Genomic DNA, 120,460 nt, shown 5'->3' with positions numbered 1-120,460 from the left:
AAATGCGAGTCGCAATACACATTTGACATTGGACAAAAAACTTGTATAGGTGGAATACCATCCTAACCCTGGCCGCACACGCACGGAATTTTCCGTACGGAATGACAGGTGCAATCGAGACAGCACTATGTATGTATATAGCTACGTCCCGTTCACACCTGTCATACGTAAACCGAATGAAAATTCCATGCGTCTGTGGTTAGCCTTACCTGTGGCCTATTTTATAAAGCTACAAGTTACAATTTACAAGCGGAAGTCTCGTTCTAACACATAGGGTTAGAAAGAGACTGCAGCTTGTAAATTGTAACTTGTAATTTATAAAATAGGCCTCTGGCCTTACTTAAGCGCTGTTTGCCTCTTTCTCTAACAACCACGATTCTTAGAAAGAGAGACATAGTGCCATTACAAGTTAAAGTCAGAACAAGTTAACTTGGCAGCGATTTTAATAGCACTGACTGTGCAAATTTCACACGTCATAATATTCTGAAAGTCGGTGCAAATGTTTGCCTATAATGGATGAACTTTACACGTTTCTGAACGAAGTGGCTGAATAAATTCTTACCCTAGTCGATAGTTTTCTTGTATTTAAAACGACAACGATTCAGTTGTCATTGCTAGGCTGCAGAGGACGCTTTTGTTAGTTTTCGACCGGATATATTGTACTTGTTTAATACAAAATTGCCAGATAAATTCAATTGCGTGTTTGTGAAAATTGTATAAATCTTGTTATATTTTTATTGCACATAGTCTCAATACGAAACAGTGCACGAAATATTAAATTTCATTATAAGATACTTGACTGGAGCATTGTTAGACGAAGTCAAGCTTTTGTCTATGTGTGGGTGTCAAATTTTTCAGTAGTGTGCGTGCAACAGAACTCGCTTGTCGCGTTGCGGTGCGTGTGCTTTCTACAATTGACTTTCAACGCCTCGTAAGTTTGTGAATTTCATTTATTATTGTGTATTTAGTGTCCCCAAGGATCAAGCAACATTGTGCAATGAAGTCCTGGCGAGTAATGTGAAGAGGGATGGCTGGATCCACCGTGATCATTCGATCGGATCGTGTCGATGCGTCACCTTTGTGTGCCATTTCGCGAGTTCCGTATATTATTCTAGAATTTGGATACATACATGTTGTAGGCAAAGATGAGGGTCTGTGTTATGGAGAAGCAAGAGGAAGCGCTGAGGGAGTGCTGTATGCATTCTAACCTCGATGGGGCCGTAGAGTCCGTAGAGGAAGTGAGCGCTCGGCGTCGACGGCCGACGGCGGCGACTCCCGTGATTGGTCGCGGGTGTTCCTCGTATTGTATACGCCGTTATTCTTTGTGCTAATCGCGAATTGCCTCGACACCTATTTGTAATGTTTCCTGATTTCCTAACGACCTTATGAATTTTATGAAATAGGTAGTTGTAGTGGGTAGTTGTACACTTATGTATTGCTAATTTTACCTGTTGGTGTTGGTAATCCTTGTCTGGTGACTACATGAGACTAATGCTCAGAATATTACCTAAATTCAAAACTACATACATATAATATATAATCAAGTATTTCTATTGAATCTGAAGGATCTGGGTCTGTAGTGAATGATGTAGCCAGGCCAGCTGATGCCGGGCCTGGCAAGTATTACACATCTGACAAGCTTCACTATGTAAATGAATTTAATATTTTTTATACCTAAACCAATAATGGTGCCTACAAACATTACAGTATGTGTCTTAATGCATGTCTATTTATATTTTTTAATTATTGTGAGTTATTTCATCAGTAAATCATGGTTAAAAATTAATTGCATACATCTCACACTATTAAGAATCACAATAGAATATTTTATTTGTGATTTATTCATTAAACTGTTCAATGGTAATTTAAGTAATGGAGAATAATTTAGTACAATGTATTAATTCCTTACAAAATTTTGTAGTTTCTTGATCTGTGTAGTAATGTCCCGAATGTTGCAATTCTTTGAAAATAAGGTTAGGCAAAACTACATACCCTAAATTCAAGCACATAACTCGCATTACATCATAATTCTGCTATAAATTATGTTGTGGGTGTTAAGTAATTCATTTGGTTTTACGTTTTAGTATAATTTCCATAATAATAATAAAAGGTTAGGGTTTCCTACGGTATATCGTTTTGTTGATCCAAATTTTCAATGAAATGCAAGTGATCAATAATAGGATTTGCCAATAACTCAACAGCGGGCATAGCATGGTTCCATTTTTATCGACTGTCACTAGGCCTGTCACTTTCGCACTTACATACTTGTTAGAACATGACAGGCATGGTGACAAGTGATAAAAATGCAACCGTGCTACCGCCGCAGAACACTACTTTTACTAATACAATAAGTCCATATTCTGAACTATGCTAAAGTGCTCACAGTAAAAAGCTTACCCATTATTTACAGGGCATCCCCACTTTTGAAAATCACTTACATTTTTGAAAATGGGTCAATAGGAAGTAGCCCTGCGTTGGGTACATAGTTAAATCACCACCATTTTGCATTTTTTGTTAGAATCTATAATGAAGAGGGCTACTGAATCCGGCCAAGGTTTTAATCCTTTGATATTTTTGGTAAATTTAAGGGTTTATTTATTAATTTACTTTATCAAGGGATTGGCAATTATCTGCTCACAAAAAAAATAACATCTTAAACCTACACCATGTGTTTGTGTAAAAGTTGTTACCAGTTGCGTGCAAAATTAAAGGCTCTGTCACACAGGCGCGTTTTGCGGGCGGCGCATGAGGGGGGCGCGCCTCTTTTACATATAAAACGCTCACGCTCCGCCCGAAAAACGCGCCTGTGTGAACCGGAACCTTAAAACTAATATAAGGGTTAATTATAATTGTATTCATCACTTAAATTTAAAACAATGCTATGATAGGTAGAATCTGCTTACTAGGCCAAGTCTGAGCCACAAATGTGTTAGTAGGTCAAGTTTATCCATCATAAGGCCGCGGATTGGACGCACGCGACCGGCGGTGTGGGCAGCGGTGCGAGTGTCGCCGCTGTCATTCAGAATAGGTTCATTCAAGTTTTCAAGTCTATATACATTTTGATGAGTCGTTCGAACGTACCGCTCGCGCCGCCTCGCTTGAGCGACTTGATCAAAATGTATAGAATTGAATGATCCTGTACTAGACGATGGCGGCGGCTGGCGGCGACAATCGCACCGCTACCAACGCCGCCGGTCGCATTCGTCCAGTCAGCGTCCTAAAATCTAGATTTTCGATATGGATCCAATTGCACCCCCAACCCCCTAGGTGTGGCCTAGGTATACACAGGGCCGTCTTAAACTATGCTGGGGTCCCTGGGCAGGGGCACAGACATAAGAATTTCGGGCCCTTTTGGAAGTTTTCGAAAGGCCAATGGCCGAAAAAACATCATAACAAATATGTTATGATGTTTTATTTATTTATTATGAGTAACAAATATACTGTTACTGTCCGTCCTTCGGGGCCCTTTGAGGATCAGGGCCCTGGGCACGGGCCCCGTGTGCCCTTATGGTAACGGGGTTATCCGCAGAAGGTCTAGAACGCAAAATGAGTAGTGTAAAATGTGGTGATATAAAAAGTGGGCATTTTGCGTTCTAGACCGTTTGCGATGTAGACTAATTGCGATTTAGGCAAAACAACACACTAGTCATTTTGCGTTCTACTGCGGATAACCCGTTTTTTTAGCATTAGAAATAAGGTAAACAATCTTGATGTGTCTTTTAATTGAAAAACACGTTTTAAAAATAAGTTATGGCAAATATGTAACAATTATGAATCTAATACGATCATTTATATTCTTCTGCTTTCATAAGTGATTTTTAAAAAGCGTTTTTCAATTAAAAGGCATGCCAAGATCGCTTATCTTCTTTCAACTTCTTTCTAATGCTAAAAAAAACGAACTATAGTTGTATTACTTGTATGAATTAGTCACCTGATGTTCATTTTCTGCAATTGTTTCAACTAAATAATAAGTAGAGGTATCATATACTGTATGTTGCATACATTAGGCAAACATTTCCTGATCACACACATGCTAATGCCTTAGTGACGTTAACTCGTGACAGTCGTGACTTAGCGACGTAAACACAGTACACAGGTGTACCACTTAGAACTTAGAAGTGCCAGGCGTGGCTCACTCCGCGATTTCGTCGCTTTGCTACAGGTAGCTAAAAGTACATCCGTTCGACCCCAATTTTGGGGTTTGCCATAAGCCGCGCGTGGCGCTGTCGCCACCTAGCGGCCATATCTAGTGCTGATCGTGACAGACGCGTTTTGTTAGAGAGTGAGTCTTCTGTACCTAGTATTATTATTCTGTGACAGTATACAGGTGTACCACTTAGAACTTAGAAGTGCTTAGGACTTATTACAGCTTCTTTCAAAATTTACTGTTATGAAATATTGTAGCTTTACTTCGGAATTAAGTTGTCTAGCCCCTCTCTCCTATTTAAGGCATAGTCTACCCATCTTGCGCACAATACAATAGACATGAAATATGTCTTAGATACTAAAGACATTTGAGAATATATATTAAACAAATAAACGGTGCAACCGGTCCAGTAGCGCCCGTGTGCTTCGCGGACGGGCAGAGATACGATACGGTATTCACTTAAATCTTATCTAAAATGTATACTCCAGAAAAAGACTTCATCCCCTGTATAAGACATTGGTCTAAAACGTGACCCCTTTGAAAATCCGACTGTTAAAAAAACTTTCAATCAATGTTTTAGTAAATGAAACGTCGAACAAATCGCCGGTACTAAATTCGAGTCAGCAGTAAAATAAAAAAATAATTAGATAACTGCCACGGTGCAGTCAGTAGCATCCTCACGTTTAAATACCTAATTGTAGCTAATAATCGTATGGATCATATGTAGGTGTGCAGCGGTGCAGAGGCTGCGCCGCGGCGGGGCCGCAGATGTGGGTCAATGGTAGCGCTCCATCGAGCGCGCGGCCCTGCGACCGCGGCCCCGCCAACTGGGTCGCGGGAGGGGCGGGCCGCCCTGCAGCACACCCTGCAGCGCACCCCTGTGTTTTGCACATAGAACTTAAACTAGAGTAAATTACTCGAAATTCAATAAGTTTCTGATTAATAACATTTTTATAAGCATATTTGTTTCTGCTTGCGACTTCGTCTGCGTTGGATGATTTCCGTGATCATTATTTTCTATGTCCTTTTCCGGGACACAATCTATTTCGATACCATTTTTCATTAAAATCGATTTAGCGGTTATTCACTCATTTAAAATATTGAAAGATCCTATTTACCGCCCCCAAAGCTTGCTGCAAATTGCAAATCTCCACTAGTTACCACCGAAAATTCGCTATTCTTATTCTGGCTATAGTTCTATACATCCTCTAATCAGCATGAAGGGGTGATTACGGATTAAAATCGGAAAAGACATTAGCTTAGTTTCGTTCAATTACCTACAAGTAAAACGTAAAATTTAATACAGCTGTAAAATTTTTCAACCCTTTTCACTACGACGTGTAAATCGATCGACCTATTTTTAGATGAATGACGAACATTCATTTTAACGACTTATTGCCCTGATTATGTATATTTGGTAGATAGGTATACCGTCTCCGTTTTGTCGTCGCAAAGGATATGGAAATTAAATTGCAGAATTTTATCGGTCTTGAATTCGTTTTTAAATGTACATAAACAATGCACTACATTATTTAGCGAATAATTAGCGAAACTTAAAAGGATTCGTTATCGTAATACACACATAATATTGTTGCACAACATTGCTTAATACCATGTTAAACATTGTCTGGCTTGAAAAAAAACAGTGATTCTCTATAGTCAATCTTTGGAGACCAAACAGTTGTCTATATCTAATTTTTGGAAGTTACTCGTAACGGTACAAGGTTCCGGTTATTACGCAGGTTAGGTATGGAGGTACAACAATGAAGTTCCGTTACTCAAAATTCTGTGTCTAAATATTTAACTATTCAGACAGAGAGTTTTAAGAGGTAGTAAAAAGGCGAACTTATTATCCCTTCAAGGATATCTTGTAGTGTAGTAGTAGATGAGAGATAGTGAACTGTAGACAAAAACAGCACTATTTACAAATTGTTCTATATACCTATTATTGTAAAAAAAAAAAACAATAATACGTGAGGTGAAGTGAAACATGTTGCCATGTGATTCTCTTGGCCTCCTTAATCGTTGTCGCGTTGGCATTTCATCGACTCATTTGCACGTTACTTGACTTGCATTAAAATGTTTGTGAGAAAGTGCTTGTTTTGGCGGAAGATAATCTATTTCTACAGATCTGCGTCATCGGCATAAAATGGGTAAATCATTTTCCAATAACTTGCCATATTCATTTTATCTTCGCGATCGCTATTTTCGCCCAGGTTAACAGGCTTCGTCCTGCGTGGGTTCAACCTACGTAACCTAATCAATACGCTTTTCGCTCACTAAGTTAGTAGGTATAAACTGATAAACCGTGCATCTAGTAAACTAGGTAATCAAATTATTTTTACTAAACTCATCATACGTTATGTCAGGCGTGTCTCACTCCGCGATTTCGTCGCTTTGCTACAGGTAGCTAAAAGCACATCCGTTCGACCCCAATTTTGGGGTTTGCCATAAGCCGCGCGTGGCGCTGTTGCCACCTAGTGGCCATATCTGTCCTGATCGTAACAGACGCGTTTTGTTAGAGAGTGAGTCTTCTGTACCTAGTACTATTATTTATTCTGTGGTTATGTATGTTAGCTCAGCTGACGACGTTCACGAATGTTTTCACTACACTGATTAGACGGCATTGGTTCCTACGCTATGAAGCATGCAGCGACAGCAGTGCAAATCGACTTCTGGATCCCAGTCATAACATACTTGTACCACATCACATGCAATGCCGCCACAAAAATCCGCTTTGTATTCCTTTCATTTTTTCAATTTGCTCTGACGTTCAATCGAACATGTAGACACGCAGCAATGTTCGAAAACATCTAAAGACGTCATGTCGAGTAGGTACAGCGTGCAGACGCAGCTTACAGTTTAGTCTTGACTATAGCGTCAGCCGGTGATCGTTCCAGTACATCTTCATACTAAACATTATGACGATGACGCCGCGTAGGAAAGACGTGCTGACGCTATGCCGCTTACGATATGAACTTGACCTTAACGATTCACTTCGTCTATTGTCAATTAGATAAACATACACACTTCTATCCTATTTGGTCTATTTATAACTTGTTTGTTTATTGGTCACTTCGCCCTTAGCCTTCATTTGTCGCAAGTGAATGAAACGAAACATTTGTAGGACTGTAGTAGCAGAGGAGCGCAAATCTCGCACGCGAGATAGACTGCCCGTCTTATTCTAAATGTGAGAGGGACAGCTTGACTATCTCGCGCACGAGATAATGTTGCGACGCTTCTGTGCTATACGAGTATAGTCTACGCGGTTTAATCATTCGAATCATGATTCAAATTCAAATACAGCATTATCGAGAAAAAGGAGATGAGGTCTCGGGCGACTTTGAAAAACTACACCAAATACATCGCTCGGTTTAATTACCCAGACACACCAGGGTGGGTGGGTGACCCGTGACCCATTATTATACTTATTTGAGCCCCCAATTTCCGAATTTCAGCTTTCGCGGTAGGCTCTCAAATTCCTTACAACATAAAAATTTTGTACGCGCGTTTGAATTCTATACAACGCCGTTTTGTATTTACATATAATCTAGATTCTAGAAAGTCTAGAAACAAATATACGGCGATCGATTGCTACCTGGAAACCAACACGCTACACGCCAGTACGAAGCTATGCGGATGACAGGTTCATAATTACCTGCATCGCACCGGGGAATACCTATATTCTTTGACTTAGTTCTGTGTCATTTTAGGGATTGTTATTTGTTTCGGCGTTGCTTTTCTATTGTTCCTAGTTTAAAGAGCCATTAATATTACTGTGGGACTAGGTCGACTTGTGTAAAATTGTCTTATATTTATGTATAGGCTAGACTTGACAGAGAGGCATTTAGCGGGCACCCAGAGACGAACAACTAAGGAGGGTGGTGAAGGGCGATTGCTCTGTACCTACCTAATATTGTTGGGTTTAGGTTTGTGCAGATAATTTTAGGTATTGTTTCTGCGTTGATTTCGATCGTTTCTAGTAATGAACCTTATTTTAGAATCCACTATTTTTTATATCTGTATGATTTCTTTTTCTTATAGAACCTAATATGTACTTTATTGAGCTTACTGCGGGACTCACTAGATTAGTTTAAGAATGTCAAATATTTATGTATTATTAAAGAACACTGGGATACAATTTCATTAGTCGCGATATTGAATAGGTTCAAAGTCAATTAGATGAAAGGAGAGCCAAGGTGGCAACAGAATTAGGCTAGACTCGGAGGGACGTCTAGCCTAGCGGGTGTCCCGAGACTCCCGAGACGAATAACTAGGGAGGGTGAAGGGCGTTCTGCCTATTGTCCCGCCGTGGTTATTGACTCGCAGTTGCACGTATTCCCTACAGTCATCACGGCTAAAAACAGAAACGTATTTGATTGTTCCGATCGTTCGAGCGGAAGCGGCAGAGATCATCTGTCTGTTTTATATGTATATTTATGTTTAGGGTATGTTGTACCTTCGCCCACACTGTTAACTGTAGGTACATCGGTGGACCTTATCCCTTTTGTAATAAAGTCCACCGATCTCAACGCTCAATGATTCGATCGGGCAAGAGGAGTTGGAAACAATTTTGCCCCCTTATAAAACAAATACATAACTACTTATTAGATATTTTGCGTTATTCCCATTAGTTATAATGTTCAATACTGAAAATAATACCAAGATAAATTAATATGTACTGGGAATGTTTCACGTCGCGTCGACAGGTGATTCAGTAAACTATTTGTGTGTAAAATAAATCTTAATAGTTTTACCGTTCGTGTCCGTGGCTATATTGTTAAACTGATTTCATGATTTTTGTAGAATTATTTCATTCTTGTACCTATAAACTTACGAAAGTATATAGAAATGTTTGTTCAGTTGTAGTGTTGTAGAACAGTTTACTGAATTGGCTGGCGATAAAATAATAACCCACTCTGTATTTATGTTGTTAGTAGTGAACATAAAAATTTGGTGGTAACAACTGAGAATAAAAGATTCGCACTAGTTATTACCAGAGTTGGTGGTATAGTTTGTCCGCTTTTCTAAGATCAAGTACGCCATGGTAAATGTATGGCGAACTTGATCTTAGAAATCGGACAGGCTGCAACTACTGGGAATTACTTTTGTCAGTAACAGGGGAGAAACAAAATCTGAGTTGTTACCACTTGGTAACGATTTCACCACTTGTACCACGTTGTTTTCAGTTTTTACCACTTGTACTACGCATCAGTTGAATTAGTTCCGTTCCGAATTTAGTCGCAAAAATCGTTATCAATCATATCGGCAAACGCTACTAGCATTGAATAAAAAGCAGTCGCGACGGGGCGACGAGCGATTAACGAATATCTGTGTGCGGTGGGGTCGATGCCCTGCCGGCAGCGGCGCGCCCCGCGGCTCCGCCCGGGACCTGACCCTTTGGGGATGCTCCAAGGGGTCGTCGACACCGCTTTTGCACCGATATGTCAATACCCTACGCCGAGCGGGCCCCGTAAAGAATCATTTCGGCGAGCCATGACGCCCGACGGAGGCGGCGACCTTGCAGCCGCCGCGTCAAGGTCCCCGCGGGCGCCGACCCCGCCGCACGTCGGCCGCGCCCGGGCGCTTCCAAATCCATCTGCGTGGCGACAGCGGCCAATTATGATTTTGAAAATGCAGCAGGTCGCGGAGTACTAGGGCTAGACGATGTGCGTCAGCTGTGCCGGCGCGGGCGGCGACCGCGTCTCACCTGCGCCCGCCGCCCGTCTGCTCCCGGCCGCTGCTCGCTACATGCGCCGACCCCAAACTAGTTTGCGAACGGCATTCGCACCGATCAGGGCTCATTCACAACACTTAGCGACCGCATCTCCACACGCGAACCAGTATAAGCCTTACCTTACTAGTTATTAAAGTCGTAATAGTGCGCTTATATTCGGGACGCTTAGTGAACTGGAAACGTATTCTGATCGGGCAGGTCCGACGCTTGTTTCTACACACTAGGACGCAATCGAGTGTAGTGCCGGAGTCGCGAGCGGAACATCTCGCGTTTGGTTAATGCTAAGTTATAGACGTCTAAAAAATTTAAGTCAGTGCCAAAACTATCATCCAGCATGACGTTACGGTGTTATATTTAGTGAGTTGAGTGTTTTAGCCTTACGTAAAGTGTGTGTATTGCGTTGTTTATCGACCGACAGGGGTCGTCGGTCCACTCATCAGGTGGAGCGGGCATTCCAATAGGTATTCTACACAAAGGAACTACATTGAATCCTTACACTAATGACACGTAGGCGTTATAGAGTAGGCGAGGTGACACGTGTAGTTCTTAGACGTAGTTATCCCTCGACAAAATATTACATTGTTTGCGCTGAAAGGTGATGTCCAGTGAAAGTAAAGAAGAGACGCGATTCAGATAGATTTTAATACATTATCCGCCTGTTGCTATCTCTATTGCACGCGCATATTGTTGTTAAACTCGTACTGACATTGACAATAAGTGGCATCATGGGCGGGACAACACTATATCATAAAGTAACCAATCTGTTGGGAACAATAGTGTAAGTTTTACCCGAAGGCCAAAGGTTATGATTTTAGCAATGTTTGTTTACTCAATGCTGATTATTCAGCTTACTGCCACTCAATTTTGGAAACTTCCAAAGGACAAATGATTCAGAATACAATTGTGTGTTTGTTTTTATTGTTTATGTAAATTAATGTAGGTACATATGATAAATGGTAAATAATCGCAAAATAAACACTAGTGAATGCTGCGTCATGCTTTTAAAAGCTTAATATTAACTAGAATAAAATGGCTGCTATTTAACTGATCACCAGATTTAATAAAATTTAATACCAAAAAAATCTACTTTACCACCCTAAAATAATGAATGATCACCAAAATTATAACACCATTTTAATGTGAAATGAACCAATTTTATTACATTTTACTATCCTATTAAAGGAAATGACACCAAATTAATCATTATTAACCCAAAAATTGTAAATAATTACCAAATTTCAAACCCCAATTTAATGTCAATTGATAACCAATTTTTTACATCGTGCTATCCTATTAAATAAAATGACACCAAAATAATCATTGTAAACCCAAAAATAGTAAATGACCACCATAATTAGAACTCCATTTTAATGTAAAATTATAACCAAATTTTTAAATCTTGCTATCCTATTAAAGCAAAGCAAAATTTTCTAGTAGCATTTCGTTTCTGTATGGGTTGCAGTTCAAACCTAACCTAACCCACTTTTCTAGTAACATTTCGTTTCTGTAAGGTTCGCAGTTCAAACCTAACCTTACCCACTTTTCTAGTAGCATTTCTTATCTGGAAGGGTCGCAGTTCAAACCTAACCTAACCCACTTTTCTAGTAGAATTTCGTTTCTGTGTGGGTTGGAGTTCAAACCTAACCTAACCCACTTTTCTAGTAGCATTTCGTTTCTGTAAGGGTCACAGTTCAAACCTAACCTAACCCACTTTTCTAGTAGCATTTCGTTCCTGTAAGGGTCGCAGTTCAAACCTAACCTAACCCACTTTTCTAGTAGCATTTCTTTTCTGTAAGGGTCGCAGTTCAAACCTAACCTAACCCACTTTTCTAACCTAACCTAACCTAACCCACTTTTCTAGTAGCATTTCGTTTCTGTAAGGGTCACAGTTCAAACCTAACCTAACCCACTTTTCTAGTAGCATTTCGTTTCTGTAAGGGTCGCAGTTCAAACCTAACCTAACCCACTTTTCTAGTAGCATTTCTTTTCTGTAAGGGTCGCAGTTCAAACCTAACCTAACCCACTTTTCTAGTAGCAATTCGTTTCTGTAAGGGTCGCAGTGTTAACCTAGCCCACTTAACTGATAGCAGTACAAACCTAACCTAACATACTTTTCTAGTAGCATTTCAGTATGCCTACCTAAGTTATGCGGTGCGGGGTACGGGGGTTGAGCGGGAGGCGCTAGTAATTTTGGCATCATTTTACTTTATTTGGTAATATGTATAAATATTTTGGTATCATAGTGGTTTATTTAGGTGAAAATATCGCATTTATTTGGTCTTCAAGATTTGGTGATCATTAATGATTTTTGGTAATCATTCAATATATTTGGTATTCGAATACAATTTGAAGTGCAGTCGTAATTAAAATGGTGGTACATTTGTAATTTTAGGCCTTATTTTTTTGGTGTTCAGTAATTTTTTTTGGTAAGCATGATTTTTTTATTTAGGGTACCAAAGTATTTTTTGGTGGTCATTATATTTGTAGCCGAATAAAATTATTCTTGTTTTGAGTAAATAGCATATTGGCCAGCGGTTGATTGAGAATTGAATATTTTAATTTAGTACCTAACTTGATATTAAGAATTTTTTTTTATTAGCCTATAGAAGTGTCCCACTGCTGGGCAAAGGCCTCCCCTCTTTCCCGCCATTTGGTCCTATCCGATGCATATTAAGATATGCTATTATATTGTGATATAATGATGTATAGTTGCTGAAAATTTAACGAAGTTTTTCTTCGGCGTGGATAGGTATGCCATGCCGCCCTTGCCTAATTGTTTATTGCTATTTCTATATCAAAATTACTAGTTCAAATAAAGCAACGAACGTTATTAATTATATTAATGATAACTATGTTTTACAATTGGCTGCATTGAACGCTATTTTCAGATGATGATTAAACTTGCTCGTACTGACTTATCTCTAGACGAAAATATGAATTATAATATATATAAGTTCATTATTGTTTTGCTTCTATAGTCGAATCTACAGTGGGTAAATCTATATGCTTACCAAATAGAAGCGAATGACAAAAAGAAGACCTACTAAAGTTTACTTTAATAGTATAAGACGGCATAAATAAAGAGTCTCCCCTGCTCGGCCGAATTTCACCTTACATAACATGTACTCATTCGTTCATTCTATAGATATACCCTTTTTATACTTTAGTACCTACTCTAGGAGTAGAGGGCGTGCACCCAGTAAATGGTCAGATGTGGTTCCAAATATTACCCAGACTTCGCTCCAGGCAACGATGCAGATGGCCGAGGATAGGATAGTAGGAAGAATAACCCATAGGAGTCACGTCCCTCAGACATGAGGTCACGACCACGAAGAGACCTACTCTAGGGTACCCTATACAGTTCTGCATAGGTTGACAGCCGCCGCGATATCGGTGCAAACTTCAAAGTAGTGTTTTTGTTGCAGGCAGTTCGCGAAGGCGTGGTGGTAGCCGTAGGCAGCGGACCGGGGCGGCAGAGCGAGGGGTGCGGCGGCGGAGCGCGCGGACTCAACGCCGACAAGACGGACAGCGCGCGGCAGCCGGGGCCCGTGCTGCGAGCCTCGGGGAGGACGCCCGTCCCCCTGAACAGGCGCCGCTGGGTCCCGCCCTCCTCTCTCAGGGAACACGATGTGCCCGACGGAGATGCCAAACACGACACCATATTCCGAAAGGTAAAGGCCCCTGTACATATTGCGCCAGCGTGTGGTCCAGTCTAAGGGAGCGGCGGACTCAATGCCGACAAGACGGACAGCGCGCGGCAGCCGGGGCCCGTGCTGCGAGCCTCGGGGAGGACGCCCGTCCCCCTGAACAGGCGCCGCTGGGTCCCGCCCTCCTCTCTCAGGGAACACGATGTGCCCGACGGAGATGCCAAACACGACACCATATTCCGAAAGGTAAAGGCCCCTGTACATATTGGGCCAGCGTGTGGTCCAGTCTAAGGGAGCGGCGGACTCAACGCCGACAAGACGGACAGCGCGCGGCAGCCGGGGCCCGTGCTGCGAGCCTCGGGGAGGATGCCCGTCCCCCTGAACAGGCGCCGCTGGGTCCCGCCCTCCTCTCTCAGGGAACACGATGTGCCCGACGGAGATGCCAAACACGACACCATATTCCGAAAGGTAAAGGCCCCTGTACATATTGCGCCAGCGTGTGGTCCAGTCTAAGGGAGCGGCGGACTCAATGCCGACAAGACGGACAGCGCGCGGCAGCCGGGGCCCGTGCTGCGAGCCTCGGGGAGGACGCCCGTCCCCCTGAACAGGCGCCGCTGGGTCCCGCCCTCCTCTCTCAGGGAACACGATGTGCCCGACGGAGATGCCAAACACGACACCATATTCCGAAAGGTAAAGGCCCCTGTACATATTGGGCCAGCGTGTGGTCCAGTCTAAGGGAGCGGCGGACTCAACGCCGACAAGACGGACAGCGCGCGGCAGCCGGGGCCCGTGCTGCGAGCCTCGGGGAGGATGCCCGTCCCCCTGAACAGGCGCCGCTGGGTCCCGCCCTCCTCTCTCAGGGAACACGATGTGCCCGACGGAGATGCCAAACACGACACCATATTCCGAAAGGTAAAGGCCCCTGTACATATTGCGCCAGCGTGTGGTCCAGTCTAAGGGAGCGGCGGACTCAACGCCGACAAGACGGACAGCGCGCGGCAGCCGGGGCCCGTGCTGCGAGCCTCGGGGAGGACGCCCGTCCCCCTGAACAGGCGCCGCTGGGTCCCGCCCTCCTCTCTCAGGGAACACGATGCGCCCGACGGAGATGCCAAACACGACACCATATTCCGAAAGGTACATTCCATATACATATTGGGCCAACGTGGGCCAGTCTTAGGGCCCCCCACATCTAGCGTCTTTCGAGCGTCGGCGTCTGATCAGCGCTATGGAAAATGACGTCGCTGCGCAGTTGCGTCGACGTTGCGTCTAGCAGCGGCCATAGAGTTGTAGACGCCGACGCTCGAAAGACGCTAGATGTGGGGGGACCCTTAGGGTCGGTTGCGCCAAACTGTTCGTATCGTTAAAGAGTTCGCTAAATTTGTATGTATGGAAAGTTTCATGGTAAAGCGCCGGGGCGCGCCGGCTGACGTTGATCAGTCTGTCAAATGTGGTTAGTGCAACTGGCCCTAAGGGACACATTTATGCGTTAGAGGGAGGAAGTGATATTGCTGTCTCATTCTACCGCATGGCTGCGACCCTTGGACTGGCCAGCGTTGGCTCAAAATGTACAGGGGCCTTAAGGGTTGCATGGCCTGTTAGGGCTGTTACTCTTTACTTACATAGAGTTGGGGCGGAAAAAGAAGAGTCGTAGTTTGTATATTTGGGGCCCTTTTGGAAAGTAAAGAAAGCGAATTAAACTAACATTTTTCTACGATCTATGATCTTCTATTTATTATGGGTAATCAAATATACTGTTTTTTGTATTAGGTTCCCGTACATTTCACGACTTCTCTTTCCGCACAGACTACCTACTAATGGCTCTGTTAGCTGTAGAGCTCACGAACCCCCATGGAACAGCCATTTTGAAAACAAAACAACATGAAAAATAAATACATGTGATTGTAACGAAAATACTGTTTAAATTGTTTAGTTTTGTTATCGTTCAATATCTGCGCGGGGTCATCGCAATCGGTCACCGATAAGCCTCAACGCGAATTGTTTGTATACTTCAGTTGAAGGGTGAAGCATACTGTGTAGGCACCAGGGAGCCTAGCCACGATGACAACATCCATACTAAAATTATAAATGCGAAACTTGCGAAAGTGTGTCTGTCTGTTACCTCTTCACGCTTAAACCGCTGAGCCGATTTAGTTGAAATTTAGTATGGACATAGTTGGAGTCCCGAGTAATCACAAAAATCACCCTTTAAGGGGGTGTGACTTTTCGTTGTATCATGTACGATTGTCATCTTGGCGGTATCGTCTTGGGTCGTCCTATTCGTTTTTCGTCAAGTTCTTAAATTAGCTGCTTTTGTCACCCATTCTACATTCGTCACAATCGTCGGTGGCTTTCAATGTAGAATGAGTGACGAAAGCAGAATAGGACTAATCTTAGGAGGATCTTGGCTAGGAGGCATGCGACATAAACTATCCCTGAACGCTGAGAAAATCTTAATTTATGAATCCAAGCTAAATGAAGTATACTTTTTTAAGATTAGAAAACTAGGCGTTATCTGTCTAGCGATTAATATCTGTTCTGTACCATGGTTGCAATAAAGCATTATAATAATGAAAATAATTAATACATAGAGAGACTCTCGCTAGGTGGTTGGATCAAGGGTCAGATGCAGAAGGCGGTAATTTTGGACACGGCGCGTATAGTACGTCGATTCCTCACTCTGCGGCCCTGACCACCGGCAGCTTGGGCCCTGCCCCGCTGCCGGCGGCACCCTAGGTTAGGTTTTTTATAATGTGTTTATAACTTTTTTTTATTGTTTTGTAAGTGTTTTTATATTTTACTCTTATATTCATATTATAATTAACCTAACTTGAGAAGAAAAATAAACAAAGAGAAAAATAATTACACTAATATTTCACATTTTGTAGCATTTTATAGGTTCTACAGACTAATCAAATGCTGCAATGTAGCAAAAATCGCATGCGATATATCGGTGTAGAGCCTATTAGAGTTCAGAATACAGGCCCATTAGGCGGATCAAGAAATTGAATGCGACTTTAGTTACATTGCGGTATAGTCGATTATACACTGCAGTTAGCAATGTATTGAATATTGCATGCAAGTTCTTGAATAGTCTAAATGGGGCTTCGCTATCGCGGTTGCAGCCGGGGCGGTGCGTTTGATTTGACCATAGTTATGCAGAAAACGACCAACTCAATTTTTTTATCAATGCAGAAAGCGACCAAAGCTACTGAGTAAGGGTTCCCCTAGATATGTCGACGCGGAATCGGCAAAATACGATAGGAAAAAGGTTTACTAACGAATGGGCCAAAATCGTTTCCCAAAGTATCACATCCCAAACTATGTTTCCCAAATTATCATTTCCCAAAAAAATGTTTGGCAAAACAACTTATCGCAAATTTTCAGTTAGCAATAGTCTTTTTTGGCAAGTTATTGTTTAGCAAATAATTACTTGGACAAGTTTCATTTTACCAAATATTATTTAGTCAAATGTATCATTAAGCATAACTTACATGTCCCAATAGTCCCAAAATATTGCATGGCATACAATTTACGTACCAATAAAGTGGAGGCTGCAGAATTTTATTTGTCTAGTATTTAACTGATCATTACATGTACATAGTAAAATGTAACGTCAAAAAAAAAAACATTCTTACTGCCAAAAATATGTAGTAAATGATCACTAAAATTAAAACTCCATTTTAATATAAAATGACAACCAAATTTGTTACATCTTGCTATTCTATTAAAGCAAATAACACCAAAGTAATCATCAAGTCAATGCATGTGGTGTTTACCTTTAAGTAATTGTTACGCTAAGCGATAATAGTTAAAACGTTTGTAGTTATACTTTACAAAGTGTAAACAATTGTTGGTGAACCAATAAATATAAATAAAAAAATAAAATAACCCAAAAGTAGTAAAAAAACACCAATATTTAAACCACATTTTAGTTTAAAATGTCAAGCAAATTTTTTACATCTCGTTATTCTATTAAATTAATTATTCCACTTCGCTGACCTTTTTCTAGTACATAGTATTTCGTTTCTGTAAGGATCGCAGTTCTAACCTAACCTAACCCACTTTTCTAATAGCATTTCGATTCTGTGAGGGTCACAGTTCTAACCTAACCTAACCCACTTTTCTGATAGCGGTTCCGTTTTGTCAGGATCGCAGTTCAAACCTAACCCAACCCACCCAAATTACGTAGAATTTAACGTACCTATATTAACATAACAAAAAGTACAAATTTAAATAGAGATGCCTATTTGTCAAATTTGCGAAGTGACAATTTTGACCAAATATCTTTATAATATTAGACAATAAAAAACGTTTGCTAAATAAGTTTTTGTCCTAATAACATTTGACAAAGTAAAATCATGCCAAATGATAATTTGACCAAATAAATTATATGCGAAGTGTAACTTTGCTAAAGGTTCCTTTGGGAAATGAAACTATTGCGATAAGTTTGTTGGGAAGTGAAATTTGGCGAAATGTATTTGGCCGAAACGAAAGTACACCTAGGAAAAAGCTTTATGTCCGCGCAATAAGAGCGAAAAAGTCGTCGTTTGGCTCGGCTCGCGACGGCCGACGACGCCGGACGCGTCGACCGGTTTTTCGCTCTTATTGCGCGGACATAAAGCTTTTTCCTATCGGCTTTTGCCGAATGCGCGTCGATATATTTGGGGAGACCCTTAGGGTGTAAGTCACTTTGACAAAAATAAAAAGTTGGTCGCTTTCTACAGAACTACGGTCATTTTAGTATGCTACCGCACGTGGTCGGAAGCACTTAAACGCCAACTTATAGTATAAAACGCTTTGCCACCGCAACTGCGTAGGTACGTGACGTTAAAACATGGACTATTTTCATCATCATCCTAGTCTCTATCGAATTATTGCCACTGGGTTCCCTCTAAAGGCAGCAAACATAGGGAAAAAGTGGTTTCAGTTAATACTCACGAAATTTTAGTATGATTTTAATATGTCAGTGCGTGTCATAACATAATATATCGATTTTAGAAAACATGTCGTGTAAATAGAAAATTATATTCTTGATTATTTCTGAAAGTATACTTTTGAGAGATTTGTGCCCATACAAAATAATAATCAAGAGAGCCAAATTAACATCATACTAAAATTTCGTGAGGTTTAACTGAAACCACTTTTTCCCTATGTTTGCTGCAGGGTCATTTAATCTAATAATAATGTATGACATTTATGTTTTGGGTCAGTTATTGATACAATTGTGACCGCTTGCAGGTCCGCGGTATCCTCAACAAGCTCACACCGGAAAAGTTCCAAAAGCTGAGCGATGACCTGCTCGGCTTGGAGCTCGACTCGGACAAGGTATGTCACACAGGTCTCTCTTTCGTTAAGATTATTGTATGGCTTATACACTAGGGTGGGCCGATTTTGTATGGAAGAAAATAAATATTCAAAACTCATATCGTAATAGGTATCAAAAGTTGCGTAATAATGCGTAGATTACAGTTCTAGCAAAAATAATCAAAATAGGTATTATTTTTAGCCCTCTACCAGCCGACGAAGAAAAAAAAATAGGGCAAAATTAAAAAAAAATTAAAAATATTGGATGGCTCTTATTTATTAAAATTATTATAATATAACATAAATAGACCATTAACTAACCTAATTCAGCAGTATTTAGCTCTTAATTTTCAATAAAATCATATAATATAACACCCCAACAGTTCATATAAAATACAATTATCACTTTATCGCATGAAATACGAGAAGGGTCGTTAATATATACAATAAATTTTTAGTTTATATTGAATATGAAAGTAGAACTGCTTAAATATGATAAAAACAGTTTTTGGCATTTTTATTATGCATTTTTACAATTATTCCTATTTTTGTAAACTTAGGCAAAAGTAGCGTTTTATGCCAATTCAGGCATATTACGATGTGCTTTTTCTCATTGGTTTGCTATAAACAGTATATATTTTTATGATCTATTTTATTTTATTGTTCACTAATGGGCCTAGAATAGGATTCAAATACAAATTTGGGCGTCTGCCATATATTAAAAAGTTTTTTTCCGAAAAACGCAATTTATGGGTACTTTTCGACTTCAGAAAAAAATGTTTAGGAGTGTAATTGACGAACGTTAAAATCATGTCGGATGCTTAAGGCATTGCTTTCTTCAAACAAAAAATAAAAATGGAAAAAATTATAATGAAATTTTATTTAAAAAAATATATTTAATTTTTACACTTAATCGTTGGTAGAGGGCTCAAAGTAAATAGCTAGATTTTTTAAATTATTTTTCTCGTTATCTACATAAAATTACGCATCCTTTAGGTGGTATTACATTGCTTATTTCCAATATTTACTCAAACGGCCCACCCTATTATACACTGAAAAAGTTGTCATATTGGAAAGGAATGCAGAGTGCCGAGGACAGGAAACAAGCGTCTCCAGCATTCGCGGAATTTTATCCTTGGTTTTTTGGCTTAGGCTGGTTTTAGTGTCACGCGGACCGTCCGCGCAGACCCGTCAGTTTAATGGCTTCGTCACACAGGCGCGTTTTTCGGGCGGGGCGTGAGCGGGGCGCGCCGTTTTTAAATATAAAACGCTCACGCGCCGCTGACGCCCCGCCCGGAAATCGCGCCTGTGTGCGGAACCTTTACTCTAAAACGCTCCCTGAACTTAATACATATTGGTCCGGTGCGGAGCGATCCGCACGGCATTAAACTTTAAAGGCATTAAATTATAACATAACTACCGCTTGTTCAATGCATTATAGCGAGTGACTAATGACACGTTAGATATGTCAATTCTACAATACAGTCAGCAGCAGAAGTTGCTAAGCGGTCGAGGTGTTCAAAATTACCTTGACGCGCTCTTATTCTCTTAACAATAAAGTCACGTCAAGATCATTTTGAACACTTCGCCCGCTTAGCAACTATTGCTGCTGACTGTACATAGCACGGTCGGTAAAGTAGTGTCGCTACTCACGAATTGCACCCAGACAGCACGCACTGCACAACGCGACGAATCATTAATCCGCGCTACGCTCTTGTGTGTGTATATCGGGGTGTGTAATAGGTGTGAGCGTTACAACGATATGCACGTACGTATATTGCGATGTTCCGCTCGCATGCAGGAACAGCGTGTAGATCTGCATCCAATGTGAAGAGTGCTTTTAGGTTTCAATTAATTTCTGTAATATCTGGGAGACCGAGCTTAGCTCGGAAAATATATAAAAACTCAAAAATGCGCGTTTTCCCAGAGATAAGACCTAGCTAGATCGATTTTTCGCCCCCGAAAGCCCCCATATAGCAAAATTAATCGATATCGTTAGAGCCGTTTCCGAGATCCCCGAAATATATGTATAAATAAATAAATATACAAGAATTGCTCGTTTAAAGGTATTAAAGATAATAAACGATGATGTGTGTGTGTGTGTGTGTGCAGGTCCTGAAGGGCGTGATCCTGCTGATCTTCGAGAAGGCCCTCGACGAGCCGAAGTACTCGTCGATGTACGCGCAGCTGTGCAAGCGGCTGTCCGAGGAGGCGCCCAACCTGGAGCCGCCCGGGCAGCCGTGCACCTTCCGCCTGCTGCTGCTGAACAAGTGCCGCGCCGAGTTCGAGAACCGCGCGCAGGCCTTCGCCGCCTTCGAGGAGCGCGCGCTCGCGCCTGAGGAGGAGGAGCGCCGCCATCTCGCCAAGTGCAAGATGCTCGGCAACATCAAGGTACCACCTCACCTATAGTTCGAGAACCGCGCGCAGGCCTTCGCCGCCTTCGAGGAGCGCGCGCTCGCGCCCGAGGAGGAGGAGCGCCGCCATCTCGCCAAGTGCAAGATGCTCGGCAACATCAAGGTACCACCTCACCTATAGTTCGAGAACCGCGCGCAGGCCTTCGCCGCCTTCGAGGAGCGCGCGCTCGCGCCCGAGGAGGAGGAGCGCCGCCATCTCGCCAAGTGCAAGATGCTCGGCAACATCAAGGTACCACCTCACCTATAGTTCGAGAACCGCGCGCAGGCCTTCGCCGCCTTCGAGGAGCGCGCGCTCGCGCCCGAGGAGGAGGAGCGCCGCCATCTCGCCAAGTGCAAGATGCTCGGCAACATCAAGGTACGACCTCACCTATAGTTCGAGAACCGCGCGCAGGCCTTCGCCGCCTTCGAGGAGCGCGCGCTCGCGCCCGAGGAGGAGGAGCGCCGCCATCTCGCCAAGTGCAAGATGCTCGGCAACATCAAGGTACGACCTCACCTATAGTTCGTTTTTTTTAGCATTAGAAAGAACTTTCAAGAAGGTAAGCGATCTTGACATGTCATTTAATTGAAAAACGCTTTTTAAAAACCAAAAACGATTACTTATGAAAGCAGAGGAATATAAATGATCGTATTAGATTCATAATTGTTACATATTTGCCGTAACTTATTTTTAAAATGTGTTTTTCAATTAAAAGACACATCAAGATTGTTAAGATTGTTCTAATGCTTAAAAAAAAACGAGGTATAGTGGTAACCTCCGTGGCCTGCCAGAAGCGCGTGTACAGTCAGCTGTAAAAATGTGGGTGTAGCCAACTTATTCAAAAATGTGTCCCACAGTTCTTGATTCGCTGACATAGGAGCTGTAGGACATATTATTGAGATGATTTGTGCACTCATATTTTTACAGATGACTGTACCACACACGGGCTAACCTAACCTTCGCATAACATATAATGCCTTAGATGGCGCTCATAGATTAACTCCACTACGACATGAAGCTTATAAGACGACGGTCGTCACATACAGTGGAATCTGTTTATTATGACACCGCATATACCGCTTACTATGACGTAATTACTGTGCGAAGTTTGATTTTCATATAAAATTCTTTGTGACAAATGAGGATAAGATGAGCTTATAGTGACAAATCGCTTACTCATCATCATCATCATCATCATCATCTCAGCCATAAGACGTCCACTGCTGAACATAGGCCTCTCCCTTTTTTGGGGGGTGAATGCCATAATCGCCACGCTTGGCAGGCGGGTTGGCGATCGCAGTCGAGTACACCGAATTTGAGGGACGCTGCTGCCCGTCCACCGGTGGTCTTGGACGTGGTTTAAGGACATACCCGGGTCCGTCGCTTACTATGACCTATAAATCCTGTTTCCATGAACTTATGTCCGGTTATACTGACACATTCGCTGGTTTTCGTGGCCGTCCCCGCGTCTTTTCCTGCGAGGACGTTTGGTGCGTGCGTGGCGTTTAAGTTATTTTAGTTTTGATTCTAGGTAACAAGTTAATTGGTACAAGGTTAATTTAAAACTCATTACCCACAAATGAATTTGAGATTAATTTGGAAAAATTAACAAAAATAAGAAGTTAATCAACTATGCTTTATATGACATCCGCTTAGTATGACGTATTTGTCACTTCCCTTCGATGTCATTATAAGCGGATTCTACTGTATGGGCGTTTCCGTACTAATGTATTGGTAACATTCCATTTCTAACAGCAGCTGCACTACCGGTACTGAACGCGTCGCTGTCATTGTCAATTTCCATAGAAAAATTGACAGTAGTGCAGTTGTCGTTGGAAATGGAATGTTACCCTATATGGGAACACGATCGATTTTTTATTTATTTATTATGTAAAAATAATAAAACCAAATATGAATGTAATAGAATACTAATTCATTTTTAACACAGTTTTAAATTGTGGCTGTATATGCCAAATGGGCCGTTCATGCCTTTATGTAAAACAAGAAACAAAGTGGCAGACGATATCTCTCATAAATATGCTTTGCGATCCGCTACAGTCTGCGTATCGGATTTTGATTGACTCTGATTAATAATATTGATAAAATCATGAAGTATAGACGGGATAAATAAATATAATGGTATATAATGGTAGTTCATCGGCGAGCTGGGCAAGCTGGAGATCCTGGCGGAGTCGATCCTGCACCGCTGCATCCAGAACCTGCTGGCGCGGCGCGCGGCCGCCGACCACCACGAGGACCTGGAGTGCCTGGCGCAGCTGGTGCGCACGTGCGGCCGCGTGCTGGACTCGGAGCGCGGCCGCGGCCTCATGGACCAGTACTTCGCGCGCATCGAGACCCTCTCGCACTCGCAGGAGCTGCAGCCCCGCATCCGCTTCATGCTGCGCGACGTCGTCGAGCTGCGCAGGGGAGGTAACGCCACTAGAAATATTCTTTGCAGTACACATGGTCCTATTTTCCCGCACTAGTGCGTAAAATAGCACTATAGTGCGTAAAATAACAAGATGTCAAAAGTTTGTAGGGTCATATGTACTGTAAAACGTTGACTGATACACGTGCGAATAGGTAATTCGCAATTCGTGTCGATTTAAACCACTCCCTTCGGTCGTGTTTTAAGTTATCGCCACTCGTTTCGAATTTTCTCTTGTCCGCAATTGTATCGTAAATAACTATTATTAGTATTATTACACTTTTAAATACTCATTAAGGCATTACAAATGTCATCTTACCTAATTATCAGAGACTATTTTTATGCTATAAATATTGTTCACCGTTTAAAAACTTTCTTTTTAATACAGTTGCTCAAAAAGTGCTACTTTACGTAGCTGTTTAGCGTGCGGAAAGTTGGTTATCTCGAACTAGTGCTTTTTACTTTTCCAATTTTTTTAAATTTATACTTGTTCCAATTCACGACTACTTATTGATGAGTGTTAATATTAGTTTCCTTTAAACGTCGTAATCAGCATAAAAACCTACCGTTAATGTAAGAATACGAAAAATATTACATATTTCATATTTAATTACTTACCTCTTCATCATTATAACACGTTTATTTTTTAATATTCAATATTGAAAATTACGTTCTTAATAAGTTGACTGAATGGAACGGAATAGCTGCCAAACGCCCATAGATATAATATACTTAAAGACGACGTCTAACCGAGCTGTCACTGTTACCACTTTTGTTTAGTGTACGATTAACAATGTTTTTCTTATTTTTTCGCAACTGTATTAAAAAACGTCGTTCGATACACGTGCGGAAATGTCATTCTTCACTCGTCCCGAGTCTTGCCACTCGCCTGCGGCTCGTGGCAAGATATCTCGGTACTCGTGAAGTAATGACATACCTTCCGCACTAGCATCGAAATGTACTATTAAAGCTACCCATACAAGTTGTATCTTGCGATCGGAAATAATAGTATATTTTATATGTATATCATATTTATTCATTTAGTCTTTAAGAAATTATGAAGTAAATGTCGCTCCTAGTTTTTTCTACAAATATGAATATGATAATAAGTAAGATGTGTTGTGTCCAGGCTGGGTGCCTCGTGCCGCCACCAGCCACGAGGGCCCCGTGCCGATCCAGCAGCTGCGGCCCGACGCCAGCCCGCCGCGCCGCCAGGACCGCGAGCCGCGCGACTCGCTGTTCCGCGGCGGCCTGCGGTCCCGCCCGCTCGACGACGTGCTGGCCGGCCTCGCGCTGCAGCCGGGTAACTACCTCCCCCCGCCTCTATACAGCAGCCCCCCCGCCGCCAGGACCGCGAGCCGCGCGACTCGCTGTTCCGCGGCGGCCTGCGGTCCCGCCCGCTCGACGACGTGCTGGCCGGCCTCGCGCTGCAGCCGGGTAACTACCTCCCCCCGCCTCTATACAGCAGCCCCCCCGCCGCCAGGACCGCGAGCCGCGCGACTCGCTGTTCCGCGGCGGCCTGCGGTCCCGCCCGCTCGACGACGTGCTGGCCGGCCTCGCGCTGCAGCCGGGTAACTACCTCCCCCCGCCTCTATACAGCAGCCCCCCCGCCGCCAGGACCGCGAGCCGCGCGACTCGCTGTTCCGCGGCGGCCTGCGGTCCCGCCCGCTCGACGACGTGCTGGCCGGCCTCGCGCTGCAGCCGGGTAACTACCTCCCCCCGCCTCTATACAGCAGCCCCCCCGCCGCCAGGACCGCGAGCCGCGCGACTCGCTGTTCCGCGGCGGCCTGCGGTCCCGCCCGCTCGACGACGTGCTGGCCGGCCTCGCGCTGCAGCCGGGTAACTACCTCCCCCCGCCTCTATACAGCAGCCCCCCCGCCGCCAGGACCGCGAGCCGCGCGACTCGCTGTTCCGCGGCGGCCTGCGGTCCCGCCCGCTCGACGACGTGCTGGCCGGCCTCGCGCTGCAGCCGGGTAACTACCTCCCCCCGCCTCTATACAGCAGCCCCCCCGCCGCCAGGACCGCGAGCCGCGCGACTCGCTGTTCCGCGGCGGCCTGCGGTCCCGCCCGCTCGACGACGTGCTGGCCGGCCTCGCGCTGCAGCCGGGTAACTACCTCCCCCCGCCTCTATACAGCAGCCCCCCCGCCGCCAGGACCGCGAGCCGCGCGACTCGCTGTTCCGCGGCGGCCTGCGGTCCCGCCCGCTCGACGACGTGCTGGCCGGCCTCGCGCTGCAGCCGGGTAACTACCTCCCCCCGCCTCTATACAGCAGCCCCCCCGCCGCCAGGACCGCGAGCCGCGCGACTCGCTGTTCCGCGGCGGCCTGCGGTCCCGCCCGCTCGACGACGTGCTGGCCGGCCTCGCGCTGCAGCCGGGTAACTACCTCCCCCCCTCTCACTTATGCGGCTCCTTCCGGCTCGAATACTATCCATGAACGTTTACTAAAGTTGACAAGCCGATAATAATTGTTTGTCCCTTTCCGACGTATCGGTATGATGGAAAGGGACAAACGATTATTATCGGCTTGTTAACTTTAGTAAACGTTTATGAATAAAGAGGTATATATTTACCTACATAACGCTTGCCATATTGAGCTTATTGGAAACTTAAACGAGTGAAAGCCACTTGCACCATTCACTAACCCGGGGTTAACCGGTTAGTGGATACCAGTACAATTTGACACGGGGTTAAACCGGTTAACCCCGGGTTAGTGGGATGGTGCTAGTGGCCCTAAGGCTCCCATAAAAGCTGATTTAGACGGCGCGCGAACTCGTATGCGATTTTAGTTACATTGCGGACTATTAGTTACGTCCAATTCAACAGACCGATCAAAACCCGCAATGTACTCGCGTACGAGTTCTCGCATTGTCTAAATGAGCCCTTACAGATAAAAATGTATGTATAAAATGATCGATTACCGCCCTGTCAGCAGGCTCGCTGGTGCCGCCGCCGGACAAGCTGTTCGGCAACGGGTTCCCGTCGCGCGACGGGTTCCGGCAGCGCTCCGCGCCCTCCGCGCCGCAGGGCTACTACCACCACAACCGCCAGCACTACAAGCAGGGCCGTGACCAGCAGGGCAACGGCAAGGTGACCACGATCCTCCTCAACATACACTATATGCAAAATCTCGATGGACTTCGATAATCATTAAAAAGTGCAGTGCAAGAGTAAATTTTTCATTTTTAATGCTCTGAAAGAGGGCCATTGTTCTAAAATGTGTGCAGAAAATGATACATTCTGCACTAGAGCATTTTAGGTTCCAAGTACGATTTTATAAATTTTTTTACGACAAGCAATTGAAATTTGGGTATAAATAAATGGATTTGTTATACAATTTCCATTCTGATATTTGACTCCCCATTTCAATAACGATACTTTAGCCTTTAGCCCAAATTGTTAATTGAAAGTACCCTCAAAAAATACTATACAAATTTATACATGTTTAAAAAAAAACAGAAGCATTTTACTTTCCTCGTATTCGAAAGGAAAATAGAGTGTTTAACTCGGGTGAAAGGCATCATTTCAGCCTCGGACTATTGGCGCTCTCAGTGCGTTCGAGCGCCAAATTATCTCTGCAAAAATGAGTGCCTTTCATTCCTTGGTTAACAAATTACTATTTGTTTTGTGTAATACAGCAGGAGGCCCCTCGGCTGCACAAGGCGCGGCTGGCGGCGGGCGGCGCGCTGGAGGACGTGCAGATGCGGCCCGCCGCCTACAGCCTCATGTTCACCGCCTCCGCCAACCGCCTGCCCAAGCAGCCCGCGCCGCCGCCGCTGCTGCTGCCGCCCGCCCCGCAGAGTGAGTACACCTGGCCGACCAGCCCCACGACACACACAACCCAGCGACCGAGATAAACACCCGCGATCGCGCCTAGTAGAAGTCGCGTCTGCGCGGCCCTTTGTTTTTCAATATAGACATATTTCCAAGTTAATAAAAAGAAAGGGTTGGCTCCCGCGGGCTCGTCGCTAATGCCAATGCGAACGCGAAATCGTTCCGTAACCCCTCGACGCCGACGCTGGCCGCTATATATAGGAAGGAATCTCCCCTCTCCGAGTGCGGCGAAGAAGAACAAACCACTGTGCACATATTACGACGATACATTAGATTCCCTCCTATCCTAGCCCAACTGAGGATCTGGATGCACTGACACCTGTCGTAGTTACCTCAAAGCTATACTCTGATTGCCTAATCATGCATGACATACGAATTAAATAAATAAATATATAGATTAAAACAAATGTATGGCGGTGTCAGCGTCGAGCGTGCATTCCGTGGTTCACAGGTAATAGTAATGTTCGCGTTCTCTTTGTCTGACTGATTCGATATTCGTTCGTAATTCGCGTACTAACTTAATGTGATAGTGTTAATGTGTTTTGTATGATTGACAGAGACGCTCGCGGGTGGAGCGCTGATCAAAGAGCCGGCCATCACCATCAAGCCGGCGCCCGACAAGAAAGATAAACCCAAAAAGGACAAGGTTAGTCATTCCAGTGCCGTTTTACTACCTACCCGTATTAACCTGAGATTATGCCGCCATAACGCCGTAAAACTGACTAGACTGACATCACTCTGAACGTTTTATATTTTTCATTCAACTATATATTCAGGAACTAAGATTGTTGACTAACCTTTCAACTCACACTGTCGCAATGTAGTTAAGTGGTATCCAGACGAGACAATTTTTCGCCAATCTGATGAAATTCTCCGATCGAACAGGGCCGTGCGGACGCAAATACCAATTTGATTCCCCAATCAGATAAGCAGATGTGGACACAAAAATGCCAATTTTCATAGTAGAATGCAAATTGGTGATTCAATTTGTGTACGTGTGGACGCTAGATGAGATTGACCAATTATTTTCCTGAACAAATCGACTGATTTCGTCAGTCCCGTCTGGATACCCCTGTAACTTCGGCAATGTCAGCCAAAAGTTCCACTAACATTGTGTGATAAATAAAAGACGTGCGCTCGCGTTGTAGTTATTTAATGCACTGATTGGCCTAACGGTACATGAGTGAAAGAGACAAATATATACGGACTAACCTAACATCCCTCCACCATAAATCCTTAATACTACTTATAATTACTTATAATTAACGCGGGGTATATTCCTAAGTCGAGCGTTCCGAACGCCCTCACTGCTTGCGGGTACCACGGCGGCAGAACCGTCTGGCTGGTGTGTAGACGTCGAATCTTGTTGCGCGAGTGGAATGTTCGATGACGGTGGTTCCGCCGGGGCGATGGGTACGGTTGGTGATGGTAGCGGAAATGAAGCGACAGTCGTGCCCAACGATGACGGTGTATGCGCAGCGTCCGAAACGCGCGGCATCTGCGGGGCTGTTGGCACGTGTTGACCGCCTTGCCCGGCCGTGGTGGTTTCTACCGGATCGGAATCGGCTTCCATCCACTCCTCTTCCTCCTCTCCTCCCAATCTCTGATCCGAAGGGAAAGGCAGCATCGCCCAATTGAAACTTCTATCCTCCGTATCTTCGTTCAACCCATTGGTTGAAGTTCCGGTGTATCCTTTGTATTTATATATTTGATTCTTATGTTTCTTTATAAGTTGATCCATTTCCGGTACGTAGATTTCGTATAAACATCGGCCTAACTTATTTTTAACTATACCTTTTAACCACTTGTTTTTACTAATTATTTTTGTAAGTACATGTTCATTAATTTCAAATTCTACATTTCGGTTCCCCTTATAATATTTAGCCTGCAAATACTGTTTAGAATTCACATTACTTTGCAAATCCGTTGAGAGTGAGGATGGTGCATCATTGTTTACTAGCAATAAATCAAACCGGTTACGTAGCGGGCGGCCGATCATTAGTTCGGCAGGTGACTTGTCCGTTGTTGCATGTTTGCTATTCCGGTATCTGAACAAAAATTCTTGTAACCGCTCATTAGTAATTTCCTTCATTGTTTTTCCCTCCATAAGCAACCCCTTAATATGTTTTTTTAACATTTTAACATAAATTTCCACTTGTCCATTACTTGACGGTGAATAAGTTGGAGAAGTTATGTGTGTTATGCCGTTTAATTTGCAAAAATCTTTAAATGCTTTAGATGTGAAAGATGTACCATTATCGGTCACTAGAGTGTGCATTATACCAAAACGAGACATAACCTCTTCAAGTTTTGATATCACCGTAGCACTCGAATAGTTGCTAGTTAAAGGGAAACATTCGACCCATTTTGAAAATGCGTCCACCAATACGAAAAACATGGTATTTTGTATGGGCCCAAAAAAATCTAAATGGACTCTGTACCATGCCTCGGTCGGGTACTTCCATACCGTTAACGGCGCACGCGGCGGTGTCGGTTTACATTGAATACATACCATGCAACTGCCTACTCTTAATTCAATGTCGCGATCTATGTTTGGCCACCAAAATCGCGAGCGAGCCTCTGACTTTGTTTTATTTATACCTAAATGACTTCTATGTAACTCGTCTAGTATTTTTGATTGCAACACTTTAGGTATAACGATTTTGTGCCCTCGCATAATCACATCGTTTTCCAAAACAAGATCGAACCTACAATTAAAATATGGTTGTATTCCCGGGTTAACCATTTTTTTTGGCCAGCCAGAAATTAGAAATTTTTTTACGGTATGTAAACATTTATCGGTTTCGGTCGCGTTTACTAAATCATTCATGGTAACAGGTAGGTGACCGTCCGTTACAAAATTAATGTAAGTTGCTCGATCTAGCGGGGCCGGCGCGTGCGATCTGTGGGCCTGCGGCGGTCGAATGCTGGATGACGTAATCTCCTTATCAGCGACCGACGTATTAACAGCTGTTGCGCGACTCAAAAAATCTGCACAGTTATTTGCGCTTGCAACGTATTCTATTTCATAGTTGTAACTGTTTAAGAATAAAGCGTACCTCTGAAGTCGATTCGCGGAGACTTCTGGAACCCCTTTGTGTGGGTGGAAAATGTACATTAAGGGTTTATGGTCAGTCCGGAGGATGAAAGGCACTTCCAACCCATATAAATATTGGTGAAAGCGTCTTATACCAAAAATTATAGCTGTAGCCTCCTTTTCCATCTGACTATAATTTCGTTCAGCGCTATTTAAAGACCTCGAGGCATAAGCAATCGGCCGTTCAACCCCCTGTTCTAATTGACCTAGGACGGCACCTAACCCCCAAGGTGACGCATCAATACTGAGAACCAATTTTGAATTAGGGTTAAAGTGCGCTAACACCCTTTCTGATACGAGTTCTTCCTTAATCTTCGCGAAAACGTTATCATGCTCTGTAGTCCATTCCCATTTTACCCCTTTCTGCAACAACCGGTTCAGTGGTCCTAAAATCGATGCAGCGTTAGGTACAAACACTCGGTAGTAATTCACTAGCCCTAGGAATGACCTTAGTTCGTTCACGTTTGTTGGTGCTTTTGTGGAAATCATTGCCTCAATTTTATTACGGCATTTATGAATGCCATGTTTGTCGATAACAAACCCTAAGTAGGTTACAGAGTCCTTAAACAGGTGACATTTGTCCCTATTTAGCACTAACCCTGCCTCTTGTAAACGACTAAAAACTTGTTCTAACCTCCTGCAATGCTGTTCTTTTGTTTCCCCTGTCACCAAAACGTCATCTAACAAGCACAAAACTCCTTCAATGCCCTGCAGTAAACTTTCCATGGTTTTTTGGAATATTGCCGGGGCATTTGATAATCCAAAAACGAGACGGGTGAACTTGAACAAGCCTTTGTGAGTATTTATCGTCGTTAGTAACTGAGAATCTTTATCTAAACTCAGTTGTAAATACGCTTGACTTAAATCTAACTGAGAAAACTGTTGCCCGCCGTGCAACTTAGCAAAAAGCTCCCCTGTTTTAGGCAAAGGGTATTTTTCTATTTGAAGCACTTTATTAAGCGTTACTGAATAATCCGCGCATAACCTAATTTCGCCGGAATGCTTCAAAATAGGCACTATGGGACTCGCATATTCGGAATGGTCGACCGGTTGAAGTACTCCCGTTTCAACTAACCTATTAATTTCCTTTTCAACTTTTTCTCTCAATGCAAACGGAACTGTACGAGCTCGGAAAAAAATTGGTTGACTGTTAGGCTTAAGTGATAACTTTACTTTAAATTTATTTAAACAGCCTAACCGGGAACTAAACAGTGTTGGATATTTTACCGTGTAAAAATTTATTTCTGACTGGCTATGGCAGGGCTCGCAAGAGTTTACTTTAGATATCTGTAAGTTGAATGATGCAAAAAAATCTCTTCCAAGCAATGCCGAGGCACCCGTTCTCACAACATATATATTTATATAGTTACTTTCCCCTTCGTACTTTACCGATGTTCGCATAACTCCTACCGTATCCAAAAAATTGTCAGAATAGCATATAAGTCGTGTGTCGGGCGGAGCTAAGGGAACATTTGGGAAATATCGGTTATACATATGCAGTGGAAGGGTTGTGACAGCTGAACCACAGTCGACCAAAAATCTAATATTCTGCCCACATACCTCAACGGACAAAGTCATCTCCTCGCCATGATGGCTACGTAAATTACAAATATGATTAGAATAACAAACGGACTCATTCTTACCATCATCATCGTTACTCTCATCGATAGAATGCAGCATGTTTACACGTTTCCTACGCTTGCACATACGTTTTAGGTGGCCTTTATTGCCACAGCTTTTGCACTTGTAACCTTTGAACCGACACTTATCGACCGTATGATTACTGTACCCGCACACTTCACATTCCACACCACTATTAGACGATGATCCTTTTGATACTTTGTAGACCTCGACTGACTCCGTCAGCTTATTGGTGTTGCTAGGCGCGGCCGACTGGCGCGCGGCGGTTCTCGCGCTGTGCAACGATACGGCGATTTCTAGCGCTCGTGCTAGCGTGAGGGTATCTGCATCTTCTGTGAATAGTCGGTCCCGCACGGGTCCCGCCTGCATGCCCAATACGAACCGATCACGCAGCATGCTATCCAAATCCGAACCAAATTTGCAATCGGATGCTAACAGACGAACTCTTGCAGCCCACTGTGTTAAATCTTCGTCCCCTTGTTGAATGGCCCTGTGGAAATTGTGCCTTTCTGCAAAAAGCGACTTTTTCGGCAATAAATGTTTGTCCACCTCTTTCACAATTTCTTCATAAGACAGCTCTTCAGGCGTCTTCGGTGAAATTAGTTCGCGTACCAATTTATACGCGGACTCGTTGAGTGCACTTAGCAACACGGCGCGTTGACGATCGACCCCCGTTTCTGTTTTAATTATTGCGTTTGCGCTGAGCCAGATGCTTAATCTTTCCTTAAACACCTTCCAGTCATTTCCAACTTCAAAAATAGGTAAATTTCCGATCGTCGAATTCATTATGATCGTCTATATCGCGTGAGTACTTTAAAAAAAAAACCCGGACGTCGCCACTGTGATAAATAAAAGACGTGCGCTCGCGTTGTAGTTATTTAATGCACTGATTGGCCTAACGGTACATGAGTGAAAGAGACAAATATATACGGACTAACCTAACACATTGTTAATCCCCGTGCAGGGTCTGAACAAAGAGGAAGCGTGCCGGCTGCTGATAGAGGCGGCGACGGCGGCGGCGGCGGCGGTGGGCGAGGCCGGGGAGGCCGGCGCCGGCGACGACGACGCCGCGCTGCAGCAGCACGTGCAGAAGATCCGCGACGCCGCGCTGCCCGACAAGCTGCTGCGCCGCGCCATCCAGGCGCTGCTCGAACACACGCTCGCGCACGAGGTATGACTGTGTGCAACACTGCTGCAGAGCAGAGTAAAAACAAAACCAGCCAAGTGCGAGTCGGACTAGCGTTCCAAGAGTTCCGTACATTAAGTCCGACTCACGCTTGACTGCACATTTCTAATAGGTTTTCCTGTCATATATAGGTAAAGAACTATTATCTGTATTTTTTTCAAAATTTTAGAAACTACTGGGAGTTTCGGAGATAAAGAGGAATGGTCATTTTTTGACTATTTTGTTAAATAACTTCCGAGAAAATAAGTCTGTGACACACGGACGAACGAGTAATGTAAGACTTAATATAAGGGTTCCGTTTTTTGGTTTGTTTTAATAAAAGTAAAATTTTATTTTTGAAATCAGGCAATTACATATATATACATTTTGTAGATCACACTAGGCTAAGCCTGTCCCGTGACCAGCACATTATTTAAGAGCGATTAAATATGAGCTTATAGTAGTTCATACAATCGTGATATAATGGAGAGCTTTTTATTCGAGTCCCGTGTTAAGGCCCCGAAGCTTGCTAAGATTGAAAAGCTTGATTATATCACTATTGTATTCAATAATTTTCTACGAGTCAACAAAAATAATACTTTAAACTAGTAGAATCATATTTAACAACCAAAAGTATACAATACGCTAGCAGCCGCGATACCTTCATACTCGTACGCGGCCCGGCGCTTGGTCAACGACACCTTCTCGTAACTCATGAGGCCCTGGCACTTGCTCCGTGCTAAATTCAATTTTTAGACAGTTGTTTTGTCGATTTTGGCCACCGTAGCCTAGCTTAGCCTAGCCGAAACTAACAAGCAACGCTAAGCGGTTTTTGTGCTCTATGGATGTTGCATATTTAGGGTGTCATATGCAAGTTTCTGACTTATGAAGTAATTATTTCTATCATACAAATTAAAATAAGTAAATAATTAGGTAATTTGAGCTATCGTTTTGTTTCGTCATTTTAACCGTGGCGAACTGTGGTCAAAACTATTATAGTTGACTAATACCAGTTTCGTAATTATTATAGTTGAGTCAAGAACCCCTACATGAAAAGTATTTGATTATAGTTTGGTATACGAAATCTCAATTCAATTATTACAGTCGAGTCGACGAGTAGAAAAACTACTATTTTGAAATCGGTTTTCGATACTGACATTATATTCGACTATACATGACGTTTGCACATTATCGCTATAAGTAAGCCGTCTTTAGTGACACTATCATTGTATCAGTACCAAATCGGAACTTGTAAGGCTTTAAGTCGAATAAATAAATAAAGTATCACATGAATCGTCAGGCGGAGTCGGAGGCCGCCTGGGCGCGGCTGTGCTCGGCCACGATGGCGCTGGTGCGCGGCGTGAAGCGCAGCAGCGTGGGCGAGGCGCTGCGCGCGCTGCCGACGGGGGGCCGGCTGGCGGCGCTGCTGGCGCACGCCGTGCGGCACAAGCTGCTGTCGCTGGGCGAGCTGGGCGGCTGGGGCGAGGCGGGCGCGCCGCAGCCGCTGCTGCTGGACGTGCTGCAGCGGCTGCAGGAGCAGCTGGGCGCGGCGGCGGCGGCCGAGCTGTGCGCGGAGAGCAAGCTGAACGTGTGCGCGGCGGCGGCGGGCGCGGCCGACGCGGGCGGCGCGCTGGCGGCGCTGGAGGCGCGCGGCCTGGCGCACCTGGCGCCCGCGCTGCAGGTGCAGGCGCAGCTGGCGCGCCAGCTGCAGGCCGAGCCCGCGCCCGCGCACCTCTACCGCTGGATCAAGGGCAACGTCGAGCCCAGCGTGCGACAGGTACACACTACATTCTCTTTGCCCGATTCCAAAACTCTCTCTTTTTCTTTTACTTTATTTGTAGCTTAGTCAATTTGTGTAAGAATGTTCCCAAAATATTTATTTATTTATTTAGTGTGCCCTACCCTAATTAGGTCGATATCCAAGCATTTGATCCTGGACAAAACTTAACTAAAATGTAAATTGTCAATTTCGGTCCTGATACATTTTTTCAAACTTTTGTACGCCGATCATCTTTTGTTCAAAAATTAGGAAAGATTTACGAGGACCATTTCAGCACAGGAGCACGGAATCCGAGACCAACCTCGGCGCTCCATTTAAAAAATCTACTCCGCAGAAAGTGTAATATATCAGCAGAGAAACGCTAAGTTGTGATTGTGTAACTTATTCCAGAACGCGGCGTTCGTGTCGACGCTGGTGGCGCTGATCGCGGGCCACGTGACGGCCGCGGCGGGCTGCGAGGCGGCGCAGGACAAGGCGGCGCTGGAGCGCGAGAAGGCGCTGGCGGAGGCCTACGCGCCGCTGCTGACCGCGCTGCTGCAGGGCCGCGCCGACCTGCAGCTGGCCGCCGTCTACGCCGTGCAGCTGCACGCGCACCACCACCGCTATCCCAAGGGTCAATTTCTCCTCACTTACCGCATCTTACACAATCCATACTAATAATATAACGGCGAAAGTGTGTGTGTGTCAGTCTATTACCTCTTCACGCCGCTGAACCGATTTAGTTGAAATTTGGTATAGAGATTGTTTTAGTCCCGGGGAAGAAAATAGGAATAGTTTTTATGTCGGAAATCATCCCTAAAGAGACTACAAAGCCCAATTGAAAGAGTTACTGAATTGCCTAATAATTTAATTAAGCAATGCGCGAATTGAATGATTGCTATTAGCATTATCCAGGCGCTATACCTACTTTAGCTGCTGTCACTAATTCCACTCAGACGAAGTCGCGGGCAAAAGCTAGTTTGTTATATACGAATCGAGCGAGTGCGAGGCTTCGCAGTCGTAGATAAATTATTCAATGTTAGTATGTCTCACAACAGTATAAATTCGACAATTTTTTAATGTTGTGTGTTAAACAACAACTTTGCAACTTAGGGCAACCCCTTGTAAAGCAAATAACTATTACACCGGCAGGCATGCTGCTCCGCTGGTTCATGTACCTGTACAACCTGGAGGTGTGCGAGGAGGACGCCTTCCTGCGCTGGCGCGAGGACGTCACCGACGCCTACCCCGGCAAGGGCGAGGCGCTCTTCCAGGTGCGACACCTACACTATCTACACCTTCACTACACCCCCCACACACTAGTCTCTACGACGAACCGAACATTCATTGACTGTATAACGAGATAAGTGTTCCGTGAACAAAGTTTTGTACGGAACACTAAAAACCGATCTCTCGGGATTGGCAAATGTTTTGTGATTGAGGCTTCAACTTCTGACAGCCAGAGTTACCGCTTAATGTATGGAGCCGTACGGCGCTATCTACTGACAGATTCCAAGAACAAATTTTTCTTAGGGTGCGGTGGTCTTCCACCTGTCCGATTTCTTTGTCCAATGTGTATTACGTCTCACATTTTGCTTTAATGAGAGACATTAACGAATGACATTGTACAAAGAAATTGGACAGGTGAAATACTACCTTAAGGGCCCCCCCACATCTGGCGTCTTTCGAGCGTCGGCGTCTGTCGGCGTCGGTCCAGCGCTATGGAAAATGACGTCGCTGCGCAGTTGCGTCGACGCTGCGTCGACGTTGCGTTGACGTCGGCCATAGAATTGTAGACGCCGACGCTCGAAAGACGCCAGACGTGGGGGGGCCCTAAGATACATCTGAGGACCTATCGAGAAACTACCTACCATCTGTCGTGAGTCAGTGACTACTGGACCTGTCAATAACGGTGCAAGTGTCCCGCAGGTGAACACGTGGCTGACGTGGCTGCAGCAGCAGGAGTCCGAGGACGAGGAGGCGGAGGACTAGCCGCCTCGGGACTCCGTCACGGACCTCCACGGCCCCGCACCGCTTCTGTTTCGCGCTCATCTCATTATATGAATATGATTAAGCCAAATAGTTAAATACCTACGTTCGTTACCGGTGGCGCGCTACCGCCGGGTCCCGCGTCACTTAGGTCAATTTTTAGGTTGTACGACGTAAAAGAATATTAGTATCTCGAGATAATTTTTTGTAGGCCTTTTACTCAATTTTGATACTTTTTACAAATGTATACAATGTATAGTGTTCGTCTGGACGTATGGCTGCACCCGTCGGCGCTCTCGCGAGCTCCTCGTTTACATTGTAACATAAATATCTATCTATCCGTATATATGTATCACCCTATCTATGTATATATAGTATACGCATATATATATATAAAAACGTAAATCATTTTTTTAACATCATGAACGTTTATTTCATTGCTAAATGGACTTAGTGTTAAACTGTAAGAATGCTTAAATTTCATTGTATTATCAAATTTTAGGATTTTATAACTAGTAGCTAAATAAATAAAAAAAAAATTAAAAAGCAAAAAAAAAAGAGAAATGTTCAGTTTCTTCGAGCGTAAGAAATGTATGTTGCGTGAGTTGTAAAGTCAGATCGAGATGCGAAGTTCAGTAATATTGGTCAATATGTATTCATGGTGAGAAATAAACTTCAGTGTAATTTATTACAAAAACCAAACTTTGTTTCATTTTACAACCCATCCCACCGCCATGATCGCACGCGCTTGCGCGCGTTGCCGCTCCGTGCGAGTTGCCGCTCCGTGCGACAAGGGTCGTGGAATGCACTATGGGGTCGTCCAGAAATCTAGTGATCATATTTGGCCTAATTCTAAAATTACACGTGATTCCTTCCCTGACCCCCCTCCCCCAACGTGATCATTCGTGATATTTTTCTTGCCCCCACTCCCCCTCTAAACGCGATCACATGATTTCTGGACGACCCCTATTCGTCGCTGGGCTGTTGTTTTTGAGTCTTACCGACGTCGCCGGTCGCGTAATGTCGTGGCCAGGTCGTTAGTGACTAAACAATTTTAATTTACATAAACTTGTATTCCAATTTTTAGATACCTTGCCGACTCGCTGACAACTCATTAAATCAGTCTCCACAACAAGTACCAGGTGATGTCTAACGATATTCATAGTAATCGGCTGCAGTTTTGGTTTCCGCAATAATAAGTATTGTTATATTCTAATGATAATTGTATTTTATGCAACCGTTGGTTAAGAGAGGTCAAAGTAGGCGAGTGGCGTGAGTAACAATTTAAGGCGAAGCCGAAAATTGTTAATGAAGAAGCCACGAGTATTTTTGGACTCAGTTAAACAACGTTGCATACAATACTTTTTCTACGACAAATCACTTTGAAATAAAATTATAAATTTAACGAATATTTTTCTTTCAAGAAATATCAAAGAATGACGGGTACGGGCGGGAAAAGAATGAATGAAATAAAAAAAACCTGTCTATGGTTCACTCATCTGTCAAAGATGACAATTAAAATTAGGTTGGCAACAATGTATTTCATACAATATTTTTAAAGTGGTGATTGCACGAAGTATCGTAAAAGTGCCAAAAAGATACTGTGTGTATGCACAAATACTTTTTTTGGGAATAGACTAAAGACTTGTCTTGACAACTATAGATGGTCATGCAAATCTTGTCAGTAGAAAAAGGCGCGAAATTCAAATTTTCTATGAGACGATATCCCTTCGCGCCTACATTTTTCAAATTTGCCGCCTTTTTCTACTGACAAGATCTGCTTGACCAACTATATAAGATAGGGGTTTAAAGGTATGTGCACAACCCTTTAAATGACAAATAAAGGTACGGGAGTAGAAAAAATATAGGAACGGCCTGGCTCTCTATGAGACAACTGGACTTTTCTCGTACTTTTTTCCAACTAAAAAACTTACCTGTCATTCTGACGGACAGCCAGAGAAACTATAGGTCTAGTGTTTAAACGCCAGTGTTGGGTGGCTCAATAATTGACCGTAGTTCTGTAGAAAGCGACCAACCTTTTATTTTTGTCAAAGTGACTTACACCCTAACTCAGTGGCTTTGGTCGCTTTCTGTAGTGATAAAAAAAATTGAGTTGGTCGTTTTCTGCATAACTACGGTCAATTTAATATAGGTACAAAGTACTAGTTCGTCTCAAAACTACCTTCTACTAGTCATCGCACAACCAATCGCCTGACCCTACCAACGGCCCGTAAGTGGCAGCATATAATTGTCAAGTTTCATCTCTCTCATTTTCCGGTTCGTGGTTCTCAGTTCTCCAAGTTTAGTACCAGAAAAAGGGCAAATAAATACACCAAAATTAAGGCTTTCAGTTTATTAGTTAAACAAATATCACTTTTATTTACAACCAAAGCAATCACAAATAATAGTATTAACTAATCGTAATCACCTAAAACTACTTAACAGATTGAAATATTTACAATAGAATTAACAATCGTTTTAACTTAGGTTTAGAGGCTGGTAGACGCCGCTCCGCGGCGGCCGGGCGTCCTAGCGACCTCGCCGTCGGGCGGCGACGTGGGGCGGCTGACCGCCCGCTCTACCGGTCACACAGCGCAGTCACTGCTAGAAGGTGCCGCCGGTCACACGGCGCAGTCACTGCTAGAGGGTGCCGCCGGTCAGACGGTGCAGTTACTGCTAGAGGGCGCCACCGGTCACACAGCGCAGTCACTGCTGCTCGGTGCCGCCGGTCACGCGGCGCCGAGCGGCTGCGTGACGACGGGCGAGCGTCGCGGCGACGAGGCCGGCTCCGACAGTCGGAGCGCCACTTCCAGGTCACGCAGCACCTGAAATTATATATTTATAAGCCCGTGGTGAATTTTGAGACGATTCTTGAGATAAATATAACGGTCTGCGGATCACAGTTGTGAGATGTAAGGATTAGCTTTGTTTGGCAAATCTACCCGACGGTTTGTCAATTTCAATCACAAGCATCTGTTCTCTCCTATTAACAAATGCTTAAAACAAGACATTTCGAAATTAGTTATCGCACTTATGCCACAGAATAAATAATAGTACTAAGTACAGAAGACTCACTCTCTAACAAAACGCGTCTGTTATGATCAGCACAGATATGGCCGCTAGGTGGCGACAGCGCCACGCGCGGCTTATGGCTTTCCCCAAAATTGGGGTGGAACGGATGTACTTTTAGCTACCTGTAGCAAAGTGACGAAATCGCGGAGTGAGCCACGCCTGCTTATGCTTCGTACAGTCGCTTGCTACTCTTTTTGAAAACGCCGGTCGGACAGCATCATATCAGGAAGTGGGCAAGAAGAAAAAAGTTGACCCGTTCTTTTAATCTTTGAATACGAGTGCGATAGACGAGAGACATGTGCAAGTAGAATACCTCCGTCTCCTTGTGGTCGAGCAGCTGGAAGCGCGCGTCGAGCGCGGTGAGGTGCGCGAAGGTGAGGTGCAGGTGCGCGTGCAGACGTAGCAGCGCCAGCTCGCGGAAGTGCGCCGCGTACAGGTGCGCCACCACGTGGAACAGCAGTCGCACCACGCGCCGCACCACCGACTCGAACATCGCCGGGAACTCGTTCGCTGGAATGTCACACCGACACGTCACTAGTCTGCGAGTGTACGCAACTGATACCACAGATTGAATAGGGTTGGCCGGTCGAACAGATGGCGCCAGTATATGTAGGTTTCCCCTGTCAATCCTACCAATAGTACCTACTCTTGTTTTTTTCTTTTAAGTCATATCCCATAGAAAAAAACTACACAAACAGGGGAAACCGATTCTGGCGTCATCTATCCTTTGACAGTTGCGGGCTCTATTAAACTACGAGTAGTCTTGTGGTTACTTAATGTTACGCGCAATACCAGAAGGCTCAGTAAACTTAAGTTTACCTGGGTATACCTGGTATTACCCAAGCTTTTGGGTAAATTAAAAGTAACCGAAAATTATATCAACTTTAATTTGTATACGACGTTTACCCGCCGTACTCATCCAGGTCTACCCAACACTGCTGGGTAACATTAGGTGTTGCAACATCACTTCTGACATTGGTACCCTCTCAGTTTAATGTTGTTTAAATTATCTGATCTGTCTTTACCTATTTAAAAGGCTTGGGTTGAGTAATATTAGTTATACTAGGGTAGACTTCTAACATTATCCGTAACATACTGCCCTGCTAAGCCAAAAAGCGCTATCTCAAAAGAAAATTCATCGCTAACTTATACTTTAGTTTCTATAACTGAAAATTCAATTTTCAAAATCATTTGTTTTGAGATAGCGCTATTCGGCTTAGGAGGGCATAGATATATAAAGAACTTCCGACATATTATGTTCGCAATTTTTCTCGCTCCTAACTCTCATTAGCGACGATAGGGAACCACAAAAGGAACTACACAAACTACAACTACAACACAACTACATTATTATAAGCCTCCCGCGACCAGCAAAAGGAATATAGGATAAAACGGTCGCCGACCCGCCGCAACCCCAGACCCGCAACAAATTGCGGGATAATTTGCGGATCAGCTACACGAGAAAATTCACCACGCCGAAAATTTACATCGGGCATACAATTTAGCATACGTTTGCGGGTCGATAAAGTAAGGGCAGTACATAGCGTCAATATTTTACTTGTTTGACCAGGAATGTCACAATTGTGAAACAGGGATCCAGAATGGCAATTAAATTATATCTAGATCACGAAATATCGGCGGCAACACGCCGGTTTCTCACAACCTTTTAAACCAAATTAAGAAGATCTAATCTGATAGAGAAATACAGAAAATTGTGCACAGGTAGGCACTTATAGACCTCGACCTCGAAGGTACAAACTTTAATCACCAGTCGACGTGTCATAGTATCCGTACTGGTATATCACGTCTAAATTTAACTGTTGGCGTTATTGGCGATTGTGTCACTGCGTCGTGATTTTAGGATTTATTGTTGTGTCCAAACATGGCGCAATGCGTCATCGTGTTTTGGTATTAGACTCTTGTGTTGAGCTCATTGTCTGGAGAAAATGGCGTTTAATATATCGCCGAAGGTGGAGCTGTTCAAAAGTCGCCAAATATGAGCCTGTATTGTTTTAAATACGAACTATTATTCATTCACTCTGTTTTAAACCAGTAAGTACATATATAGTTTTCTGTAGTATAGTACCTATGTCAAAATATCCTAAACTTTGTACTTAAGAAAATACCAATGAAAATAATTTGAAAACTCCTATTCACTCCTATATTTCTTATTGTAGCAAATGAGAACTTGACTTATTTTTCACATTGTTCTTAAGTCTAGAACAAGCTCAGATCCAGATTAAGTAAGAAAAGCTAATCAAACTGCTAACTAGAAAAAAGTAATAGTTCTAAAGATTCAACTTGTTTTCAAGTTCAAGGGGCTTAATTAAAACACTTTGCTCGATCGATAATACAATAAAGCGCAATAGGGAAGTGGGTTAGTTTGATTTAAAAACTAATTGTAAGTTCAAATTAACTCTAGGTTCAGGAAAGACAATTGATAACTGGAACTGTTGAAATGAAAATGGAGGGTGAATTTTGCAATTTAATGGAATAGGTATTAACATTCTCATGAAGGTGGAGAAATTCACTTTGTGCAGAAATGCAAACGCCCATATCCTACTATTATGAATATTATGATGATGAAATTCTAAGCAAATATCGGTCACATCGATTCCGTGTCTTACACACTACTGGCTATACATAAATTCATTGATATAATGATCAAACTAGGAGCGTCGCAGTAGGCTTTCAGTTGAGCTGCCTAGCAAACTGAACATAAGGGCGCATGTTCATTGCTGGTCTTGTCATGTAAACCAAATTGTGAATGTGGTTATTATCTACCTCCTCTTCCTAACACATTCTTCTGTTTTCTTTCAAATTTTGACTAACCGAACCCTTTTGGAACGATTATTCCAGCTTTCAAAACGCTGAAAAAATCGTCGCACTAGACAGCAGCCTTTGGAATTAATGAGTTTTATATAGAGAATGTATGTAATAAACGTTTTGTGAGCTTACTTTTAGTCTGATCCGCTAAACGTTTCGAACGACGCATCCCGTCAAAATGTATTAGTAAAGAAGAGGTGTATGGTAGTCGACGCTGCCAACGTCAGCAAATGCGCTAGCAGGAGCGCTTTTCACGACCGAGGCGAGGTTTGTGGCAGAGCACTCACCGTATTTGGTGGGGAAGAGCGTCTCATCGTTGACGGTGTTCTGCGTGAGCGTCATCACGTAGTCCACGTACTGCGGGGCGGCGACGCGCGCCTTCTTGCCGCGCTCGTCCACCCACGCGTACACGCGCCCGCCGGGGCCCGACATGTCGGGGCAGGTGCTCGCCGTGCAGAACTCCGACACCGCGCCGTACACCAGGTTTACGTGCTCGAATAGCGCCAATGCTGGAACATCATAACACTTCCTTTAATACCGTCATTATCTGTGTCTGTCTGTGTTTTCAAGTCAAGAGTGAACAGGCACCTTCTGGGCGAGCTCGCTCCATCGTAGGCCACGTCTACGCCTCGGCTAGTCTGTGGCCATGAGTAAGCCCATTCATAATTTAAAAAAAAAGTAAGTGTCTGAGTGTGCGCCTGAGTGGCGAGCGTTCAGCGGAGCGGGCGGCGTGGTGGCAAGCGGCAAAATGCAGGCACTCAGGCCGCACATAAGGGTTTCAATAAGGGGTTCAATAATGAGCGCCGCACGCCTCGCTCGAACATCTACTCAGCTTATAAACTGATTAGTTGTTGATGTGTCTTGTAAGTATCCCTGTGTTAGCTTCATCACTTGTAATACACGGCAATAAAGGGGCCCACTGATTAACAGTCCGCCGGACGGTATCAGTCTGTCAGTTAGAACAAAATTTTGACTGTTCCGAACAGCCGACAGGCCGATACCATCCGGGCCATCCGGCGGACTGTTAATCAGTGGGGTTCTTAATATATTATTTTGTTTATCTTATCATTATTGGGAGGTCCGTTGAAAACTTGCTATTGCTCACACGTCAAGACCAACTTAACTGCACGGTACTTAGTCTGAATATGAATACATCATGCAAAGGCGTCCAAAACATGATAATACGGGCTTGTAGTAACGAACTGCGAGTCAAGCCAAAGAGTGAATGACAGATATGTTCTGACCATTGGTTCTTATTGGAATGAGATAAGGTCTACTATATTACAGTGTCATTGGCCGGGAGCATCGCCCGCGCAGGTGCTACCGCGGGAATGCCGCCGAATAGCCGTTACGTTGCGTTACCGTGGCGACGGCGACCGCCGCGGTGATTCGGGAAGCGCACGAGACAGGTGCGCCGGCGGAAATGTAGTTGTTTTGTGTTCATCAGGTACAGGTCAATTCACCTGAGACTGGCAATGACCGTTCAATTCATCGTATTCAACTAATCGGAATGTGAAAAATTGTAAAGTCAAAAGGCTTATGACACTACTGCACTGTAGAGTAGGTAATATATGTCTTACGTTTCACTAGTTGATGAAATTATTATTATTGTATAAAGCCAAGTTAGAAGAATTTAGGTCTTATTCCGGATCCGGATCGCCATTTGATGACTCCTGGCTTAGATCCCTGGTCTAATGTTTACACATTTACTTCATCAATCATCACAACTGTTCAAAAAGAACTTTGACCTCCGATTATGTGATTCACGAATGCCCTATCCACTATACTTCCTCCGGACAGTCCGAACCCGAACCTCTGTTGTAGTGTCCGACCTAAGTTTCGACATGAAAATCATTCGGTTTCGGTACGTTATACCTCGTTTTTAGGGTTCCGTACCCAAAGGGTAAAACGGGACCCTATTACTAAGACTTCGCCGTCCGTCCGTCCGTCCGTCCGTCCGTCTGTCACCAGGCTGTATCTCACGAACCGTGATAGCTAGACAGTTGAAATTTTCACAGATGATGTATTTCTGTTGCCGCTATAACAACAAATACTAAAAACAGAATAAAATAAAGATTTAAATGGGGCTCCCATACAACAAACATGATTTTTGACCAAAGTTAAGCAACGTCGGGAGTGGTCAGTACTTGGATGGGTGACCGTTTTTTTTTGCTTTTTTTTTGTTTTTTGCATTATGGTACGGAACCCTTCGTGCGCGAGTCCGACTCGCACTTGCCCGGTTTTTTTTAGCATTAGAATAAACGTAAACAATCTTGATGTGTCTTTTAATTGAAAAACACATTTTAAAAATAAGTTACGGCAAATATGTAACAATTATGAATCTAATACGATCATTTATATTCTTCCGCTTTTATAAGTAATAGTTTTTGGTTTTTAAAATGCATTTTTCAATTAAAAGACATGTCAAGATCGCTTACCTTCTTGCAAGTTCTTTCTAATGCTAAAGAAAACGAACTATACGGTTTCGGCAAAAAACCGGTTCCGTAGGACACTATATAGTTCCTACTAACTCTAGTAAGTATGAGTTCAGAAAGCACAAGATGTTTGGTAAATAAAAACAGGCGGTGGGCGATAGCGAGAGTCGAGGGCGCTCGTGATCGCAGATGCAATTAAGTTCTGGTCGGCCCGGGACGGAACCGGTGTTGTTGAACAGGTTTTTTATAATTAACTTGATAGTATTAGCCGCCTATTTCAATTCGTGAATACTGCACGCTTTCGTCTGTGAAATTTAACGATCGGAAATTAGTGGAAAGCGATACGCAGTGCGGCAGCCGAGACCGCAGAGCGGCGCTGACGCGGGCTTGCTGCTGCACAGGCACAAACGCCGAACGCTGCCAAACGATGCAGGGGCCGTGGTATATTCAGCTATTTTATGTAGCAGACTGCTGACACCTAGCAATGCGGGTCTTGGTTATTAATTCAATGCCAATGCCAGGTACGAGAGCACGAAATATATGTATTTTGGTAAATATATATAATACGTATTTAAAGCAAAAAGAATCCTCAATTTCTGCATATACCTACAACTACCGATGTACATAGGTACATACTCTACAAAATCTGGATAAAAACAAACCATTACCAACCATAAAATATAAAGTAAAACAAATCCGTGCTACAAAAATGTATGTCATAAATTTAAATTCACATTACATAACATGGCTGACTTTTGGGGCATTTCACGCCAAGCGGGCAGCGAAAAAAGTGTCAGGTCTTAGAATTTGCTGAAATTTGGAATAATTATAGTACTCGATATTCTAAAAATACGCATTCTTTTATTTTTTTTTTATTTGGCACCGTTTCCGGTTTGGAAGCATTTAAAAAATGGACGAAAATTGAGGAGAGCATTTTACAAAAGCTGATGCAGCTATTATTTAATAAACTGAAAAATAAGTTTAATATTGGTTTGTATACAATTTTAATTGCTTTATCTTGCAGTTATAACAATTTTGATATTTTTTAATTTTTTCATACAAAAAACCGGAAATGAAAATTTCAAGTCAAATTTATATAAAGTTCGGTATTTTTGAAAAAATTTATTTTTGCCTCAAAATGTAGCTTATAGTCCATCAAAAATACATGGAAAGTTTGAGAGTGGGATCTGCATTAGTTTCGGAGATACATGAACTAAAGTGCAAACGTGCCGGTCTGAGCGTCGTACTGGCGATTCCTTAGTTACCCAGTCAAATAAAGGTTTTGACCCTGGAATGACAAATAATAAGCTGGAAACTCGTATAACCACACCTTCGTTTCGGCGGTCTTTAAATTACGATAAAAGTCATAGAAAACCTCGTGTTCGCGCCGGAGTTTATTCAAGGTCAAAGGTCACAAAAATTGCTTTATCACGAATATCAAGGTTTCTATAGCTCCAATTATGTTTTTATATAAATGAAGATTCAGGGCATTTTTCCCGATCCTCAACCGTTTTGTAGGAATTGTCGGATAATTCGGATATAGACGGCGCAAAACGCGTAGCGGTCAGCCATATGCTCCGTAATGCAAGTTCACCGTGAATTCCGGTTAATAATAACTTCTATAAAGTTATTTATTTCATAAGATGCTATTTACGGATCATACGCTGATTTTAGAACAAAAGTTGTCTCTCCTGTGGACAAAGTTAACAGCTTGTGTGATTTGATTTGATTTGATGAAGCTTTTATCGTGGACTGTACTTTTTTTCAGTTATCTGCTCAATTCTGCGAATATATTTTATGGCCATGATGATGGGCTGATGTCATTATATATTCTTATTTATACATTAAAAACGACCAGCTTCGCACGGGTTAATAAAATTATACATAAACCGTCCTCTTGAATCACTCTGTCTATTTAAAATACACAGGGACAAACAACGGGAAGCTACTTTATTTTAACTTATGTAGTAATGTCATTAAAATATTGCATTGTCATTGGTTTTTCATAAATATGCCAAATTTTAACTCAATGTAAAACCAACAAATAGTCAACGTTTGCAAATGTTGGAGACAGATCGAAAAGATACATATTTCCATCGCCAGTTAAATAAAATATTGTGGAAATGTTTACTTGTATTATTTGTACTTCAACTTTACCTCTTTTCTGTGGACACTAGAGGCAACAAACCCTAATTTTCTAATTAATCCTAATAATGAAGGGGTACTTCTTTTACATATTAGCCTATTTCATAAAATGAATGCATAAATGCACAAAAGCTGTTAACTATTGTCCACAGAAGAGACAACTTTCGTTCTAAAATCAGCGTATAATCCGTAAATAGCATCTTATGAAATAAATAACTTCATAGAAGTTATTATTCACCGGAATTCACGGTAAACTTGCATTACGGAGCGTATGGCTGACCGCTACGCGTTCTATGCCGTCTATATCCGACAATTCCTACAAAACGGTTGAGGATCTGAAAAAATGCCCGAAATATGACTTGTCACAAATTGTATGCTCTACAATCTTCATTTATATAAAAACATAATTGGATCTATAGAAACCTTGATATTCGTGATAAAGCAATTTTTGTGACCTTTGACCTTGAATAAACTCCGGCGCGAACACGAGGTTTTCTATGACTTTTATCGTAATTTAAAGACCGCCGAAACGAAGGTGTGGTTATACGAGTTTCCAGCTTATTATTTGTCATTCCAGGGTCAAAACCTTTATTTGACTGGGTAACTAAGGAATCGCCAGTACGACGCTCAGACCGGCACGTTTGCACTTTAGTTCATGTATCTCCGAAACTAATGCAGATCCCATTCTCAAACTTTCCATGTATTTTTGATGGACTATAAGCTACATTTTGAGGCAAAAATAAAATTTTTCAAAAATACCGAACTTTATATAAATTTGACTTGAAATTTTCATTTCCGGTTTTTTGTATGAAAAAATTAAAAAATATCAAAATTGTTATAACTGCAAGATACAGCAATTAAAATTGTATACAAACCAATATTAAACTTATTTTTCAGTTTATTAAATAATAGCTGCATCAGCTTTTGTAAAATGCTCTCCTCAATTTTCGTCCATTTTTTAAATGCTGCCAAACCGGAAACGGTGCCAAATGAAAAAAAATTAAAAGAATGCGTATTTTTAGAATATCGAGTAGTATAATTATTCCAAATTTCAGCAAATTCTAAGACCTGACACTTTTTTCGCTGCCCGCTTGGCGTGAAATGCCCCTTTTACTACTTTTTCCAATTTAAAAATCTGTCGTGTCGACTATATATATTTTATATTTATTCCTTAAACATTGTATTGATAAAAAAACCAGCTGTTAGTAACGAATGGAGGAACGGAAACCTAATTTATAAATTTTATCAGTCTGCCCGGAGGCATATCTGTTTCTGCAATCGTGGTATGAAACAATATAAATGAAACTCTATTATCTTGATTTCAGCATAATGCTGGCGGCGAGTTCTATTTAATAACAGGTATTACAAAGCTATGCTAGTTTGTTATTGGCAGATGGTTTTAATCCTTTTGCCTTTCTACGTACCGTAACACGAACTAAATCAACTAAATATTTATAACACGTCGTCCAGCATGTTTAATAATTAATATCAAAAACACAAAAACAGACAATCTTAGAAAGAGCAGTTTTTTTAAACTCATTAATAATGGGTTAATCTGTCATGTTCAACGTGATGATTTTGGAAAGTATTCCCGTCATCAAAATACTTTTTTGGATACCTCAACCTTATTCTTAAACACCTATCAACTGATTTATCACACGTTGATATTTACTGTATATTGTTTTCTTAAAAATATATATCTTAAAAAATATAAATATCAAACTAGTCATCAAAAATATATATAACGTACAAGTATATAACTTAAACCTAAAGCAATCCGCTAAATGTACAATCGGTAAAAACATAATACAACCGGAGACCGGAACAGGAAATCACGTGCGACCGACCGAGTGCTCATTATGACATTATATATATTTTATTGAACAGCAGCGAATTTGTCCACGTTTTATAATTAATATTGCCAGAAGCCCCAACTAAATCACAATTATGTATTGTCATAGATTTGGGAGGAATGGTACAACGAATTATGAATAATTTTTAAACTCGCTTAAGAGTCACAAATTTTCTTGAAGTACAACAATTTTTAACAACAAAAACTAGTATCAGACATAGATATTTTTTAACTAAATGTGCATGCTAAGATTGCCAAGTTTCATGTAATTTAATTGTATGGGAGGCGGCATTTTGGCGTCGGATTTTTGTGACTTTATTCGCTATGTGCACGACTGATGCTGCCCTCATTTTGTCGGAATTTCTACGTTAAATCTTATGGAGTAAAATTAGTTTAAGCGGCTGCCGCTAGTACTAATGTCGGACATTCCATAAGATTACCTGTGTTTGTGACGATCAGCGCCACCGACTTCGCACGTTCCCAATAACTTGCTATGATTCACAGGCGAAGATTATGGCGTGTCTGCACTGAGGTTTAGTGCTCCTAAAGGTACAGCTTGTATGTCAGGTGGTGGTACTCACTGTGCGAGGCGAGCCACTCGTTGTAGTCGAGGTGGCGCGGCAGGTCGACAAGCTGCCGCATGTCCAGCTCGGGCAGCTTGCGCTCCAGCAGCGCCTCCTGGAGGTACAGCTTGTATGTCAGGTGGTGGTACTCACTGTGCGAGGCGAGCCACTCGTTGTAGTCGAGGTGGCGCGGCAGGTCGACAAGCTGCCGCATGTCCAGCTCGGGCAGCTTGCGCTCCAGCAGCGCCTCCTGGAGGTACAGCTTGTATGTGGGGTGGTGGTACTCACTGTGCGAGGCGAGCCACTCGTTGTAGTCGAGGTGGCGCGGCAGATCGACAAGCTGCCGCATGTCCAGCTCGGGCAGCTTGCGCTCCAGCAGCGCCTCCTGGAGGTACAGCTTGGGGTCCCCTGCCGCCTCGCCCTCGCGGTCTTTGCGCCGCGCCTTCCTGCAACCAACAATATAACTCATCAGTATTTATATCAGATTTTTTGAACAATACAAAATACTAGATTGGGCGTAAAGCCAGGAATTTAGAAGGAAACAAAATCAGTTGTGCTAACAAAACTATAACGTATTTACATTATTTTGATTTTTTAGAAATTAAGCGGCATTTTACGACTGACCTATTTTGCAGCGGCCGCTGTTGCCTTATTTTATACTAAAATTACACGTAATTTTAGAGCCAAAACTGGAAATATTTATTTTAAACATCAGGGAATTCTGATTAATGGCGACAATTCTAGATTGGCTTAAGGAAAAACAATGAATAATGGTCATCGTGGCGTAAAAACCACAAAAAAATGCGTATTTCATTGCGGTTACCAATTAACTTAACACGTAGGCAGTAGTAAAGTTATAATAATTATTAAAGAGCTTATCCTGGGAGTATTTATGCATGTACCTTTTAGTATCATCGTGGTCATTCTAATAGATGACGACAGTTCGGAAAATAATAGTAGTTATCCCTATTACAGTGTAAACACCCCAATAAAATTGCGTTATCGCTTATCACACTTATCACTAGACACAGCAGCATGTGAGGGAGTGCTCGATAATCGATATCTGTAGCGCTAATATCAATTGCAAACAAAGGCGTATCAAAACAAGAAACAGTTGTAGTGCCTTATGTCGTGGGTATAAGGTGCACTAATGATCAATTGTAGATGGGGCCTGCCGCGCATGATGCCGATGTAAACAAGATCACGCGAGTTGACGTCACGGTCCGCGTCGCGCCCTCAACTCTTAGAGACACTAGGTACGTACCACAGACCCTACCGCGAAAAACGAAATGTCTTCATCTACCTCTCTACGAGTATTTGTATTTGAGTATCGCTCGAATATGCAAGAGCGACAGAGAGGTAGATCGTTTTTCGATGTTGGCGGTGGTAGGCCCTCTGTTTTCTATTGCTTTCCGAAATAGAGAAATGTAAAATTCAACTGCATTGTTTTGTTTGTCGTTTCTGATATCTTATCTAAACTGAAATTCAGTGTAGTGTTTACTTCTGGCGGATCTTTTCGTTTGATTTCTCCCATCGGTCAATCCGGGCGATCATTTGATCCGTTGATTGTAGTTATCATACTGATATTTATGACTTACGTCAAAAAGAATCCGTGATAACCAAATCGCTTCGCAAGTCGCAATTCGCTCCGATGCTGCTCCGACATAAAACATTATGTATCCAACTATCCATCTCGACTTGTTTCTTACTAGCATTTTTAAATATAATAAAGGAAAGGAAATTGCTTCATGTCAGACACAAACGCGCGCGCAAGTAACTCCGACCTCACTGTCCTCTTAGAGATGCGGGGCTAGGTAAAAAACCTTTCGTGTTCTCGACAAGGGCTCTCAAACACTACTTGACATCAGCGTTTGAAGTTTGATTGCATTACCTACCTGCCTCGATACTGGTTAACCAATCGAATTCTTTTGTCCTGACTTCCTTGATGTTCGCTGTCTTAGCGCTCTAGTATTTTGAATAACTGTTTAGGATTTTGGCGACCACTGCCACTGGCTGGTCAAGGGATGTATTGTTCCGGCGTTTCCGTGACTAACTAGCGAAAGCGACGCGCGGGGTCGATTCAATAGGGCTATGCTGTCTGTCGCCAAAATTAAGTTTATAATGTGGTATTCAAATGTAGGTTTACCGGTAAACCTTTAAACGGATCATTGTTTTTTCTGACAGTATTGGGATTAGTTGGATGGGAGGATGGGATGGGACGTTAAATAATAAAGTTTATTGCCAATGAAGGGTTTTCTTCTGCTTCTGGGATTTCCTAAGGAATACAGCTTAGGAACCTTGCCATTGGCAGTAACGAACGGCACGTGCTTACCGATGGTTTTTCTTTGTTACATTTCACGCTTTAGTTTGGTTGCGAAAGCTAGAGTAATATTTACAGTCACGTAGACCCTCGACGATATTGCACAGATTGCACTATTAGAGAATTGCACTACATAATAATGTAAGCCATCCTCGTTTTCCTTATGGATTGCTCTGATTATATGGTGATTACATCCGTTGAGTTGAACATTACCGTGAGTTCGTTCCTAGTCTATAGTGTCTATCTATTACATAACCTGGATATCCACCCAGAATGACTGAATGCTTATTATATGCCAAATTTGTGGGCTTTGTTAAGATTTATTGGCTGCTAGTTACGACCTTAAGTCGACTAATGAGATAGCTGGGTCGTGGGAGCTATTTGTATCCCCATTAGACATTTAATTGTAGGTCAACAGCATGCATCTGTTTCTGTGCCTCCAAAGTACAACTGCATTTAAATGGTTAATCGCTTGGCTTGGATGGCCAAGCAAAACTTTAAAAGCAATATTCATATCTGGCACGAAGGCTGTTGTGCCTCAAAGCTTAGAAAGTTAACAATTTTTATTTTACGCAGCCAAGGTTTTTCCGAAATCGGCTAGGCTTATGGCCTGCTGATAAGGTAACGGTCGGGAAGCTTTGGGAAGCTCTGGAGGGGTACTAACTTGCCGAGCAGCGAGTCGAGCAGCGCGGCGAGCCACCGCGCGACCAGCTCCAGGCAGTCCATCCGTCACTCACTAACGCACACTCATTTCGTGATTCATTGGCCGGCCATTTACGTCGAGAAAGCGTATAGTTAGCGGTTCCCTATAGAGCCCGTTCGACTTCCGGTTCACAAGGGTATTCATGCTACAGCCTATCATGACAGGTCCTGGAGATTTTTTAATGTAATGTAACACAGTGTGTATGTACACTATTTTTAAGTCACTGCGTTCGTTCGTTGCGGTTCGCCGTTCTCACCTGAAGGGCACGGCCGCGTACAAGTAGGAAGGCAGCGAGAATAGCACGCCGAGCACCACCGCATGGCACATCTCGGCGACGACTGAGGCCCGGCCCCCGGCCCCGGTGCGCCGCGGCCCGCGCGGCGTCCCTGTCGCACACTCCAGCGCGCGCGCATTATGTATCGCCTACGCAATCGGTGGTTCGCGTCCGTACTGTCATATTTCAAGGCTTCGCCAGCCATATAAACTTTATATGTTATCATTAGTGACATTGCGCGATTTTGACGGAACGTCACAATACTTGACGCCGCTCGCACCTTTATGAGGGTATTCATTAATCATAATTAATGCTAATGCCAAGGCTGATGTTTCCTTGTTCGTTGCGTGTTAGTAGAGTCGCCACTGAGGGTCTTCAGGAAAGACATACAAGGAGAAAATCGGTCGGAGTTAGAAAATTTTCAAGATGTAGTAGTAGCGTGTAGCATTCGCTCCGTGGAAGAACGTCGCAAGGAAGCTATGCTGACCCCACCAATAAGTTCAAGGTCGCAGCATCCATCCATCAACGTCAGCGGTCAAAATAAATGGTCTTTAACGTGTCATGAGATTGTGAAACTTAATTGACTACGGAAAATAACAAATAACACTAACACTCATTCCAAATATCGGCGTTATGGATATGTAGAGACCTATTTTTGACGTTAGTCTTGCTTTAGAACCGCGTACATACGAGTACATAATTTAAACTTTAAAGAATTACGTAGTTGTAAGTAACATATAGAACAAAATGGTATTCCGGAAATACATTCGTGGCGTGTTCAGAGCTGAAGCAAACACGTAGAGTCCCTTTCGACATGTTAACGAGTAAGTGATACGCTACGCCGAATGCCCGTGTCATGGGACGCACATATAGGCAGCTGAGGCAGCACCCGCCAGTGTGTAAAGACTATCCCATCAAAAACATAAATGTAAAAAAGGAGAGCCAAGTTCAATACAAAAATTATGCTTGGCTGTGGGGTTCGCCGCAAAAAGAATTGAGATCTAAATGAGTGCCAAGTTCTATGCAAAATCCAAATATGTATTTATAGGAACAAAATAACATTATAAACAAGTATTAAACTCTATTTCTTTGCTTTATTGGATACCTATAACAATTGCTGTTATTTAAAAAAAATGCGAGATCTTAAAGCAGGTTAGATTTGACTTGGCCAGTTTTCATTACATCAGTCATTTTATAAAGTTATTCAACATATATATTTTGTAATTCTGATAAAAACTGGCCAAGCCAAATCTAACCTACTTTAAGATCTCACATTTTTTTTAAATAACAGCAATTGTTATAGGTATCCAATAAAGCAAAGAAATAGAGTTTAATACTTGTTTATAATGTTATTTTGTTCCTATAAATACATATTTGGATTTTGCATACAACTTGGCACTCATTTAGATCTCCATTCTTTTTGCGGCGAACCCCACAGCCAAGCATAATTTTTGTATTGAACTTGGCTCTCCTTTTTTACATTTATGTTTTTGATGGGATATCAATACTTTTTGTAAAGAAAACTAGGCAGGTATTGAGATTTAATGTTTTTTCTTGTGTTTCCGCTGCATGTTTTTTACTTCTGTTCTTTGTATTAATTATGTGGTGCCGCGCGCCCCCAACGACACACCGTTGGCCGGTTGTTTAGCGCGTATTACAGGTTTTTTGTATGGGGACCCCCCCTATTTTTTTATCTTTTTTATTTTTAGATTTTTTCCTACGCTTACACACAATTACCGAGCTGGATTCCAAATTTCATCCTTCTAGGTCATCTGGAAGTAGGTTAGGTTTAGGTACTATATGTCAGTCACAATAAAAAAGAAATTTGTATGGGGACCCCCCCCCCTATTTATTAACTTTTTTTTGTTTTTAGATTTTTTCCTACGCTTACACACAATAACCGAGCTGGATTCCAAATTTCATCCTTCTAGGTCATCTGGAAGTAGGTTAGGTTTAGGTACTTATATGTCAGTCACAATAAAAAATGGTTTTTTTGTATGGGGACCCCCCCCCCTATTTTATATTTTTTTTATTTATTTTTAGATTTTTTCCTACGCTTTCACACAATAACTGAGCTGGATTCCAAATTTCATCCTTCTAGGTCATCTGGAAGTAGGTTAGGTTTAGGTACTATAAGTCTGTCAGTCAGTCTTAAAATTTACGACTTTTTGACCTTCATATCTTTATAACCGTTTGAGCTAGCTTCATGAAATTTGGGCTTCTAGATGTCCTTATGGATATAATTAATCACACGTAGTTTTATGTGTTTACGTTAAAGACGTTTTGAGTTATAGAAGGGTCAAAAGTGGCACCAAGTGGTTCGTGTAATATTACACTTGGCGCTGGCTAGCCAGTTCCTTTGCTTGAACTTGGCTTGACACGCTGCCGCGTCTCTAGATTGCGAGTTAGTGAAATCTATACCTACGGAATAAATATTTAAATAATTCTGGGGTCTCTGCATTTACTATATGTGCTTCTCTGGAATCTCTGGTGGTGTACTTTGTAAAGAACATCACACAGGAAATATACCAGATTTTTTTCAGGCACATCGTTCTGCGTTAAAGTTAACAAATAAATTCAAAAATAATAAAAATATTAGTTGGAAAAAATTGTTAGGTATGATCTTATGTTACAAAAAGTAGACAATTTACAAAGAGATAACGCATTAACAACGCGTCGCTTTTTAAATCTAAACAAATTACGCAATTAATTGACGGGTTTAAAAAAAGCAGACTATACGAAACTGACATTTTATTCTTAAACTTCCCTCATGCCGATATTAGTGTTTCGCATTTCCGTGTGTTAATAAAATAAATTATTAGGAATTGTGATATACTGTTGATTTAAAGTCATGCTTTTTTAAAAGTTTTGTTCATATTATCTTTCATTTAGGGTCGTGCCTGCAGTGTTCCAATCTAAGAGAATCTAATTTCTTCTTCTAAAGAAGCATGCGTTGCTAAGTGCCGGGTGATGGTGGCTATTTGTTTGTTAAATGCGGCCGGTGACAGTGCAGCGACTCCCCAGTTGGCTCGGGCCGCGCCGCCCACGCCGACCTCGCATTTATTTTAAATCAGAAGATAGCTTTGTGAAAGTGATACATGATTCAGTCATTGTATTATAACATTACCGTCATAAGTCCTCAATTATCATGTCGCAGACTGAATAGAATTCGTGTGAAACAGTGTTTCTTTAACTAGAAACGATGTTATTTGTGTTGACGTGCGTTGATCGTACAAAATAGGCGTAGTTATAGTTGAATGGTGCGCGTACCACAAAAAGTGCACTTTCTCTCCGCGCGTGACGTTGGCGCGCGGTTGTTGCCACTTGCCACTATTGAAGCCCTCTAAAACAATCTGTAGTTTTAGTGATAGATACTTTTCGACAAAACGTCAACATGAGTAGACAACAGTAGTAGATAAACGCGCAAAGCCCAAACGCAGATGGCGATAAGGTTCCAAGTGTCCCAACTGAGAGATCAACTTCGATAAGTTAGAAGTCGTAATTTCTAGTCAGGAGTTAAGAATTTTTAGCTGATACGCTCAAAATCGTTGACAATGCAGAAATAAAAACCGGGCAAGTGCGAGTCGGACTCGCGCACGAAGGGTTCCGTACCATAATGCAAAAAAAAACAAAAAAAAAAACCAAAAAAAAACCGATATTAAACTTTCGTGAGACATATTTTAAATTGTTTATACGACAACGGTTTCACTCACTTGAATTTTTAGTCGCTATTGGCGACATGTTTCGGGCCCGTCGGGGGTCCTTCCTCAGGCTCGAGTGCTCGCGGCGGCTGCAACTCGAGCCTGAGGAAGGACCCCCGACGGGCCCGAAACATGTCGCCAATAGCGACTAAAAATTCAAGTGAGTGAAACCGTTGTCGTATAAACAATTCAAAAAAAAAACGGTCACCCATCCAAGTACTGACCGAGTGGTCAGTACTTGGATGGGTGACCGTTTTTTTTTTTCCGTCCGTCCGTCCGTCCGTCTGTCACCAGGCTGTATCTCACGAACCGTGATAGCTAGACAGTTGAAATTTTCACAGATGATGTATTTCTGTTGCCGCTATAACAACAAATACTAAAAACAGAATAAAATAAAGATTTAAATGGGGCTCCCATACAACAAACGTGATTTTTGACCAAAGTTAAGCAACGTCGGGCGTGGTCAGTACTTGGATGGGTGACCGATTTTTTTTGCATTTATTCCGTTTTTTTTTCATTATGGTACGGAACCCTTCGTGCGCAAGTCCGACTCGCACTTGCCCGGTTTTTATATACAATATAATTACCTATAGGTAATAAACAGGTATGTTTAAATATTTCACCTTCTTTCATTGTGGCTAGGTGATATTATGTAGAAGGACGGAAAAAGTGGACCATATGCAGTATTCTAAGAGTCCAATGCAGTAGGTAGAGATAGCTGATGATAGTATAGAAACAATCATTTTCCTATTTACCTCACAATGTATTAACTGTAACCAGCATAATGTAGTCTAGCATAAATTACAACCGAGAATAGATACTATCTAATGTGCGTTCATCGAAGAGAACGCGAGGCGTATACGCGGCGCTGTATGGCCATTCGCGAGGCAATCGCATCCTTGAGCAAGTGGAGCGGAGTGTAATATAAATAAACGTGAGAACGGCCCTCCCTCGGGGGGAGGCGAAGGTCAGGGCTGCCGCGGCCGACGTGCGTATTAAATACATGCAAAAACATTACACTCAATTGTCCCTTCGTGTTACCGGAAATTAAGCAACACTGATTAAAAAAAAGATCCATCTCTTCATGGTGTCAAATATCCATCAGTCGCTTTAGTAAACCCAATAGGGTATTATACAACATTGTTTAACATTACTTTATTGGTGTCTGGTGAAGCTAGGATGAAATGTCAGCATGTCAGCAATATCAACATCAATATTCGGCAAGTTGTTCGTTTTATTGAATCAGAAGTGTCATCTAGCGAGCGCCGTGGGGTGCGGATGCGTCGAGAATGGCGCTGCCAGCTGCTTTCGCCGCATTGCAGCGAGAACAGAGGCATAATCCGTTCAAACGACGTATTCAAGTGTGCTTGCAAACTGTGCCAACACTAGTATAGAACCTACTCCTAAGAGATGGAGGCATTGTTCTAAAGTTATAGGCACCAGGTCATGAAAAAATAGGCTGTGTGTTACAAATCGAGTGAAATCCACGATATATGACCTGCATACACGATTCATAAAAGAAAGGCAGTGCGTTATAAAGTTTTGCCACCAACTCAAATGACCAAGTCTATTCTCCCAAGAGTGAAATAGCCAAGACATAAATGGTAAGTTAGGTGTGATGCTTCATTCGCGACGCGACGCTCGGTGGCGCAGCGAACCGATCGATATCACCAACCGGTGACTATTGGCCGACTCACGACGACTTCGAGAAACATTGGAAGGTTTCTGTATATACATTATCGTTTCTCGGTTCAATATAGTTTAGAATATGTATAATATAAAACAACTCCGTTTCTTATTGACAGAAGAGTTATAACCTCAACTGTTGAAGGATTGTTGAATTATAAAAGACATATGTAAGGACTGTATCGTTTATTATAAATACAACTTTACTTAGCCGTTTTTTCTGGTATTATATTTTTATTAAAAAATTACACATATAGTTTAATTAGTGCTTTAATAATAAGTAACATTTCGTCCTGGGAGATCACGTAAAGCATATGGTTTGGACAATATTTACCCAATCCTCCCGAGTAACTACAACGATTTTGGACAAATACTACAAGAAAATTTACGGTTTGCGAACAAGACGAGATATTACACAAAAAAAATCGTGCTATGTAAACAGCAATTACATATGATTCGTAAAGCGAAACATCTGGGCATAGTCTAATCATTTCTTTTAGTTGGAAAAAAAGTTTTGGATCTGTACTTGGTGGCCTTTTAGAGAATATGGCATGTTACTTACGACAACCCCGACTTTGGTATACAATATAACCATCATGGAGCGTTTCTATCGACCTGTTCTAGCCATGGTTCAACGCCATGAATGTCCGTTAGGCTTTGGATTTCGGTAGATTCTTTTAGCTGTTTCCCTCATTTCGCTGGCGTCAGAAATTGACGGGAATCCAAAATGTTGCATAAAAAGTCGTTTTCATGTAAAGATAAAAATTCACCACATTTATTCTGTGGATGTTCAATTGAGCAATCATGAAAAGGACACTTGGATGGCATATTTTGGCAGCATATTAACCTTTTGTTTCTTTAAATCGTACCAAGGAATCGGTGAAATAGTCTCAAATTAAGCTCGATAGGCTTGTCCAAATTACAATTGCTAGACGATATTAAAATCATCATAAAGTCCCTAAAATAAAATAAATGTAAAACCTTCTTATATCAGATATGGCTTAAAAATACCCCCAGAGTATACCTTAAGAACATAGTAATACAAAATAATACACACGTCAACAGTTAGACCAGGTTTTATTTGTATTTATAATAAACGATACAGTCCTTACATATTTATTAAAGGCTGTGGAGGCACACTGGCGCAATACCTAGAGTTAGACCAAGTTAGTATTGTTACAGACTTATCTTGGTCTAAGGTCTAATCTAACTCTATTATTTTATTTTCTGCCAATTGGCTAAAAGTGGGGTTATCTAAAAACCTCAATTGTACCGACAAGGATTCCATCAGAGCTGTCATAGATGTTGTGGGAGGACAGCAGCTTGTTAGATAGGTATTCCAAATGTTGAATTATATACTGATATTACTGATCATATGCAAATAAAGAAGTATAACTTTAAATATGTCCCTAGTCCTGAGGCCCTCCAGGAAAACTAAATTTCTTTATCTGCTCTCTCTCAGTCGCATATGCAAGAGCGATAAAAAGGTAGATAACGAAATTTAGATTTTTAGTTTTTGCGGTAGGCCCTTGTTCGTCAACGACAGTAGAAATTTAACGTTTTCCGCACCTTATACGCAGCAGGGTTCGTTTCAGTGTGGTTTTATGTACCTACTTATGACCTCGGTTAGTTAATTAAACAACGTCGAAATTGCATATTTTATTTAAGTAGTGTGACTTGCAGCAAGCAGTGGTGGCCGAGTGGATATGACGTCTGACTTTCAATCCGGAGGTCGCGGGTTCAAATCCTGGCTCGTACCAATGAGTTTTTCGGAACTTATGTACGAAATATCATTTGATATTTACCACTAGCTTTTCGGTGAAGGAAAACATTGTGAGGAAACCTGCATACATCTGCGAAGAAATTCAATGGTGTATGTGAAGTCCCCAATCCGCATTGGGCTAGCGTGGGGACTATAGCCCAAGCCCTCTCGCGCATGAGAGGAGGCCTGTGCTCAGCAGTGGGACGTATATAGGCTGAAATGATGATGAATGATGAGTGTGACTTGTGCCTCAGCCACATAGCCAACGAAACTTACATGTTACATGTCTAAAACGAATATTGGCTGTAATAAGTTAGGTTAGTACTCTTAGCATGTACATAGTGTAGGGTTGCCATACGTCCCGGTACGCCGGGACATGTCCTGGTTTGAAGCATGATGTCCCGGTGTCCCGGCCCATAAGCTAATTGTCCCGGTTTATAAATCATAGTTATTTAGTAGGGGGCATTGAGACAGACAGACGGCCGGACGGTCAACAAAGTGATCCTATATGGGCTCCGTTTTTTTTTAAATAAATAAATAAATAAATAAAATAGTTTATTTACCAGAAAGAATACATATGATTTACTTAACCTATGACCGCCACACTAGGCTAGGCCTGTCTCGTGGAGCCAGTTTAAACAATTCCAATTTTCAATAGCTTAAATATCTTCCTACGCTGAAGTTTTGGATTTGTAGTTTCCTTTTGAAGTACGAAATCCTAAAAATCTACCTACTATTATCTCGAAAAAATTTCGCGCTCGCTTCGCTCGCGTTTTCATTTACGTACCTACATTGTTTGTGACAGTTAAGTTGAAATTTGGTACCCATATATTATGTCAATCTATAACCCGAAGACGGACATGTAACGTACCTAAATAAAATGAATTTTAAACATAGGGGGCACTTATTGGGGGTAAATGAGACAGTTAAAAAACAAAGTTTTGCAAACTATATGGTGTTATATATCAAGTGATAGAGCTGTGGGAATCTCAAATATATTTTATTAATAATTTTAAGATTAGTAGTTTAGAAGTAATTTAAGTAAATAGACAAAAAATTACCACTTTATCTCCGAAACTACTAAAATTAAAAAAAAAAAACTTAATTGTTCCTTACCTATAGATGACAGAAAAACCTATTAGAAATATGCAGTCAAGCGTGCGTCGGACTTATTACTTAGTTTTTGATCGTCCCTTACGGGTCTTTTTTAAACATTTCACTCACGTTTCACATCAAAATATACATTGTTGAAAATTGTGTAATGTACGGAACCCTTGGAAGGCGAGTCCGACTCGCACTTGGGCGGTTTTCTTTAAATGTCCCGGTCTGAGCCCCCACACTTATGGCAACCCTAACATAGTGTGATACTTATTTGCTAAAATATTACAATTGGTAACAAGAATCTTCCTCGCGTTACTAATACTAAATTCTAATTTTACTCATAAGGGGTCATCCATTAATTACATCACACGTTTAGGGGGAGGGAGGGGGTCAAGAAAATGTGACATATTGTGACATGGGGGAGGGGGGAGACACAAACTTTGTGACGTCACTTTAACTTCATCAGTAACCGGAAATTTATTTAAATTATTTTATTCGCTTTACATTTAAATAACAAGTTTTTAAAACGATAATCGTTTTTATTCGTTTAATTTTCTTTCCTAAGCAGTTTTGGGTTATAAAATTACTAATATTTATATCGTCAAAAATATTTTGATAAAATATTAATAATACTTAGGTACTTACTTAATTCGATTTGGCGATTTCGTAGAAAAAATGTGACGTCACACTAGGGGGGTAGGGGTTTGCCAAATGTGACCAAGTGTGACAAGGGGGGGGAGGGGTCAAAAAACCTAGAAATTGGTGTGACGTAATTAATGGATGACCCCTTATGACCTCGGTTAGTTAATTAAACAACGTCGAAATTGCATATTTTATTTAAGTAGTGTGACATGTGCCTCAGCCACATAGCCAACGAAACTTACATGTTACATTTCTAAAACGAATATTGGCTGTAATAAGTTAGGTTAGTACTCTTAGCATGTACATAGTGTGATACTTATTTGCTAAAATATTACAATTGGTAACAAGAATCTTCCTCGCGTTACTAATACTAAATTCTAATTTTACTCATAAATACGCAAACACAATTACAGTGTACACTCAAGGGACCGGACACTTTTTGATGTTATAGAGGCTGTTTGTTAAATAGAGAGAAATTAATATGAAAGTAAACCATCTAAAGCCAAAAATGTCGACGATAGAGAGTGAAACGTTATATCGAGTGACGTTATATGGTTATGGAGTTTACACTTTAATAATGACCTCAAGTTCGAATTCGGAACATCAACATCGGTGATTCAGCGAACACACACATTAAGCTGAAAGGGTGGACCAGTCAGAAAGTCAAACGAGTCGTACAGTCGAGGTCACCGAGGGCGCAGATATGGAGCGGTGACGTCACGCAACGCACCCCCGTCCGCCCCCGGGGGGTGACACCTGTTGCGAGACGGGCGGTGACGTCACAGGATCTCGTCATCGTCGCGGCAATGGGGTCGGGAGTGTCGGGACTAACCTGCATGTTCACAAAATGTTTTTGTCTTGACTGTCAGCATCTCCCCCTGTATGGTTTATCGTGATATTCATAATAACTATGCCTAATAGGGGGTCAGACTTAAACTGGTCGGACCGTAGCGAAGTGGTCGGCTGTTTTCGTGAGGGAAACTAGTCGGGACGGATTGCCGAAACGGTAGTTTGATGTGGTGCGAACTCGACAAGCATTCATTGAATGCTCTGTCACTCCGCTTATGAAATATTCATGTCGTCACTAATACCACATCATTCTCTTCGATTACAATTCCGGTAACTTATATAGTTTTGTTCTGGAATTAAGACTCCTTTAGAATTCCTCTTTTTATACTCGTATACCTACGTGTTGGAAAATATGAATCGATGTGTGAGTAATGGTAGTTTTCAATTAGGTAGGTTCAACAGCTTTTGGAGTGAAAACTTTTGACGACTTTCATTTTCGAACCTTATTTATCCCAACGTTACACAACTGAGAGCCTTTCCAAATTAGTGTATTTACCTACTGACACTGAATACTGAACTCTGCAGAAGCCCGGTGTAAAGGAGCTGCCGGCCTAGCCAAGGTTACAATCGCTATCGCTTCGACAACGAAAACCATTATGTCTCTCTATCACTCTTCCGTATTAGCGCGACAGTGACAGTTGCGTTTCGATCGCTACGGAACGTAAGCGATTGGCATCTTGGCTGCGCGGCTTGCGGTTTTTGCTCTTGTCTTGCACTGCTCAAAATGGGAGTAAGTACTAGTTACTTGCTCACAATGTCAGTAAGACATCTGGCGAATAAAACATAAGGTTCAGCAAATAAAAAACCAATGCTGATTATAAAGTACACATGCCGCCTGTTGCAGTGCAAGAACGGCTACCAGCCACACGTGTTGTGTTAACCGGGCCAGTCGGTGGCGCAACCGTTGCGCTCATTTAAGATTACCTAGCCTGGTGGAACCACGATCCCACCTCGAGATATTGATATCCTATTACGTATATAGTAAGCGAGCTAAATTCTTGAAGAGAAAGCGCTAAAAAGTGTAATTTATCTTTAATAAAACTTAATAACTGACTGCTATCGATTTTAGTCAAATGAGCACCCGGGCCTACTCCATAATTTATTACATTACCGTTGGCAATGGATGCAGTTATCAAGGTCAAACTTTCGACAGGTTCGACCAAGAGCAAAATGTTTTTCTCAAACATGCAATGAAATATTGATGTTATGTTCCTTATAATAGGCTGCGAAGTATGACGTTTCAGGTGCGGCTAGGACAAAAGGTCGTTAATGGAATTTCGTACACATCTTGCAGGCCTAGGCCGGCAAAGTCCTCTTTTTTAATTTTCATTTTACAGATATTTGTGACACAGCATCGTGGCATTCATCCATTAAAAAAAACTAGAGGCAGTATTTGCTTTATGGTTCGTAATGACACTCTGCCACTACGCCTATAAAAAAAAACAAAAAACTATGTTTCCTATAATTTGCAGTTTTATTTGTATAAAATCAACATGAATTTAATAAATAATACATTCTAATAATTTTAAATTACAAATTTAACTACACAAATAAAAACATTTAAAATATTTCATCTAAACGTTAGCGGTAAAAAGGTCTACTCAAACACGCGTAGTTATATTTTTTTAATTGTTATGGAGGTAAAGTTGAAAAATATTCATTCTGTTTTATTGGATTTATGGTGCGTTGTTGATTTTTTGACTTTAATATGAGTTCCGACGAAATAATGAAATTAATATTAATTGTAATCGTAGGTGTTGGAATTGGCAGCGTAAGCAGAATTGATTTTAAATAACTTGCTGCCTCTGCCGCCAAGTCAAAGACGAAGTATGTATAATTATGGTTGCTTATGGCAATTTTATTATTTGAGAAACTAAGAAAAATGGCTTACAGTTTATTAGAAACGGTTTTGGGGTATATTTTAAATGAATGTAACTACAAATTCGTCAACACTGTGGAAATTATACTTATTTACTCCATGCATAAAGCAAACTATGTATGTGAAACATGATATCAATATGAAAGACTATGTAAACTTATGTGACGAAAACGACAGTCAGACGGATACAAGGCGAAAAAAATCGAAGATACATGAAAATATACGGGTAGTAAAAATACACGACTCGTGTAAAACATATACGCGTGATAATGATATAGGTACGTGTTGGTTATATATTGGGTGTAGTTTACTTTTAGTTTTTTCTATAAATAAAACTTGGGTTTCGTGGATTTTTTATTTTATTAATTTCATTGCATGTTTGAGAAAAGCACTATACATACCTCGGCGGGAAATGAGGTTGCCCGCGCTCAGACCTATCCGGCCTCGCTTCGCTCGGCCGTCTATATGTCTTCGGCCGGCAACCCCTTTCGTCCCGGCCTATGTAGTAATGTACTATTTTAACATTGTTGTTGCTGTTGGGATGTGGCATCAAAGGACATCCTTGGAACATTCCAATCATAGACTATAGACTATAGCAATTTTTCATAATGTGATCAGACTGGTCGGCATTCTTTGTGAAGGTCTGGTGAGCGCTCGTCAAGGTTCATCATTGTTGTGTAGACAAAGGCTCTATGTGTTTGCTTTGTGTGCGACACGGTTATTGTGTCCGGCGCGGGACAGGCGTACAAGCTGCTCGTGCTCCCACACCATCCATACATTGCACAATGTATGCAATTGTAAACAATGTTTCATTTCAGGCCAAGCGAGCAGTAGCGACAGCAATGCGTTATACTGGTATGTTCTTGACGGTACTAACCACTATCGCGACAAAACGATATAAAACCAGGCCCCGTAGCGAACGAAACGCAACTGCCACTATCATGGCTCCTCTACACGATGGGCCAACGCCGGCCACTCCAAGGGACGCATTTATGCGTTATAGGGAGCAAGTGATATTGCTATCTCATTCTACCGCATGGCTGCGTCTCTTGGAGTGGCCGGCGTTGGCCCATCGTGTAGAGGAGCCATCACACTAATATAGGGAAGAGTGATAGAGACAAAGCGATTCGATGGCGAAGCGCAAGCGATTGTAACCTTGGCTAGGCCGCCAGACTGGGCAGTTTCTTGCTTAATATTTGTAGCTTGTCTATTCTGGATACAATAGTTATAAATAAATATTATAGGATTATTTTTACGCAAATTGACTAAGCCCCACGGTAAGCTTAAGGAAGCTTGTGTTGCGGGTACTCAGACAACGATATACATATATATAATATATAAATACTTAAATACATAGAAAACAACCATGACTCAGGAACAAATATCAAACAAATATCATCATACCAATAAATGCCCTTACCAGGATTCGAACCTGGGACCATCGGCTTCATAGGCAGGGTCACTACCCACTAGCTAGGCCAGACCGTACATAACTCAACTATAATCGAACTATAATACAATAAATACATATTTAATGAGGTTGAAGTTTTTACTCGTCCTAATCAATTTGGAACTATCGCGATAGGGATTTCTGATCAATTTATGTAATTCAGTGTAACAAGCTTTTCGTGGTCGCGATATTGTTCCCCTGGAATAATAACCTAATACAATTACTTTGCCATTGCAAACTCACCGCTATACCTGGGCCTGGGTTCACCTAAGCAGGGGGCTTACCGCGAACCACGTTCGACGTGTTGCCTCACTGTCGCACTTGTAAATTCGTACGCAAGTGTGACAGGGAGGCGACACATCGAACGTGGTTCGCGATAAGCCCTCAGGTAACAAAACCGGTACGTTATAGAGTCGATCGATAACTGTGCATCTCGTGACGCACAAAGTGGACTGACCCTGGTGTCAGCGACACTGATACGCGTCGACCATACTAATTACCCGGTCCCTTAATATTCATTAGCGCGTCGACCGCCTAGCTTCTTGAAGAAGTTCAGTCCCTTTACGCAGTCTAAATTGCGATTCTAAATTGAGCATGTCTGCCAATTACAGGTAAAAATGCTCCATATACAAACTTTATCGGAAAAAGTAAAAACATGCAAGCTTCCGCGTGATAGATACTTCTTTCTTTTTAACCGACTTCAAAAAAAGAAGATTATTAACCGCTTTGCTCTTCCAGCACGTCGGGGACGTAGCATAGCTTTTTTGTTTCTTATATTATCAGGCGGGGCTAATGCAAAGTGGACATTGCATAGGTATTAGCTGCCCGATTCGAACATTAAGATACGTCAATTAATTAGTCTAGAAAGGATATGAATTAGACGTATCAGTACCTACTCAAAAGTGATGTTTTTGTTTGAAGAAACGTCACATTTGACACTGACATATCTAATAATCTAATCCATATCGTTTCTAGATCTATTAATTGACGTATCTTATATTTCGAATCGGGCCGTAGGTTCATGCTTTTTTTACACTTGCAAGCGCTGTTCAGTGAAGCTTGTAATTTGAAAATTATCGAGTACGCGCGTTTTCGACCCTTAGGGCAAGTTACATCATCTCTCATCTAATAATTTTTCGTTAAAATTGTCGTTCCTGCAGGGACTTTATGGCCAATATGGGTTATCATATCAAGAGTCAATATATCTATACTATATAGATCCTCCTCATTGTTTCAGATGACGGCGACCCTAAATAAACATTATGGACGTTGTCTAGCGTGAGCCCTTATAGCCCTTATGGAGTGGCCAGGCCGAACTTGGTCTTAAATACTTTATTGCACGCCTGACAATAAAGTTGGCCAGCAGCGTTGAACGTGTACACGTAGGAGGGCTTAGTTTTTCCTACTTATGAGTATAAAGAATTGCGCAGCTTGACCGGTTGACATTTGTTATAACCGATAGGGCAGTGGGGCACTCATTGGAGCGCCCCACCCATACGAAAAGGCTCCGACTTGCGATCGGAAACCAATTACTGTTCGAACAGGTATTTTATGGGATCTGGCACAACTAGTTAACTCTATTAAAATACAAATTGATTAATGGGAAGATACACTGGTTGCTTTAGCGGGTTTCTAGCAAATTGTGGTTTAATTTTAAAAAGGTCAGTTATTGATATACGGACTAGTTTAACAGAGTCTGACCTGACCTCTAAATTTTGCATAATGACAACGAATATCGCAGACTGGTTATACTAGCTTGCAGTTGATTGCAAAATCGTTTGTAAAAATTAACATTGAAAATGTGAACCGTTAACATTAGCTTGACGGAAGTGCAAAAATATCTACTCTTCCCACTCAAGCTCATTGTCAACAAAATTTAACTTGAAATATATGTACCTTATATTCGAGCAGTTTTCAGTCAAAAAGGTAAATATATTAAATTACGATATTTTTTTTGTTGGTGTCCAAAAGTTGATGTTGCTCTTGTCAACGAAATAGCTTTAGAACTTGGCATGTAAACAACACCGCAGTGAAAAGGCCTCGGGAGTAAGTCGCATAGTGTCTTCAATTTTCTTTTTGACGTGTCGAATCCGCTGGCAATGACGTCGACATCGACTCCGCTCGAGACGTGAGTTATGAGTGAGGTTTCTAAACGTGTCTTTATAAGACAGGTGCGCAGATGTGGGTATGTAGGATGTAGGCGGCGCGGGTAGTGACCGGCCGGTCGGAGCACTTTTACCGTCTCTTGCGACGCTGTTCCACACAATGTTAATTCACACACTTTACGATCGTCCTTAGTATAGTTTGACCTCTATTCGTAACAAGTTATGACTATTCTGAGGTCGGAATCATAAATGCTAACTAATTTACTTAACAAATTGGTTTGACTGTCGACTGTTATTTCTACCTAGTCACAAACTTGACAGCTTTATACTGCTTCAGAATCACTAATATTCGGACCTTACTGTGGTTATTTTTGTCATTCATGTTTTGGATGGTGTATCTCTTTCCCAAATGAGTGTGGTGCGGTAACGACATATGATTATAGCTTTGTTCAGCTGTTAAGTTAACAGTGTTAACATTGGTGTTAACCTCCGTAACTCCACAGGCTTACTTGATATCGTGGTTAGCCTACTATTAGTTATTATATCCATTAACTATGTAACTGCTCTAACTATTAGAGATATCAGATTCAAATGCAACAGTAAAAATAATGGGACGAAATAAATTGTTCTTCTTGAAATAATAAGTGCACATAGACGCCAGTAGCATAACTAAAGAATGCAATTATCTCAGAGATCGCATGCTCACTAAACCTAACTGTCGTGAAAGCAAGGCTAGAACTACGGACCGTGATGTGTGGAGCGAGGCAACATTATCGTTGTTTTCAAAAACAATACTTTTAAAAGGTGAACGAACACAAACGGGCCTATCTTAACAATGGAACCAGTTTGAACGCAACGCGGGAACTAGAATATAGTGGCAGAGGCGAGCATACAACGAGTGCAGAGTAGACCGGTTATTGTTCACGAAGCACCGGCTAAATGGGATTCTGTGCGAACAGAGATGTGTTGATATCCATGTACTTTTTTACCTAGCATCAGCAGCTAAGTCACCATTAACCTCATATCATATTTTAAGCCAAGCTCGTTTGCCAGCAGCTGATACCACAACTTTTGGAGAATCGTAAGTAAAATCTGCTCCGGATGGATGTAACGAAAGCGATCAGATTAGGTATATTTTCCGTTCGTCCCTTCAGACGACAAAACGCGACTCCACGCCGTAGATAATTTAAGGCATTGGCCACAAACTAGAGATGTAGATTACGTACAGAATTAATTATCACCATCTACCAAACCCAATGTTAGACAGATCACGAAACATGTTGTCCATCCCACCGTACAGCACGTTCTTTCTTACAGAGCGCGGCAAAACAAGTGATGTAGCACTGGCGTGGCTTCACGGCGACGCGATCCTACACCAACCGGTTCACCAATTGAATTAGCTTTGTGGACCGGTCAATCACGTAACCGGGCACACATGAAACATTATTTCAAAACATAACTGCACGATAAACAAAACTATACTCGAGAGTAATGTAAACGGGTATGAGAGTTCTCTAAGAAACCAGAGCTGAATTTCATTGTCGCGCATTACTGCCGCGAATTCATAAAGGAAATTGACGATCGACACAGCCGATAAAACATCATACACTTAATCTACATACATATAAGTAATAATAAACTAGGGTAATATAAAGAATAAATAATGCGCGTTTTCACCATAACAGTTTAAACAATCGTGCATGACGTAAATTGCCGTAGGACTGTAATGTAAGAGAAACTGGCAATAACCATTGACCCATAACAACGTGAACCACGATACGAGTGCGGGCTCTGTGGTTCACCAAGCATACCTCTCACTATATAGATAGCGGACCAGTGGGTATATCTGACATACCTACTCGTGTAGTCGATTTACGAGTAGGTATGACTGATGGAAAAAACTTTAAACTGCGATGCGTGTAGATGATAAAAAACATTTTTTTTGTCAATGAGAGTTTCATGTTCTGCCGGATGTTTTAACGCAAGCATACTCATAAGCACCTATATTTTAATAGCTTAAAACTCAAGCATATCGTAAATACTGCTGCCTCCGTATGTAGTTGGCAGGAATGACGAAGCACTTGCGTTCTGATCGGAACATGAGTTATGTTGCGAAGTTTGTTTCCGTAATAAATAGAAAGATCCCAACTCTTGTAAAGCTAGAAATCAGTGTCTACTAGAGACAAATACACAGACTAGTGCAAAACGTTTTTGAATAAAGCCGCGGCGTGTCGCAATGCTCGCGATCCGCACGCAACCGGCCCGCGGCACGTACGACCACACAGTTAAACGACCGACCTTATTGCTATACTTATATAGTCTAGAATAGCCAATAAATTATGAGCATTCGTACGCGTTGGGAAACTCCTCAGTGCTTCAGACTACGGATAATCTTAATGATAATGAGAGTTTATTTTACGAGCTATATTTATATTGCTGAAACGAATGTTGACCTAGTTGCTTAATCAGTATGCTTTTTGAACGTTGCGGCGAGCGAGCTTGAAGAAAATTGAAATTACAACTTATATTAGAATAGATTAAATAAGATTATTTTGATGATGAATATATTAGCCATTGTAGAATATTGGAGCTTCTGTTTCGTTATTGTTTTTAGTGTTAAAAGCTATGAAGCTTCTAAATAAGTCAGCATAAAGGTTTTAAGTTTTATAGGGATTTTATGCTGTAAAATAATACTCGTAATAGAGTAGCAAGCATGTGACTATTGAGAATTGCTTTATTTGTAACTTCTTGTCCTATAATCATATATTATATAAGTGATATACAAAAACGTAGGTCAGTCAGCGTCTTTCTTCTTTGAAATTATGTCAACAAACAGTAACGGTGACAGTGATCTACGATTTGGTGTCCAAGTGGCAATTTTTCAACGTGACAGTCAAAAGTTCAAAACGGTAATTGTGTAAATAACGGTAAAGTAACAGCCTTTTGCAAGAGAAATGTCTGTAACTACTATTTCTCGTCTTAAAGTACAGTTTGACCTCTGGTTCTTTACCAATTATACGTGAATAGATGTCAGACGTGTACTAGTGTAGAGCTGTAGAAGCTTCGTGAATTGGAATTGGAACGAAGCTGATAATACAATTACGAGTAGTTCGATGGCGCGGGCACTTTCACTCGGGCGCGGGAGGGCAGGCCACGACACTGCACTGCGTCTTCAACAGCCTACTTGGTGTTTCTAATACAGAATACGTTCATTACCGGAGTTTCATCTACGCGGTGTTTCAGCCCTTAGTGAAATTATACCGCTTACACCCTTTATTTCCATTCCAGATGTCCTCCTCCTTGCTTCGTTCTCCTCAGTGCTGAGGGTCGTGACCTCCTAGTGACTTTCTAAGGTATCATGGACCTTCTTGGATAGCAATTTGCTAACCTGGTCGGACCATCGCGTTGAATTGCGGCCCTTTGTCTTTCCTTCCACCGAACCTGTGACATTGTCTCCAGTCTTCCTGGCTATGTGTCCAAAGAATTCAAGTACCGCTCCAGAAGTAATGTTGTGAATAAACTTGTGACTTTAGTCAAATACCTTGTGACTTTCCGTCTGTGTAATCCTTGATGCCATGCGTCGTGCGGTAACCATGCCAACATTGCGCACGTAATGGAGACCGACCAAAACATGGCGTGTTGTTGTCAGGTGTTGGGTAAGTGTTGCCGAATCGAGGCCAATTTGCGCCAATTAGCTTGTTAAGTGGGTCTAGCGCGGGTTGCGACCTTCGGCCAGTGGGGCGAGAAGATTCTGACAAATAAAGCCAAACACTACTAAATTAACTAATTGTTTGACCCAGTGTCCGATTGGATTTTTGACGTCAAATCCAGCATTTGTATATTTTGCATAGTTTGTATCATCAATAAAGTTGAAATAAATAAAATGTACCTAATATAACTAAATATTCTTTTGCTTTGTATAACTTACACAAGTTGGTAAACCAATCAGCGGTTCTCACATCATATCATGCCTATGTAACCTCAACATTACGTTACGGAATTATTTTTTGGGGCAATTGTTCTGATCGTGAGATGGTTTTCAAAAGTCGGAAAAAATGTGTTCGCGCCGTATGTGGTATCCCGCCAACTGACTCTTGTAAAGAACATTTCATTAGACTACGTGTACTGACTCTTCCATGCCTATATATCTATGAAATTGCATGTTATGTTAAGCAAAATAAAAATCAGTTCCAAAGCTTTAATAGTGTAAATTTAATAGTGTAACAAGGAAAGATTAGCAATACCATCTCATTTAATACGGCATTATTATCTAAAAGTGTTTTTGGAATGGCATCAAGAATTTTCAATATTTTACCAAACAACACAGACAACATAAAACTATTTAAGAAACGTCTGTTTACATTCTTATCAAACAAAGCGTATTAGTCCATTGACGAATATAAGAGACAATAATTTAATTTAACTAATGCAATATTTATTTAATGTTTAGAGTAAGGTAAGACTTATGCATGCACTTTATTGTTAAACTTACCAATGCAAATAAATTTGTATAGGTACCCAATGCTGGTAAGACATAGTGATACTAAGTAATTAATTGTAACACCTATGTACCTATGTTTAACAAATAAAAATATTGATTGATTGATTGATTGATAACAGTAACATTCTTATAACTTTGCAATAAAAGACTCGTCAGTTAACAGTTGGACGATGGCAGGAATCGATTATTATTATCAGCCGAAGGTAATTTATTCTCGTCTCAATTTAAGGAGTCAATTAATTCTTGCATATTTTGAGCAACTTGGGACAGTTGGGACAGCGCGTGGGAACTTCACTAACTTTGCTTAATAACTTATAGATGAATAACAAACCCCTGAAATCTCCGATAGTACAAGTAAAAGCTTTTCCTTTTACGTATTCTAAAAAGGCAAAGGTTATTCTAAGGTTTTAAAAGTTCGTTCACTTGAAAATAGGGTCGTATTCAGCATCATTAAAAGAAAATCCTATGAATAAAGACGCATATTGTCAACGCAGGCCGAAGCTCCGCGGGATTAATTAAATGACCGTCCACGTTGAATGTGGAGTCCTCTGGACATGGAGTACGGGGAATAGTAAAGCTGGTTGTTATAAGCCGCTTTCAGCGGACGTTCGGTGACATGCGCCGAAATACAATCTGACGGCAACCGGCAAATTGGAACCCCGAGCCGCTAACTATAATTGAAATGTAGCTATTTAATTAGAATATGTGGAAGACCGAAAAATGCTTGTTTTCCCAGAGTTAGATCGATTTTTCGCCCCCCAAAACCCCCATATAGCACAATATCATCGAAATCGTTAGAGCCGTTTCCGAGATCCCGACTCACCAAGAACTGCTCGTTTAAAGGTAGTTTTGGAATTTTATTTTAAGTTTCGACAAAAAAATTTAACATGTAAGTGTTGTAAATATTTTGAAGTTGAACATGATTAAAATGTTGTATTTATTTATAATAAAATTTCATCTTTATATCACTTCGATGATATCAATTTTGTAATCTTAAAAATATATCATCATAATCATCATCATCTCAGCCATAAGACGTCCACTGCTGAACATAGGCCTACCCCTTGGAAAAATATATGGAAATGACTATTACTTGGACATTGCTATGGACAATTCGAGAAAATCCCAAAATTTTTGCAGTATTTCCCATCATTTCTGGATTTTTTTCAATTCAAGGCCCTATAGTGAGCATAGGACAGTAAGTTAAGTTTAATAGCAATAAATCTCTTGAACTACCAACACGTGATCGTCTCTTTTTATAAGAGATATACACCTATTTTTACAGCCCAAATTAAGCGTTGCTTGGCAGTGTTGGCCGAACGTTAATGCAATTGACCATTAAAAATTAACCATTGAAAAGGTTAATTGCCATTAGCCATTAACCATTGAAGGAAAATTAATTATCAATTGCATTGAACATCAATTTGCATTAATGTTAATTTATTACGAACCACTGACAATTAAAAATAATTAATGGTTATTGCTTTACAAACCATTAAAAACTAAAACAATTTTTAATGAAAATTAAACATGTGATTGATAATTAACAATTAACAAGAATAAATATCGTAATTTTATAAAGACGTCCAAGGGATCAAAGGTCTAGTGCAGCGGTCGGCAACCTGCGGCCCGCGGGCCGCATGCGGCTCGTGAACCTATCACTTGCGGCCCGAGTGCCGCCTTGGCTATTTTGTATGTAATAGTGACAAACGACAATGTCTCATAAAGTCATAAATATTAACAAAGTACGGCCCGCGTCACCATTTATTTTGTTTATTTTATTTATTTTATTTATTTTATTTATTTTATTTATTTTATTTATTTTATTTATTTTATTTATTTTATTTATTTTATTTATTTTATTTATTTTATTTATTTTATTTATTTTATTTATTTTATTTATTTTATTTATTTTATTTATTTTATTTATTTTATTTATTTTATTTATTTTATTTATTTTATTTATTTTATTTATTTTATTTATTTTATTTATTTTATTTATTTTATTTATTTTATTTATTTTATTTATTTTATTTATTTTATTTATTTTATTTATTTTATTTATTTTATTTATTTTATTTATTTTATTTATTTTATTTATTTTATTTATTTTATTTATTTTATTTATTTTATTTATTTTATTTATTTTATTTATTTTATTTATTTTATTTATTTTATTTATTTTATTTATTTTATTTATTTTATTTATTTTATTTATTTTATTTATTTTATTTATTTTATTTATTTTATTTATTTTATTTATTTTATTTATTTTATTTATTTTATTTATTTTATTTATTTTATTTATTTTATTTATTTTATTTATTTTATTTATTTTATTTATTTTATTTATTTTATTTATTTTAATTATTTTATTTATTTTATTTATTTTATTTATTTTATTTATTTTATTTATTTTATTTATTTTATTTATTTTATTTATTTTATTTATTTTATTTATTTTATTTATTTTATTTATTTTATTTATTTTATTTTATTTATTTATTTTATTTTATTTATTTATTTTATGTATATGTGCAGTTTGCATATAAATTATTCCCATTTTTCCCCACTTTATTGGTGTGGGGACAAATGGGAACACATCATTATCCGATATTTTCCCATTTGTTCCCGCCTGGAGCAGATGGAATAAGCGCTTCATATAAATGAATAAATCCCATTTGTCCCCGTTTCCCATTTGTCTCCAACTCACATATGACAGGGACAAATAAAAATACACCAATAATGAGCGTATTCCCATTTAATAGTTTCAAGCAAAATGAACATAAATTATTAGTTTATGAAAAAAATATTTAATTCCATTAAACGTTAATGCAATTGAGAGTAATTCTAATTAATTTTTTGAAACTTTAATGCCATTAAATAGGCAATTAGATTGACAATCAATGTAATTAAACGTCTCAAGATTCAATTCTAACTAACTTTAATTAAATTGATGCGTAATGCAATTGATTAATTGCGGAATTAATGGTTAATGCAATTGATTAATTGTTAATTAGAATTAACCATTACGGCCAACACTGTTGCTTGGTTTCCATATGCGGTACTAACTAAAGATCGGTCCAAGTTGGTGAAATACATAATCGAATTAGTTGAGCTTTCGGTTATTAGGCACAACTCGTTTCGTTTGGTAAACTGGAAGAACGCGGACGTCCGGGTAATGAGCGCGCAATTACCATTTCTTACAGCATTTGGTCATCAGAGCATGCATCAGATTATCATCAGTGTCGGAAGAGAGCGCCGCTGAGGGGGGAATAAAGAGTGCCGCAATAAAGAATTCTGTCTGACTAAAGACCGGTAAAGATTTTTATTTTTATTAAGTTTATTCACACAGACCGCCCATTCCTACTTCAGCTTGGGCTTCTCGAATATAAAATAACAAACACATTAGAATAAATAAATAAACAGAAGCTTCTTAAGAAATTTATTGATATTGTTAATTAGGACTAAGAAGCTAGTAAAAAGTATATCATTACCAATTACCATGCATATTTCGGGATATTGGGTGCGGGAATATTGTATACTAGCCAAAAAATAGGTAAAAAACTGGAGCTTACTACCTAATAATTAATGTTATAAATACACACCGATGTATGATCATAACAATGTCCTCTGCCATCAACCAGTCTCAAGCAATTGTTTTGGTTGGTGTAGATTTAATAAATAATTATATAACAACAAACTCAAATGAATAGAATATATTCACCTGTAGGGTTCTCAGTCTTTTTAGGAGCATTCCATGAAATTGTCTACCGGTTGTCCTGTACAAACGCGAATTTTCTGAAGATTTGCAGATTAGAGTTTCCATTTATATGCTCAGAAAAATAATCGCCTGCTTTAAATGCCGAAAAAAGTCGCAACACAGGAAATAAAATGCGTTTGTTCGGTCAGTCAAGAAAGTGGGCTACCACTTTTCGACTCTATCAATCAGATGATAAGAGTCGAAAAGTGGTAAACCACTTTCTTGGCTGACTGCACGGGACAGCCCGTGGAATGCTCCTTTAGCATCGAGCCCCCTTGAAAACATATCCACGACCTGTATGTCGCTATGCCAAAACCGTGCGAGTACATTTTTAAAAAACATAAGTACATAAAAGTACATTTCTTTTCATGAATATGTACCGCAAAAGAAATAATAAAATCATCCGTGGACGTGCTGTATAGTACCACACTCATAATCATACAAATTGATAATCAATTCTATGACGCTTCGCCAAATCTCCACTTTTGTCTTATGGGATTAAACATTCATTCTTTTTCAGTCACTTTCTGCTGAGAAAGGCAGAGAAAAGCTATAAGTTATTATCCTATTCTTCTTAGCGCCACTTGCACCATCCCACTAACCCGGGGTTAACCGATTAAACCGTTAACCCAGTGTCAAATTGTACTGGTAACCCTATGGTTATGTATAGGTTTAACAGGTTAACCCTGGTTTAGTGAATGGTGCAAGTGATCCTTAGCAGCAAGTTAGCAGAAACTGTCCGACAATAGGACACGTAAATAAACCCCATTACTAACTACATAAAAGACGCAAACTAAGCGACGCGGCGGCGTCGCGGAGGCCTGCTGTGCGGCGGCGGCGTATCGGGGCCGCGTGTCCCGTTACTGCAACAGTACCGCGCGATACGGGTCACGGATTCGGGCCGAGCAATCATCACGCCATTATGTCCCACTGTTTATATTCTAATCCGTGATTGGGAACTTGCATTTTATACGGTCTATGGCCCGCAATGAAGTTAATTCAGTTGGTTTACGTCGGGTGAATGTTCTAGCTCTAGCCCTTCGAGCGTTCCGGACGGCTTCTATTGCCCCCGATATCCGATGGCATTTCGATTTTTCGGTTACTTCTGTCAACTTTAATATGGGTAGCAAGATGTATGCAGGTTTCCTCGTGATATTTTCCAATACGAGGATCTGACTTCTAAATGCCTAAGTTTGGAATATATAAATTCCCTTAGTGGAACCACGGTTTGAACCCTTCGGTAATTTAACTCTCACCTGCCATCTCTGATACAGAGAATTTAAATATACTTAATGACAGATTTACACGTGTTGTTCGACGTTTTTTTAAGCCCTGCAACGTAATATGTAGTACAAAGGGACAAAAGAATGAACCGTGGGAAGTCCGAGCAAGTTTCCAACATGTTTATGATTACACCTGACTCAAGGTTGTCTTTACTATTGACCGTATTTTCCTTTCTGTCTTTATATACGTCTTTATAAAGTTTCTACTGTAAAATACAATAGCGAGGATTTCCACATTGAAACTAAATATACGGCCAAGGAAATTGAAACACGTTTATTCTTCTGTATATTGTCCTTGTGGTTCGTACAAAGGCGGATTTTAATGTAAAAGTAGGTACATACTTCTATCAAGAATATCTTCGTAAATGCATTGATAAAGACACAGAAGTTAACTGAAGGAAAACCGTACGTTTTTACAGGTCAGGCCCGTGGAATGTTTTTATACAATTATTCAGCAAAATGGATGCATAACAAAAAGGCACGGAAAGGTCCGTCCACCATCCCTCCAAACTGACGTGGCATGACGTCAATGAATGACGTCACGCCACTGTTTATAAACATGTACCTAGCTTATATTAGACGCAGTATTTTTGATTAATCTACAATAATAGCCTTCCGTATAATTACTGCCCTAAGCTTCCCCTGCGCACTATAGGGTACGCCTGCACAGTTCAACTGCACGGTCGAAGCTGGTTAGAAAACTGCACAGTCGTATGTAGCATATGCTACGTCTTAAATACCTGTGCAGTTGGCAAAACTGCGCCGGCATACCCTAATGTGTATAGCCAGCTTTACGTTACAGAAAACCCCAGAAGCCGTTATCGATAACTCTTGACTTCCTGTTAGTACGCTGTGTGGCGGGGAGCATGCTGTAGGTTAAATCCCTATTGTGTGGCAGCTGTGTTTCTCCCGCGCCATTGGCACACGATCAAATGTAACCACAATACATACAAATGTCAGTACTTTATTTGGGTCAGAATTATTTTCGTTGTCTCGTTTCTGACCACTTTATCACGCTTCTATTTTTGTCTTTAATAAAAGAAGTTGAGAGCTATTGCATGTCTTTCTATCTGTAGATTATAATTCTGTTGATAAAAATTCAAAACTAAATTTCACCGCATACAAAAAGCTCCACTCCGTCTCATTTTTTGGGAACAAAAGACAAGACAACGAACAGAATTTGGACCCATTTATCCCCTTCTCTTATCTTAAAGAATTTAGGAGAGCGTCATTTACAATAAGATTTCCCCGGCCTTTAATCTTTGCGTAGCATTAGGCGGTTACCACACTGGATGCGATTCGCACGTCGCTCCGATGTGCGTGCGAATCGCATCCGGTGTAATAACCGCCTAAGGATTGAATTGCAAGAATCATCATATCGTGGCAGCTGCGCACCGTTCGTTCACAACAATGTATTTGTTCACTAGTGCATGCACGAGCGTATCGTATTGTTAGAGTGAAATTCATTCCAGCGACATTTTCCCTGGATGCAGTTATTATATTCTTTAATATCTATTAAAAGCGACGAATAGAAAATTATTACTTATTATATATCCTGACTATAGGTACCTACTACCTATCTCTCCTTTGCAAATTGAAAGAGCGCTTTGTTGCATTTAACTTGTTATTCCTCGAAAATGTTCAAGTTGAAAGCTCTTTGTAAATTACAATTTCCTCGAGTCTTGTTTGTTTTAAGTTAGTAAGGAACGTGATTACATTGTCTTAAACGAACTTAGATAGTTGAGTTCTATCAAAGAAGGCTATCTCTACATTAACTAGCAATTTAGGACATTGACTCGGTTAAATAACTGGGAATTCTTAGAAAGAAACTTTTATTTCTTTTTACCGGACTGGACTGGTTTCCTAGGATAGTTTCCTAGTAATATATTTAATATGACAACCCTGATAGTATGTATACCCACTAGCTATACTAGATAGCTGATACCCACTATTATTTATGTTATTCTATTGATTGTGGGCATTTCAGGGAAATAGTCACCACAATGTAACCAGTTCTGAAACAATTAAAATACGATCAAATATTGCGCAACTAATGACATTTTAAATACAAATGAATGACGTCTCTCATATTGCTCTAAAACGATTAAAAAACTAATGATAATAACCCTCTAAATGTCGATTGCTCGATTGAAGCTCGATTGACATCACGAATAAGTTGATCCCAATTTTCTGTTTAAATTTCGTATCCAGAGAAATCCAAAAAAAGCTATCGCTTCAAGAGTCACATAAATATGTGGATATCAATATTACATTCAGTTGTACAGAGGTCCGAGTCTAACCCCCTTTTGCAAAGACGTTTCTATGCGCTATGCAGGTTAATCTTCTGGAGGATGGGAAGTAGATTTTAGCGAATGGGCGATTTGCAAAGCTTTGCATTTCGTTCTAAAATATGACCATCCATATGATCCATATTATCATCTGATATATGGGTCAGTTCCAGTCTGATAGGCGGTCATAAAACTCGATATGCGGTATGCTTGTTCAATGACAACTGGTCACCTCATCTTTCAGCTTTCAAAGATAAAGCAAGCGCGTAAAGAGGATTTTTCACCGCATGTTTTTAATGATTGCAGTGTGTAAATCTTACTTAGACGTCGAATGAGCGTGGACTTTTGGGGGAGAAACAATATTGAAGGCTGACTACTGACGTGTCGTAGGATGTGGAGAAGTTTCCAAGTGAAAAAAATCAGAGACTTCACATTTTTGTGTGTTAAAGCATTCCAAGAGGAATAGATTGCAATTATAAGTAATCAAGGAGTAGAAACTTCCTTGATTACTTGTAATTGTCGAAAAATATCGCGAACTTTCCAACTTTAGGGAAACTTTTCGCAACTTACGCAGTTCATAGCTTTGTCGGTTCGGCTGCGTGATTATCAGAAAATGTTCTAAGTTAGATTACCTAAAGGTTAAAAGTTGAGTCCCGTCTCGACCGACTCTAAACTTTGTTCTCCTGATAAAGTAAATATGTACAAAACTAAAACTCACCTCGAAAGGTGCTAAATCTATATGATCAAGCACATATAGATTGGTTGGTGAACTTGGTGATAAGCTGACAGCATGTGACAAGTCCAGTCTGCCTAACATTTTGATTAACAATACGTCTATTGTCAGATACACATCACAATATATGATGTTTTGATTTCGGATGCATCTACAAACAAATAACGCGCTGGACTTCAATATTTTCAATGCATTTCAATGTTAGATGTTTAAACTTCTAGAATAAATAATTAACAACATATCAAAAATTTTCTCGGGTAATAATACCCCCTATTCCTACACACTTAATCCCCAAAATTACCCCACGTCCGCTATACACTATCAGCGGAAGACACTTGAAAGTTTTTTGGAATTCGGTCCCATTGCAAAAAATTTGGAGACAGGCGGTGGGATATGTTTTGTTTTTCAAACCAATCCTTGAGCGAGCTAGCTTCTCGCTTGCCAGAGCATTAATTGACAAGCCTGCCATGGCATTTTAGTTCGCCCATCATGTTCTCCGAAGTCTTGCATTGCAGATTGTGGACGCTTGTAAGAGGTGCTATACCAACTGAAACGGGCACTCACGCAACAAGTCCTCCTAAGAAGGCGACTGGCCCACCGCCGATCATCCTGATCTTGCGGTGGCAGGAGTCGAAGAGCGAGGGGCGCGCGTGCGGCGGCGGCAGCCCCAGGGTGCTGGCGGCGCCGGCCGCCGCGCCGCCCGCGCCTCGCAGCATCACATGCACTCACTGTCACTACTGGTCACAGCACTTGCACAACAACTAGCCGGGCGCGAGATTCGCGCGTGCACAGACAACAGCTGACGGCGCGCCGCGGAGCATCGCCGCACGTGTTACTGCGGCCGCGGTGAGCGTGGGACTGGCCCGCCGCCCGCGCCTTCCCTCTCTCCTTGCATCAGATGTGACTTTGAACTGGCGTCCTATCGATTCCAGACACATCAAACCGTCGGTTTTTTAGGTTCTTCAAATCGACAAAAGTCATACAAAGATCACAAAGTAAGGAACCGGCTACACTGGCAAAAAAAAAGCCAAAGCAATATACATAAAATTTGTGGTACCTATTTCTTATTAAAAATGTTTACCTAAATTGGAAAAAATCTAGACATACCTAGTGTTAGTTGTCTCTGTTCTAGAATATGTTTCATAAAATCCAGAAACCTGCGTTCCCACCTATATACCATGTTAGGGCCTAGCGCGCATTTGGCATAGATTTATCCATCCTTTCGGATTTTCCATAATGACCCATTTTTCTGCTCTGGTTACGGCGGGGGTAAGACCTTCAAAGCTCAGGTTTAATTGTATGTATTTTTAAAGCGTACCTACCTATTTACTCCGCAGAAATAAACACAAACCATACGGTTATAGAAATTGCAATTTAAACTAGGTACCCGTGGCTCCAGTGCCATATTGACCGGTATTTTAACACTAACATGCCAAATAGTTAAACATCAAACGTGGCGTACATACAATTTATTCTAAAGAGAACTCTCTCGTCGTTTAGCAATCGTATCGCATACTTTTTTTAGCGTTTTATGTATTCTGGCACTTACACAGAAGATTTAAGATTGAAAATTGCATATTATATGTTAAGACTAAACCGTAACTAAAATTGTAAGTGTAACCGCGGTACTTGTGGTTTGATTAAAACGTTATTGCAATAAAAATAACGGAAATATAACTTTGTCGGTTTGAGTTAACTTTCAACATAGTATACGAGTATAAGTAGTTATGAAAATTTCTAACAAGCAATTTCATAAATTACTATCACGTTGGAAAATGAACGTCTTTCTTTTAGCATTGTTAAAATTAACAACGATCGAACGAACGATTGGGCACTTTACACTTTACTTTGTAATAATTAATCAATGAAATCGTCTCAAATTGCACTTGTTTCATTACGCTATTTTTACTGCATAATTTTAAATCTGAAGTGTCCGGTTAGAACAATGAACCATAAGCTGTATAGATACTTTTGCAATGGGAGAGGGCTCTGTGGTTAGAAGATGACCTGGGGATATTTATTCCAGGTCACTACCGTGACCAGTCTTACTTAATACCTGATGCTTAATGTTCGTGCCGCGATGACTTGGCGACAATATCATTAAACACTCTGATTCGAGTGAAAGCGAACCATTATGACTTTAACCACAGTACTTATAGTTATCATACCAGTAAATCTCATTTCACTATCCCGTGTCGTTAGAGGTATCGTGGAGATGCACTTGCAAGTTGCACCTGATACCTAATCCGAAAATTTTCGGCTTAAAAAATGCCGTATGTCGTATTAAAAAACGTTGATCAATTGAAAAATTGTCCAAAAGTCGTGTATAACAGTAGGTAACAGAACAGTCGTGGTAACAGAACATACACAGCATACAAGTTTAGTTACAATACGGTAGGGCACGGGCGCGGGCCGTGATGTGGTCACGCCTGCCTACGCACTGCTCAGCGAGCCGCTCAAAATGTCACATATACATAGGACAGCATAAACCATCGGAGTATTGTTCGATGGTCAACTAACATTGAGTTCTGATTTTATTACATGGATTTACTGAACATCTAATCTTATGGTGGTAAATTAGGGTTGACCCCTAATTTGTTGTTATTAAATCGCAAATTACGAATTATCAAGCTCCTGATATGTTATGGTAGTTCTAGTGACGATTAAGTAGTGGCCAGTTCCAAAATAGTTGGAAAAGTTCTCGAACATTTCTGGAAAAGGGTCAATTTTTAGGGTTCCGTACCCAAAGGGTAAAACGGGACCCTATTACTCAGACTTCGCTGTCCGTCCGTCCATCCGTCCGTCCGTCCGTCCGTCCGTCTGTCACCAGGCTGTATCTCACGAACCGTGATAGCTAGACAGTTGAAATTTTCACAGATGATGTATTTCTGTTGCCGCTATAACAACAAATACTAAAAACAGAATAAAATGAAGATTTAAATGGGGCTCCCATACAACAAACGTGATTTTTGACCAAAGTTAAGCAACGTCGGGAGGGGTCAGTACTTGGATGGGTGACCGTTTTTTTTTTTGCTTTTTTTTGTTTTTTTTTTTTTTTCATTATGGTACGGAACCCTTCGTGCGCGAGTCCTACTCGCACTTGCCCGGTTTTTAAAGTAGAAAACTTCTTTTTTCTTACAAAAATATGAGAGGTCCTCGAAATTTTTCCATCTATTACATTCGTTATTTTGTAAACTTCTTGTCGGCACATCAGTGACGCCCTGACGCCTGAGAAGTCGATAGATTTAGTAACAATGCAACAGTGGCAGCGATTACGGTTGCGTTGCGTCATACATCTGTGCATTTGTGCAATAGGCGAGCCCGACGTAAAGTACCTAACTATGAGAGATAATCAAGATAAAAACCTTACATTACATGCTAAGCGCCCTACAGGAAAAAATAATGAAATCGTTGTACGCTGCCAAAGTCGGAGGTAGGAACGATAAAAAACTATTTTATTTAATTATCTGTTTCTCAGAATCAAATTATTATGTAGAGCTACAAATAGGAAGGATAGAGAGGATTCCATGTGAAACCCTACAAGAACATGCTTTAATTATCTTTCTAATAATATCATACGAAAGAGGATTGTATAAACATATACTTACAAATGATATTGATACTATACTACATTATATAAAATATGTACAAACTGAAATAGATGTCATGTATTAAAGAAAAGTTTATGATTAAACATAGTTCAATCAAAACTGGTAATCAGAACCGACTTTTAATATTTTTACATGAAATAGAAAATACCCTGCTCAAGGGGTCATCCAAAAATTACGTCACACGTTTAGAGAGTGTAAAATGTGACAAGTTGTGACAAGGGGAACAGGGAAGTGACGTCACTTCAACTTCACCTGTGACCGGCTTTTTTTGTATTCGCTGTACACCAATCAATTATTTAATGCCATTTCTAATTCGTAATTAGTTGCTTGTCAAAAAATTACAAATACATATAGCTTTCATTAAAAAATTAAAGCTGATTAAATATTCACATATTTTATAAAATCTATGGGCTATCGATGTCAGAAACGTGAATTTAATAAGAGCATTTTGTCACTTCAAAATATGAAAAACCCAGCCGACCCTTATTTAATGCGAGGAGGAATATAGCAATTAAAATTTAATTAAAGGATGGCCACTATCATTTCCTTATTGTTACTTAAAGCATATACTTTAAGTCACAATAAGGAAATTATAGTTGCCATCCTTTTCAACGTTTCTTAGTTTTTATGTGTATTAGGAGGCGTAAACCGTGAAGGCGAGTACAATAAAAAATAAACGAGTCGTGACCAGCAGAAAAACTTTTACAAAGCGGCTTTATTAAGTTCTTAAAGTCACACATTTTTCTTTATAAATTCGTAAATAAGTAGAAATACACCAAATACATCTCGGTCCTGGCCTAGTGTTATCCAAAACTTAGGTCTGGCCCGCGAACATGAACGATGGTCACCAGCATTAGTGCCATCCATACGTTCCTGTTAGTCCAACTCTTAGGAGTTGAGATGTTTCAGGAACGTTTGACCGACACGGTTGAATAGCCAGATTCTAACATAAAAAACAACAAAGGAAAATGGCGACGGCAAAACCAGCTCACCGCGCAATTACTCACAAAGCCTGCTAAAATTGTTGTATATTCATACGCCAATATACAGCTTAATAAATAACCCATTTGCATAATATGAATGAACACAGGAATAAACCCAGGAAATTTACGAACGGCGAAGTTACAATTTGCGTTAAAATACGATACTTTATAAACTAAACTGAACCGTGAATATCCTTAAGACGTTATATTGTGATGGCGTCTAATAATCTGGGGGGATACTCAACCAACCCCGGTTTTATATCGATTGACGGGCTTTATGACAGCGCCATTTAGGAAAAGAGCTATCTTTGATCGTACTTTGCGTATTCTTATGCCGTTGATAGTAATTTGTCCCTACGATTTTATTTTTGACAGCTTCATGTTTCTTAATTCTTTCAGCTATAATGTGCTTTGTTTCTCCTATATGGGAACTACCACAACTGCAACAATTTTGTAAACCTCAACAATATTTTTTGGAATGGAACGGTATACCTTCGGTGACCGTAGGCTCCCCACGATTCTGGATAAATGTGTACGTATACACCGTCTTTATAGAGTACTTCCCGAGTACTATGCCAACTTTGTCTGTTACGCCTTTTGTAAGGCAAAAATGCCGGTTGTCTGGACCCAGACAACCCAGACGGAGTCAGAGGGAAACGTCCTTGTCGTATTAAAATGAGAGCATGACTTTCGATTATCGCTTTTTGACGGCGGGTTCGTGTGAATCTTAAGGCAAATATTCCCTCAAACTCACGAAACTAACATAATCTACATAGCACCTTAATTAACTAAGGTCTACGCCAGTTTAAAGAGAGAGAACAAGAAGTATGAAATATAAATGTCCTATTCAGCGTTCTCCGCCTTTCCGAGCACTCACCACAGACAATCCAGCATGGCGGCTGGCCCGCGCACTTACCTGTAACAACACAAGATAACAACTTTAAATGGCGTTCAGTGGAAAAGTGGAATACAATCTCAAATATTCAGACTTGGTTTAATATCAAGCCGATCAAAAATAATAAATATACTAGAAAATTATGCAGCGTAGACATTTAATATCATCCCTCCCTGTAGAATCGTTTTTTTTTTAAGTTAGATTATGTAGTATATAACATAAAATTATTCTCTTATTCGTATTAAACAACTGTACCGCTATTCGGAACCTAATAATAATATTGAGAATGGCAACCCTGTTGTCGGTCGTATTGTCCTTTTCTAGCATATATGTCCCTCTCTCTCCCACACTCCCACCACACAGCAGTTTGCTTTTTGGCGGTTGTCGCAAAAACAAATTTCCAACTCATTGGCTTGCTGTTTTTCCATCTGGAAGGTCGTGAAGCTAAACTGCTGGTGAGTTTTTGAATTTGTACCCCAGTTTAGCTGACTATATTGAAAAACAGTTTCTAACGGCTTTTGCCGTTCGAAATAAATATTTAAATTTTGTGTCCTTTAAACTATCTAGCAAATAAAAACGATCCGGAATAATAATGTGTAAGTTTTCAAAGGCTGCCTGCGCGCATCGTGGCTATGCTAATGAAAATACTAAAACACATAATGTTAGAAAACACATCGAGCTGGTAAAGCGTGCACTTGTCACCATTAGAATTTAATTAATTTTATACCTACATTAAGTCTCTTCTGAGTCTTATTAGTTTACTTAAATCTTTGTGTGTCTATTAGTAACGGTTGAAATTATAACACTTAAATGGTGATGTGTGGAGGCATACCCTTCAGTTTTTAAGTGATTTGTGTTTTCGAATACGAAAGGATCGGATAGTTAATACGTGTTACGTAGAACTAAGTATTCAGATAGAAGCTTATAGACGTGTAGGTTTTATCTATCCAAGTATCCATCAGCAACTTGTCGTTTTATCCCGTTCCGGGTTAAATATAATATTGCAAAATGAATTTTTTGGTAATAAACTTGCTGATAAATAACGTGTACCCGCTTGGGAGTCGACGAAGCCCCGCTTCGCGGGGCTTCTATTTCCGCTCTGAGGGACACAAGGTAACGAACAAACCTACATCGCAAGCATTGCATTTATTTTTGTGGAAAGTGAGTACTTCGGCAGTACGTAAACTTAAATCTGACTAGACAAAGAGAGAGATTAGCATGGCTCTGCGCAAGAATGTCATGGAAATCCTTAAGTATTTCGCTCCTTATCTACCAACTTATATCTCTCCAACTAGATCTTTGATATAAAAAAAAAAAAATGGTTAAAATGTAGGTAGATAGGTATCTTTTTAAATAAATAACAGGTACTTACTAACAGTTTAAAAGGTTAAAGAAAAGAACTCTTGCATGTAGTTGCTATATGTGCTTGTATTATTTTGGATTTGAATAACTTTATTATTCTATATGTAACTACATACAAGAGGGTCAATCTTTAAGCCTACCTACCTACCTACATAAATAGTACCTACACTTGTAAACGTTTTAAATAAAATCGGAAGCCTGTGACTTGAAAGGGCATTAACGATATGGGAATCTTTAGATTGATTCATTGACGAAGACGCATGGTTTGCTTCATTCATATTGTCAAATTATATTCGCTAACTGTAGAGTTAAAGTTTAGTTATGGCAAATCTGCGCGTCACCGTGAATGACACTTTCTAAAAGTGCCTATTAAAGTAAATCCTTTCCCTTTGTCGAGCGAGGAACTCGCAACTAAGGGAATATTACCCATAAACTTCATTTGAATGATATTCTTAAGCCTATGTCTGTTATGGTTCCACCTGCGTAAGGTGTGCCTAAGAGAATCTGTTATTCAGTCACAAACTAACGTCAAGTTATTTGTGATGAAACCAATATGTTGTGTACCTATCTAAGCCTGCGCAAGGCTGCCATGTTTCCACCTGCGTAAGGTGTGCCAAAGAATCTTTGATTCATTTACAAACTGATGTCAAGTTATTGATGATGATATTACAACCTATGTAAGCCTGCGCAAGGCATGTCAGAAATTTAAATGATATGGTAATAACACAGGCTAGACCACAATTATAAATATATATATAAAAAAAAAAAATGAATATGTAAATACCTCCTCTTAGAGAAAGTAAAAGGGTTCTAACAAAATAATGTTCTGGGTAAAAATCAGTCGAAATAGGCAAGGCTTCGTTATTCGAGTTTTCATTTTTGTTTACCAATCTTTTTTAAGGGTCCCGAACACCCTATTGGCTAAACCCAAAATTGGACTAATGAACATTTCTAAAATTATAATATAATAGGTATAAAATAACATAAGATTCCAGGCCTATCTCGACTCATTTTTATTTTAAAGATGAAAAAATCTTTGCACCCTAATACTTTTAAAATTGTGGTCTGGAGACGCTAAGCCTCATAATGTGGGTGGCATAGATAATACTAAGAGATTTAGTCACCTAAATTCTACCACAAGCCCAGGCACAATATTGATAATTAGAATAAGGTGTGGTCAATCGTCCAAGGTCCAGATAACTACTCTGTGGACTCTAATTAAATCAGGCTCACTTAAGCTCACGACACGACATAGCTTACGGTTCAATTCTGAAATAAGCTATGTTTAATATCACTCATGGTGTGAAAATAAAATTACAAGAGCACAAAGAGTCTGCTCAAGGTGTACAAAGGGTTCCGTTTAGCGGCCCTATGAATATCTAAAAATCTTTGAAGTCTATGCCTGCTATGGCAGACTAGAAATTAATATAAATTATATTTGCCTCGAGAGCACTAGTTTTTCAGTTAACATGTTTAAGAGTACCTACCTATGAGGTACACGATATAACCAAGGTTACCTATTTAATTGTTATATTCCTGACTGGCATGGTATAGGAAAATTGTCATGTGCTGCACAAGCATGTTAGAAATAAAAATATACAAAACTGACCTAACGGGGCGTTTATGAATGATTTATTTTACACCTTTGTGTCTGTCTTGTGACCCTTGAAGATTTGAACCACCTTGATCGTAAGTGCTCCTATGCACAGATTAAGTTTATTTTAAACTACCCATGCCCTAATCTCAAGGGCACGCGCTTCTATGCACGGACCAAATATTGTTATCACTTAATTCACTTATCATTATTCATTATAGTTTGATACTATACGTTTAACAAATGTACCCACCGTGGAATGTAATGTACCCACGACATAAGGTTTTTAATAAACAGTGACTTAATGGTTTGCACGAACGGTTCTAACTAGTATAACCTCGGCGGTCACGTCTAGGGCATGACCCTCTAGTTATCAATTTATACAAAATTATAGCATTGTGATACGGTTTGCTTTGCACAATAAAAATGGGAAACAGGCCTTGCGAAAAAACGAAGCTATTTTGAAACGCGAGTACTTTTCGAAAATACATTGTAATAGATATAAATATGTCTTTGTCGTGGAACAAGTACACCCAAACAAATGCAGTCATTTATTATAATATGTTGGCAAAACTCTGCCAAAGAGTTATATAGTCTGTCTATACAGTGTAACCAAGGCATCAATGCACATGAATCTCTTGAAACATGGTGGATCAATTAATTTACACCCCGTCTGTGTCTTGCTCCTACCAAATCCACAAGTTAAGGACCTCAACCTATATATAGGTACCCTTCTCGCTCGAGACCTGTAAAAAAAAAAAAAAAAAAATGTACACAATAATTTCATGTAGTCAAGTGTCGGTAAACTAGGTCCCCACCACTTAGCGCTATCGTGAATATATATGGAAGAACTCTGTATATTGCCTCCCAGGAGGCGGGACGTTATTAGACTATCCTATATAGTAGGCCAGAGATATAGTATACAAAAGTACACTGGCCCAAATTCAGTAATATTATATTTCAGAATATATAATAACATTTACAATCTTGCTATTATTGAAATATAAACAAGGTACAATTATCCTTAGTTCATAAGGAGGATAAGTATACCTAAATATCTAATAGATTCGACAAAGTGCTGATTCTAGCATTGGATGAAATAGGTCCCTCTTAAAGGGCCTCTGCGCTGTTGGCTTTGGGCCACGGGCGCCCGGCAAAAGGTCGGGGACCCCCTGGTTTCGCACAGTTATTGCAAATAATGTAAAATCACGAAATAAGTACATAAATTTGTATATCGGTTAAAAGCACCTATGCGATGAGCTAGGGTTTCGAATTAAGTATCTTATTCCTTATAATTTACACACTGAATATTCAGAATTAAGCAATGTCTATGAATAGTTTACAGAAATTAAGCCTCTTTAGCGGTCAGATCCAATAAAGTTTCAAGGCTTATGTCTACCAGTAGGCACCAGATAAAGTAAACCACTGAGAAATTACTTTTACTACATATATACAAATTAATGAGTAAAATTAAGGTTATGATAGCTAAACATGAGTTTAATTAGAATGACTCTGCAAATATCATTGATAAAGTTCTGTGGCAATTCTACATTAATCATTTGAACGCTAAGAACACCAAAAAGCGTCATAACTAGTGCTCACAGCGCAGTGAACACATGAGTGTTGTGGCTTAAGCTCTCAAAGTAACCTTCACACTTTCAAGTAAGGTTTATTTAGGTACATTGACTCGCGTTCTCGTTAGTAAAGCCAGGTAAAGCGTTTAAAAGGGTTAAATGCATTTTATAGCTATAACCTATAACAAAGTATATGGCTTACAGTCATTAAAGAAATTTAGTGATTCTCTATGACATTTCAACAAGTACCTAATTTTATTAACTTTGTGGTGATAGTGATATAAAGAATAATTAAAATATTCGTCTACTTAATCCCGAGGGATTCTGGAAATAAGAAAGGTCCTGTCCTTGTTATATTCCTGCAACTGCTTACTTTACTATTATAGATAATTATTATCAAATTTGATAATAATTGCTACTTATAAATAAAAACTACTCTAGTACTTTATTATTTTTATCTTCTCATACTTGAATTACATTACTCCTTATAACAGATGTTGTATGCTCCTTGAAGAGTAGACTGACCTATCACATCTTTTTTTTTTTTACCCAGTTTTCATGTAATTAAGTACCAGTATAGCACCCTTGTGGTGACTCACTTATTCTTTTGAACATTTATAAGTACATTAAGTACGTATATAAAATGCTAAGTTAGTATCATTATATAATGGAATATCAAATTGTATGCTTTACTAAATACCTCTCTCCTCACGGGTGTTAAAATAAAGGGTGTACTGCATAATTAATTAAACACTCATAATATAATAATATTACATATACATAATAAGTACATGTATAAATCACATTGGCTTGGCGTCTTCCCACCACCAGGCGATAACAAACACGTCTCAATATTATTATTAGGTTCCGAATAGCGGTACAGTTGTTTAATGACAGCGTTTTACACAAAAATAAAACGCTAATTAAATAACTTACCCTATTCGGAACCTAAAGTTTTAATCCTGCCTGGTGTAAATATGTATAATTTTGAGACAATGAGTTGGAAATTTGTTTTTGCGACAACCGCCAAAAAGCAAACTGCTGTGTGGTGGGAGTGTGGGAGAGAGAGGGACGTATATGCTAGAAAAGGACAATACGACCGACAACAGGGTTGCCATTCTCAATATTATTATTAGGTTCCGAATAGGGTAAGTTATTTAATTAGCGTTTTATTTTTGTGTAAAACGCTGTCATTATTGAACCCGGTGTTTTAGATAAATAAAATAAACATGTAAGCGATACTCACAGTCATACTAAGACGAAACTATGATATTCTATACAACATACAATCAGTTTTGATGGGTCTTGATCTTGAGTGTAGATTCTAGTCTCAGTCTCAGTGTGTGTGTGTGCATAGAGTTACAAACTATTGCTGTCCGTATCTATTGACATTAATCATTAATTACTACATATAGTACAGGGAGTAAAGAGCCCACTATGTTAAATATAAAAATATAACAAAAACAACAGCAAACAACATATGTATAATATGTTATAAAATCCAACACGTGTCACCATCCCTATTACAAAACGCATGCAGCAGCGCAGTCCAACGCCTGGCCTCGGTGTTTCTTTTAGAATGACCCAGGAACGCCTGTGCCTGGATCAAGTAAATAAACTTCCGTCAATATTTTTACGATAGCAGGCCCCTTGCCAAAAACAACGCCGGGTTTACTTCAACACGATTTATTTGGCGCGTGATCGATATCATAAAAAATATAAAAGGAATGAGAAAACGGAGAACGGAGCGGCGCGAGCGCACGCGGCACGACACAGCTGCGCTGCGATGCCGTTCTAAAGCAAAACGCTGTAAGTCGTAAATTATCGATTTGCGAAATATGTGTTTGTGTTCGTATCGATCTTTTTCTACCTAGCGTTATCCCGGCCTTTGCCAGGGTCCGCTTTCCTCCACTTTGCGCGATCCTGGGCGTCGTCTCGTGTGAGCCCGTTCACTCGATCGCTTTTTTGGTCTGCCGCGGGGTCGGGGGCCGTCAAGGGCTAGGTTAAGGCATATATGTTTCCTACGTAGTCAGCTGGCCTGCGACAAACGTGGCCGAACCACCGGAGGCGACATTCTTGGAGCTTCTCTGCTACCTACGTCACGGACTGCGAGGCTGCCACAGATGTACTCGTTATGGATGCGGTCAGCGTGCGTAACGCCGCACATCCATCGCAGCATCTTTATCTCTGTAACGCGAAGCTCCTGAACATGCCTTCCAAGAACCGGCCACGTCTCGGCGCCATAAAGTAGGACTGGACGGATCGGTTTGTGTTAGTATCGATATTTTTAATAAATAAATAAATTAATTAAATTTTCAGATTTTCATGTTTACAAACATGTTGGACAAATTTAAAAACAATAAGGGGTCATCCATTAATTACGTCACACGTTTAGGGAGAGGGAGGGGGTCAAGAAAATGTGCCATGTTGGGACAAGTGGGCGGGGAGTCACAAACTTTGTAACGTCACTTTAACTTCACCTGTACCCGAAAATCAAAGTTTTGTTTTATTCGCTTTAAAGTTAATAACTAGTTTTTGCAATTATAAATCGTTTTTATTCGTGTTTTTCCTCATCGGTTTGGTGTCATAAAATTACTAATATTGGTTTTATTAAAATAATAGTACCTACTTATTTCGAATTGGGGAGGGGGCGGGGGTTACCAGTTGTCACCTGGTGTGACAAGGAGGGGGGAGGGATCAAAATATCATGAAATTCGTGTGATGTAATTTATGGATGACCCCTAAACCAAGGTAAGCTTATTTCACTTATTTGCATTGATTCAAGAATTTTAGCGAAATTTTTGTTATTACAATATTTACAATCATACATAATAAGTCCACATATCGCGTTTCGTGTAGGTGCAATAATTCTGCTAAATAAAACGGGTTGCACTCCGGGAGTGCCGGCAGAAGTGAAAACTCGATGACATTGTAACGTTTTTCGATCAGGTCACGTGTCCGTCTTACGAATTTTCAATCTGTCGAATCTGTCGGTCACGTGGCCTGTCACGAGTTTAACATTTTTTCCCCATCACAAAAAGTGCACAGCGCCGCTAAAGAAGTTTTCACTTCAATAATTTGTTTTAAATTATATTGTAAATTATAATTACTGAATTAACACCGTTTATTTTTAGGGTTCCGTACCCAAAGGGTAAAACGGGACCCTATTACTAAGACTTCGCTGTCCGTCCGTCCGTCTGTCACCAGACTGTATCTCACGAACCGTGATAGCTAGACAGTTGAAATTTTCACAGATGATGTATTTCTGTTGCTGCTATAACAACAAATCCTAAAAACAGAATAAAATAAAGATTTAAATGGGGCTCCCATACAACAAACGTGATTTTTGACCAAAGTTAAGCAACGTCGGGAGTGGTCAGTACTTGGATGGGTGACCGTATTTTTTTTGCTTTTTTTTATTGTTTTTTTTTTTGCATTATGGTATGGAACCCTTCGTGCGCGAGTCCGACTCGCACTTGCCCGGTTTTTTTCGGTTGTCACAACGTCACGCGTTTGTCGGCCGAGCAGCTGGCGGCGGAAGGAAACGCTGGTTTCCGCTGGGGGTGGCTTGGAAACACAATCAATCGCCCGCAGCCCTCTCTTGTTTAATATACAGGTACTTTGGTAATAGAGGCTCCGTGTCGCAGATGTTATCTTCGGGATGACCTTGAATCTTTAAGCGATCTAGCAATTAGCGATGTTCACTTCCGTTATGGGAAATGATGGATCAAGATGGCACTTAATTTTAATATGTCGATGCTGGATTCGGGATTCGGGGCATGGCAATATCAGCAACAAAAGTAACAGATCATCAGATCAGTAACAGACTACGTGCAATATTTGACCTAAAACATGGCAGGCGACTTAGGGGTCATCCATTAATTACATCTCACCTTTAGGGGTAGGAGGGGTCAACCCGGGGGAGGGGTTTGCCAAATGTGACCATGTGTGACAATGAGGGTGGGTGGGGTCGAAAAACCTAGAAATTCGTGTGATGTAATTAATTAATAAATGACCCCTTATTGTAGATATGTACTCAATCATTGTTATAATTTTCCCCGTGGCAGATATCAATAACTTCCTTGTGATGGCTGGAAACACTTTATTTAAGCGACATAGGAAGTCCAAGCCGGATGTTAATGCTAGAATTTTCCACAGAGCACATCTAATGACCATCAGTTAGCGCTTGGACGCGTGCGTCTAAGTGCAACGCTAATTGTACCGCGTCATCGCATCTTCTCTTCTCGCAAGGATTGAAACGAAACTATCCAACTTCAATATTCCTTCACAGACAAAACAATTTAGATATAAATAAGTGATAAGCAGATACAGAGCAAAGAACACGCCTCTACATTTCCTGTTTCTGGACATGGATAAGGCATTTGACTGTGTCACTTGTGACATTTTAGGAAATTCTATGTTATGTAGCTGCTAACAGCTATCTAATTTTAGAGAGCTTGACAACGCAGTCTGACACTAGTACAGTCAGCAGCAGATATACCTGAGCGGGCAAGGTGTCCAAGAAAACATATACACTTCAATCGTCACAAAAATAAGGACATCTAAGTTGTCATTTTAGCGTAGGCTTTCAGTTCGTCACATATATCTTAACTTCTGAGTTTTTCTTTAACACATACACCCTTATTTGATCACAATGACAATAACGGTTAAAAAGTCAGTGGTATCTAAGCACTCAAATTCAAGCTGCTGTCATTAATACCTACACGCACTGCCAATCACGTACGTCAGCAGCCAGGGTGCCACCAGTTGCTAAGCAGTTGTTATTTCAATGGTAACTAAGCATCAACGTTTTATCAGTTTAACTTTAAAAAAAATACTGTAGCAGCTACGAATTGACACCTCCTTTCTTAAAGAAGTATTTTATCGTCAAGTGTCAAACTTAGACAATAGATAAGTAGGTTCTGAGTATTATATTCTTTGGTAGGTTCTACGAGAATGATCGGTTTTTTATTTTAACTGTCATAGGCGGCCGTTCTTCCAAACCGTAGAGCATATTATATGTTAATATATTTATTTAGCCCGCTTATTGTACTAAAATATACTATATAGTACTTAAATACGATGCTCCGAATCGATCAAAGAACGAAGGAGAAAACAATAGAATTGAAACGTAACACGTTCACTGTCCCAATCTGACATGTAAACCTTATGGCTTTGTAATAGAGGCTAGCCGTGACCCCACGTGAGAAGCACGGGCAATAAAGGTGTTAAGCATATCCAACTATGACTCCACTCTTTATTTTGTTGGAGGAATGACGAATTTTGTTTTTACAACTTAGCAGAGAGGATAGAGTATACGGAGTTATATACAGTATGTATCAGAACGAAAGGCCAAGAAAGAGACCCATTGGTCTCTTTCTTGGCCTTTCGTCCTGATACATACTGTATATCTTTGAACTTATTGTTAGTATAACCTAGCAGTAAACATCAAATGGCATTCTGCACAGGAGTAATCTAAGGAACGCCCACTGCGGGTTCAAACCTACAACGTCCTGTTAGAAAGTCGTACATACGCTACATGTGACATAATATCTTCAAAAAACATATAAACTTATGCGAAATTAATATAAAACCACAAATTAATAATAGAAATGAAACCCAAAAAAAATAGCTGTAATTTCTAGGTGCGTCCGACTGAGATTTGAACCCGCGGTCTCTGCTTTGAAAAGCAAACGCCTTAGTAACAAGACCAAAACGTGCCTTGACAATTGGCTCTAAATTCGGCTTCAGTTAGCTTTCGCTATGTGTCACTCATTCGTTTTGATGATTATATTCAATAAAAGAAATAGTTTGCAGTAAGTTGACTGACAGACCACTGTCAATGGTTGAAGGGCAAAACGTGAGATAGATGTATGTGATGACAAGACTGTACTGCTTTCGATGATTGTCAAAACGCTTTACCTGAAATTAGCATAGCTATTATTCATTCAATATACGACCATACATGTATGCTTTAAACGTCTATTTTTCCATATTGTTCAGATATATTTGACACGTTGACCGCTTAGATACCAGTGGTTTTTTGACAGCTAAGGTATCAATGATTTGTTGTAAGTGTAGAAATTAATGAATAGCGACTGTTAAGATATTTGTGACATGTTGAGCGCTCACAAGTAAATGCTACCATGACAGTCAACAACTTTTTGACAGTTTAAACGTTTACCTCTCTTTGAGCACCTGGAGTGTATGGCGACTTCTGCTGCTGACTGTACCTAAGGTTGGTCTCTCTATTTTCCTAAAATACTTGTATGGCCTGAACGACACAAAAAGAATACATCATCGAGGAAAAACAGGTACCCGCGCCGTTGGAGCACGTACATAATTACAAATGTGCGTGGTGTCACATATGTACAGTTAGACAGGCACCCGCGAAACAATGAACGCTTGTCACCTCGCGAGCGGCGTGTGCGCACCCAGGGCTGCCACGGCCCATGGAGATCTTGGGTTTCTTATGATCATACACCCGAGATTCCATTATAAGCGAAGGTACTAAAGGCTATTACGTGGGTACGTTTGCCAACCCTTATTTGATCGCCATTGATCGTATCATTGATGGGCAAATAAGGGTGATTTTCGCTGAAATTATCGCTATCCACCCGGTAGCTCATAGTAATGTCGGGATTTCTGGTTAATAACTGAATATAGGAAAGGACACCACACTCATGGTTTTAAACTGACCAGTTGAAACGAGGTATTATTTTGTTGCCAAGCCGGTAACGTTAACTTTTAGAAAACCATTACGAGCGTATAGGTATAACTAGAAAAGCCTTAAGGGATAGAATAAGATGTCCCGCTGTCTTTATGTTATATTAGGTGCCTATTATTCTTTACGGTATTTGAGATATTGACCATTTTATTTTGAATAAGTATTTAAAAAGTATTGAAATTTTACTTAATTATATAATTACCCCTTAATAATAGTGTGACAGATAAGAGGATCCAGTGCTAGGCGGATTCGTGTGAAAATGTCTCTTTATTTCTTTACACTTAGGTTATGCAGTAACCCTACTGCTCAAGCGCAGAACATACCACACGCGATGGGGAAAAACATCTTACATACCTACCTATACCTGTTTTACATAAAGTAACTCAAAAATATTTGTCACGCTCTAACGGCTTGGTAGTTTTGTCACTGCAATATTTACAAGATCAGTGATTCCCAAAGTTGACAGGTCTCCGACCCACCTAACAAAAACTGCCAACTTCGGGACCCACCTCTTGTCTTAAAAAGGACGCATAAAATACTATTAGATTTCCCAGTAGTTTCAGGGCCCACGGCCCACTTAATATTCGCTCGCGACCCGCAAGTGTGTCGCGACCCTTCGTTTGGGAAATGCTGTACTAAATCTTCTCAAAAATGTCCAAAACATTTGCTCAAATTACTTATTTGAGAATAGTTACCAAACTGTAAATTAACTTGCAGTCTAATAGTTTCCTGTTACGTTTCTTGCTCTCGAATTTAAGGCAGATGAACAAAAAATGTCCTTTTGTTACGGTTAAGGACACTGGAGTGTATGTTTTTGGCTTGTGAATTCAAATATATCCGCTTATAGCGATGACGAAGTAGATTCCGTCTGAACTGAACCTGATCTAAAGTATGTAGTATTGCAACAATTATTCCTGCATAATAATATTGACGCGAAAGTTTTGTCGATGCGATGAACTGATCGCATTTTGGACAGTGCATAGAGGCAAAAATCTCACAGATAATTACTATAATTGGATAGTATATGATGATGAAGAACAGAATAGTTAATATCCTAGAATTTATTTCCCAAAGTTGTAAGTAAGAGTCGGATCTGAAGTTCGTATAACACTGCCAGTGCATGGGCGACAGTCTTTCTTTCGGGTATTCTCGGCTCCGTTCGGCTCAGCAATCTCAGCATTGCTACGAGCAATTATTAGCGTTGGCACGATTTGACGTCCCTTTGCGTGCACAACCACAGATAAGATAATGACTTGAATTTTGTCAACCCCAAATAGCCGAAAGGGATAGTGAGATAAATGAGAAAGGGACAGCATGATGCGTCCCTGAGTGGCTGTCAAACTTCGGTTTTGTAGGAACTAGGAAGTATGTTTTATGTACGGTAGTACTATTCTACGGGGATGACACTTGTACAAGAAAAACAAATTAAAATCTAAATCCGTTTATGACAAGTCTTATAGCACTACATTGTTACGTTTGTTATTTATTCGTCACTTTAGATATGCTAATGCTTATTTGTTTAGCATTGACATTTACACGGATTACGTTGGTCAATACAGAAAAGGCTTGAATAATTTGTTTTAGTTAATGTTGAAAACAAGTTCCGCGCGATTCGCTATTCGTCTGACTCAAATTGTCGTCGCAAGAACTTATGCAACCAGTGCAGGTGATATGCTCAGCCTTTACGAGTACATACATGTCCGAGTATCAGATTATAATCTTAACCTTTCGTATGTCTTGTCCCGTATCCGTAGCACAATTTGGACTGTAATTCACAATTTCAAGGTTCAGTAGTAAATTTTTGACAAATTATTTATTTTTTGTTTTTGGAAGGGGCTGGAAGTAGCCGCTCAAGATCGTGACAAATGGAGAATTCTGCGAGCCCTATGTCCCTAATGAGGGATAACAGGATGCATCATCATCATCAAATTTTTGACAAAGCCATACGAAGGGTCAAACAAAAGTCATAAGCAATGTCCATGTATGTTCCATAGTCAATAAGTCCATTTGTTAGCACCCTATTGATATTGGCTGAAGTCTGAAAGCCCAGGAGATAACCCAATTTTTATTCGACTACGGAAAAGCGTGCATTTGGCTATGCGTGTGTTATGTATTTCACTTCCACCGTACCTACACCAACCGGAGCCAAGGCTTTTTGTCAAAGGATTTATTTTATTAACCGGTTGACATACGAAAACAATTTTTTTAATGCAGCCGTAGCGTTTGAGTTAAAACCATGCCATATCGCCACATTGACAATTCAAACGCCGGCCGTATACAATTATGTTTGACGGCACATTTAGCATCTTTAATTATGTAGAAGGTGGAAGGCGGCAGAGTATAGACAGATATAGCTTGGCACACGTTGTAGATCGTTATTAGGCAGCGCGGGTGGAACTGGTAGAAGGCGGGTCTGCGGGTCAAGGTCGGAGGGGACAGGCTGTAAATATACGCCGGCGTCAGACGGCTAGGGCTAACATTAGCAACATTTAAGGGTGCATGATCATCGAGGGGTTATTTGCAGTGCAGACATATTCAACACCGGCAACCGACAACGCTTATCTATAGCCAGAAGCCTTCTTTTAATATACAATAAGTATACGTATCTTTTATCTTCTATAGAAGACTGAAAACCTATATACAACGCTACCTACCTACCTACATACAAGTCCCTCGTCATTGTTGTAGATGACACTATTTATTATGTTTGTGCGACGGTCTCACTGAAAGTTATGAATTTAAATCGTAAAATTGTTTGTCCGCTATGAAAGGGGCGTACTTATATTTAAGTTATAAATCTACAATGAACGCATTTACAATCTACCTTTATCTCAGAGAGCTCACTAGATGGCACTGTACTCCATGGTTAAAATTCCATTACCATGTTTATTATGTTTTCACCAAGTCAGTCCAATTTTATGTGTTCAAGTTATAAACAGCAGCGAGATGACAGTAGTTATAAGCACAATTAACGTGCAAAAATAATTATTAGCGGCTTCTACAAAGATAAGGCATGCAGCGAAAAAGGTTGGTTATCGGTCTTCTGAAACTAGCTTCTTCTGGCCATCTACTTATATGTGTTTTGCTGGGCTGGAAACTGGAGTTTGTATTAAACTGTTAGTTACGGTGCAAATCTACCGTATACCGGCAACCGTATATCGGTTAACCTAATCATAGTCAAGCACTGGATGATCGGACGCACAAATCGTGCCTCTGCACCCAAAGTAGGCTTCCATATCCAGGTAGAACGCAGTCGCAGTGGCCGAAAATGGATATTAGGAGGAGATTAACAGCCTACTCTATATTAGGTAGGTAGTACTTTAGCCAGTCTGTCTCAGGGGCTTCTATTTCGATTTTAAGATAAGATGTGGTTTTAATGAACAGACTTGATTTCGTCGTGCTTTGCAGCAACGCATGTTCAAGGTCCCAGTTTTTCGATATATTCTTGCCACGTGCCTCTACACACGTTCGGCTCTCGCACGATCCTCATATTTTACAAAAAAACACGTTTGAGCTCGCGCTTAAATGTAAACAAATAACTATTAAGGCACCGGGAGTGGCTTGCTTGATGACTCATTCGCACACGTAAGCGCAGAGGACTGAAAACTGAACTAAACAGATATAACAGCGTCGTATAATAATAGGCAAGCTCCATGCAATAGACGCAATACAGTTGTTGCACCCTTCCTGCTGCCCTAGCCCTCGAATCCTCAAAATTACACATATAAATGAAAAAAAAAAGGCTTTAGGTTAAGCATGAGGTGGACCTTTTTGGTATTTTGGAAAATAGGCACTTTATTGCGGTAAAACAGCGATAGAGAGGTAAACAACGAAATTTTGATTTTCGCGGTAAGCCCTCAGTTATATACCTACCTGTATTTTTAACACGAATTTCTTCTGTTGAATAGAAGCCTGTAAGTACTCATGAATGAGTCAGCTCGATTCGATCGATCGCATGAAGCACTTCAGATCATCTGTGACGTAAGTATTCATTGTTCTCAAAACTTGCACAAGAAAGTGAACCATAATGCGTTGTAAAGGAATATAATACCTAAACATCGACAGTGTCGACGTAGTATGTGCCGATGCCAATGTTTCAACATTATTTTTGGACATTACGAAACATGTCGGATGTGATTTTTTTACGATAAACAAGTAGCTCATTGTTGTCTCGCGTGGCTAAATTTATCAGTTACATGTTAATTATTATTGCTAATAACAGCTTCCAAAAAAGCCAACCGCGGTAAAAATGATCAGAAATCTAGGGGAGAATGTCTTGAAAGTTGGCTCTTGCCTTTTCTCAAAGGCAAACATTTTATAATCTGATAAAAAAAGCACTGAATATAACCGATCTTTGATACAGAGTATTCTCAAAGCAAAATCCTATTCTGCTTTTATGTAGGTATCTGATTCAAAACCAGTGAATACCCTAATTTAGGTATTCGTATGTAAATCCATTGCCTTATAGACCTGATCCATAACAACAAAGGCGGTCGCTTTAACGTTGGATGCCACGGTATCCAGGAAAACATAATTAGTGAATTTTCCTTATTTTGCACGAGGTAGGCATCGCCAGGAAACAAAAATATGTAGCTACCTACGGCACGGAGTCCGTTCAGTAGGTACTATAGGTACAGTCGACGTCAAGTATACGAGTATTACACTTTTGCGCCTTACTCCTTTGTAATAAGGCGAAAAATTTAACCATCTTTGCCTTCCACTGTACGTAAGTATATTTACATACTGATGTTAGTGATGTTTTATCACCTGTATCCGTATCGCTTCAAACGAAGGAAATTCCCAATATACCTACTATATATATGTAGGTATCTATTATAAAGTAATATATTGAAGTGGATTAAATAACAGTGATCGGATTTTAGTGAGTGAGCGGAATATCGAGTAGAAATATTTATTTTATCAGGTAAATGGTATTAAAAATTATTTGATGTAATAAGATCAGAAACATATTAAACAACATAAGTCCCGGAATTCCAAGGCATATCGGTAATTTTTGTTTGAGGTTTGTTAATCCAATCACTGGTGATTAAATAACGTTTGGCGTATAGCTGGGTATTTAAATGCGCATCAACGACGAGTGCTTTAATTTAAAAATGATTTAAACGATCGTCTGTTATTAAAGTTCAAAGCAAACATAAAATCTTGTCCCGTAACGCTAGTGCCATATAATAATATTTTTAGACGCAATTGTGACGATTTGAGACAAAAGTTTTAAGCGTCATTTCTATTTTCATACTTTATATGCCAGTGGCTACTTACAATCGTAATGTGGTAACGTTTTAATATACCGAAGCCACAAACAGTGACATAGTAGATGATTTAATTCGGCCTCCAGCTACCGAATTCACAAATCAATTGTAAATCGTAGTGAGCTCATCTCTGTGTATGTGATTACTGATTACTGTCGAAACTCATCGAAGTGTAAATTTGTAGTCTCACTTAATGTACTGACAGCACAGACAAAACATCCTCCAGACTGGGCATAGTCGCGCTACCCCCTCTGCCACGCATACGGTAATTTTACTCCATGTTCGAGTCGAAAGTGTCTTTGTGTGACGTCCGTGTCTTTGAACGGAGCAATCACGGCACGGGACTTCGCTCGCCTCGTCCCGCGGACGCCCGCATTTTTGGCATCATCGGTTGCATGAAATAATTGCTCTAAACTCGGTCTAGAGGATTCCTAGTCTATGTCACACAATTACACTAAATTGCTATTCCATACTTATACTTCGATGCACACAAGCTGGCTCGATGACTTCACCCCCTCCCGCGCGATTCGATACGGCACGTACATTCGGTGACATTGTAACCATCTGACCGCAGATTAGTCATCGCCATTTGCAATCGCATATACACAAGCCACAACTCGAACCGAGACAATCACGAATACAAGGCTGAGTTTTAACGACACCTACAATCTAGGCTATTCTTATTATGCAGTATTGATAGCCTATAAAATCATACAAAGTACCTCACCTCACCATACAATCAATCTCACCTTTACATGTTTAATTTTCGTAACACAATGGAATCAGTTATGTAACTTTGGACTAATTACACATATTATCCTATCCTCGGAACTCCATCGGAAGATTGCCGTCATTCTCATTTGCGTTATTTCTTATTTATTTTATTAATTGTTTGTAATAATGTGTAATAGTAAATGTTTAACAAACTATAGGTATTGTGTACAGATTCTTTTATAATTATAACATTCATCAAACCTTATTTACCGTGAGATTTTCCACCATATTAAACTGTATGGGAAGATGCATAGTATTCTGGTGAGTAAAGTTGTCTGTGTATTGTGATAGGGTCATCTCTTACTTGCATTTAGGGGTCATCCTTTCATTTAGGGGAATTACGTCACACCAATTTCTAGGTTTTTTGACCCCTCCCCCCCCCCCTTGTCACACTTGGTCACATTTGGCAAACCCCTCCCCCCCTAGTGTAACGTCACATTTTTTCTACGAAATCGCCAAATCGAATTAAGTAAGTACCTAAGTATTATTAATATTTCATCAAAATATTTTTGACGATATAAATATTAGTAATTTTATAACCCAAAACTGCTTAGGAAAGAAAATTAAACGATTAAAAACTATTTTCGTTTTAAAAACTTGTTATTTAAATGTACAGCGAACTAAATAATTTAAATACATTTTTGGTTACTGATGAAGTTAAAGTGACGTCACAAAGTTTGTGTCTCCCCCCTCCCCCATGTCACAATATGTCACATTTTCTTGACCCCCTCCCTCCCTCTAAACGTGTGACGTAATTAATGGACGACCCCTTACCGTTTAATATTTGTCATAATGACTGAAACAAATCTCGCACACATTTGCACATCGCACAGTTTAAAAATAAACGAAAGTTCTCATAATCCAGAGTACTAACCCATAACCAGATTAAAGCTGTCTTCATAATATAGTCTACACTGCTCCAAGCGTTTGAAATTTGAATACTTAGTTCAGCAGAGTTCTTGGTACAGATAAAGGACGCTAGTCTGCTTTGCCGGGTAAACCAATAAACAATTTGCTAAAGGCACCTCTAGCAGCCTGTAAACTTTCAGGAATCGATCGAACCTGAAGGCTGAGGGCCACCCTGGGGGTTTATTAATCCGGCACTGCTGCTACTCTAAATTGGTATACAGGTCGAAAGCCTTCTTCACAGAGCGTTTACGTGGGCACATCCGAAGCGGTCGGGTACACACTGTAGGTAGTGTTTTAGTATGGCGCCGCGACGACCGCAGCGCAACGGTTGCTCCGCGATAACGGTCTGCCACTGCAGGGACAATGCGCACGCTATATCAACTACATAAGTATGTTACAAAACAATCTTTACAAGTGTACATGACACTTGTGTGAATATTATTTTCACGTTTTCCACCGCTAACGTGCCGGCTGTGGAATGAACTCTCAGAGTCTACAGTTTGGAAAGAGGTAAAAAAGGAGTGTACAGGTTAGCAGAGCGGTTTACCCAACGCTTGTTTATAAAGGTTACCTATATATAGGGTAATGTAATTTACATACTTTTATGTCTAAGTTAAACGGTACGATCATTAAAGTGGGAGTTCGCAGCAGTATCAGTGGAATCCCAGCTTAAGCACTTCTGGCAGAAGAGCATGCTATAGAAATCGGCCTTTATGAACACAGCTGAAGTGGTCATTTTCATGGAATAGGAAAGACCAATTATTTGCTACTTAGTTTGGATAATAGAAGTCCTTTGTAGTTGCATTGTTTACGTTTGAAAACGCTTTGTTTACGTCAGTTACAGGTACTTCCAACGGCCTCAAAGCTCGAAACAACAAAACGTTTTATAAACGGTCCTTATGCATTATGATTGTGACCACAGAAACCCGTTGTGTTTCAAAAGCACGTGTTATTCGGGGAATAAAGCTTTAACAAAGCTACATTAATCGGTCAACAGCAGTCCATTTGAACTTTACAGAACACGGCTACCTAACGGTACAAAGCAAATTAAGAGCAAAGCGATTTTAGGGCTATGCCTATGCCATACCATCCAATCTATGGTTTAATTTGACATGCAATGCAACAACGGGACAGGAAGGCATCTTAACTCAACACACAGTCGGGTTTTGTTTAAATCGTGTATAAAGGAGAGACACTAATTAAAATAATTACACACAGCTATATTGTTCGTAATAATCGCAATAATTTAAAATACTTAAAATTTCAAAGAAGCATATTTAAAAACATAGTATTTTCTCGAATGAGCTGCAATAATATTAGGTACTCGTACCTATTACGACCTAAAAACATCATTAGTATATTTTATTTCACGTAATAAAATGTTGTATCACAATTCACATAAAACTTAGTACAGCATTAAATGTCAGATGAATTTATATAAGAGCATTTATGGTCAGTTCGACGTTCGATTCTTAAAATTAAGTTCCCAGAAATTAAAATTCGCCAACACTCTCCTTCTTCTTTCTCCGGCCTTATCCCATGTTCAATTGGGGTCAGCTCTCCTAATCGCTTTTCGCCAGCCATTTCTGTTCTGGGTCGTCATTGGGTCTAATTCTAGAGCTTCGAGGCCAAAATTCGCCAACACTATACGCCGAAAACGCCACCTTCTGCCAATGTATTTGTAAAACCTGAAGGACGTTTCGACAACACGACACAAGGCATTGTCTACAATTCTGCATCGACAGTAGACACGTGGACTGAATAACGAAGGAGGGTTCTTCGAGAAAGCTAGAAGTTTTTGAGCTTAGTCATGCCGCGTGTAGCCTTGGCTCTGTGCGTCATGGAACTGATAAACTGCCCATAAGTAGGTTTATTGCAAAACTGACTCTTGTTTTAAAAGCAGGTTAATTCAACCATTGAAACAAGAACCACGCGCCAGACAAAATAACCGCGCACCTGTGAAGGAATGCCCCAGGAGACGGTTTTCGAGAGGCATGAAAGAACTGCATGCGCTATTATTAATAAAGCCATACGGTAATAAGGGAATCAAATTGTCAGTTAACCATAAAGACGGTTTCTAATTACATCAGGCTGTAGCGACTTATCGTGAACAGACAATAAGTTAATTAGCTTTAGCTACTATTATTTCTGTTTGAAAAATGTGTCGTGAATTTTCTGTATTTACTTTAGAATTACCAAAATAGTAAATTGTTGTGTTTAAGTGCCCGATTCCTGAAAAACTATTGATACCTATTGTAAAATAAGCCAGCCCGCACAATTTTAATCAAAATGTAACCCTGCCGCGATTTTATCTAAGATATGTGGTCTTCTTGAGAACTCAGATGGCGCGAGAACCCGCATGCAAATTGGATTACATTGCTGACTACTAAAGTACTATCTATTCAACCGATCGATGAAATACCACAGTGTAACGAAAACAGCATGCGAGTTCTCGTTTAAGTGAGCCTAAAGAGATCTCTGTGGATGCCACACCTGGCCTAGACAAGATGAGGTGGACTTACATACGGCGGCGAGCCAGCAAGCGACTCACCTGTAACAAATAACGCGAACATTCATTGGAGGACTGTTTGCACACCACCACCAGCTCAAACCAGCCAGCAGATAAACTATCACCAGGACAGACCACCATCAGTTCAGTCTACACCCACCAGGGATATTTGTACAATTTACTGCACAAAGTGTACGCGTTCAATTCAATTCCTTTTCTTGAAAATAGACTTGCACTTGTGAAACAAAGTGAATTTTTGATGCAGCAAGCTGCTGGATTCTATTTTATAAAGACACAGATTACTATTTTACAAGTGTTACAACTTGACTTTGGATAAGAGTCACACGAAGTATACATGAACCTAGCCGCCGCCATACAATCTATGTAGGTGTAATTCAAGCATTGCTGCGATTGCATGGGAGACGTTTTTCGGCGGCGGGTTCGTGAGACTCTTAATCGCACCGACGCTGCCAGTTTACAACACTTACATTTCAGCCCATACCACATCACTAGACCATTTCAGTCCAACACTATTATGCTGCAATCTACGATTAGGCCACAATCCACCACCACACCGCACCACTAAACCATCACCTCAGTTTCGCCCCACCCCAACATCCGATCAGATCACTATCCTCGGCAAGTTTTGACAATCTGACTGCCTAAAGGTGGAGGTTCGCGCCCCGACAGAGACAAGCGACCGAGACAGAAGATCGCGTCCGGAGACCGCGACCATCACTTGACCAAAGGCAACATATAAGCGACAGTTCGCGAGGAGACAGAGACCTCTCGCGTCTCTGACGCCTGTCGCGGCGCGAACCTCCACCTTAAGACCCATGACCATGTGGTTTCATATGACCTACTCTACTATCTGTTGATTGAAAAAACAAATTGATAATATGAAGTGGTCATTTATTTTGAACGCGATATAAATCAAACTTATTGTATATGAGCAACTAAGATATTTATCTACACTATCTGCATTATCTAGATTAGAGAGAGACTAGAGTCACATTTTTTCGTAGACATATCTCCGTAGAAGCCTGTTAATTGATAGGAACTGGTAACGTAGGTAGGTAGGTATATACCTGGCATCATTCCCTATCAATTGAGGCTTGCAGTCTCCGTACTGATGTAAATCAGATTCCCGGTTTCCGGGAAATTTACAAGCATATTACCAACATCCTGCAGCGACGGAACGAGGATATTGCACAAATTGTTGCTTCAATTTCTGCAGCTGTGAGGAAAGTGCCATTTTTGATTCGGAGCGGAAGCTGCCGCAGTCGACGCAGATAGTTTCCTATCGATAAATTAAATTGTGTCATAGCCACAGCAATCGTCAGATCTGATTTATGTTATATAAATACTAGGTTTTTTTATAGTAACTCGTGCATTTGCTTTTGGGGAGCAGCAACCGCAGGTGGGACTGCTGATGAAAACCATAAAATAGCGTTTAAAACTGTTAAGTCACGACGGTTCTTTTTATATTAAATAACGATTACAATTACATGATGTACAGTCGCCATCAAATATATCGGAGCGGCCGAGTTGCTCAAAATAATCTGAACACGCACTCTATATAACGCTTTGACAATAGAGGCGTGTTCAGATATTTGTAAGCACCCTGGCCGCTCCGATATATCTGGTGGCGACTGTACAAACGAGTTTATGTTCGGCCGAAAGCATTTTGACCTTCTCTCAATTAGTACCTAACATAGGTACTTGCTAACAAGGAATGCAAGCATCTTGAAACGACTGTCACGAAATTATGAAAACCAAATATAATTGTAGATTTACTTATAGTCTCTTGAATAAGTAAGTACATATATTTGTTACTCTTACACAAAAACGTCTGAATGAATATGTATAAAGAATGAATCATGTTCTTGTACACAGGAAGATAATTCAGGAGCTTTACGCAGACGCAATCGCGAGCGAAAACTGAGCGAAAATTATCCCGACACCATTACCAATTTATAATAATTGCCATTTTATTATCGTCCATCTGAATACTTTGATGCTTGAATTTGCAGTTAATAAATAAGCTTTAATTTTGTTGGCAACGGTGAATTAACATATCTAAATTAAAAACATAATATAAACAGTGCAAAAACTACGATCGGTGTGCGACGAATGAACGTCGGGGACTCTGAATGACTCACCGCTCACACTCTGATGGGAAATTTCATAATATGTATGTTATCATTGTTATCTGATTGTGGGATGTGATTATTTTGTATAAGCGATGTTACAAATTTCGAAGAATTCACAGTGTTAAGTTTAAATGAATACAACACTCAATAATACCGTGTTTTTTCTGTCACACGATGTTATATTATAACATTTTATTAGCAGCCAACAGTGTTGCCAGATCTACTGATTAAGCAGTAGATCTATCTGATTTTAAAAATATCTACTGATCTACTGCTTTTTGCTGCTGAGCTACTGATTTTACGAAAACGAATGATTATTTGTCGTGATCGGATCATCTAGTTACTTTATACCGTCGTATCGTGTCGTCTAGTGAACAGTGCTCGATAAAAAAGCGCCGCGCTTAAAAACCGCCTTCGTGTGAATACATATACTTGGTCAAGCAGATATTGTCAGTAGAAAAATGCGGCAAATTTGAAAAATGTAGGCGCGATGGGATATATCTTACCATAGAAAATTTGAATTTCGCGACTTTTTTTACTGACAAGATTTGCTTGACCAGCTATACATGATTATACATTTGTGTAGAGATGGGCGGCGGGTAAATACCCGGGGTAGATATCGGGTATTTATCGGGTATTTACCCAATCTACCCGGTATTTACCTTTTCTACCCAAATGAGTGGGTATAAATAAAAGTTGGAAACGGAGTAGTAAATTGAATGGAGATATTGCAAATAACAGTTTTTTTGATACTCATGTAGTTATATAAAACGTATAATATTTGTATTGACTAAGAAAATTGACAAATGCTTAATATCTTAAACATACGTTCTACAATACGTGTGTTTGTCACTCTACTCCTCCTAAACGGCTGGAACGATAACGATAAAATTTTGTGTGTATATTTCAATGGGTTCCTGAAGGGTTGGGAAAAACAATTAAACCCGGTAGGTGGCGCTGCTATCGGTATATAGCCAAATTCGATTTACTGAAACCGATTTGGGTGAAATTTTGTGTATATGACTATTATATATGTATATTTCAACGGGTATCTGGATGGTTTGAAAAACTATTGGACCCGGTAGGTGGCGTTGCTGTCGGTATATCACCTAATATTAAATTACTGACTGAAACCGATTTGGATGAAATTTTGTGTATATATTTCAACCGGTACCTGGATTGTTTGAAAACACTATTGGCTATATATATACCGATAGCAGTACCACCTACTGGGTCATATTGTGTTTTCACCATCATCAGCCTACTCTCGTCCACTGCTAGACATAGGCCTCTCCTATTGCACGCCATTGAGCACGATTTGCGGCAACTTTGATCCAGCTCTTGCCAGCCGCCTTGCGAAGGTCATCGCTCCATCTAGTCTGAGGGCGTCCTACTCTACGTTTGCCGATGCGCGGTCTCCACTCGAGAACTCGTCTACCCCAACGGTTATCGGTTCTACGGCTAATATGACCGGCCCACTGCCACTTCAGCTTGCTAATCCGGTGGGCTATGTCGACGACTTTAGTTCTCTGACGGATGACTTCATTTCGAATACGATCCCTCAGAGAGATTCTGAGCATAGCCCTTTCCATTGCTCGCTGAGCGACTTTGAATTTATGGACTGACCCTACCGTGAGTGTCCACGTTTCGACTCCGTATGTCATCACGGGTAGGACGCACTGATTGAAGACTTTTGTCTTCAGACTCTGTGGGATTGACGACGTGAAGACTCGACGCAGCTTCCCATATGCTGCCCAGCCCAGCTGTATCCTTCTATTCGACTCTTTCTCGAAGTTGTTCCTTCCTAACTGCAGTATTTGCCCGAGGTAGACGTATTCCTGAACAACCTCGAGAACAGCCCCTTGTACTGAAATAGGTCCCGGAGCAACACATTTGTTGAACATAACTTTTGTTTTGTCCAAATTCATCCGGAGACCTATGCGTTGAGAAGAATCAGCTAGACCGGTCAGCATATGCTCTAAATCCTGCAACGTCTCAGCCATGGTGACGATGTCGTCCGCAAATCGCAAGTGTGAGATGTATTCGCCATTAATGTTAATACCATGTTCCTTCCAGTCGAGCGTTTTAAACATATCCTCCAATGCATTTGTGAACAATTTGGGGGAAATCACATCCCCTTGTCTCACGCCACGATGCATGGGGATAGGCTTAGTCTGCTGGTTTTGGACTTGGACGGCCATGGTAGCTGCGTTGTACAGACATCTCAACACTTGGATATATCACCAGTCGACTTGGCATCGCTGCAGGGAATCCAGAACAGCCCAGACTTCAATGGAGTCAAAGGCTTTCTCATAGTCCACAAATGCTAAGCACAGGGGCCGATTATACTCTTCAGTCTTCTGTATAATCTGCCGCACTATGAAGATGTGGTCTATGGTGCCGTATCCTCCTTGAAATCCGGCCTGCTCCGGTGGCTGAAATTCGCCGAGTCTTCGTGCAAGGCGGTTCGTGATGACCCTCGAAAACAGCTTGTAGATGTGGCTTAGGAGCGAAATGGGTCGGTAGTTCTACAATAGGGCCTTATTTGCCTTTTTGAAGAACAGCACGACTACACTCCTACTCCACACCTCTGGAGTTCTCCCATCGAAAAGAACGGCGTTAAAGATGTTCTGGAGCTCCTTCAGTGCAGGTTTACCTCCCGCTTTCAGAAGCTCGTAACGCCGCCCTCGCCTGGGGCTCTTCCATTTTTAAGCTGCCTGAGGAGCATCTCGATTTCTTCAGTGCTGATTTCTGGCATGTTTTCGGTAAAGTGGCGGATTAATGTGGCTCTCGAATCCTCATTTTCGGGATCTGGTTGAGATCAAACAATTTAGATACACACAAAATTTCATCCAAACTGGTTATAGTAAATCAAATTTGGCCATATACCTAACGAAAAAAATACTGTATTAAACGATAAATAAAATAAAATGTAGAAATATCAAAACCAAAATATGACAACAATAAAAAAATAATAGGTATATAGGTATAAAAAAAAATTCACGAAAAAAAATTAATTGTGTACAAAAAAGTTGTGAGATTGTGATTTGTATACTTTATTTTAACTTATTTTCATATTTATACGATAATAATATTGATATATCTTAGTTATATAATGAATTTCTTCAATTATACGAACAAATTTTAAATACCCAACAATTTGGGTAGATACGGGTAAATATCGGGTAGATTGGGTAGTTTTGGGTATTTTCCCGGTATTTACCCGCTGGCGCCCATCTCTACATTTGTGTCATTCAAACGCTTTTTTAACGCGCGGTGGAAAAGCTCCCGTGCGAAATTGGGGCCTAAAAAGGAAAAAAAAAACAATTTTTTTATGGGAGGTTGGTGTCTGGTCAGAGCATAATTTTTTTTGTTCAATTTTACCTATTGCAAACATAACTTTTTAAATCTACTGCTTTTTAGGGTTCCGTACCCAAAGGGTAAAACGGGACCCTATTACTAAGACTTCGCTGTCCGTCCGTCCGTCCGTCTGTCACCAGGCTGTATCTCACGAACCGTGATAGCTAGACAGTTGAAATTTTCACAGATGATGTATTTCTGTTGCCGCTATAACAACAAATACCTACTAAAAACAGAATAAAATAAAGATTTAAATGGGGCTCCCATACAACAAACGTGATTTTTGACCAAAGTTAAGCAACGTCGGGAGTGGTCAGTACTTGGATGGGTGACCGTTTTTTTTTTGCTTTTTTTTTGTTTTTTTGCATTGTACGGAACCCTTCGTGCGCGAGTCCGACTCGCACTTGCCCGGTTTTTTTTCCCCTATATACTGCTAAACCGATTTTTTTTCCACTGAATATTTCAGATTTCATCTGGCAACACTGGCAGCCAATGTGGGAGGACCATTAAGGATGTCCTTAGTGTCCTCTGCGCGATATTCAGTTCAGTAATTAGAATCGATATGTGTATGTGTTCTTAATATGAAGCCTTAGTAAAAAGGTTAAAACCGCCGCCATCTTGGATTTCTAAATTTCTGGTGGTGCGATGGTATTGACAATAACAAACGAGAAGGTAATTGCGAAAATCTTGGGCCTGGCGTGACGTAACAACTTGTAAAGTTGGAGATGTCGACGCGAGGACGGTGGTAATTGAATAGGCGACTGAAGGTCGCGGCGATTGCCTCCACTTGACTCGCCCGTGGCCTGCCTCCACTCGGCTCCAGCTTATAAACAGATTGGAGAGAGAATTTATGTAAAATAATAGTTTTGGAGGAGATTCACATATGCTCTCTCTTTCAGTGAAATGTGCAATGAAATTCGGTTATATTTCATAGAAAACTGCTATCAAGCTGTCATGAAAGTTATCCCGAAGGAAGTTATAAATAAAATAACTTATTCCGCTTCTTAAACTTTTATTCTGCGCGCAAATTGCAGCTGATTCCATTTCTTGCGCGGATCGTATAAGAATATGATATCTCATATAAATAGAAGAAAATTTTGCTTTGTTGGTAAACGAGCGACCCATCTTGTGGTAAGGGTTAGGGGACGCAAAACCATTAAAACCAGTCCTGCAATTATTATGAATGGGGGTTTCCGGTAACGAAAATAGAAGCGGGATTTTCCGGTACTTTTAGGACAGGACTCCTAAATTCGGTTTATATTTTGGTCATACATACTTAATGTTATTAATGCAAAAGAATATGCCCACTGAAACGGTTTTAATGAAATTTGGTATGTATGGCTGGGCTCTTGGGGATGGATATAGCCTAATTTATTTTTGGAATCTACCCTCAGGGGCAGAGTAAATTATGCAGACTCATGCCGAAGTAGACAGAGCTGCGGACACAGCTTGTATTGTATTCCACGATGGCGAGAAAGAATTACTCTGTTCCGGTTATTGTTAGACTAATTACATATGTGTAACGCATTTGACTTGCTTTGATTTTGCGCTGATGTGCCAAAATGTGTTTGGGGTTAAAATAGTTGGAAAATACTGGGTTATTCCCAGTAGGTATTTTCCAACTCGGTTTGGTAGTAACTCTTGGGTTTTTTTAGTGGTAAAAGGTGGGCAAAAATTCCCAGTAGTTACCACTGGTAACAACTTGGTGGTAACTGGGAATAACCCAAAATACTAAACAAGAATATAAAGTGAAAATAGAGACCGAAATTGTATATTGTGTTTAGGCTTCAATGAATCCTTAAAGGCTCACGTCCTTAAAGGCAAGGCTCTGTCCGAGTTAGTCTTAAAAGCCGTGGGTGTTGTAGCCGCAACTCTAGACTAAGTACTAAGTAAATGCTAACAACAGCGACCTTGACGCTGAGAGTGCACGTCTGCGCTACAACAGGAAACTAACACAATCGAAAGGCACTAGATATCTACCGCAATAAGTATAGGCATAACTACAACTAGCTATAAGCTGTACACTAAATAGGTATACAAGTATATAAATCTATTCTTGTATCATATCTTATTATGACAAAACAGATTCCAACCGGTTCTGTTAAGTATTTGTTACATCTTAATTCGCTTAAAAACACAAACAAAATTAGGATAGTGTTGCATTAAGGACTTCCATTGGTCATTTTACGTATGGTATGATCTACACTCTACAATCTCTACATTAATGGTTTCACAGAACGTAGTTTTGTGTCAGAGTCGTTTCGATAACAAAATGAATCATGAAAAATATTCAAATCGCTACATAGAGGGGTGTCTATAGTATTTGAAGAGTTTTTCCTTGCCTTCTCAGATCTTGACCTGATCAAGTGATCAGTGATATAAAGGACATTAGAACAAACTGGGGAACAAACTGATGTATACTTTTTCATAATTTTAGCTATGTATAAAGAAACGTTTCGTTGACGCTACGTTTTCATTGCAAGTCAGTAATAAAATGGTAATAAATAAGAATTACAGCGATTACGTTTCGATTTACAGACATTTTACGATAAGTACTATTCAACCATGATTTAGTTGCTACTAGAGATGCCTCGTCTCTTCTGCAACTTTCTTATAACTTCGCCGAATTTTCGGTATTCGGCCGAATACAGAACAGGTACTTACATATTTATTTTATTTTATTTATCCTACTACTTAAACTTAAATCTTAACATTGTCCTTTGTAAATGACTAGGTTTCATTATATTATAAGTAAATGTGTGACTCAAAATGTACACATAATTAGGTTTTTTTACTGAATATTCGCTTCAGCCGAGTATTCGGTATGGACCAAAACCAATATTCATGGCATTTCTATTAGTTGCTACTCCGAGTCATCCTTGCACGTGAGGCACCAGCCAACTCAAACATAGCTGTAAAACTGTGTATCTACCGACGGTTGCAAAAGACAAAGGACGCAGCGATAACAATGGGACTGAACAATGCTTATCATTATCTGTCGTGACGTAACACAGGTATCATAGTACCTGCAGAAGCATGAGACGGTGTCGTCCAAGTCCAGCGGTAAGGCGCTCGGGACCGGCGAGACGCTCCGGTACTTGACGTGGAGCACGCGCCGCGCAACTCGCGCGCCGCTCCTGCGCAAGATGCCACCGGGCCACCGAGGTTTTTCCACACTCTCATCACTGCCCGAGCTCATCGCGCCGGCGGCGACGCCGCGCAAAAAACACAAAAACGCACGTTCACTCGTGCGCGCGCAACACGACTGAGGAGGCCGCGCGCGCGCGGTGACGTCACACGTTATCAGCACACCTGAGGCCGCGATAGCGTCTCTCCCTAGATTGTCGCTCTTATCAGGAATCCCCGTGGTTTCCATTGGCTTGACGCATTACCCGCGCGTATAATGCATAGTTAAATGGGGCTTGAAACTAGTGTTTGTTCATGTAGGTAAACGTTTGGATGCGAGACCTGAGACGGTCTGCCTAACTAACGGTAACTCCTGTGAACTTGACCACCCCATATCGAAAGTTTGAACTTTGATCATAGGTTTTAAATTTGGCCGACCCTTTTCAGAACCCGTTGAAATAGGTACGGTAGGTAGACCTTAGTAAGTACGATAAAACGAAAATTGAAAAAAAAAGAACCTATCATTGTAATCATTTCATTATTGTTGTATTGAGTAAATATTTCACAATTTTTATTTAAAACGTCATAACAATTAATTCTTCATAACATTTTGTAGCTTCAAAAAAAAACAACAGTTTGGCATCTGTCCACAGTTTTTTTGTTGTTGTGGGTTCTTTCCACATTTATTTATGCAAACAGAAATCAGCCAATCATCACTGCCAGTACAATAACCCTAAGCCACCTTACTTTTCATATGCAAAACTTGTCAAGTTTCCAAGCTAAGGTATTGTAGGTAAAGAAACAAACCATTTACATACGAAATTATGTAAATTAGCTGATGTATAATAAAAATAGGTAATTTCAAGGCCGGCAGGGTGATTTATGGTAAAATAGGTAGTTACAGTTGAATCCGATCTTTCATTTTAGTATAAAATTTGCCCCCGAAACCGGCCGCCCCCATGGAGCGACTTAGGGACACCATTACGTTGGCGGCTCAGGGTGTGGACTGTGGAGAGGTGTGTGCCGCTTTCTAAGCAGCTCACACCCCACTCTTCTTCTGTGTCGGTTCCTAAAGGCTGAGGGTCATGAGGGTTAGGAGTGCAGTTTTTCACCACCGCTCTCAAAACTGCCCTGTTTTGGGCTAACTGTATTGCCTCCTGGATGTTGACGCCCGTGGCGTCGCGTATGGACCATCGAATTGGAGCCCTGCCTCTACTTTTTCTCCCTTCGACGGATCCCAAAAGGACAACCGTTTCAAAGCTGGACGGGTCTTCGGGTCGGGCGGACCACGTGTACAAAGGTCAACATTGTCGGGAAGCATGTAGTTGAAAGCTGGTAATATGAAGCTCTTCGAGAATAGACGCGACACCCCACTCTGGATGGCCGGTAAAAGCAAACCAGAGGTGAGTCTGAGGCCCCTACTCAGTGTCCACTACAGTCGGCTAAGCAAAGCATGCTGGAGAGATGGGCGTGACTACGGATGTCACTTCCCATTCAGCTCGCCACAAGCTGCCCTGGCCTGGGTGCTATTATTATTATCAAGTGTAAGTATCTGTTTAGCCTAATTGTTGACTCATAGACACAAGACATTAAGTCTGGCATTTATACATTTAGTATTTGTGCAATAGAATACATGTAGATAAAATTTTTATTAATTGCATAAGAAAAGATTGAAAAAAGCAAATTGTACTAAGCAGGAAACCGTTGCAGATACGTAGTCATACATATTACATACATTACAAATTAAGAAAACAAAGACCAATAAATTTCTTGTTTATGGCCCTCAAAATATGCTTATTTTTATATGAATATAGAAAATTTGCATCATGTTTTGCAAATTTATCTAAAAATAACAATGAAAAGAAATGGTTGAGCAGAATATATATCCTATATCATAAACTTGACTTTTTCTAGGGTTCCAATTTCAATCATTGTAATCAGTGAGTTTTAACTTACTAATGTTATTCTTATTTGTTGAAATCAGTGATCCACAAACAAGTTTAAGGAGGGAGGAGGGGGGGAGGGAGGGTTTTGTTAATTTTTCCAAATTAATCTCAAATTCCTTTGTGAGAGATGAGTTTTATTAACCTTGTACCAATTATTAACTTGTCACCGAGAGTCAAAACTAAAATAACTTTTTTAAACGCCACGCACGCCCAAACGTCGTCGCAGGGAAATACGTGATGACGGCCACGAAAACCAGCAAATGTGTCAGTATAACCGGACATAATTTCATGAAAATAGGATTTATAGGTCATAGTAAGCGGTTTGTCACTATAAGCGAAGTCATCTTATGCGAATTTGTCACAAAGAATTTTATATGAACACCAAACTTCGCACAGTAATTATGTCATAGTAAGCGGTTGGTCAGTATATGCGGAGTCATAATCAGAGCTCGGCGGGGGTGAGCCGTTTTCAGAGTTTGCACAATATGGACATGCCTTTTTTTTTTATTATGAATGGGCTTACTCATGGCCACAGACTAGCCGAGGCGTAGACGTGGCCTACGATGGAGCGAGCTCGCCCAGAAGGTGCCTGTTCACTCTTGATTTGAAGGTTGCCGGGTTATAAGAACACGGAAATATAGACGCCGGCAGGGAATTCCATTCCTTGGCAGTGCGCATAAGGAAAGTAGAAGCAAAGCGCTTCGTGCGAATTGGTGGAATATCTACCATGTAAGGATGGAAACCGGCCGTGCGTCTAAAAGTCCGATGGTAGAATGGGGACGGTGGAATAAGCTCGTGTAGCTCTTAGGCACACTCCCCGAAGTGCAGCCTGTAGAATACCGACAGGCTGGCGACTTTCCGCCGATGGGCCAAAGACTGAAGCTTAGCCGTTAGCTTCTTGTCGCCAATCATCCTCCTGGCTCTGCGCTCCACTGAGTCCAAAGCGGCGAGTTGGTATTTAGCTGAGCCATCCCACAGGTGGCTGCAATACTCCATACACGACCGGACTTGAGCTTTGTAAAGTGTTAGAAGCTGTCCAGGTGTGAAGTATCGCTTCACCTTATTTAGGACGCCCAGCTTTCTGGCCGCAGTTTGTGCTTTAGACTCAATGAAGCTGCCGAAGCTGAGGACTGAACTCAGCTCCATGCCGAGGAGTTCCAGGCTGTCGGCAATAGGTACAGATGCACCCCGGAAAGAAGGAGTCAGGTCGAATGGACTCCGTTTTGCGGAAAATAGACACGTCTGCGTTTTGGAGGCATTGAACGTGACCAGATTGTCATCACCCCACTGGGAAACGAGACTAAGGGTCAAGTTCATTCGCTCAACCATGGCCTCTCTCTGTGAACGTATATCCTCCCCGCTGTCCCCTGCACTAGCCAAATATCTCTCAACAACCGTACTGTCATCTGCATAACCTACAATGCTGGGTTGCAGCATGTCGTTAATGTGGAGCAGGAAAAGGGTTGCAGAGAGAACAGAAGCCTTGTCATTCGAGGGTATATGTGATGTAATTTAATAACTAAAGAAATTATTTTATTTAGGCTACCTTTCCACTACGATCTTTACGTAGCCATTAAATCAAATGAATTTTATAGCAAGCTTTTTTAGTAAACCTCTTCAAATAATATGTATATCCATCCATATGCTATTATTAAAGTTTATTTGTACATAAGGCATTGTCATTTTAGTTTATTTATAATTAATTGTTTTTTAAATATTTCTTTCTAAGGTGTATCTATATTAATATCGACACTTGACATAAGTGACGTCAAAATGGCTCACCCCTGCCGAGCTCTGGTCATAATAAACGGATTCCACTGTAATTGTTTAGTTAAATGGACATTTTATTTCATGAATTTCTTTAATGTTATGCTTCTACTGTATGTATTCAAACACAATTGACATTGTTGTATGTTTCTGTGCTGAGAAAAACTTAGTGAAATAGCTCTATTAATGGGTAATAAATCAATTAAAATGGCACATAATAGCAATTAATGTGTTTGTTGTAAAGTGGTGTTCAATAAAATTGTTAATAGACAGATCCACACAGAAAGAGCCACCTGTTAATGTAAACAAATCAATTTACCTTCATTAATCATTACTTTGTCATTTTGCATGATAACACAATACAAACTATTTAGTCATAAAAGTATTGTACAGTGGTTGCTCTTAAAGACTAAGATTTGTTATTAGAGACAAGTAGTTTACAAATGCCTTAACTAGGATTTCAGAGAAAGTACAATATTAATTATTTTTTTTATTACATAAAATGTGTCATATTTGCGTAAAATTTTTGCCATTTCTACTTGAGTCAACTTCACACTTTTAAAGCATGAAAAGACCCAACATAATGTATCAAACCTTGTTCCAACATTTATATAAGTTCAGTGACAATCTGTTAGTGGTCTGAATTGTATTAAAACCAAACTCCATTAAATTATGTATTAGATTCTGTGGCAAAAGCTAGCAAAGGTTTTTTTTTGCCATTACAATTTTACTTGAGTTTAAGGTTAACCCTTTACCAGGCCTGACATTTCAAAAATTATAATTGAATGTCAGTCTTAGTCATCAAAAATAGAACACATGTTTGAAGTGCTG

The 120,460-nt window shown here is 40.5% G+C and overlaps 2 protein-coding genes and 1 long non-coding RNA gene across 4 annotated transcripts; 2 read left to right on the top strand and 1 right to left on the bottom strand.

The window, feature by feature from the left end:
* Positions 1-608: 608 nt before the first annotated feature.
* LOC134666994 (uncharacterized) lies at positions 609-13,388 on the top strand. The gene is made up of 2 exons (XR_010098570.1): positions 609-931; positions 13,310-13,388. It is a non-coding gene; the product is annotated as an uncharacterized LOC134666994 (long non-coding RNA).
* Positions 13,389-14,282: 894 nt separating this feature from the next.
* LOC134666497 (eukaryotic translation initiation factor 4 gamma 2) lies at positions 14,283-37,838 on the top strand. Its single transcript, XM_063523677.1, has 13 exons — positions 14,283-14,443; positions 18,770-18,856; positions 20,948-21,226; positions 23,380-23,656; positions 24,784-24,957; positions 26,584-26,741; positions 27,290-27,452; positions 28,043-28,131; positions 33,188-33,394; positions 34,689-35,165; positions 35,559-35,781; positions 36,300-36,421; positions 37,077-37,838. The coding sequence occupies exons 1-13, from the start codon at positions 14,342-14,344 to the stop codon at positions 37,137-37,139; spliced, it is 2,421 nt and encodes an 806-aa protein (XP_063379747.1). The 5' UTR covers positions 14,283-14,341; the 3' UTR covers positions 37,140-37,838.
* Positions 37,839-39,474: 1,636 nt separating this feature from the next.
* On the bottom strand, positions 39,475-116,181 carry LOC134666496 (MOB kinase activator-like 2). Of its 2 annotated transcripts, none has more exons than XM_063523675.1 (5): positions 115,817-116,181; positions 50,318-50,475; positions 43,322-43,543; positions 40,522-40,718; positions 39,475-39,961 (listed from the first exon to the last, which is right to left on the bottom strand). In XM_063523675.1, the coding sequence occupies exons 1-5, from the start codon at positions 116,164-116,166 to the stop codon at positions 39,866-39,868; spliced, it is 1,023 nt and encodes a 340-aa protein (XP_063379745.1). In that variant the 5' UTR covers positions 116,167-116,181; the 3' UTR covers positions 39,475-39,865. The 2 variants fall into 2 exon arrangements, with proteins under 2 accessions (XP_063379745.1, XP_063379746.1); XM_063523676.1 differs by lacking the exon at positions 115,817-116,181 and adding an exon at positions 81,634-81,927.
* Positions 116,182-120,460: the final 4,279 nt, after the last annotated feature.

This window comes from Cydia fagiglandana, chromosome 8, assembly GCF_963556715.1.
Source record: "Cydia fagiglandana chromosome 8, ilCydFagi1.1, whole genome shotgun sequence".
Lineage (NCBI taxonomy): Eukaryota > Metazoa > Arthropoda > Insecta > Lepidoptera > Tortricidae > Cydia > Cydia fagiglandana.
The sequence above is the reverse complement of the archived record's forward strand: the minus strand, read 5'-3'. Positions and strand labels throughout refer to the sequence as shown.

Excerpts from the sequence above, each read along its gene's own strand:
- LOC134666497 (XM_063523677.1), top strand. The coding sequence starts at position 14,342 with ATGCCCGTCCCCCTGAACAGGCGCCGCTGGGTCCCGCCCTCCTCTCTC. Across the intron at positions 24,958-26,583 it reads CGGCCTCGCGCTGCAGCCGG|CAGGCTCGCTGGTGCCGCCG; the intron begins GTAACTACCTCC and ends CCGCCCTGTCAG. Across the intron at positions 35,782-36,299 it reads CCACCACCGCTATCCCAAGG|GCATGCTGCTCCGCTGGTTC; the intron begins GTCAATTTCTCC and ends TTACACCGGCAG.
- LOC134666496 (XM_063523675.1), bottom strand. The coding sequence starts at position 116,166 with ATGGAAACCACGGGGATTCCTGATAAGAGCGACAATCTAGGGAGAGAC. Across the intron at positions 50,476-115,816 it reads ACCGTCTCATGCTTCTGCAG|GAAGGCGCGGCGCAAAGACC; the intron begins GTACTATGATAC and ends TGTTGGTTGCAG. Across the intron at positions 39,962-40,521 it reads TCGACCACAAGGAGACGGAG|GTGCTGCGTGACCTGGAAGT; the intron begins GTATTCTACTTG and ends ATATAATTTCAG.